This window comes from Ixodes scapularis, unplaced genomic scaffold (assembly GCF_016920785.2).
Source record: "Ixodes scapularis isolate PalLabHiFi unplaced genomic scaffold, ASM1692078v2 PGA_scaffold1__304_contigs__length_218370807, whole genome shotgun sequence".
In the NCBI taxonomy this organism is placed as follows: Eukaryota; Metazoa; Arthropoda; class Arachnida; order Ixodida; family Ixodidae; genus Ixodes; species Ixodes scapularis.
This window is the reverse complement of record NW_024609846.1, coordinates 131,625,632-131,736,539: the sequence shown is the minus strand read 5'-3', so window position 1 is coordinate 131,736,539 and position 110,908 is coordinate 131,625,632. Positions and strand designations below refer to the sequence as shown.

The following is a 110,908-nucleotide window of genomic DNA, read 5'->3' as shown; positions in this document are numbered from 1 at the left end:
GAAACGGAGTATAGTCCCGTTGAGCGCGCTTCATACCGAGCACCGGTGCACTGCGGAGAAGCAATATTCGCAGAAGCGACCTTCGCGAGTGTTGCTTCACTGCAGTGCACCGGCGCTCGGTAAGAAGCGCGCTCAACGGGGCCAACCCGCCGCGGTCTACAACTTTGAAAAATACGAATATCAAAGTTATTCTGGAAGCGAATATCGAATAGCGTATTATTCGAAACTACCGTATTTTCCGTGCTGTAGTCCGCGGACTATACACGTTTAAAAGTTGAAATTTTAGGCTGTACGGGCTATCTACGCGTGCGGACTATACAGGAATTTCGTTTTTTAAGATCGTTCACTTTGTCGAGACGTGACGGATTTTGTGAATGTGAGAGTATATCTTCTTTGTGAGCTAAGAAAACAGATTTGTCAAGGTGTTCCGTGTATGAAAAGATTTTTTTTGTGTGTCGACTAAGCAATCGACTATCTAAGCAAAAACTTTATTTTTGACCCCAAATTTGCACCTGCGTACATTCGCACAACACTACGGTTTTCTCTCATTCTTTCTAATGTTTAATGCGCGTCGCGCGCACGGCGCCGATTTTTTTTTTTTTTTTTTTTATCGCTTTTTTTTTTTTTTGCGTTGGTAGCAGTGGGCCGCGGGCCGGGGTTTGGAGACCCCTAGGTTAGAGAATAAATTCGTTTCGAAATTCGTGTGCACTCTGTTGAAAGTTGTGAAATCTCTGCATAGCGGTGGACATAAAGAACACCGTAAAAGTTGGATGCCTAAAGAAATGCGCTACTAATTCCAGTTCACGTTGCACGTTCTACGCCGGTGTCAGTTGTGCCGCCATTGTGCAGTGGCCCAGACATAACAATTAAACGGCATATAATTTTCGAGACTGGTCTATTCGCACACCCCTAGTCTTTATCCTAAGGCCTAGAGGGGTGAGAGTAATCCCACCCTCACTGAGCCCACTGAACCGGCGGGATCACCATAATGAAGCCGAGCCGAATCGCGGGCCCGTGGCTGCCCCGGCCGCGATTCAGCTTGCAAGTCTGGAGGGAATGAGGCCCTACCGCACTTTACTTGTGCGCACAACTGTACTGTGTACTCTCGCCCTTTCAAACGCAAACCACACATACTCTCACGCGCTCAATGAAAGTGCAGAGACTGCAGGTAACCGAGGTTACAATCGAGGGCGGCGCATACTTGAACCAGTACTTGAACCTCAAGAACCACTGGAGAACGATCCTGACGTCGCATCACGTTCCTGTTTCACCGATTCCGTGCAATGTTTTTTGCTGAACGCCTTTGAACGTTCGGTTTCGGTATCCGCCAATAATAATGAAAATGTAATTTTAATTGCTGCTATTAAAAAAATACCTTGCGTGTTATTTAAGTTTATAAATTATTCATGCATAAATAAGTGTTTATATTATTAAGCACAAAGAATTCACAAAGGCAATATTTAGAACATTAGAAGTTCTTATGAGCGGAAAGAAGCTTTCAAAGTTTGGAGCGAATCGAGCGGACAGTCGTCAACACTGCGCCACATTCATAACCATGGAAGCAACCAGTGACGCCAGTGAGGTGCAGTGCATGTGACAAATGTTCCTTCAAATCGTTTCATCGGCCTCGCGCTGTCCCCGACAGACGTTGTAGACCGGCGAGACACCGCGATGAAGTTGCTCAAGCCGAACTGGGTGACCCATGACGGTAAGGCAGCGGCGGTCGAGCCTTGTTAGGCTTACATTTGTGTTTATCGGTACCGCTCGCCGGCTGATTGGCACGACACAAAGAAACCACTAATCGCCAGTTCTCCGTCGTGTTTGGGGCGAATAATTTCCTCCAACGTTGCACCGCACCTTCGTAATGTCGCCAAATTAGGTCCGTCTGAAACGCTGGGAAACGCCGCATGGCCATGGGCATCGCGCCATTTCGACTGTTTACAGTTTGACATGTTATTATTGGCACCCAATACCGAACGAGGACCTAACGCGGCGATTGATTGCTAGTCATACCGAGGCAATCGAGAAATAATATTGAGCGCCAACCCTTAAAATGAGCGAGGACAAAATGTGTAACCGGTCATCTAATGCAAGAGCGGTTGCTCGTTGCCGTAATTCGTTTCATGAAGCGATTCAGCAGAGGCACGATGTGTCTCCGAAATGACTGGTCCGCGATTATGCTTATTGACCACGCTGATTATGCAGGGTCAATTTATTTTACTATGACCTAAATGCCCGCGTAATGTTTTTGGGAGTGATGCATTTTTGTTTCCACGATGGCTTTGAAGCGAGGAACGGATACCGCAGTGCGCTGACAGCTTGTCTTCATTGTAATCACGTGGGCAGGGGTTTTACCGGGGCGCGATCTGCACTGGCTCTTAACTTTGTAAGCAAATTTCCTAGTTAAGCCATTGTGTTTGTGTTTCTGTTCGTTGAAGCAGCACATCCTCTACCTGTTTGTTTCTTTGTCTTGCTCGGCGACAGTGAAGTCGCTTGTTTCATTTGCCCTCAGTCTAATTTGACAGGTGACAATGGTTGCTTGACCCACTTTTGTTTGTTCAAATAAATCTCAAAAGCTTTGACGCCATGTATCGTTGTATTGCATGTCCAAAGCAGCACAAGGTTGACCAGGCATTAACAAGCAGTTCAGCATGAAAGGGGGTAAATTTAGACAAATATACCAAGAAATGCCTTGTGAAACTTTCTGACAGTTAAACATGTACTATACAAAGTCTTCAGATCAGACATTTTTAATGATGAAAGTTTACATCAGTCATGTAGTGCTTGTCCTCGACATTCAAGTTGCCATGCTAGGATTTCCCTCTGGCTAAAACATTCTTCACAGGCTTTTTTATTTTTTTGGTGGGGGAGGTAGAGAGGCGGCAATACAGTGGAAGGTACAAGCATGGATAAAGCTTTAAAGGGGTACGGAAACAAAATTCCAGCGCTAATTTTTTAGCTTTAATTTGTTGCATGTTGCAGCACAACCTAAATAATACCAGTCTTTCGTTGAAAGGCACAAGAAGACTAATTTTAAAGCTAATTAAATGATCTTTGAATGTGCACCTGGTGGATGCATGTGTAGCCTATTTGGGAGGTAATCTTGCAATGTTGGGGAACTTGCTACGTAGTCATGACATAGCAAGTTCCATCGGAGCAGCCCACCCTTTGAATTCAACATTTTCTTTCATAGCTTTCCTCCTCAATTCACAAATCGCGCATTGTACCAATCCCTTTAGAAATCAATGTGCATGTTGGTAGTAGAGCTGCACAACTCCGATGGGTCAGGTGCCTGGGCAACATCTGTTCTTGTTAGTCAATATGTATCATTAACGCCCTTGCAGGGCACCCAATATTCTCGGTGGACATTCATCCGGATGGGTCAAGGTTTGCAACCGGTGGGCAAGGTAAGCATCTCAAACCAATCAATCCCATCGTTGGTGTGGCACATTATGCCGAGGGGGCGGCATCTCGGTTAGGCTGTGCCTAGATGGTGCATGGGTTTAGACCTATTTGACTATATAGGGAAAACATCCCTTGACTGTGTAAAGAGCTAGGGACATTTCTTATGGTATAAGGAAATTGTAAAAGGTCGAAAGGCACATTTTACGATCTAGGAAAATGTCCCTCAATTGTATAAACTAAAAAAAAAAAAAAAAAACTTTCGGTTAATTGAGAAGACAAACAACCCCCACCATTGCACTGCTTCTTGCAGTGGCCATGAAATATTTTATGACCAGTTCACCTAGTGATTACCCAAAGGCCTTCTTAGCGAGAGATTTGGTAGAAATTTTTAATACTCCTGCGAGACGACTAATCACCACTTATCTGTTTTATAGCACAGCAGAAGGACCTTGCTAGGCCCCAACCTTTGTGATTTCTGTAGAACTTCATTGTTCCAGAAATTTCGACATCAGCAGGTTCGGAAAGCCTGCCAAAACGGAGTGACTGGAAGTCTTTTGGGGTCAAAAGACAGCTTGTGTTTGTAAACAGTAAAAGGCTCTATAAAGATCAGGAACTTTTCATGACCTATAAAAAGGTCCCTTTATTGTGTACAGATTCAGGCTCACTTTCCATAGTGTAGAACAGGGGTTTCACAAAAGCTGCAACAAATACCTAATCATTTTCCATAGAGCTGCTCCGAGTGCATGTGCATGTACTCGCTGGATGCGATAGCATTTTCGGTCTATCATCTGCTCGCGTGTTTTCTGCGTTGTCATTCTGGGCATCGTGCCAAACTATAGGATCAAGTTTCGCTGGAATATAATTGGTAGGGTTTTTCACAGTAGGGCAATGGTTTCATTGGCCTCATCACAACTTTTATTAACATTAGCCACTTTGTAGTTTGATGCATACAGGGATATGGTCAGCACCTATTAAGTTTGCACAGAGAATCGTTCCAGTCAGCAAGATCAACAAGCAAACATAGATGAAACATAAATGACGTACCTTGGATGGGCCATTTAATGCAAAACTGACACCCATGGTTCTCCGAAAGCATGATAAGAGGCATGCTTCCGGATTAATACAACACTTGAATGCGACTTGTTTTTTTTGTTTTTTTAATAAGTTTTTTTTCTATTTTTACAGGCTTGTTGGCAGCTTTGGAGTCGCAGTTTAGAATCAATAATTGTATGAATATTTTTTCAGTCGATTACTCACTGTGTAGTTCTAAATGCTACAGCGTTTCTAGGGCTGCCACACCATGAAGATTTTCTGTGTCCATTCATAAGTGCCTTGGCAGCTAAACCTAGGAGGAAGTGCTTAGCCGAAAAAGCCTGAATCGGTGCGTAATTGATGCAGTGTCACATCCTGTGACACTGCATCACATGATGCTGTGGTGTTGCATGGCACTGTGACATCACAGTCATGTGAGGTCACATGTAGGGCTGGGCAATTGATCGATGAACCTACCAATTAATCAATTAATGCTTTAATTGCGCTGAATACTTTTAACCAGTTAATTGGTAAAATGTTCACAAACCAAAAAAAGTAAAAATTACACGCTTTCACTTTGCAGACATGGACAAGTACACTTGTATGAAGGGAAAAGTTTAGGTCAAAATTCTGCCTAAAGTAAACTGTGAACGCAAAATTTGTAACCCCTCACAAGTGCAGAAGGTTACAATGTCCCAGCCACTTCAACGCCGTTCGAGTGTCCATTTAGCACAGCAGAGGCTATTGTAAACAATGAAAGGAGGTCGCTCATGCCAGAGAATATCAGTGAACATCTTTGCCTCATGCAGCAGAAGCAATGATGTGTGAGTGTGAATGCCTTTGAACATGTTCTTAAATACACATCGAGGTTGATTCATAATCAAAATTGTATATTGCACCCTTTACCACATATTCAGTAAAAACAAAAAAAGAAGGAAAAGTATTAATTTTGTCTTTTTTTTTATCTATTATGCATGGAAATGAACGAGACTGATTAAACGATGGCGATTAATCGTGTTCAGACTTTTGATCGACGCCCAGCCCTAGTCACATGACATGATGTGATGCTGTGACATCACATGATTGATGTTACATGATGCTGTGATGTCATGTCACATGATGCAGTATCTCATCATCACTATGCATCACATCAAAGCATCATGTCACTGATGCCTTAATGTCACACTGATGTCTTGTGACACTGCATGATCTTGTGATGGCATGATCTCAGTTGACACTGTGATGTTATGTGTAGGGTGACCATAATCCTCTGGACATCAAGGGGGAGGGGAGTAAGCAAGTTTTTCTTTTCTTCCCCTTGCTTGGTACTGATTTCACAAGCAAGTTTTCATTAAAACTGGACATTTGACTTTGCCGAGACAAAATGACGAGACGGCCAATTTGACCCTTTAAAAGGGGGCTGTTATGCGAGAAAAGGACGTCTGGTCACCTTAGTTATGTGGCACTGGAGACCACAGGTGGTGAAGGAAAGGCGGCCTCGATGGACGTCTGAGGTGCAGCAGGCAAGGGATCCTAAGTGCCATCGCATTACATCTCCTAGCAGCTGGAGGAGCTTTTTTATATTTATTTATTAAAAAGCGTGATTTTTTGGCTTAAACTATAGAGATTGTTTTCAAGTCACCAGAGCCACACTTTCAGCCATAAAGAGCTGCGATTTGGCTGCCTCTGATCCGTAAAAAGAGGAGGTCTCCATTCTTCCTTCCCCCCCCCCCCCCCCCTTCGTGCTTTCCCCAGGGGCGGATGCAGGCCAGATTTGTGTGTGGAACATGGCCCCCGTGGCGCGGGAGGAAGACGAGCTGAGCGAGGCAGTGCCCAAACTCCTGTGCCAGATGGACAACCACCTGGCGTGCGTCAACTGCGTGCGGTGGTCCTCGGACGGACGACATCTGGCCTCTGGAGGGGACGACAGGGTCATCATGATCTGGCAGATCGGCAGGTCGGTCCCATCTGCCATTCACTCAGAATGGAAAGTTTGGTCAGAATGTGGAGTTCACTGGTAATGTCAGATTCGTCCGAGCTCGAAACTGATCAGAATTCGGTAGCTGGAGAAGCCTGAATAGTTCACATCAGCCTTTATTCCAACTTTCATACCCTTTCTCATTGCAAAGGAGGGAAAGGGTATTACTATTATTTTCTATGTAGAAGTTGGGGAATTAGATTTTGTGAAGGAAGGAGATCATGTTAGAGCCTTAAAAAGACAAGGTAATAGACCGCTTTAAGTGAGCTTTTAGGGTATGTTGTCCTCCTTTCTTATTTCCCCCCTTGCTTTTAGGTATGGTGGCAGCTCAAGCATGTTTGGGGGCAGTAAGAAGATGGTCAATGTGGAACACTGGAAGTGTGTGAGCACTCTCAGGGGTCACTCCGGAGGTAAGCAGTTGCGGGCCTTTGCTTGCCATATACATAAATAATCTCTCTATTCAACTACCATGTTCATGACAAGACCAGCTTGCAATGACTTCTATAGTCAGGATTTTGCGGGCCTTTGATTAACTTAAGATGCTTGTAAATGTAAAATGTGACCTGCAGCACAATAATATTTGCCTTGTAACTTTTTTTTTCGAGTGCAGCTCTTAGGCAAGCATTTCCGGCTTGAGTGGCGTCGCCATTGCCGTCAGCGTAACTGCGTGTTGCATTATGGGAAACGTCCCATAATGCAACACGCAGCTCTCACTTGTGACCCATGCGTTGCATTATGGGACGTTTTCCATAATTACATCACACGTGACAACACGAGGGTATTGCACGTTGCATTATGGGAAGCATCATGATGCAACGCACGGGTCTTACTTGTGACTCGTGCATTGCATTATGGGACGTTTCTCATAATCACGTCACATGTGGCATAACGAAAGTCTCGCGTGTTGCATTAGGGGACATTTTCCATAATAACGTCACACGTGACATCACGAGGGTCCCGCACGTTGTATTAAGGGTAACGTCCCATGATGCAACGCGCGGGTCTCACTCGGGTCTCACTTGTGACCTACGCGTTGCATTATGGGATATTTTTCATAATAACCTCACTAGTGATGTCACAAGCGTCCCCACGTTGCATAATGGGAAACATTCCATAATGCACCGCGCTGGTCACTCGGGACTGCGCGGTGCATCATGGGACGTTTCCCATAATCACGTCACACGTGTCGTCACGGTCACTTGTGAAGGTCATGACGAAAGTCACAACCTTCACAGTGAAGGTCATGACCTTCACTTCACGAGTGATGTCACAAGGGGGGGCAGGGAGGGGAAGGACAAGGGGGCAGAGGGGAGGAGGATGGAGGAGGGGAAAAGGGTACGGAGGAGGAGGAGGGGGCATATCCTCCTCTCCGTACCCTCTTCCCCTCCTCCTTAAAGGCATTGTCCGGTCGAAACCGGAAGTACTTAAGTTCTTGCGGTCGTTACGTCGAGGTAGCCTTCATGTAGACAAACGTCATTTTTATTTTTATATATGATCTCCCGTTATTGATTAATCCTTTCATGAGCCAATGTACAAAACTGCACCCCGAATTTCGCCAGTGTCAATGGCTGACATCCGTAGGTGCTGCATGACGTCACAAAACGCAAAGGTTTGTCGCGTTTGTCGGATGGTCGGGATAACAAGCGTTTGTCAATTGATATCTTGTATTTTGTTTCGAATTATACAGTCTCCTAGGCTATACCCTACTAAAATACGGTTCTTTTAATGCAGTTCCCAAGCATGTGCAAACAAAGTCACGCCTTTTAGCAGGAAATTACTCGCCGAAAGCCACAAGCTTCGAGCAAACGTGTGCGTTTTGCGCAAACACAACAGCGACGGCCACCGATCGAACTAGGGGCGCTTGCATAGCAAAGGATGCAGATTTCGCCTCTGAAGCGGCACCTAGGTACACAAAGTGGCATCTGGGTACACATGTCGGCAGATCCACTGGATCGGTGATGAGGCTGCGGGTCGTACTTTCGGAGCAATTGCTCGTAGGCAATGTCTGCACGGGTCGAAGACAAACGGCGAATCGTTCAAATGCATGTCGTCACTTGACTTGGACGAGCTTGGTGAATTGTAGCCACGCTCTATTTGCACATGCGGGTCAAACAGAATTTGGCTGCACGCGTGCTAAATACAACTTCTGGTATCGTTTCCAGATGGCCTAGCTGTTGGTTTTGGTTTCGCTGCGTAATCAAATTGATAGATCTGATTTGGGCGAGGAGTGGATGGACGTAGTTTAATATCGTTGGCACAGCATCACACTTCAGCTTACGAGCCTTCTGTCCGCTTAGAGCTCAGCTCGTAGCTTTCTTCTGTGAGATGATTGCTGCATAAGCGGGATCTCGATCTTGACGGGAACCCAGTCCCTACGCACGGCGATGATCCACTTCGCTCGTCACTGCAAGTCTCGCGGAAAAGTGTGGAACGTTATGTCTTGGCTCGCATGTGCTGTCTGGTAGTTGTGGCACCGAATCGCGCAACAAAAATCTCACCCAAGCACGAAACAAGTCAAACACAACAACAAAAACTAAGCATGCTGAGGCATTCACTCGCAGCCAAACGACGAGACAAATATGCTCGCTTTGTGTTGTGTGACGTCAGAGCTCCAATGTTGCCACCGAAAGCAGCATTTACGTTAGAATGCAATTGGAGCAGTATAAATTCAATTACTCATGCAGAGGGGCATATAAAATTCAGATATTGCACTTACGATGGGTCTTGAGCCAATAGACGCTTTGCAGCAGCTGTGCATGGGCGCCGCCATAAGCGACCTTCAGTTTTTGTTTCCTCTTATTCCGTTCGCTTCACTTCATCATTGCCACAGCAGAACAGGTTATTGCGACTTTAGGTGCTACTGCGTCCTTTTCCCCATCATAGACCTCTTTGGAGGCTCATAAACGCCCGCTTCGGTGGCTCGGCATCTCGGTAAAACAGGAGAAGGTCAGCTATGGCGGCTCAATCTGGCGCGTGTGCAAAGCGTCTATACAATGATATCTGATTGTTTTCTCGAATACAAAATTTCACCGGACAATCCCTTTAAGAGCTGCACTCTAATTCAGCATTAGGGGAAGTTGTAAACGTCTCATTTTTTTTCATTTCATCTTTTTTTTTTAATATTTTGAAAATTTATTTTGCTGTTGCTTTGTACATATGATCAACGATATGGAAAGTTGTGTTTATGATTTTGGATAGATTAAAGCATCACTTAGTGATCACTGATGGATGTCTCGGAGATTTTATCATCTCATCTATGCAGTGACAGCAAATAAAATGTTAGTTCTTAGTGACACCCACTTTGGAAGGGGACATCTTCGAGCATTATTTCTGCACCACACATGCTGCATGTCTTTTTTTTTCTAATTGAACGCAATGCTTTTTTAAGCGAGAACGAAAATTACTTTTGTGTTCCAGATGTGTTAGACCTGGCATGGTCTCCTCACGATGCTTGGTTGGCATCCTGCAGTGTCGACAACACCGTAGTGATCTGGAACACGAAAAGGTGGCAAGGTGAGTCGTTTTGGAAACTTGACTCGACGATTGTTCCTTAGCTGGCAGGCCTCAGAGCAAAGTTTACCTCCTGTTCTAACGCGGACTGTGCTGTAGGGCTAGGTATCACGAGAAGAGTGACACATCGCACTTGTTCGACTGACACACAGGTCAAAGTGTCACATGACGTCACGACCTCATGACATCAAATGACAACATCATGTCATGCACACACCATGTGCCCAGCTCATTCGCAACATTTCTGTGCGTCTCCAAGTTTATTTGATGTGGCAAAGATGTGGCTAAATTCTTGATTGCAGAAATACTGGCAGTGCTCAAAGGCCACACGGGACTTGTCAAAGGCGTGTCCTGGGACCCCGTGGGCAAATATGTTGCTTCTCAGGTGGGTCATTGTCCGCTTCTTGCTGAGCAATTCATTCTATAGTATGTTGAAACATCAGAATTGCACGAGAGGCTTAACCCCTCAATTCCCAGAGGGAAATGGCGATCAACATGCTGTCTTTTTGTTTTGCAAAATAAAAAAAAACATCTGTCGGGGCCTTTTTTTTTTGAGGTTAGCATCCACAGTACAGTGATCCCTCATTATAACGAAATCGCTTTTTCATATTATCGCTTTTATCAAAGTTCAACATGATCCCGACCGAAATGCACACATTTTTAGCCGGATTTTTATAGGTGCATCTGTGGCCGACCATGCTTATTACGAAGGCTAAGGTGCTGAAAGCATGCAAGCCTACACGGAGACGCACGGAGACCCTTGAGTTCCCTCTTCCTTCTTCACCAAGGCAAACGGCAAACTGGGAAAACTGAGTAAACTGGGACAGAGGGCAGAGCACGCAGAGCTGGCAGAGCACCGTTTACAATGCGCTGACGCGGGCAGGAATGTTGAGCAGCGTCAACATTCCAACGCTACTCACGGTGCCCACAGCCAACGCTGCCCGACTCCTGTCAGGATCGGGTCAAGGGAGCGATGGAGCACGGAGATCATCCCTTCGGGAGCCTGTGACGCGTACGCCTGCACGGGTGCACCTGCAGCATACTACACACACACGTGCGTTGTATGCTTGCCGAGCCGGTGCTCAATTTTCATAGCTGCAACGAACTCTACAGGAGTGTGTGAAAACATATTGACAAAACCACTGAGGATAACCTCAGTTCGTTCGCGCTTGTCAGTGCGGACGTTCTCATTGTTGTTCCTGCCACGGATGCTGCGATCGTAGACCTTGCGTGCGGCCAGGGTAAACACCAAGCTACGTTGGAGAGGCACCTCGGGAAATGTTGACAACTGCTGAGACGTGAAACATCTTACGGCTTCTTCAAAACAAAGTGGACTGCAGCGGCGGTGACTCTGTTCTTGTGATGCCTAGAGCAGTTCAAGGAGAACTGATGCCCGGATGAAATTATTGGCAAACTCCATTTAATTATATTTTATTCGGTAAAGCTGCTGTGAGATGTTCATAACCAAGGTTTGTTTGACTAACTATATGGTCAGGGTGTTCCAAAGTGTTCCTGTCCACCATCAAGGCTGCTGGCATTGTATTTTTTTTTTGGCTCTGGTATCGCTTTTTTGAATTGCCGGTTATATATTTAATTTTTGTGCTGTCCCGTTGGCTTCGTTGTAACGAGGGATCACTGTATGTTTTTTAGGGAGAGTCGAATGGCTGCAAAAGCTATGAAAGAAGAACAGTCTCGCCTTCTGTTAAGCTTTTCGGACTAGAAATCAATAAAACCCTCTTGCAGTTTGACAGTGAGTGTCTAATCTTGAAATTAATTTTTTGAAGCAAGCTATCATTTTCACCTTGGAGATACTGTTGAAGGGATTAGGATGCTAACAGTTACAAAAATAATGCTAGGTTTTACTAGTGAAAGGGTGTTTCACACATTTTTATTTTCTTATTTTATTTCTCTCCAACTGTTTTCATATATTATTACTCATGCATGTAAGCTAAAAGTAACCCTTTATTTTATTTTAGAAGCATAGGTTTTTTTTGTGCAATATTTAGCAAGCATTAAAAATAGTAAGTTCTTTACAAAAAGTAGTACAAAAATATATAGGAACCCGTAATTTCATACATACACAAACATTAATGTCCTCCTCTCAAATCATCAGTCTTATATAATGCAGTTGACTTGTTAAAGGGGCCCTGCAAGCACTTTTTTACTGGTTTTTAATTTTGTACCAAACCTGAGCGCACTGACCGTAGTAACTTAATGTAACTTTTCTTTTCTCGAATTTCGCTTTATTTTAAAAGTTATACATTAACTCATGTTTACAAACAAACCGGTGCGACCGACGCGCCACCACCGCGCCGTGACGTAACAGAGATGAGTTTGTGTATAGGCAAATTAAAATTACAAAAACAAGCAAAAAATAACCTCCCTCATGACGTCCTTGGTTGCTTGAGTGGCCGTGAACTAGAGGAGGGATAGTGAGGTCAGCGAGCGCTCACGGCTGCCGCACTCCGTGTCGACGGCGCGAGAGGGTGCCACTAAAGCGTGTTCTGGATAGGCTGTATACAGCGGGGAGCCAGAGCTGCTCTCATTGAATTTGCTGCGCAATTAAACTCTAGTTCGGCATGACAATTTATTGGCCACAAACGACAGCAAACACGGGGTAAAGATCAGTTTAGAATGGGAGTCACTTTGCGCTGCCATACCGGGAAATGGCCAAAATGCAAGACAAAGCTACTCGCTGAAGGCCTTCGGAACGCTTGGAGTCAGTCGGATCCTCCAGTCCGTAAACGGCCGCAGCGCCGCCGCGTACATCCGGGACCTTTCCGTGTCGGCGCTTGATCCCACTATTCTTTTCTAGTATGTGCCGCCTTTTCCACCACTTAGTGGCGAGTATGTCGACGGGTCATTTCTTGATTCCATACTTTATAAACTGCATTTTCTTTTCTGATCTAAAATACTGAACAAAAACTACTTTTATAAATAGTAATTGAAACAGTTCGCGCCACTTATATTTTGTATTTCGACTAAAAAAAAGCTTTTAGCGGCTCTGACCAGTAGTAAGCACTGGATCAAAGAAGTCACATTTCGCGCGCTTTCAGTACCGCGAGTCGCCCTCGTCTGTGGAGGAGGTTTCCGCGTCGTCCGGTTAAAATATAATGCACTGATATTTAGTTACTCTTTCCGTGCCCGCTGGCTTGCCCGAACCCCAAGAGACGTGGAAACCGCAAAAAAGGTAGACGCTTAAATATGATTGCAGGACCCCTTCAAGTAAAACATAAGAGTAAAATAGCTTCAATTACAACCTCCTATTTACGGAAAGGGTGTCGTTAAGGCATGTGGATCGTGATTAGAATGACTCTGCATTAGGGTTTTTGCTAGGATTTAGCTGATATCTCTCCATTTATAGCACTTCTGTGAGTGAAGTATTCCTTGTTTTATTCCCCAGTCCGACGACAAGAGCTTGAGGGTGTGGCGTACCCATGACTGGCAACAAGAGTGCATGATCACAGATCCTTTTCTTGAGGTGAGTTGGCTTGTGTCGCAGTTGAAATTTTGCACTTATCAAGAGAGTTAGAGTTAGTGTGACTTGTAAGTTTTGTTGTCTCTTTGTTTTTGTAATCTTTGTTGATTGAGTTGTAGCACTTAGAAAGGCAGTTTCGCCCTTGGGACCTGTGTTGCAATGGCCTCACTACCTATTGTCATGTAATGACATCAGCAAATTTTTTTTAAGGGGGGACACTACCCAAAAGGGTCAGCTTTTAAACCTATGGCTTAATGTGTATGAAATTTTCAGTATATACTGGCCATCGCAAGGCAGAATGTTTAGGAAAACTAGACTTTGCTTAGCAAAACTATTGTTAGAAAACTAATGGAATACCCAATATTTTTCTACTCTAGATCTGCAGCAGAATGCCTGGAGAGTGCAACTGTGGAAACAAAATTTCCAAGAAGTAATTTATTTTACGCTAACATCCCAGTGAAAAATCGAATTTTTTTTGCCTTTTATGACATCGAAAAAATCTTAGCGTCTTTTATAGAAGACATCCACAAAATCAAAAAAACAATTCCACAGTTGCATTGCTCATGAAATTCCAGTTAGGAATAACAATGAGCGAGTTTTTCCCTCTTCTCCTATTAACAAAGAATAGTTCTCCTAAAGTGAAATTTATGCCAAAAAGTGTAATGGAGAAAGCTATGTTCAACGTGCTCCACCTCTACCTTTTCTTTAGCACCCCTGGACCGAAAAAAATTGATAGAAAATTAACTGTAAACTAATGAAATTTTTTGGTGGATGTAAATATGGCATTTTTCAAAGTCAACTTTTTTTGCAGACATTTTTTTTTCTGGTATGTGTCCTCCCTTGAAGCCAATACACATGTGGTTCTACTGCAAGATTATAATCTGCTTTTATTCTTGAAATCGCACAGCGGAAACAAAGTTTCTGTCTGATAAGGACGTTACATTTTGAAACATCTTTCTGACAGATGCATACCGTATTTACTTGCATAATTTGCACACTTTTGTTTTAAAATATTGGTTATCAGAAAGGGGGTGCGCAAATTACATGGCTATTTCGCACGTACATCCCAAGTAACACATCTGCAAAGGCTGTAATGTTCATAAAAATACAAATATACAAACGGCAAAAGTTTTTATTTTTTTTGTTTTACGAAACGCACCTACTTTGTTTACTCCGAGTCGCTGTTGGAGCTCTCGCACTCGGTACCATGGTTGCCATCGTCAGGTTTGTCGTCGTCACTCGCGTTCCAAATAGCATAGTTTTCAGTTCCGTCGACTTCTGTCTTCGCCACATTGACTTGGCTCTCATTCACCCTAAACTACCTGGTCGCTGCGCAGTTTCCATTTTCCTCAGCAAACTTTATCACGAGGAGCTTTAACTTTGCTGTATAGTTATTGTAACCCATCGCAAGAGCAGTCGTCGAGAAAACCGTTGATGGCAATTAACTTGAACCACTCAAGCCAAACTATGGAAAGGATGCCCTTTGCCGCCCGCAGACTTCGCGCGACCGCAATTGCGCACCACACGACAGTTCCCACATCCGGGAATCTCAGCGTGACGTCATGCTCCCTTGCAGGGTCAACCACCTTGCTGCATTGGGCCAGCGGCGGGTGCGCGCGTGTGTCCCGTAGCTCCCGCAGAAAAGCGCAGAGCAGCATCTTTCTCGCACTCTCGCCTCTCTCACTCCTCTCGTAGCTCGCGCGCCTGTGGGGCGTCTGGAGAAACGGCTGGCGAACTGGTGCAGAATGGTGCAGGGCGCGCAAAATGCGCGAGCAAGTTTTTTTTTTTTTTTCGGGAAATCTGGGCCTTAAGTTAGGGGTGCGCAAATTACGCGTGGGTGCAAATTATGCGAATAAATACGGTAAACTCGGGGTTATATTTAGGGTGCACCTTGATTATCAAGGCACTTTGCTTTCTGTGTGTTCTAATGTTATGCATGCTGGGAAGTCATTTTTTCATAAAATAGAAAATCTAGCACGTGGTCAGAAAAAGCTATCTTTTTTTGCTTTCTGTTGTTGTACATATCCATCCATATAGTTCTTGTGACCTCTATTGTTTCTGTTGAACTTTTAACTTTTCAGTTGTTAGTTGAAGGCATTTGGCACCCATCTCGCTACTTTATTGTGCTTTGCCTTCCAAGGGACTGCAATGAGAGCAACCATGTGTCACTCTGCATGGTATTGACCATTGCGATTGCTGGGTTGGGAGATGGAAACGAGCTTCCCAAATAACAAGCTTGTTTACTTGGGGTGTTCGTGAAACCCTCAATGGGGTTTTGGGAACTCCTGGGTTCTCTTGAATTTGAGAAGGCTTAGGGCAATTGATGGCCGAGCGATTTAACGTGATGCAGCTCGGAGTACACGGAATGAAAGCTCGCGCCACAGAACCCACGAATTCTGGGCTCGATCGTCGCCCCTGCCCGTTTCGATCAGTGTGCGGTCGTGTATCGCTACACCGTGATGCATGTTGAAGACCCCAGACTAGTGGCACTAGCCAAATTTCTCATCTACCGTAAGGACACCAGGCGCCCGTTGGGGCTGGCTAGCTTCCCACCAACAAAACAAACACTCAACACAATTACTTGAGAAGGCTCAGTGTTCATGGTCAGACCGACGGGAAGCGTTTGACCAGAGAGGCATTTGACACGCAGTGTGGCGGCACGACTCACATCCTGCGGCTGAGCTGGTCTCCCGACGGACAGTTTCTTGTGTCCGCTCACGCCATGAACAACGCCGGCCCCACGGCCCAGATTGTGGAGAGGGATGGCTGGAGGACCAAGAAGGACTTTGTGGGACACCGGAAGGCCATCACTTGCGTGGTGAGGCTTTGCCGAGGCTGCGAGATGCACAAGCCGCCCGTTGGGACTCGCCTTGTGCCGCTTGCTTCATTTGTTGCGCATGCGAGAACGGTGGCACTACTGTATTTTCTGTTGTAGAAGTGGCATTCTTTTTTACAGTGAAGCTGTTAAGGGCTAGGTTCCCTAGGATCATGTCCGGTATGTCAACACAAACCTACCTGGACAGCTACCGCCATCTATAAGCGACGCTGGCAGGCACACAACCAGTATGGTTTCCGCCGTCGCTCGTAGATGGCATCAACCTTTCCAGCTATAATAGAAGAATGGATAGTTGGGCGTGTTGGTGGGAATTCATCGTAGGAAACAGTGCGAAAAACAGACGACGACGAAGAAGAAGCTCACAGTGTATCGAGTACAGCTCCGCTGGTCTTCCTTCTTCATGAGAGTGGAAAGGCTGGACGTTTTTTTCAAGGTTTCTATCTGTGCATTTCTTACGAGGGTATGGCTTATCTCAATTTTTTTTTACAAGGATGGACCTTAACGGTGAAACATTGCCGCAGGAGTTAAATATTTCTTGTCCAATTTGTTCAAAAGAAAATTGCAACCTGTTCTCGCTTGCACGTATATGACAATCATAATACACAAATGCAGGCTTTGCAATGCAGTTTTGCCACGCTGATCGTACGAATATATAAACACAACTTATATACCAACATTTTTTTTTTAACAGTTGTTATAGGGGGGTATGACTTGTAGACAGAAAATATAATACTTTTCCAAAATCTACACTCCCAAATCCACCTGAAGGAGTGCTCTTCCTTTCTGCACGATCGTAATACGAGAAAGCGGAACCTGTGACACCCCTTCCTGGGATGTTGCTTTACTGCAATGCATCCACGTTATGGGGAAAAACACTTAACAAAGTTAAATTAAAAACTGCTCTGAATTATTCCAATGGTATCCATAATTTCCAAGTTTGGATTGAATACACCAATATTCTAATCAAAGATTGAAAGTTTAAAAATACTATTTTCTCATGTCTATAAAAAAGCATAGAGCCCAGCTTATTACTCATTGTGGTCTGTCGCTCACACATCTTACTGTAGGTTGCTTGTTGTGTCCTAGGTCAATGGCCCCCAAATGTCTTGCATTGTCGGACAAAAGTGAGAACAGTAGAGATGCTTTACTTGACCAATATTTTGGCTTTAGGAAAGGTTCTTTCTGAAAAATTGTTCAATGAAGCCTCTGCTGCTGTTTTGTCTTTTTCCTGTTTTCAACTTTCTTGGTAAATTTATTTTATAAAACATAAAACAAAATCACGTTAGAAAAAACGGGCATTTTTTGGCCCAGTTGTATTTTATGTGATTTTGCCTGGTTTTATAGAGATTTTCTGTTCAGATAATGTTGTTAAAATTATGCTCGCAAAAAAAGGATAAAAGTGTGCATGATTATTTTATCATACTTTATTGGCACATATTCTTGTGACAGTGTACTCTAGAAGTCTCAGTTTTAGTAAGCCCCCATTTTTATGAGTTGCATCTGGACCCACATGCTTAGGGCCTTCATAATGTTCCTAATTTGAATGAAAACCTGAATTATTTCTCTAATCATCCTCTTCACGGTTTTGGTTGTCATGCTCGTGTTTTTCGTTATGCAGTGATCTATCAGTTATAAGATTATCTACCATTCCTGAATCTTGGATCATCAGGTCCCTCAAAGTACTAGTGACATTTTTACAGTCTTTCTTTTTTTCTTGACACAGCTCTAGTTAGAAACTGACGTATTTCATGCTACATGAACTGCCTCCTGTATTCATGAGCTGTCATCCTTCTTGGCTGCATGAACGTTGACACTCCATGACTGCAGGTTGTTGATGAAGCAGCACTGTTCACTGATGGTTTTCGCCACCTCGCATAAGTAGGAGCCTCCTGTACCAAACAAACTCCAGCTGCAGGACCCCTGGCCTAGGCAAGTAACCTGGGCTGTCTTTCTTTTTTCCACAGAGGTTTAATCCCCACATCCTGTCCAAACTGAACAAAGACGGTGGAAAGGTTAGTTGTTTTTCCCTTTCTTTGGACTACTCAGACTTGTATTCCTGTAACAGGGAGAATTCTGATATCATTAAGTTCAGTTAAAGTTGAACCTGCCCCTGCTTTGATATCCTTGCATTGCACAAAGTTGGGCTGGTTCACCGATACCTCAAGTACTGTGGTTTTGTCTTCTGACATTTCTGTGGCAGAAATATATTATTGGCATGAAAAATTTGTACTTGGTTTTGAAGAAAGGTGGAATCGGTCCAGTTCTTGGGTTTTGAAGAAAGGTGGAATCAGTCCAGTTCTTGCAGTATTTCTAGGGTGTGTAGTAAGCTCACATATAAAAAGGCATTAATTGTAGAAATCATGTGCATTGATATGTGTGGTAATTGTGATATTCGTTTTGCTTAAGTCAAACATGTTCTGAAACGACGTTTCAGCTGAACACAGAATATGAGGAAGTTCACGATTCTAGTAATCAGCATGTCACTCGATGAAAGCTTTTGCTTCTTGTCAGAACGTCTTTCCTGGTCCCTTTTTGAAGTCGCTGCATTCCTCAAGTTGCACATGAAAGCGCTTTGCGTAAATTGTTAACAAGTCCCCACAGTTTTATAGTGCGTCTAATTGTACAAAACTTCCATTGGTTTCTCACGCTTCCTTTGCCATTCGGTCTCTAGGGTACAAATTTCTGTTGCTGTGCAATCGGGAGCCGTGACCGGTCGCTATCTGTGTGGGTGAGTTGGCGTGCTGGGAGCTTCAATTACATTTCACGTTAATTAAGCCTTTCTATGTAGATGAAAACATGTGCGTCTTTTCCTTCAGCTTACCTGCCTGAAAAGGCCACTGGTGGTCGTGCACGACTTGTTCTCAAACTCTGTCCTCGACATCTCCTGGTGAGTGTCGTGACGCCTTTTCACAGAAGTAGTAACTGAGCTAGAATCGTCCAGATTGCCGACGTCTTTTCAACTTTGACTTTTAGGAGTCAAGGCGGTAACCAGCTGTTGGTGTGCTCCTGGGACGGCACGGTGGCCTACATCGACTTCTCCGAAGAAGAGATTGGGACACCCATAACCCCCGAGGAGAGGGTGAGGAGGCATTTCCTGGGGGTGGTTTCGTCTGGGTCTTTACTGTTTGCTAGTTCTGGCTTCAAATTTCTTTGTGTTGCTTTTTAGTCACCATGCATACTAGATTGGACAGCCTCACTTTGAATGGTTCTATCAACTGGTAACTTTAGTGATTTGCTCATGAACAGTTGAGGCATAGGGAGCTTGGTTTCGGGGAACAGCTTCTTTTGTGCCTTTGAGTCCAGTCATAAAGTTTTCTTAAAAAATTTGAGCCCAGAACCTTGGGAACGAGACATAACTAGTACTGACTTTTGACGTCCCAAAGGTGACCGTCACGCTAATTAGTTTTTTTTTTTTAATCCACGGCATTCATGTTCTGCACAGCATCTTGACACTAATTCGCACTGCGGCATTTAAGCTTAGTTTATGTTTCAGCCTCGTGCACAATCCACCGTCACGTGGAAATAAATGTTCATTTTGGTTCTCCAGCCGTTTGTAAAGTGCTAGAGCGATACTACTCTAGCCCGGTATAGATTGTCTCTGCGGCTGTACGCGTGCTGCCTTTGCGACGCATAGATGGTCTTTGTGTGAGGACGGCCCCCAGTTTGTCCGAACCAAGCTGACAGATTATTTTGCTTCCTCTCTCTCTTTCTCGCGCCGTGCTTCGCACGCATCAGAACCTGTGGCACCAGAAGCTGTACGGCAAGAGCTTGTCGTCCCTCACCCATCAGCTGCACAACTCGGCCGGCTGTTCGACGCTGGTGGAAGACCCTGAAGTGCTCAAGGCCCAGGAGCAGCAGCAGCAGCAGCTGGCGGCACGGGCGACGCGGGTGGCGGCGGCAGCACAGGCGGCGGAGCAATGCAAGGAGGTGAATGGCATCTCGACGCCCTCGCAGCAGTCCCTGTCGGCGACGATTGCCAACACCACGTCGGTCGTCCGGCCGCTGAACAACAACAGCAACAGCCGGCCGCTGCAGCACATCAAGGTGCGGTGCTTCTTCCTCCTCAGTTGTGCAGCAGTGCTGCTTTGTGGCACCGTCTTTCGTGCCACACCTTGAAGTTTACTGGTACGCTTTGCTTAGCTGTACGCTCAACTTCGATTGCGTGACTTGTGACTTGGAAGTCTCGTGGGAATGCGCAGATTGGTTTGATTTGTGAGTTATTTGCAGGGTTGTAGGAGTTACTTCAAAAATGTACCTAAGTTACAGTTACTTATACGAAAAGGTACTTAGGTATGCACCTAGATACTTGCTTAAAAATGTACCTAGGTAAGGTACAGTTACTTCAAAGATACTTTCTTTATTTATTTTCCCCAAGTTTGTCAAAATGTATTGGAAGTAACTCTTTTTAAACTAAGGCTACACACAAAAACGAGTTTGATAAATGTGCTTTATTGGTGTCAATGCAAGAAATAAGGAAAACCGCATTCACATGAGCTGGTGCTGACGTCGACGGGCCCAAAAGACGTCGGCCGCATTCTTTCTTATAAATTCTTACGGATTTGGTATTTCCAAACTTGGCAGGTATGTTGCTTGTGCTGAGGCTTGCTTTATCTTCGCCCCTTTGCTCGCTCCTTGGCTTTTCTTCTCCACTTTTTTTTTTTGCTAAGGCAATTTAGTTTTTATTTTATCATTGTGGCATGGCGCCACTCACAGGGCCGCAAAGTTAGAGAAATGCGTTCTGTCGGCAAGCCAGATCGTCCCGCATTGCAAACTACCTCCCCCCGCCGCCGTCGCCACCGCCGCCACTCGCATGGTGGTTATGTCCACTGCTAAGGAATTCCTGGGCAGAACCCTGCGCGCTGTGAATCAAAAGAGAAACAGAAGTGTTTACTTTGTTGCGAACACTTTTGTTCACGAACCCCACGGTGCGTGAATGCGACGCCGATGCCCTACTACTTCGCCGTGACATGTTTCAGCCATTGCTGTAACTGTACAGTGGATTAACATAGGACTGCTGAATTTTGTTTCCACTGGTTTGTAATGTCCAGAAGGTTCCTTTTTCTTGTCTATAGTCTTGGGAGGCAGGTGTCAAATAACTTGCATTGTGATCATCACAGCCAAAACATGTTTTTCCTAAAGCTGCAGCAAACTCCCACATGGATATTTCAGTTTTCTAGGATTCGTTGCGTACAGGTCTCGCGTAGTCACAAACAAAGGATAAGGATCTGGATTTCCAGATCGTCTTTTTATGATGCAAGCTCAACCCATGTGCACTAAGCATCCGCAAAAAGCTTAAGATTTCAATCGTGCTTGACCTTTTCTTTAAAAAAAATGTGGCCAAGCATTGCAACACACCCCCGTTTTTTTTTTCATTTTCAGATAGATCTCGAAAAAAGGAGATGCGTTGCAACGTTTGGTCACGTTTTTAATCGGGAAAAGGTCACACCTGATTTTATTTTTGATTTTCTAGGATACTTAAGACACATAGGTTGAGTTTGCATCGTGGAAAGACAACTTCAAAATCCATTTTAGTGCTTAATTTAAACACCAGGGGTTGTTGTAGGGCACCCGGTTGTGGGTGCCGGCTCGCTCTCACTGCGTGTCTCTGCCCCTTCGTCTGGAAAGGGTCCCACGGACAAGCAGATTGAGACGCGGATGCCCGACGGCCGCCGCAGGATCACGCCCCTCTTCATTCCCCCCGACCCCGAGATCGGGTGAGTGCCGGCCCGATTCCCTCGGCGGACTTACGGGCCTGAACCCCAGGGTTTAATTCTTGTTGTTCCGGCGTGTGACAACGCATTGCTAGACAAGACTGACAAAAACCCTTAACCCAAACAGAGTGTCCGGTAACCCGACGAAACAGAAAACAAACTGATTGTGCCAGTGTCACGTAGAGGGGGAAAGTGTAAACAATGCACATTGGTGCTTCATTGTCTCGTAGCTCTCTGTGTCAAGCTTGACTGGAAGATTGTTTTTTCTCTCTTTCTCTCTCTCTCAGATTCCCAGTAGTGGTTTCGGTTTCGCTGGTTGCCGATGCCGCTGGTTTTAGGATACTCTATCTTGCGAAGAAATATTAGGTAAAATTTGATAAAAGCTTAACATTAAAGTTGTCTCAAGTGTTTCTTCGGCGGCGAGGCTGCTTTTCGGGGTTTTTTGTTTCTTTTGTGGGCTGTCGGGGAAAGTGTTTTTGTTGTAGAATGGCAAATATATCTGGTTTCCGTAAAGGCATTGGTATGCTATAACATGAACACATCTTCGAGGGCCCGCAGGCTTAAATATTCCTCGAAATCTCGACAAATTAGCTGGATGGGATTGAGGTGCAAATATAACGAAGGTCTACACGCCTCGAAGGCAGGTGGCTTAAATTGAATAGACCTTTATAAAAAAATGTGGGCCACTGCTTCTTGAGGTTTGACAGTCATTGGACATATATCTATATTTGCATCGGCCCTTGCGAAGAAGTCAAGGAAATGAAAATGAGGACTGAAAATAAATCGAGCAGGACTCTCATCTTGTAAGGATTAATAAGTCAACCTTAATACTCAGTATGATTTTTCGGTACCTTTGGAGACATATATTTCGGTGTCTGCAATGAGTAATTACTCCCGTATAGCTAGACCCGTTCCGCAAAGATGAGACGTCCCGCAGCATGGCAGAACGACCGTGCCCTTTGCTTTGCAGGGACGTCCCCGTTCCATTCAACAGCCAGGCACTGCCCAACTTTAGTTCTTCGACGGAGAGCAAGAGCAAGATCGTCATCGAGAAGCGGGACGAGTCAAGCAGCGTGCCTGCTCCCGAGGCTTCGGACAAGTCGTCGGACAAGCCCACCACTGCCCTCAAGGTGGGTTCTCCCCAAATTCCCACGCTTGCCCCGCAGACAGGAAGGTACAGCCTCCACCAATAGGAAAGACCTGCTCGTAACGCGTGGCTACAATGCCTAGAGCGCATCCCCGACTCTGGTGTGTTTTGCGTCATATTCCGCCCAAGCATAGAAAGTGATCCCGAAGCAGCAAAAAGTGATATCACAAAAGCTGAAGTGTCGGGCTCTCAGATGTTGCGATCCTGGCTTTTGGGCGTAGAAGTGCTTTAAAAAGCACGAGAGTATGGTAGTGTCATTAGGCAGTTTTAGTGGACCGTACGCTAAAGGTTTGCATACACAGAGATATTGCGGTTCGGGAGTGCGCATGTGCGGAATGCAATGGAAGGGTTAGTGTATTGTGTACGCACGCAACGTTTGGGATTTTTCATAGCGGGGTTTGCGGGAAGCTCGAGAGAGATCTTGGGCCCAGCGAGAGCATCAGTTGCAAGATGGCGGTTACCTCGACTGGCGCAGTAAGGGTGGCGTGGTGTTTGCGAAGTTCAGTGTTACGTGAAATTGCATGGGGCTCAGCTCGGCAATTCTTTCTGGGACCTATTGCGGTCAAGTCATTTGGTTGTGCAGCTCAAGGAGCGCATAGTGAAAGTGTTCGCCACTCACAATGTGCCTGATCGCTGCGATCTGCTCAACGCTAAGCCTCTTCGTGCAGTTTAATGCCGACGGACGAAGGTCTCTTCAAAAAACCGCCCAAGTTGTCTGTGCACCGGACATCACTAGGTCACAGATTTCTTCCCGCGATAGCATTGATAAAAGGCACCGTTTCTAAGGGACGATTGTGGAGGCTTTGATACCGAATTTGGCTAAGTGCTTGTAGCCTCCGTGCCCCGCAGAAAAGCGCGCTTGACCAGGCAGCTGCAGCTTGGTGACTTGGGCACGTGCTCAGTACTTTACGGTTGACGGAGCTCAGAGAGCAAGATGCTCGAGAGGAGAGGTTTTACATTTGAACGCAAAATACATTTTATCGGCCGACTTCCATTCAGTTCTGTAGCGTTTAGCTGTAGCGGCCGGCTATAACGAAATACTGACACCGAAAAGTGTTACGCCCATAGGAAACGGTGATGTACCGGTAATTTAGGCTATATTTATTTAACTGTTAGATTACATTCGGTTGAGAAGCGTCTTGTTCGGTCTGCGACTGCGCCCCAGTCTGTTCTTTCGCTCAGGCGTGGCGTTCTTCTCCGCGGTTAGCTGTCCCCCGCCGGTGTCTCCGGTTACATCAGCTCGCCTGGACCAAAGGTCGTGTTCGCTATGCGTGGCGAACACGCACACAATACACGGCAGGAACCATGTAAAACGTCTTCTGTCACCTGGCAGGATTTGAACTCTCCACCTTGAGATCGTGAGCCAACTGCTTTGCTCAGGGAACCGCTGAGGATGTTCTGGGGAACCTCTACGTTCCTTGGAACCCAATTTGAGAACTCATAATGTGAAAAAAAAGAGGAGGTCGTTGCCCCCTCCTTTAGTGGCATTGTGTCTTTACTGTGGAATCTGTTTTTGCCTTCTCCTTCAAGGAAACTGCCATGACCCTGAATGCTCAGAACCAGGAGAAGGAATCTGCGCAGCAGACAATAACCACGGCGACCACCACCACAGTGACGGTGGTGGCCTCTTCTGGAGGCGAGGGGTAAGTGGTGACAGCTTCACCTTCGTCAGGTCTATGTTTTGAGACAATAACTGGGCAAAATAGGGCTTGTTTGTGATTGATTGGTAAGCTTATCTTTCACACTGTGCGCACTCATCATTGCCATTCATTTACGTAGTCCACAAAAAAAAATGCTCAAGGTGCAGGCGAGCTGGTGTATACAGTTGTCAATCGATCTTTCGGACTTCACAGGGACTGAAAAAAATGTCCGTATATAGAGCAGTCCGAAAAATCAACAGATTTAAAAACTTGCCTTTATTACTTCTAAGTGGGATTAAAAAGGCCTTAAATAGTGCCTTGCTTCAAGTTACACGTCCGTTTGCGTTCAGCAACTTTCTATTAGCTTGAGAATCGCTGCCTTCTCTAGTGTTATGGTCGAGTACTTTCTGGGCTTCTTAGCGACACATCGCAGCAGCGGAAGAACAAATGGGGCAGTGACGTCCAAGCCAAAATACCGTATTTATTCGAATCCAGGCCAGCCCCGATTCTAAGCCGACCCCAGAAAGTCCGAAGCCAGGGGGAAAAAAAAAAAAACTTACCTCGATTGTAGGTCGAACAAAAAGGCGAGGACAGCGCTCACAAACAGGAGGCATTTATTGAACATAAAGATGTTCAGTCTTCATGTTCACCGGACCACAAAAAGTCTGCGTTGACGGCCTTTCACCGGACTACGGAAAGGCCGTGGTGATGGCCTTTTCGTGGTCCGGTGAATGCCATCCTTGTTCCGGCGCACGCAAATGTCCTCTCCCGTTGCCTCCTCCAACGGCGGATATTTCTTTCATCCACGCTGAAGTTTTGCCCGGCTTCAACGTTCGACGACAACTCCGCGGCTAAAACAACTTTTCTTTTAAAAGCGGAACACTAATGGCACCGCCTGTTTGGTGCCATTGCACTTTTAATAAAAAGAAAACGCCAAGCCGCACGCAAGCGACTATCAACGCAGGTCAAAATGGCGGCACCGCTCGTCTACTTAAGCGGCTACTGGCTCGGCTAGTAATGGCTACAATAATTTATTTTCTGGGTGGCGGTAGCTGCGCGCCACTTTGTTCAATTTTACTTTGAAATTGGCGCGTGTTTCAAAATCCTTGAATCTAAGCTGACCCTAGAGTTTGACGTATCGGTATATTAAAAAAACTATTGGCCTAGATTCGAATAAATACGGTAGTCCGAAAACATGATTCACCCAGACGAGATCGAGGTGAGAGGTCTAAGTCCACAACTGCGATGGCGAACGAACAAAGCAAAATGGTAACAACAATGATGATGATAACGACGTGCAACTAAAGAAAAAAAAGCCGTAAAGCGTCACCTAGTTATAGGAGTTAGCAGTACTCAAGTAGCGCCATGGCCTCCGAGGACAGGCGCTTCGGGATCTTGGAGGCCATGGAAGCGCTACCAGACCAAGTTAGTTCATGTGAAGCCAACATAGAATCCAAAATGGCCACTTCTCGGTGGTGTTTTTCGCTGATCGCTCGCAACGATCTTGTCCGAAAAATTGAACTTTCGGACTTCAAACTTTCCAAAACATCTGTCACGATTACGCACTCTTTTTATCGGGTAGGTCACGGTTGGTCCTTTAGGTCTGAAATATTGAACAAGTCCAAATTATTGGCTTCTTGAAAATCGGTGGCCAACTGTATTGAACACAGACTATGTCTCTTGAGACACTGTCCGAGTCCCTCACCTTGTTGTTGTCTCTGTTACCGTTTTTATTGTGTTTTTCCACCCCTCTCTCAGGGTTTATCATCATGTTTTGTGATTTTCTTTTCCCGAGCTTTTTAACGAAATCCAAAAAACAAGGAAATGGCAGGCAAAACGTTTTTCGGTGTGAACAGGACATCTTGTGAGCTTTCTGGAGCTTCCGAAATTTGAGGGATTGTGAAATCCAACTAACTGTTGCATACTACATGTGGATAAAAATCGGGTAACAAATATAGTGAACTGCACGGTGATATATCCACACTTACTGCCAGGACGGAGAAGCCCGTCGTCCCCACGAAATCGACGAACGAGCCTTTGCCAAGCTCCAAGCGGAAAGCAACGGAGACAACACCCGTGGCGGTGAAGCCGCCAGAGAAGAAACGTGGCCGACCGCCACTGGCGCACACATTGCAGCAGCAACAGCAACAACAACAACAACAACAGCAGGTATGCTCCGAATTCCGGCGCTCATTTTTAAGCGTGTAGCATTTATAGGGCCGGCTTTGGGCACTCTTGTGTCAGAGCTTGGGGATGTAGCCTAGACGTCATGGAGTCCTGTGAAGATTGTCACCAACATGACAGTTGTGACATCACATCATGACATCACACGACACTGACGTCATGCGATGTCGGGCGACACACTGACATGACATTGTGTCATGTGGTCGCGTGACGTAGGGTCACTTCAATCACATGCTCTCCCAATGGCCACATGATGCTGTGACATCATCTGGCACCATGATATTGCACGTTACGTCTGATGTCACCATGACCTCACTGAGGATCTATGTATACTATGCCTTTACCATACCTTTGAGATATTCTCAATAGATTAGCAGTTTTTTCTCTCTAGCTTTAAGACAGGCCACGTTTGAGCAGCTAGTGCGCAATTTTCGCACAGATGGACATGCTGAATAGAATGTACGGCTGGATAGGCGGTAAATTGCCGATTGGGACCACCGATACGATGAGAATGGAAAGAGGAATTAGCAAAAGTAAGACACTGCCCCGGTGCTCATTGACACATTGTATCTACCGAAAAATCTCGTAAGGGCGTCCTCCCCCGAGAGATCGCTCATCCGGTTTTTCTGGCTAAATATCCGTAACATAAAAATTCCGAAACATTGCCGATTCCCATCAGGCGTCGTGCGGTGTCCGAAGGGAATTCGCATTAAACACCGGTACGTCTGACAAGCAAGTTTATAACAAATTCCTGCGTTTTGTCCGTGATCTGCACATGCGATATCGGTTCCCGTGACAGGCAAGTTGGTAGCGTGTTCCCCCATGTTTATTGCACCATGAAACTTGAATCTGCTGTGTCTGCGATTTGCAGTGTCCGTTTCCTTGAGATGCAAATCTTGACAGGTTTCCGCGTGTCCTTTGCACCGTGAAATGCGTACTATCTGCTGCATCTGCAACCTGTGGTATCCTTTCCCGTGACACAGGATTCCGCAGCGGATTCTCGCATGTGTGTATCACATCTTGAAACGCAAATTTGCTCTGTCCATGATTTCGGTTGCACGTCAAAAGATCCCCAGGTGGTCGAAATTAATCCTCAGTCCTCCGCTGGGGCGTGCCAGATGCCCGTCGTTGGTTTGGCACGTAAAACCCCCAAATTTGACTTTTTGACTTTTTGGCTGTGTCCATGATCTGTGCTATCAGTTCCCGCGTCACGTGGTTTGTAGCAAGTGCCCCGGTGTTTATCATTAACTTTTGACAAAGTTTTGCTGTCGCATCCCCAAAGATAGCCCACTTCATGTTTTTCACCATTTATCTCTTCGTTTTGGGTGGGCGTTCTTGCAGTATTTTACGGGTATTTACCATCTACAGAAACCTTGTCACGACTTTTACTTCCTCTAAATGATCAGGTTTGTTCATCTTTCCTACACACCGGCGCATCCAAAAGGCTGCTCCGTTCTTATTTTTTCACCTCAGTGTTGCAATCCTTTCAGCACCTATTGTAGGGCACCACTGAACATATGTTTATCACTGTAAATTCAAAATTGATCTAACGTTTTGTGGTTGTTCACCTTAAGGTGCAATGCTTTTTACAGCTTTGGGCAGCATTGCAAGAGACTTCAGCTTTGAACTCAGGAAGAGCTTCATGCTTTTCAGCCCCCTGTGAAACATTGTGGAAGCTGCGCTCTGAAAAATGTTGTTTATCCCCTCTTGAGCATTTCCTGGGGCTATGCACTTGCACCATCACTTTGATCAGTGCTTTGCATAACTTCTGATAAAATGTAGAGTGTGTTGTTCTATGACCCAACTCATGACTTGGAAAGCAGTGATGTAATCGCAAGAATAACAACACTCTGCCTTTCCTTTAAGATATTATTGACAGAAAGCCTGCACAAAGTTCCTATAGCTGTTTGTTTATGCAAATTTAAAGTAACGCTGAATGAAACTGCCATATCTTTTTTGCAATGTTGTTTTGGCTGATGTTTTAGCTAGAACCAATCTTTTTGAGTAGTAGATGATATCTGAAAAATAGGTCTTAGCATAAATTATTTAAGAGGCATGAAAATGGGTTCTTGCACCCATCAACCTGCCATCCAAATCAAACTTGATAATGCGTGTTATAAAGTTAGAATTGGCTGATGTTTTAAATGCAAAGGGTTCTGATAGACCTTTGATGAACAAATAAATAAAAAACAGCGATCGGCAGCTTATAAGCATTCATTTGTTTTTCTTTTGCTGATGTGACTTTTGCAGCAATCGTTATTTTATAAATCTGCTTCAGTTCTTGGGTCTCACTATAAGTTTCTCACTGGGCCGGTTGCTCTCCATCTCAAGGATGAGAGAAGTTGCGCACCACTAAAATCATTCTTGTGTCCTTGTTCATCCCTTATTTTGGTGCAGTGCCAGTGAATCATGATTTTTAGTCAATCTTAAACGAGCACATAAAGCAATGCTTTTTACGAGAATAAAGCAGCAAAAGCAAACAACCTTTTTTCGGAGCTTCTCGTCGTCGCCGCTATGCGGCGTCGATTCCGCTGAAGTCTTTGCTTGTAAATGGTTCTCATACTCAATGTACTTTCAAAAATACCTGCTCTATTAGTGCACCAAAAAACGCTTGTATCATACGGGAATCATCATTAACATAATCTGTCATCCAAAAATTCATCTTGTCTTCTCACGATAAACAACTTTAAGAGAAACAGATCCCTCTATAGGCCACGGACGACAGTCTGGCAAATTCTGTAGTTGGCGTTCCTACCTGCGTAATGTCTTATTTCATAGGGAAAAGTACAGTGTCTGTATAGTTGTTGGTCAACACATCAAATTTCAGTTTTTTTCGGTAAAGGGAACTATGAGTTGGACAGCGTACAGTTATAAACGGAGGCAAGATTATGTTTTATCATTTGCTACGCACCTTATCAGTAGGGCAGTCTGATTCCTGGTTCCGACAAAATTCCTGATAGGCTTTCTCACCTCAAGGGGGAATTGTTTTCTCATGTGAGTTGGGGCTGATGTGTGTGATAAAATTCTTTGAATCGGCGAGGCGATGCGTGTGTATGTCGAAGAGATATTGCGTGTCTACATGATTGTCCAACTGTGCAATTGCTACAAAAGAGTCCCAATCTTTTAATGGTCTGCACAGTTTCTATCTCAGACAAATCGAAGACTGTATTAAATGAGGTGGGTATTTGTTTATTTCTCGGTTTAAAAACTACATCTTTACTCCTACACATGTTTATGTGTAACGCACTAGCTTCGCTTCATTCGCAGTGTCCTTTCGATGCCGCGTTTGTTTCGTGCAGGAGGGACCAGATGAAAACAAAATAATATAGCATTTAAATAAATAGCAGTCCCTTTTCTCTTGGGATATCTTGCACTGTAGTCACTGCCAGGACAAAAAACGGCAGAGTGGCAATTTTGAATGCCTGGCCTCCAGCTCGCGCTCATTGCCTCTCATGAGATGCCGAAGCGTTGTAGAAGGTAGGAACTTGACTCTGAAGGCGGGACGACTGAAAGACCTCCCTGCTGTTCTCACCGTGTCAGTGACTGTGGGTGATGTTCCTGATTCTGAGAATCTCAAATCCTAGACTTGTTCTTCCCGTGGTGACGTTCCTGATTTTGAGAATCTCGAATCTTAGGCTCGTTCTCCCTGCGTGCGCACCTTTTCAGGCCGAGAAGGGGGACGGTGCCCGGCCCTCCTCGGCCCAGGCCCCAGGCCATGTGCCGCATCGCCAGCAGGCCCTGTTTCCCGCTCTCAAGCAAAACATGCCTGTCACGGTGAAGGTTGGTACCGCCAATGTGTCCCCGATGGCAGGATAACTGCTTTGTTCTAAAGGCATGGGAATTTTGTGTCTACAAATGTAGCTTCAGTAAAGTTGCAGTGCCACGGTACTTTGTGATGTCATCCTAAAAGTGATCAAAATGCGTAGTATTAATGGTCGTCTTCGACGTCGCATGACTCTGTGACGCCAGATGACACAATGATGTCGTGTGACAGTAGGGCGTTGTGCGTCACGTGATGTAACCTGAGGTCATGACGTCAGGTGAAATGACATTACCTCATCACGTAAAGTCACTTGGCACTATGACGTCAGATGACACTGTGACATGACATTGTGTCATGTGGCATTATTATGTCATATCATGTGACAATGTAGCATCATAGTGACGTCACATGATTACGTCACGTCAGGCGACACTATGATGGGCCTTGAGCCCACAAAAGGGGAAGCGCGAAGGGAACCCTATAAATGCTATGCATTTAGAATGCCTCTGGAGAAAGCAAGAGACAGCCAAGCTTTTTTGACAAAATCTCTCTGTGTTTATATGTGTTCAGCTGGCGCCACCCAAACATAACAAGGATGTTTGAAGAGACTGTCACTGTTCACTTTTGAAGTTTTGGTTCAAACAAGTAGGTAGCTATATCACAGTTTTTGTAAATACTTAAATGAAATTTAGTAGTTTAAAATACTTTGAAGGTGGTTAGTCACTTTACTCTTAACAGTAGTAATAAAAAAATGTTTTGCTAATACTAATAAAAAAAAAAAGATGAAATAATTTCAAATTACAGTTTCTGGTCTGAGCAACAAAATATTCATGCTACCGTATTTTCCGGCATATAAGTCGCGGTTTTTTTCAACCATTTTTCTTAGGGGCCTAGTGGTCCAAAACTTAATTCACAACTGTTTGGCGCGTTGAAGTTCTGTTCGCTCGGCATGTGTACACTCGAATAAAGCCTTCGCTTCTCATTTTGCACGTTTAGGTCCTTTTGCTGCTAAACACTCGATTGCCTTCGCCAGACAGCGCTGTGCTATGGGCATTTCCCGCGAGTCGAAACATCAAAGTTGTTGCGCATCAAACAGTACGTGTGAACTAGCTGATTGTGTGAAACTATGATTTCGCAATACCGATGCGTGTAAAACAAAACAACTCATTGCATGAACTGTGCCAAGAGGTGTGCCCTATACAAAGGTGCGACTTATATACCAACTTTTCTGCAAAAATAGCTCAATATACGGAAGTGCGACTTATACTCCGGAAAATACAATATTTACATTGTTTTATGTAGGTATTTCTAGTATCGTTTTATTCTGTTGTATTTTTAACCAAATCGGATGTGTAATATATATTTTAAATTTGCACAGTGAGAAACCAAAGGGAAAGTCACTCAAGAAAATGGAAAGCATATTTGTTGGATTGGTTGCTCTAAAATTTGTCTGCCACATAAATCTCTGCTATGACATCAATGGACCTGCTACCAATGCAGTGCTGTTTTCTTACTAAGTAACGGCGTTTGACGTTGCAGCATATCGTCCAGAGACCACATCATAAGAGGACATGCCTCATTTCGACCTCACAACTCTCTGTTTTTTAGATCAGCCCCTATGGGGACTCCACGATGCAACGGAGCGTTCAGCTGCAGACGGACATTCCCGTTCCTGGCTCGCGGACGGTCAGCAAAGTGCGGTGCAGCACGGAAGAGAGCGTCTTCTGGGAGCATCTTGTCTCTGGCCGGGGAGTCGCCCTCGCCGGCAGCAGGTTAGTGCAAGTGCTCCGGCTTATCTCGTCTTGCTCATCTGTGTGCTTCTCCGGTTGTCGTGCTTTCAAAGAAGAACTCCTTGCATGTCAGACATGTTTTCGTTTTAAACATAGCTTCAAACGAGAACCCTCCATGGACCTTGCTTGCTCGCGTTGGTGTCGGTTGCACTGTAGCAAGGGCATGGGAAAGAGTGTCAACAACGAATCACAGCTGACTTCATCGTCCTAGCTACAAGAAGCAAAGTGTCATGTGACGGTATGGTGTTTCGTTTTCTCAGTTTTAGGTCACACAGAGTGCCACACGGCATTGCGGTATCGTGCGACGTGACAGCAGGAAAATGTGGCCGCTAAATTCCGCGAAAGAGATAAAAACAAAACTTCAAGGGCTGTTGAATCTTTGTTCCATTTGAAGGAATGTCTAAACCAGGCGATTTTGTTTTATTTGATGCTATAAAATCTTGGGTGGTGAATTTTAAAGTGAGAGCAGTGTGTCTATAAAGAAGAGAGGGCTTCTGTGTGGTGTCTGTGTTTTCAGTTGTTTCCATAACATTTTTGGCGTACTAGCTGTTTTCTTTAGATTGTCAGGTCGGCAATTTGCCATCCTTATAGCATGTTGACGCGGCAGTATGTAGCCGACCACTGCCATAAACCTACTCATTCAGGCAGAAAGGTCTGTTACTCGTGTGCTTCAAGCTCAGTGCATGCAGCACCAGTTGTGCTTTTCGTGTAATCACTTCACTAAGTAGTTGTATTGCAATACAGTGTGGACCGCATATAACGTATGTCACGGGACTCGCGAAAATCCGCACTATAAGCGGTACCGCGTATAACCAAAACATCAATTTTTCATGCCAAAATACATGCCATGAAATAACTTACCTTTGTAAAACCATTATTTCATGTTAGATGACAAATAAAACTTAGTCAGAGGAAAGTCCTTATTTCACCAGACTAGTACACTTCTCTCAAGTGTGTCACACATTTTGAAAGAAATGAGTGACTTTTGCCTGGCGCAGCCTTTTAACGGCATTGCGGACGGACGTTGCGAGCGTTCAGGATTGCTAACCCTAATCACTTTTCTCCGGTGATGAAAACGCATGAAAATTCACATCCTTTATACAGTACGCGCCAGTAATACCTTGAATTTGAGCACACACATGAAATGCTCCAAATAAGAAATCCGGGCGATGTTAAACACAAATGCCTAGAAAGCTCCACTGTAGTCGAAGTAAACGAACACGACGGCATGGGTGTTTCTGCTGTCTTGAGAGTGCCGCCATGACATCGCCGCACGAGTAGGTGGATCTTCCCTTCTAGTGCGTGCTGGGTTATCATAGCGACACACAACGAAAATTCACAGTCAAGGATAGCGCTTTTACGCGGAACGATGAGCTTCCACCACGCCGTCCACGTCGACGATCACCACTGACGCCATGTTTGTAGATAGAAGAAGCCGGCCCGCGACCGGCATGCAATGCGCGCAACCAGTTCTCCTCGACTTGTGATTGGTCTGTTGTTGCGGTTGTTTCCAACGCAGCGGTGGAAAGTTGGACTCGCTCCAACTCCTTGTGTCGTGAACGACACGTGCGTGCGTCCCTTTGTCGCTATGGCAACTGAAGCCTCTCCTCTTTGCTTCTCCTCGCTTCTTCGAGCAACCTCCTTGCCATCCGTGCCCCCACAAGTGCCGCTTGCGGCTAGTGCTGTTATCTAGTGTCGCACGGGGAAGCGTGCTCGCTGCGCCGGTCGGTCGGTGGGCTGTTCCAGAAACCGCACTATAACCGGTATTTCCCTTCGCGCGCCTGCATTTTAAGCAGTATGTAATTACATGGAGTTGTATGGGAGGTGAATCGGTGGTTGAAAAAAGCCGCATTATACCCGGTCCTGCACTATAAGCAGTTACGTTGTAAATGGTCTATACTGTAGTAGCTAAATTTCTCATTTATAGAGTTAACTAGCGTCTGCATACCTCAAAAGTATACCGGCCTCACATGCTTCAAACACTAAGTGTCTAATTTACTTCCATCAGTGTGCTATCTGGGACAGCCTCATTTCTAAACTTATATCTTCATGGGCTCTGTTTCAACCAATGAAATAAAGCTGTAAAATATGCCAATGTGAGCATGGTAAACTGTAATCTGGTTGAGCACATGCTTGTATGCAATGACAAGTGATTGGCTGTCACTTAGTATATGCATGCCTATACCAACAAGTGAATGGCATATTATTATTAGTAAATGATTGGTAATGACTCTAGTATGGTCCACCAAAATGAACCATCTCGGTTTACACAGTGTGATTCCTTTTGTAGGGCATCTATAATGTGGAATAAGAAAAGCATGCCAAAACAACACTCCTTGAACTTGATTCTTACCTCATGTTCGAAACATTGTGCATAAGTGTATTTTTTGGTGGTTGCATCTCCAGCAACTAAAACAAGGCTTCGTTTGGAAAATTGCAGCCAGGTGGTGTGCATAGCTTGCGAAGACCGAACGTTGACAGCGTTGTCCAGCGAGACTGGTGCCAAGCTGCTTCCATCGCTGGTGCTTCCTTGGCCTGCCGCACATCTGCTCTGCAAGGGCAGTCGTCTCCTTGCACTCACTACAGTGGGATCACTACATGTGTGGTGAGTTTTAAAATAGGGCTGTAACGTAGTGAATAACGTCGTTCAAAACAACCAGGACAAATAGAAGGAACACACAAGGCACACCAGACACAGCGTCATGTTCCTTCTCTTCATCCTTTGTTTTCAATGAAGAATTGCATTCTAACAGAAGGAAGCCCAGTTAAGGCCCGTTCACACTGTTGCAACTGAATGCGACCGAGAGAGACCAGACCGGTTTTTAATCCTTTTGCGACTTCTTAGGACTGGATGCGCGGCAGCGGAGCTGGTCCTAAGAGATCGCAAGAGGCTTAAAAACCGGTCTGGTCTCTCTCGGTCGCATTCAGTTGCAACAGTGGGAACGGAGCTTTAGACGGACATAGAAGACAAAGGAGTTGGCCTGCTGCCAAACACCTGCAACTCCAACTGCCTGCACATTCTCACGTGTCACCATGTTATGAGTCACCCCCACTAAATACTCCCTGACCTCAGTCCCTGCATTTGTGCATTCTTTGTGCCATTGCAGTAAGCAAGAGACAAAAATGGATGACTGGGAGACATGTCGTAAAAATATGGCAATTCTGCATAAGACATTGTAATCAAAAGATGGAAATGCAACTGCAAACTTTTTGGTACAGTTTTTAACTTTATTACATTCCCACCAACTATAGTATATTGCAGGTTAAGAAGGTAGGCTGAGGGAAAGGAAGGTGGGAGAGGAGGAAGCGGACACAATTCTGGTGAGGGAAGGGGGTTTCCTCCTCCTCTTCCACCTTCCTTTCCCTCGCCTTACCTTCTTGAGTTGTCACCGACTGCAGTAGCCCAGTTTTCTACCCCGTCTGAACTATGCGTGTGGCACCCTCAATTTTGTTGTGTGACACCCTAAACTTCAAATGTGAGTTGAACAGCATTTGGTATTCAATTCAATTCCAAACACATTGAACTGTCAGAAAATTTATATAGGCTAAACCTTAATGTAACTTAGCTTGATTTAGGGACATTCGGGTACGATTCAAGTTTTTCATAATCCGTTCCTACTTATCAAAGGCTATCTTCTCAGATCAGCAGAGTAGTTTTTTTATTTTTCTATAAAGAGGCCAATAAAAAAACGTTCAGCCTTTCCACTTTCATGAAGAAGGAAGACCAGCGGAGCTGTACTCGATGCACTGCTGCAACGTGCACGCGCCGTTTCCCGCTTCTTCCCGTCCGACACGCCGCCGATTGTGGATACGTCTCTGGCGAACCAGAGTCGGTCGCACATGGCGCACATGACGCCAAACGGGTTCTCCACGAACTCCCTCCGGAACCTCGCCATCGCACCCGGGAACTGTTCAGCCGGCATGGAGTGCAGTCGTCGCCGGGACTCGCGCTTGTGCTTGACCTCCGTGGCACGATCGTCGTCCGTGGCGTTGGCCCTCCGGCGCCCTTTACGTCACTGGTTCTGTTCTCGGCGGCGGCTTTCCAGGCGAGCGATGTGCTCTTCTTTGGCAAGGGAATCTGAAGCGCTAAACGCAGTGGAGGTCGAGGCGGCAGTGGCTTTGCGGCGGTTGCGGATCCATTTGCACTGCTGCGTATGCGCCGCTCCTTCTGCAGCCAGTCTTCTTTTCCCGAAAGGGCGCGCGGCCGACCCATATTGAGTCCGAACCGAAACTGATAAGAGCGTAGGAAACAGCGCGCAAAACAGACGAGGACGAAGAAACACGTGACGAGCGCTGTGCTCGTTACGTGTGCTTCTTCGTCATCGTCGTCTGTTTTTCACGCTGTTTCCTACGATGAATTCCCACCAATGCGCCTAACTATCCATTCTTCTATGATAGCTGGAAAGGTTGCCACCATCTACGAGCAACGGTGGCAACCAGACTGGTTGTGTGCTTGCCGCCGTCGCTTATAAATGGCGGTAGCTGTCCTGGTAGGTTTTTGTCGACATGCGTTTGATACCAGACACAATCTTTGGGAACCTAGCCCTTAACAGCTCCGCTGTAAAAAGGCCTAGCTTTTGCATTTCTTCGGTCTGCTTATTGCAAAAGTATATTTATTTTTATTTTGAGGATACTGTCGAGCCCAGTGATATCATGCCCGGGTATTTTAAGTTATTGTTTATATCGAACATTCCAAACATCCCCTTGAAAATCACATGTAATTGTATAGGCGCATTGTTTTTCTGTATCGAACTTCCATGGTGGGGACACTCAATATGGCAAACAAAGCACGGAGGTCTGTGCTTCTCCCGCAGTAGGTCGGATTGTGCCCGCGGCGAGCACAGAAATCGTCTTGCGGGGCTGGCAGACCGCCAAAACCAGCGTGTGTTCACTGGAATACGCACCGAAAGAGCAACCATAAAAAAGAAAAAAAAAACCTCAGCTTTTTTACTCAGGTGAAGAAGGAAGAGCAGTGGAGCTGTAGCTTCTGTTCTCGGCGGTGACTTTCCAGGCGAGCGATCTGCTCTTCTTTCGCAAGGGAATCTGAAGCGCTCGACGCAGTCAAACTTTAAGCAAAAGCAGCCTTGCAACGGTTGTGAAACGATTTGCGCTGCTGCGCACATCGCCGCTCGTTCCGTTCCTGCTCTTTTCCCTCCGAAGAAATTTTGCCGCACTCTATGAGCGACGGCGGCAAGCAGACAACCGGCAAACACAATACTCTGGACAGCTACCGCCATCTATGAGAGACGGCGGCAATTAGAGCGTTGTATCGGCCACTGGTGCTGACATTTGTTTGGTACCGGACGCGATCCTGGGGAAACTAGCCCTTAACAGCTCCGCTGTAAAAAAGTGGAGGATGGCAAAGCAAGGGGAAGGGCACACGTGCGTGTAGGGGGGGCAGGGATTGCCCGCTGCTAGAACGGTAGCGTGTGCTCTTTCCCCGAACACCGTTTTCGCTGCGTGACTCCTTAGCCCCAAAGCAAAAAAGCAAAAAAAGCAAAAAAAGTCTTTGTCAAGTTGAGTAGGTTGTAAACAACGGTTGAGCAATCACACTTTGAACGCCTTATTTTGTTTACCCTTTTCTTTCGCCATTTTAGAGCGCAGCTCTTAGGCGCCCGTTTCCAGCTTGAGTGGCGTCGTGGTCGGCGTAACCGCGCGGTGCATTATGGGACGTCTCCCATGATTCTGTCACACGTGACGTCACGAGGGTCACTAGTGACGTCACAAGTGACATCCTGTGGGACATCATGAGGGTCACTTGTGACAACACCTTGCATTACGGGTAAATTTCTCCACTAAATTTCGCGGAAAAATTTTCCTGCTTAATTTAGTGGAAAATTTTCTCCTTTGCACAAAGTATAACCTCGCTGTTAGACGCGCGTCTACGAGCAAGAGAACAGGGGCATTCGTGCTCTCTGAAGTTGTTCATAACCTCTAGTTGCACAAAGATGACCGTGGTTTAAGTGCTAAACTATAAGAAAAACAAAACAAAAAAACATTGAAACAATTCAAATTCGGAGAAAACTGTTTTTGCAACTTTGTATTCTCAAGCCACCACTCGCTAGTTTCGTGAAACTGCTAGCAAATCCATTCTTCTATCAGAAGCTGGATGGAAATTATGCTGGCGATAAAAGGTCTAAGAGTTACGCAATAAAGTTTTTGACAAATTACTCAGGCACCACAAAGAATGCTCAGAATATGGGTAGAGGCGTCCCGCACGCTCGTCTCACCTAAATGAATGTGCCATTTGTTTTAGATTTTCTATAGAAAAGTTACCGTTGCAGACGCCAGCATTTACTCTTGTAGCATGCATATGCTCCTTGTTGCGTAAGTAATTTAGCAAAATATCTATAGACCAAGTTACTGTTCATGAAGATTCTGCTAAAATGAAAATGAAAAGGACTACAACCGTCAAGGTGCAATGAAAGGCGTAAGAATACTCAAATACACTAGTCATCTTCAAATAAAGAATATTTGCTTGAAGATAGAGTAGTGTGTAAATGAACAACGTAAGGGCGCAAGTGAGCTGGTGTATGTCATGCATTTTTGAGGAAAACCCGAGACTGAGGTATTGACAGACGACGACAAGGGAAAGGAGAACGTCTCAAACACAGCTAAACCTTTATTGACAACAGAACCCTTTTTGTTTACCTTTTTTTTTTGCCGTCGTTGCTTTGCCCATTTTTTCTTTTTTTTCTTGCCTTCCTTTTTTTTGCTACCTGAATTTAGTGAGCTTTTTTTGTTGTTGCTAGCTTAACTTTTTTCTATGGATCAAGAGATTTTTTTATGCGTCTAGCTTTTCTTTTTTTTTTTATTATTATTATTATTTTTTTGTTTTGTTGTTTATGCTACGTGAAGGTCCCATCCAGGCGCGCGTGTAAGCGCGGCGGTGTTTGCGGTCTCAGCCAACTACACTCTACTGTATTTAGCGGCTCTTGGTTTGATAAGCTTGATAAGCTCCCGTCTGTCGCGACCTTCGGTATTACCAGTGACGCCAGGAAATTTGTCGACCTTAATTTAACATACATCGAACTATTGATATATCAAACTATTTTACGGTCCCCTTTCAATTCGATATATCCGGGTTCGACTGCAGTGTTTATATAACAAACAAAAAAACAAAAAAGAAAACAATGAGGCCTTTGTGAACAATAAATGTGACTGTGCAAAATGTTGACCATAGTTCTAGAATTTGCACTATTTTTCTCGAAATAATTAGCGCTCCTCTTTGGACGGATGTCATAGTTGTCATGGCCGGCTTGAGTCTGTGCTTGCCGCTCCTAAAGCTGTTCCAGCTGCAGAAGGATACTCAGCTCGCAGCACGTGGCTGTGGAGTATTCTGAGAATAAGTGAGAATGTCTTATGCGACACTAGTTCTCTCGGCACACAGCTTGTGCAGAAGCACTTTGACGTGGCTGGCTTTCATTGCTCCCGTAGAATGCATTTTTTTCTCCCTCAATAACAAGGGTAAAAAATGAGCTTTTCCTGACACTGTACCGACAGTCTACTGCAGAACATAGACTGCCACCCATCGCAGAGGTACTTTCAACCTTGAATCTGTGGAAAAAGGGGCCGCATCTCCACGTGGTAAATGATGTTGATTGGGGCAAAGCTCTGGTGGTGCTGATGATACCGATTTTATTGGTCATAGGTAGTGCTGATGGTGCTGATATTTTTTATTGCTCATAGGTAGTGCTGATTTTGAATCCGCTAGAAGCCGTGGGAACGCATCTCCACCACTTAAGTCAACGGTCCATGTAAAAAAGAGAATGTGTGGTATGGATCGTGTTATATACGCAGTTGAGCATTTGACCGCAGCGCCCTCTCATCTATAAACGTTGAGCCAATGCATGCAAAGCTTAACGCGATTATATACGCATTTGACCGCAGCACCCTCTTCTGTAAAGACGTTGAGCGGCTACATGCAACGTTGGAGTGTAGCGTAGTTGTTAAGACGTCTGCCTCTTAAGCAAGCGGTCCTGAGTTCGAACCCCCGTGCGGGCTTACATTGTTTATTTTTAAAGTGGGCCGATCCCCGAGGCAGTGCAATTGATGTGAGCACGGACGCCGGACGGACAAGGCTAGACCCTAAGGAGCTTCGCCCCTAAAAAATAATCTTGATCGCTGGTGCCCGGACGAGCAACCCGGAAAGCCGCTTCGTGGCTGCCTGGGTTGCTTGTCCGCCTGCCCACCGGCGACTGAAGGATACTACAAAACACACAACTCCGACAAATCGTGCGGCGCTCCGCTTCCGGCCGCCAGTGGGAAATTTCCCCCTGTCAAATCTGCTGGGGGGAAACTTCCCCCCGTCAAATCTCCCCCTCGCTACCTTTACGGCGGCCTTGCTCTGCTCATCACGTGAGTCCGGAGAGCCACTCACATGCTCTGTTGGCTGTCGGTCAATCGCTCAAGGCCTCCGCCACTTTGGAAGTCCCGAAAGCGGGAAAGGGAAGACTCGAGTATGAAGGGGCAAGCCAGGTGAGCACGCGTAGTGTCCAAGGTCGTGTCATTTTCCAGAAGTTCTGTGGATTGGATCGGATTCCCGCGGCTCTTGTTCCCAACGTACCTCGTATAGACAAACAAACCTGGTTGATTAGGAGTTTAATAAAATAAAATATATATTGTTAAGTTCTCAGTGTTTCTACATACAACTAAAAGTCTCACTGTCGTACACTGCACTTTATTTTTTTTTAGCTACGAAAGTGGATTTTGACAAAGAAAGTTGAGCCGGGGCGTAAGAAACGCGCGCTTCGACACAGGAATTTCTCAAATCTACCCGAAACCGGACCTTTCTGGCCTTCCTACCGAGGTAAGGGCGGTAGCAAGGTCGGTGACTTCGTCAGTCGCGGGAGATAGACAGGCATCAGGCACACCATTGGCAGGTGGCGTGTGACATTAAGTCTGACGAGCACCAACGTCAAAGAAAAGTGGAGGAGGCGAGGAAGAAAGTCGTGAATTTGGCTTGGGCGGTGTGCAAACATTGCCCAAACCAAATTTCGGTAGTCGACCGACGACTACCGGACGCTTCAATTTTGACAATTTTTGCAGGAGTCGTGTGGCCTGACGATTTTTGTAGTACAGTGTAGACCGCATATAACATATGTCGCGGGAGTCGCGAAAATCCGCACTATAAGCAGTACCGCGCTATAACCAGAACATCAATTTTTCAGGCCAAAATACATGCCATGAGACCACTTACCTTTGTAAAACAATTTATTTTATCTTAGATGAAAAATAAATAGGGGCGTGCGAATAGTGATTTTTCAAACTGAATTGAATACGAATCGAATAATTGTGGCACCGAATCGAATACGAATCGAATAATTTTCTAATAGTAAGTAGACTGCTACTAAAGGAAAGTACAGATTACAAAATTAGTTTATTGTTCCAAAATGTTTCTTAAAATCATTGTAACAAAGCGGCTAGACGATAATGACTGGAGTTAACGATATATAATTAGAGACAAAAACTACTAAATTGTTAGAATGCTAAACATAATATCAAAGTTCACGCTGGTGCTGAACATAAAATCACCGTTCACGTGGAACTAAAAAAATAAGAGCAATCTTACAACTTATCAAAGTTATTTTCACTAGCTATGGGTAAGTGAGGTGACATCTTATTTTCGCAGACCAAGAAATGAGAAGGCTTGTAACGTCAGCTTGAGGTACTTATAGTTCCCATGCAAAAAAACAAGCTTTTCCACGTGTTCTGCAGCAAGAGACTCTCGTCGGCTTGTCACAGTGTTCGAGCACGTTGAGAACAGTCTCTCGCTTGCAACTTGGGTTGCGGGAATTGCCAGGTATTGTTGCGCCGCATATGCGAGGGTCTTGTACTTTTCTTTGCCTTATGTTTGCCACCAGTGGAATGGGCTGTCGGTACGTGGCAAAACCGGAGACTGTAGGTAGTCATAGACGTCTTGCATTAGATAACTTGGTGCATCATTCTTCTTCGACGATGCCAAGCTGTTCAATATCTTCCACACTGAAGGCTGCTCACTGTTTTGAGATTGCTGTTCGGCGCAACTTTCTTCGGACGTGAGCTGTGTTGAGTCTGATACATCCTGAAGCATTGTACTTAGTAGGGCCTCTACATTCTCTTTTTCTTCCTTGTTGTAGCAGATGTCTTTAAATCGAGGATCAAGGAAGGTGGCAAGGGCACGAGGTGCCTGTGTGCTTACATCCAGGAACCTTGTTTCCACGGATCTCAGAGCATTCTAAGAAAACGCCTTGTCTTGAGTTCCACTTGCGCCCTCGAAAAGCAACATCTTCACACAGTGAACAAGTGGAACAACCATGAAAAGTGTTGGGAAAGACTCGGCACAAGCAGCTGTTGTGGCTTCTTCAATTGGTTGCAGCACTGACACCAAGGCCGTTACAAGACGCCATTCGTCCGTGGTCAAGTTCTCAACAGTATCAATTTCTGCCACGTCTAACGCAACAGCGGCCATGAGTTTCAGCAGGCTCTCCAGCATGGCGTACTCACTATTCCATCTTGTGGGTACATCTTGTACCAGCTCAAGAGGAACTTCTGTGCCCATCCTCTTTTGTATATCTTGCAGTCTTGCCCTTGCACTGCTAGTCCGTTTGTAGCGCCTCACTATGGCTCGCGCTTTGGTACACACATCTGCGAACCCCTTGGTTTCTTTCTTGGCATCTTAAACGCAAAGCTGCAAGGTATGTGCAAAACATGCAATGTGCACCCACGGCGTTCGGGCAATCGCAGAAACGAAGTTCCGAGCGTTATCAGTGACCACAAAGCAAGAAAGCATCAGAGGTATGCCCCACTCCTCAAAGACGTCCTCGATCAGAGAATGCAGATTCTCCGCAGTGTGGCGTTCATGCATACAGTGGCACGCAAGTACAAAACTGTAAGGCATGAAGTCCTCACTCAGAACGTGGCACGTCACTGACACAAAACTGTCGCCAGCTCGTGACGTCCAGCCGTCAGTGGTGATGGCGGTACAGCCCATGTCCTTCCTTAGGACGCTGTGCAGCAAAGTGTGGAGAGCATACCTGGCAGCATCATACATCTCAGGCGCGACAGTCCTCGAAAACGTCGTTCGAGAAGGGACGTTGTACTCAGGCACTGCACATTTCATCAGCTCTAGAAAAGCTGGTTCCTCTACGACTGTGTAGCTGTGTAGGCCAGTTGCGATGAAGCAGCTTAGTGCCCGGGCGCGAACGCTTTGATTACTCAGTCTGGGCTTGAAAGCCGGCATCGTACTTGTGTTCTTGGACTTTGGAGCATTACGTTGCTCCGCCACAGCAGCTGCACTTTCATACTCCTTGTGGGCCCCCAGATGACGCTTCAGCTGATTCAACAAAGGCGTTGTCGTGTTTGTTGGCGTTTTCAGGATGGCGCCGCACACAAGGCACTTCAATGATGCAGCGCAGGAGCGATTGAAGAACTTCCACACTCCGCTGCGTTTCCTCTTCGAAGAACCTCCCGCTTTATCCACTTCTACTTTGCTCATACTGAGTGACGGCACCGTTGCAAAAAGTCCTGAACGTCTCCACGACATGCTTTCCGAAAGCGTGCACGATCAGCCTCGTGCGAAAGTGGAGGCAACAGCAGCATATGAATACAAAGAAACTGATGCTGCCGATGATGATGATCATTGCCTAGGAGAGAGGGTACGTATTGCCATCTTACGGCACACATGGCGGGCGCGCCGGCGCGTTGTGGAACGCCTGAAATAGAATCTCGCTGCGTGACACCATAACGACTATTCGGAAATTATTCGAAACTTTTGAAAATTAGTATTCGATTCGATTAACGAATCGAATAAGGTAATATTCGATCCGTTATTCGAAAATTGCGAATATTCACACACCCCTAAAAATAAAGCTTAGTTTGAGGGAAGTCTTTATTTCACTAGACTAGTACACTTCTCTCAAGTGTGTCACACATTTTGAAAGAAATGAATGACTTTTGCCTGGCGCAGCCTTTTAACGGCGCCGCGGGTTGCGGACGGACGTTGCGAGCATTCAGGATTGCTAACCCTAATCACTTTTCTCCGGTGATCAAAACGCGTGAAAATTCGCATCCTTTATACGGTACGTGCCAATAATACCTTCAACTTGAGCACAGGCATGAAATGCTCCAAATAAGAAATCCGGGCAATGTTCGAAAACACAAATGCTTAGAAAGCACCACTGTTGTCGAGGTAAACAAACACGACGACACGGGCGTTTCTGCTGTCTTGAGAGTGCCGCCACGACATCGCCGCACGAGTAGGTGGATCTTCCCTTCTAGTACATGCTGGGTTATCATAGCGACACACAACGAAAATTCACAGTCAAGGATAGCGCTTTTACGCGGAACGATGAGCTTCCACCACGCCGTCTACGTCGACAATTACAACCGACGCCATGTTCGCGGAAAGAAGCCGGCCCGCGACCGGCATGCAATGTGTGCGAACACTTCTCCTCGACCTGCGATTGGTCTGTCGTTGCGGTTGTTTCCAAAGCAGCGGAGGGAAGCATGCATGTGAACGACACGTGCGTGCGTCCCTTGGTCGCTATGGCAACTGAAGCCTCTCTCTTCGCTTCTTCGAGCAATCTCCTTGCCCCGCGAGTGCCGCTTGCGGCTAGCGCCGCTATCGAGTGTCGCACAGGGAAGCGTGCTCGCTGCACCGGTCAATCGCCGCGGTCGGCGGGCTCCTCCAGAAACCGCACTATAACCGGTATTTCCCTTCGCGCGCCTGCATTTTAAGCGGTATGTAATTACATGGAGTTCTATGGGAGGCGAACCGGTGGTTTAAAAAAGCCGAGTTATACCTGGTCCTGCACTGTAAGCGGTTATGTTGTAAGTGGTCTATACTGTATCCTGTTTGGACGCCCCTCTACACGGGTTGGGAAAAGTAGGGATTTTTCATTGTGGCCAGTAGAAAGTCGCCTCCTGGAACTCTTGCGGCCGGCGTAACATAAAAATTTAACAGCTTCCCAAAACAATTTACGGGAAAATTTTATTTTTTATAAAATATTTCGGCTATTAGCTGACAATGGGTTATTGATGGGATTTGCCAATTTCCAGCCAAATTGAAGACTATAAAAAAATCGTCAAAGTTCCCCTGACAGGGTAATTATGCTCGCCAAGCTTTTTATTTGTGTATGACATATAAGAGCCCACCTACCCAGAACGCAATTTGCGGCTCGAAATTCTTTTTCTTTCTGCCCGAAAACCGCCGATCGAGAACTGGCCGGTTTGAGTCGTGCTCACTCTCTTCTCCGTGGTCACGTGCCATTTTCTGTGGTTTAGACACAACCACTAAGGATAATCGAAGTTGTGCATCATTGAAGGCACACAGTCAGTACTAGAAATCAATAAAAAATATGATACCCATTTTTTGGGGCTTCTAAAAAACTGCAAATACGTTGATTGAATATAATAAAAAGTTGCACTTTCGGTATCTTTCTCCTCCACTGTATTTCTTCTTCTTCCCCAGTCCGGTTTTGGTTTTCTGTTCAAGCAGTTGCGTTTTTTTTTTCTTTATTAAATATACATGACACTGTAGCAAAATTTTGATTGGGCAGTCTTCTGACACCATAATAAATCGCCTGGCAAAAAATGAAAAAGATTTTTGGGGGGTGTCAGTGTCCCTTTAACCCATTGAGTGCAAGCCAGTGCAAGCGGCGCCAAAATCAGAGATTAAGGGTACTTCCGAAAATAATTACTCTGTGGCTACTTGATTTAATCCCATATTTGCCACCATTTCTGAAAAAAGCCTCGAAGTACGCCTAAGCACTTCTTATGAGTTGTGAATGCAAAAGCACGCACGCCGCTCTTCACTCCTTTCTTTAATCTGTGACATACTACGTGCTGATCTTGGGCGTGGAATGGTGGAGCCGCTGCCTTGCGGACACACAACGCCATCGGGTGAGCGATCGTTCAAACTGTCATGTGCCCTGTGGCACGAGGAAGGAACAGACAGCAAGATAGTTCCCAGCAGAACAAACCTTTTGGTTTAATCCATGCTACGTATATATTGCCATGTGCCGTACAACCAATAAGAAGCAAGCAAAAGTGGTGATCACTGATAATCCAACAATGCGATAACACAGTCAGGATGACACCACGCAAACTGACGCGCAGCGGCCAATGGGAGCCTCGTCAACGCATGCCAGCCAATGGGACTGAAGTGCAAAAGGTGTCGTTTGCTAGCTTTGCGCGTGGTTTCATTAAGGTGTCGTTTTGCATGGTTTCAAAGCTGATGACGTCTGCTCACTCCATGAGACAGTTGATAACTGATGCACCATTGATTACCCCGGGGGAGGGCGTACCAGTTTAGAAAAAACAACACCGTGTAGGGGAATGAAGGTCACCATGAACGATTCCGTTAAAAAGGACCTGTACTTTACTTCGAAAGTATAGGGTGGTCCAAGTCACCACCCTCGATCTAAAATGAACCTTAAAAATCGACGCCTGCACGTAGCGATCTAAACTTTTTGTCAAAGGTGTATTTCACAGGTCGGTTTTTTCTTGTAAAATTACAAAGCGTAGCTCTCTTTTCGTAAAAAGTAAGCCCAAGAAACTTGCCAGGGTCTACGGCGGGCAGCGACGCAGATGACAGGAGCTCTGTAGCGGGGTGTGTTTGGCGTTCGTATTGATAGATGGCGCTACTTCTTTATCACAACGGCTACCGTGGTTTATTAAAATGAACATAATCTTTTTGAAATGTGCCTTCGGTTAAAAAATAAATGCGGGCAATAAAAGCAATACTTAAAGTAAAAAAATGCGCCTCCATAACGGCGGCGCTTTAGTGCCACTGGATTTCGTCTGCGTGTCTGCTTTCTTTCGCTGGTTGGCTGCACCTTCGGACGCTGCTCCCCACGCCATCTATCAATACCAGTCATGGGCACGTTACCAGTAAAAAGTAACAGTGTTACAGTTACAGTTACCTAGGCAAGGAAAGTAACTCTGTTACAGTTACAGTTACCGGTTTCAAAAAGTAACGTGTTACAGTTACAGTTACTGCAAAAACAGTGACGCCGTTACTTTCTCGTTACAGTACAAAAATTGGACACAAGGAATCACAAACCAAAACAATATATTTTATTTGTTACCATATACTGAGAAGAAAGGTAAACTGAGACATTAGAAAAATTTTAACCCGAAAGGTGTTTCTTTTTTGCGGCATTCGCCGTTTCAGCATTTTGATGTGCATAATTTATTTGCAATAATTGTTATAACTTAGAATCAACTGTTTTTCAAAATTGCCATCGGCCTGCGTCAGTGAACGTTTTGGTTTATTTTTCACTCCGAAACGAATGAGGAAAAAGATGTTCACATAATGACCTTATGGGATATATCCACTCGGAAGCAAGCCTAAACATAGCAGATTAAATAGCTTCCAAAGAATAAAGGGGGAAAGGAGACAATTAGCTTCTGGTGCTTTACGAGTGTACGACAACGACCGCGGCGTCTATGTCCGAAACGCCAACTGTGGAAGTCATATTCACTCGAGCGGCTCCGAAGATAATGAATAAGTTAAACAAGCGCCTGCTTTCTGCTCATTATGGGGACGGCTTCCTTGAAAACTAATGCGGATGAGGAAACGGCGAACGGCTGGGTGTCAAAGCTACAGCACGGACATATCCGAGACACAGCCCGCACGGAATGCTCGGAGTCACCCCACGACCACCGACACCCGCAGGTGGTCCCCACGAGAGAAGAGTGAGCCAAAGTCGGTGCAACAGACATTGTTTGCCGCCCCTACCACCGCGGGCGCCGCTTCCTTTATCTCCCGGTTTCGTGCTAACTCGTCCGTTGTCCATTCTCGGTCACTGCAATTTTTTTTTAATGCGTGGCCACGCTTCTTCTACTTCTTCGTCTTATTATTTTTTTTTTTTTTGTCAGCATGGAGTTTGAAGAAAATACTTCAAGATAGCAATTTCTCCATGTCCGTAACGGTGGGTTCTAATTTATATAGTAGAAAAAAAAAAGTAACTGTAACGGTGTAAACAGTTACAGTTACCCAATAAAAAAAGTAACAGTGCTACAGTTACAAGTTACCAGTATTAAAGAGTAACGCGTTGCGGGTAAAAGTTACCGGAAAAAGTAGCTAGTTACTGGTAACGCTTTACTAGTAACTGGTTACTGCCCAAGACTGATCAATACGAACGCCAAACACACCCTGCTACTGATCCCCTGTCGTCTGCGTCGCTGCCCTGGCAAGTTTCTTGGCCTTATTTTTTACAGAAAGAGAGCTAGGCTTCGTAATTTTACAAGAAAAAACCGACCTGTGATATGCACCTTTGACGAAAAGATTAGATTGCTACGTGCAGGCGTCGATTTTTACGGTCCATTTTAGATTGAGCCTGCTGACTTGGACCATCCTATACATGGTATTCATAGTACTTTACTCAAGTACATTGCACCCGGTGTACTTACCACTTTACCTGAAGTACAGAACCTCCCATTTACTTTGTACTTTACCTTGAGTACTTTTTAGATGTATGTTACCCCACACCGCATTCTAGTTACGTGCGGATTGGTAGGGTTCTGCGATTATCCGATAGATTGTGTCAGTGAGTTCTGTCGTAAAAGATTTTAAGAAGTGTGAATGCTCACGGTCGTAAGCAGTCGCAAGTGTGTGTAGGGGCCTTCATTGTTTGCGAGTTTTGCTGTTGTTATTAGTGAAAGTGGCCCTTACGCTCCGTTGCTACCGTACCAGAAACAGAGGACCATTTGAGAAGCATGTCTGTTCTTTGTGTTGTTTGTTCTCGCATCGACCACGCAATGTGGGCAGTCCAGTGCCATAAATTGTGGCTCCTCAACTATGTTATTGGTTTCCATCTTGCGGATATCTGCTGGTTTGAACTCGTGCAACTGCTGGATGGAGAAAAGTTTAACTGCGTGCGTGAGATATCATTGTCCGAAGGCGCACTAGTCCGAACTTACGAGTTGGTCCGAGCAGACGCTTTAAAATGTGTCGACTAAAAAATGATGCATTTGCGTGCCCCACTTTAATAGCTTGGTTTAGAGTGTATGTGCCTCTTCTAAAATAGTATTACTTAGGAGAAAATTCTTTGGTTGCAATGTGGAACTCTTTACTTTGTCACAAACACTGGTGAAGAGGCATCTTCTTTTGGAACTAACAAATGATACCGTGTGCGCTGCCAGCTCTCCAGAGAACAGTTTGTTCATGCCAACGTCTCGCTGCTCTCTGCTGCAGGGACCTGAACAAGCTGGTGTGCACAGTTCGAGATGAATCGGTGGCTCCTCTTTTCAGAGGTTGGTGGACATTGCACGCTTCACTGGGTGCTCTTGCATTTGGGGGATCTTTTATCTGCCCTTAAAGGGGCACCAAAGTGGTTTTTGAAAGTGTCTATTTATGGTCATAACTCAACCTACGGCCTAGAAGCATTTTAGAAAGCCATAACTTTCCCTCACAATGTGCGAAGAAACGAAAGCAATAGCTGTAGCACGGTCACGCAATGCAGGTGGAATGGTGCCGTCACGTACCTGAGGGCAGAGGTGCGACGTGGTTAATTTTCATAGCCGTCGTGGTTGGCGTCAGGGATGCCACTGACGACCGCCACAAGTGCTCGGTGATCCGTGATGAAAGTGTGTAAGCGCACTGGAAGTTTCTGAAACTGTCCAACATTACAGGTAGCAACTGGATATTGCCAAAATGGGATTTCGCATAATGCGCGGAATATTTGGAAGCAGCTGTTTTGAGCAGACAGCAGAAAAATTCTCCCTTCATCGTGCCATTTTTGGTGGGACGCTAGGGCTGTCTTCTTCTCTCTTTTCAGCTGCACAGCCGACAGAAAGTCCTTACTTCCCTCTCCTCGTGCCAACTGGGGAGAGAAAAAGAGTTGTATCATTTTTTGCGCGCGCGGCGACAACCACCTACGAGGACAAAAGCTCTGTAAAGCGTCGCCCATAAAGCTGTCGCTTTAAAAACCGAAGATTAGATTGATATGCATCTGATTTCCCTATTAAAAACAAGGATCAAAGATTGCAATACGCGCATTCTTTTATGATTCGGTGCAGAAACCAGATGGCACCGTTGGACGTGCAACAGCCAATTGCGATCAGTCGCTTCCTGTGTGGCAAGAGAACAGACCAACTACAGACTGATTTTCTGATGGTTGCGGTTCGCTCTCAAGAAGCTATCACTCGTAATCGGCTGTCGCACATCTGATAGCACCCTCTGGTTTCTGCGCCGAATCATAGAAAAACAGGCTAGTTGCTATCTTTAATCCGATTTAAATAAGGAAATCGGATGCAGATCAATATGACTGGTTTTTTAATGCGAAAGCATTGACTGTCTCATAAAGCGAAGCCGGCAGTGTCTGTAGCAGCGAAAAACGGCACCTAAATTCTCATTTTTTCATTAGCTGAGCGAAACTGCACCTAAAGTTGCATTGGCTGCGACGCGTCATATCGGATACTTCATCACTGAAGCCGGTGAGTCCGCTCGAGGTCAAAGCGGACGCACCTTAAAAATAAAAATAAAAAAAAGCACAGCAACGCAGAGGCATTGTCCCAGAATACGGCAGGGCCGCTCAAGGTCAAAGTGGATGCACCTCAGAAATAAAACACAAAGAAAAGCACAGCTACGAAGGTGCAAAGTCATGGAAGTCTTGGAGCCAGCGGGGTTCACCGCGCCTGGGCAGCGGGGAAGCGTGATGTCACCACCGGAGCGCCGCTTGAGAAAGGAAGACATGGCGTGTTGCTTGTAGGAATGCTTTTGCATTCCTAAATGTAAGAGTTTTAAGTGTCCTCTTGTAATTTTTTTTTAGAATGCCTAGGGCCTGTAGATTAAGTTATAATAATAATAATAATAATAATAATAATAATTCTTTATTTGTATCATGCCCCAGAACAACCTATTGCTGGCACATAAAAAGTTAAAAAAGGGGGGAAAAAAAACAGATCAAACAGCACACAATCTCAAACGACATACGCTATTGAAATCAAAACATTTCACAAATCAGAAACCAAAAATATGCATATCAAGTAGTCGTTTGAATGCAGCAAAATTTAAAAATATGTCTACATGAGTAGGAAATTCATTTAAACAAATTTGCATTCGAGCCGAAGGGGATGGTCTCGTTTCAATAGATGTATAAAACACACTTGAGTTTCTAGTGACAAGGGCCGGTACATGAAAGTTTAAAAAGGACACAAGATTGCTATCTATTTTGCCGTGAACCACTTTGTATAAAAATATAATGTCACGAGCAATTTTTCTTTTTGACAGGTTCTGTAGTTAAAGTTCTCCAAGAATGTATTCATAATCAAAATACCATTTTCTATCAAAATATCCATTGTAAACAAGGCGTATGAATCGCTTCTGAACTCTTTCTATCCATGCAGCATCGGTTATTGTTAGCGAATTCCACGCTGAACTACAGAACTCAGGTGTAACTCGTACAAGGGAACAAAACAATCGAACTATGCACACTATATATGAAAAATCACGCGTCAAACGTTATATCATCCCTATTGTTCTAAAGGCAGAAGCAACAATTTGTGTAACATGATATGAAAAGGTAAGATTACTATCAAAATAAACACCAAGGTCACGAACTTGTTCCACACGTTCATTAGTAGAATTGCCGATAAAATATTCATGTAAAATTCTTTCGCGTTTTCTACACATAGAGCACACTTTTGTTTTATCTGGATTGACCAGCAAAAAGTTACATGAGCACCAGTTTGAGATATGTGATACACCTTCTTGCAAAAGAGCACAATCATCTCCCGACTGGATTCTAAGATAAAGCTTAATATCGTCTGCAAATAAGAGCAGTTTCGCATTTTGTATGCACAATTTTATGTCGCTGATGAATATAAGAAAAAGTAGCGGCCCCAAATTCGATCCTTGAGGGACTTCCAAAGTTGGAGTAAATACATCTGAGAAGCTATTCAAGATTTTTATTCCACTCTTCCTATCCGACAGATAACTATGAAACAAGTTTAAAAGAGACGACGAAACGCCGTATAAAGAGAGCTTATACAAGAGTAAGTCATGATTTACCTTATCGAAGGCTTTTAATAAGTCAAAATATACAATATCAACTTGCCTGCGTGTAACAACAAATGGGACAGTATACTCAAAGAGAGAACAAAGGTTTGTTTATTGAACATCCTTTTATAAATCCATGCTGAACGGTGCTTAGTTTTCGACTAAAGTGTAAAGAGACGGGCATGTGAAACTATCTAAAAAACCTTTGAAAAAGGACACAACAAAGACACGGGGCAGTAGTTATCTACCCTAGACGCATCACCTGCTTTGTGTTTTGGCACTATCACTGACCTTTTCCAAAGACATGGGAAAACACCATTTCTCAGCGATAGGTTAAATATGTGCATAAGTAAAGGGGCAAACAAATCAGCGCAAACTTTAATAATAAAACTAGGTATTGTATCATTTCCCGCTGACTTCTTTGGTTTTAATTTTTGAATTGCCTTTAAAATTTCATTTATATCGACCTCACTAAATGTGAAAATGTCGTCACAACCAGTAGCGCAGATTGAACACTTGCTTTTGAATTCCTCCTTGGAATAGCACTCACGGAAGTAATTTTGGAATATATTAGCTACTTTTTCAGGATTTGTAACGTAGTCCGTATCAGTACTTAAATAAATATTTCTTGCCGACTCTTTCGTGTGCTTCCTGACAAATCGCCAGAATTTATCAGGCTCACGATAGAGACTATTTTCTACCGATTTTTTTATAAATGAATTTGTCATGTTTACACAGTTTCTTTACAAGCGCTCTGTAAACATTAAACTTTATGTACCATAATTCAATGCCGGTTGTTTTAAACAATTTATGATAGTGTTCTTTTTTATGCATGCAGTGTTTCAACTCCCTCGAGAACCAAAACTGGTATTTAGAAGGCTTAGACAATCGCTTTAGAATGAACGCATCGATTGCATTTTTCATTTTGACCTTATGACCATAGATAGACATTCTTGGAAACCACTTTAGTGCCCTCTTGATGATGGCTGACAAACCTCTTTTTTCCTTTCAAAATCCTTGCAACAAAGCTGCACTAAAGCCTACAGACTCACTGTAGTGCATCAGTGATTGGCTCTGATATGCTAAAATAGTGCTACAACACAACCCCACTTAGATATATCTGAAATCGCAAGAATTTTCGTGCCCTGGGAAACTCGTAAGGTTCCTAGGAACAGAGTTTGAGATCCCATGCACTAAGTGTTTTTTTTTTTTTTTTTTTTTTGTATTCTGATGTAAGATGTAATAACTGCTTTTTTATTTCGGAGTGAAAATAGTGATTTTCATCTTGACCTGGGTGAATCTGTTAGTGTCTCACTGCATGTGTCCATATTCTAAGGATTGGCTAATATTTTTTTTTTTTTTTTCAAATTGAAATAAATGAAAATTGAATTGCACCCTGCTAATAATTTAGAGTAATGTAAAATTAATTTAGCAAGCAATATAACTGCTAATAATTTAGAGTAATGTAAAATTAATTTACCAAGCAATATAACTGTGTGCTAAAAAGAAAAATGCACCTCAACTTTTTGCTTTGCTCTGCCTATATTTTGTTACTTTTTTGTGTGAACCCCAAAAAGGTAATAACAGGTTTTTAAAAGTGGCTTTATTATTTAGGGTGGTGTGGCCATCCTGCATATTTAAATGGGGTAAATCAGAAGACCCACCCTGACATGCATGCTTGAATCGAAGTGAAACCAAGCTTTGTCGCAAATAAATTTAGAATTTTGCATAAATCTAGAAAGATAATTATAATATCACTAAACAGAAAAGTATTACTATTACAGCATTTTCAACATTGAACCGGCACTGAAAATGTCAGCGAGGGTTTCTTGTGCGTGGCCGTGTGTTAGTTCAAACTCGTAATGCGTCCTTTTCTTGCTCTAGATTCACCTGGTGCGACGCTGAAGGCGTCGAACATCACCGAAGAGGGACTACCTCTGCTGACACTGTCAACCGGCAAGACATATCTCTTCAGCAAGGATTTGTGTTCATGGTGGGTCAAACTCTCCAGGCTAACACTCTTCGTAGAGAATGTACTACTGGATATTTCACACAGTGTGGGCCACAGTTTTTTGGCAAAATATGCATCACACTGAAGTAAAGGGCATCACCATAAGAAGTCAGTTCTAAAAATATTTAAGATTCATGCAACATTCTACTGCAACCGCCCAAAGAACATTTTATCTGTGCCAACAGAAGGCTGAAGTCTACAAGTGGCATTCTTTAATCCAGGGGTTCTCAAACTCTTCAATCTTGAGTTATGTCTATTTTTGTAGACTGCAGAGTCTCGGTGTGTATGTGTAAAGCAGTGCAGAAGCCTAGAGACTTTGTAAACAATGGTGCACATGTTTAGAACATAGTTATGCATCAATGTATGACACAGGTCTTCCTATTAATACCCCTGTCAGACGGGCTAATTTCTTCAACCAAGCATACTTCAGCACACCGAATGCCACTTCAAGTGTTTCAGTGCCGCACAAGAGGAATTAGTGTCACTCGGAAATGATGACAATAACGATGGGTAAAGTACTATTAGACAACTAAAATGTTAATCTCAGCAATATTTAGTCTTTTAAATAAAAGACACATTACAAGACTGTGTTACATTAATGGAAAATATTTATGCCAATTGGATGATTTTCATCCATCATCACAAGCCAAGATAAAGAAGAAGCAGCAAACTCACTTTAAGTCCAGTATGTTCTTCTAGAAGAAGCCGTGTGGCACACTACACAGGTGACATTAAAAGCGAAGTACACTTCGTTGAAGTGCACTAAAATTGCCCGTCTGACCTGAGTAAAGGGGGAGACCCTGGTCTTGTAACTAGTAGTGCAAAACTATTAATAGTACGGTACTATCCATAGTATCGATAGTAACCAGAAATCTGACTATCGATAGCCGACTATCGAAAAACTATCGATAATCGACTATCATAAACCTATCGATAGTACTGTCGACGGTTTACTATCGATAGTTTTGCGACACTAGTAGTTTGCATGGCTCCCTCTTCTCTATTTCTCGCTTTATTGTTTTAAATGGGACACCAACTAGCCCAAGCACTTACCATCCCAAATTTGGTTCAGCTTTCAGTGATGCCGAAGACGGGAGTTTGGGCAAAGAGAGGAGGAAGGGAGCCGAGTGGAGGTGCGGCAACTGTGTTCGCTCTAGCGGTGCAAAACTATCGATAGTATTATCGATAGTATCGATAGTCGCCAGAATTCTGACTACCGATAGTAATAAAACTATCGATAAGTCGCAGAACTATCGGTAGTCGACTATCAAAAAACTATCTATAGTTGAATATCGAAAAACTATCGATAGTACTATCGATAGATAACTATCGAAACACTATTAATAGTACTATCGATAGTCAACTAATGAAAAACTATCGATAGTCGACTATCGATAGTCAACTATCGAAAAACTATCGATAGTCAACTATCTATAGTTCTGCGACACTATTGATAGGTTTGGAAAAACTATCGATAGTATCTATAGTTGATTTATGGATAGTTTTGCATCACTACTTAAAACACAAAAATTAGAAAACAAGTTATTTTTTAAAACATTTTTTTTTCTTGATTTATAAGTCACAAACAACATGTTTTGTAAGTACCACACTCATAAAGTGCACATTTATATAGTTTCATCGATTCAAGGTTTCATATTGAGGCTCTTTTTGAGCATGTTTTGCTGTTTGCTCAGAACTCATTTGCTTTTCCTTCTTAATTTTCTTGTTTCATCAGAATTCATTTTTGTGCCCACGGTATCTTAGGATCTAGTACTTGGACGGACCTGAATACTTTCGTGAGGGTTTAATATTTGATAAATCGGAGAGTGCAATAAGACTACTATTTCTGGAAAATGTCAACTACAAAATTTTCCTATTAACGAAGACTTAAATTAGTACTCATTTCTAATTACCGGCTAAAACAATTTCATCCCGTGATAACTTTTTCTAGAATGATGCTAAAATTATAAAAATGGTTTTGTTGCGTACTCTACTGTTTGTAGAACATGCTGACATACATTGTATGTACCATATTGTTCTTGAGGTATTGTAAAAAGTTGGGCACAAACATTTGCAATAATGTTGAGGTTTTCTTGAAAACTGTAATAGATAGGAAAAATTTGACTTGTTTTTGTACAGTGAACCAGAGCTTATTGTAGATGTGAAAATTATAAATTAGGTCCGAAATGACAAAAATATGTTCAAAACCAGGGTCTCTCGATAAGTCAGAAGGATACATCACTTTAAGGGGGAACACTACCGAGAAAAAACGATTTCTGCAAAAAAAAGTTGATTTTGAAGAAGGACATATTTACATCCACCAACATCTAGAAAGTATTCCCGGAAGGTTTCATTAGTTTACACTGCATAGTTAATGTTTTTATAAATTATTTTCGGTCCACAGATGCAAAAGGAAAGGTAGAGGTTGGAGCACTTTGAACACATTTCTCTCCATTCCACTTTTTGGCATAAATTTCTCTTTAGGAAAACTATTGTTTTGTTATTCCACAACTTGGATTCATTTTTATGAGTTTTTCTGGGGTGAAATTTTAAGGAGAAGATAGCTATGAGCTTGTATTTTTTATTTTTGTCATTTTTCATGCTCAAGAACTAAAAGTTTGGACAAAGGATGAAAATCTAAATAACTGTATTTGTGTTTATATGGCTTTTTTGTCATGGAAGATGGTATAACATAGAAATATAGCTCCATAGTTACCTGCTCTGAACTGTCCTAATGCCATGCGACACATGAAAACGACAAATTTATAAGTAATTTCAAAACGACTTTTCCTACGCAGACACGCCCACTTTCGTCTTTGAACGTTTGCAATTTTTTTTGTACTTCACCCAGGTTAACAAAAATTGGCAGAAATGTTCTCAACATCAACAGAAACAAGCCCTGTACATATAATTTAAATCAGACAAGTGGTTCAAAAATTTACTTTTTTGGGTAGTGTCCCCCCTTAAGGGGAGGCACGGCCTAGGAATCGCGATTTTTTTCAAAAAAGTCACATTTTTGGAAAATAGGCTGACCAGCTTTTACAACTCATAAAGAATGCTGTCCAAAAATTTTATTCCTGTAAGTAAAGTATTTACTCCGAAATAAATTATTTTCGAAGTGCTGGCGGCCGCACGTGCGCGCTGACGACGCGGCCGATTACGAAAATGTGCCATTTTCAAAGCACGCTCCCTCCCCGTTTCTTAGAACTAGCATAAACAGGCCCCCCTCGTTGGAATGAGCGTCTCGCCCTCTTTCGTTCTGTTCGCAGCATTGTTCGCGATATCGTGCTCACAGACCGTAAAACCCCGTAGAAAACTTAGCTGTGCACGCTCTTATTGGTCAAGCTGGCGAAACAAGAGCTCTGATTCGCTAGCACGAGCCACATCACGTGGCTCGTCCTAGCGAATCAGGAAGCTCTGTTGGAAATGGGCATACAGCCAGGGAGCTACCAAGCGTCATACGGAGAGAGGGCCACCAAGATGAAGGTTGCGAAGGCCCAAGTGAAAGCGCTTGAATTCTCCAAGATGTCCCACAAAAAAAGGAAGATGGTAGCTGTGGCCAAGGCACAGAGGGACCGTGCAGAGGAACGAGTGACATATGCCCCTGGAGCATTTTAGATGAAATGGCAAGCCCCATCTAAACTAAAACACTGTTCGAACTTTCAAACCGTTTTTTCTCAGCTTCATGTTTTCACCATTTTTTCACAGCTCTAAAACTATCGTTCGATGAGTTAAGCGCCCCCAAGTCTAATGTATGGCTTTTTTGGCATGAAATTTACTGGAGAACTCGGCTATGCGCTTACCTTTTGCAAATTGTTATTTCTTCGCACAAAAATGTTGACGTTTGTGAAACAAGAAAAAAAAATAAAAATTCATACCATTATTGAAAGTTAATTTTTACGTGAAATATGGCCTTAAAAATTATTTCAAGCCTACTACCAATTAGTTTAGTCATTCAGCGTTATATCCCAACAAAAAAAATTGTGCCTTTTTATTCATATTTTGAAACTATAGTTTTTTTCTTTTGGTACTGCTACATGTACATTTTTTTCAACGAATAAGGCTGTAACTTGTCAAAAAATAAACCTTTTGGGTTGAAAGTTGGTGTAGCCTCCTAAGTTTTGACGTTTAAAATACCCAAAAAATTTCATTGACCTGGCACAAATACTTAAAAAGTAGACCCTCCAAGGGAGTGCCTCCCTTTAAGGGGCACTAAGGTGGTTTCTGATATTGTTATGGTCATATGTGGCTCAATCTACGGGTGATGGAGACTCGTGCTGCATTTTAAACCAAGGCTGTTGCAGGCTGCTGCTCACTGGAGGCGAGGATGCTGTGGCGCACTGCTCAGACCATTATGCCTCGATGCCGCCGTTGGACGGGATGAACGGCTCTGCCCTACCCCTGGGTTCTCTACAACACAACATGTACAGGTGCGTGATTGATGGGCCACGTCTAAAACTTTAATTGAAGCGGCAAAGTGTTACGCTCAAGTCTCCTCACCGTAAGCTTTTGTGTGTGTTTTGTTGGCGGGTGCTCCCATCTCTCACCCATATGGAAGCCTTTAAAGGGCCCATGAAACCAATCTTGGGTTGGGATAAATCATTTTAGATTGGGATTTTACTAATAGTGTTTGTGTCTGTAAGCTGATCCTGGCTGCTAGTGGACAAGGACAAGGAAGGGGGATACGAACGGAGCACGAAATGGAGCAGTTGGTTTTTCGGTCCTGTCTTACCTAGTCGCTCGTATTAAAAACACAACTATTGGCGCAATCAATGAGGATAGCCAGATGGGCTATGCGACTCTTCAGGTATGACTAAGAGGTACATTACCAGAAAGGAAACGACAATGTTGTAGCAGACGCACTGTCACGCCTGCCTACTCCGAATCCTTAAGATAGCAGCGAGGGCAGTGACAACGAGTAAGAATTCACTTGCCTGGTACGCAATTTATTAGGGGTGTGCGAATACTCGAATATACAAATTTGAATCGAATAGAAAGTTCCCGAATAATTCGATTTGCGAATTGAATTCCTAGTATTCGGTCACTCGAATATTCAATATATTCGGCCAAAGACGCGCGGTCGGCGCAGAGCTGACAAAAAAAGCCATTTTTCCCCCCAATGTAAGCGCCGTGATGTTAGACAAACCATGCGAAAAACAGCTCTTGGTCTTACCATTCCACAAAAATCTAACGCACAGGTTAGAAAAAAGAAAAGTAACGAACGCCACAAACTTTATAGCACGCAGATTTACTCACAATCGTGGTACAACCTACCCTTGAATCAGAACCGAAAGATCCCGTTTGCGCCGCTTCCAGAGAGGAATTGTTGGGAGGCCGAAATCCCGCGCCATGCCTAATTCTTTTCACGAGTAAAGCCCCTCGTTTCAAATTGAAGCACCGATGTAAAACACACTTGGCCGCACTCACAGAAATCGGCGACTGCACGATCACAGAAAGAAAACCACGTTAGACACGCCGATAAAACCAGCCGAGTTATCGTCGTCGTTCTTTTGGAACCTCAAGCCGCAAATTCTGATTCAGAATGAAATGGAACGGAAAAATAGTGTGCCTAGATTTGAGAGGGTTTCCAACCGTTCGATAGCCGCGTTTGAATTACGAACTGCGAGAAGGTGACGAAAAAACGAAAGCGTCGATCGGGATCGGGCAGGCAGGGCAGGGAGAGCAGGCGTCGTCGCCCTTCTGCTTGCTCGCTTTTTTCCTCGCGGCAACTCAACACATGCGCACTTGCGACCAATCTGCACTGGAGCCATCTCCGTGGTTTCAGTTTCGCTTGCTCCCTCTTTTAAATCAAGGCTCTCTAAAACAGGATAGATAGACGGAAAAATGGATGCATAGCGGCAGTTGGACGGTGTCTTGCGCCACCTAACCACGCTTTTTTTTTCTTACTTCAGATTATATTGTTGAAGCCTGTTTACTAAGATTTAACACCTTTCTGTTCATTTACATGAAATAAAATCCCGGGTGCCCTTTTTCTTCCTTAAAGTGAAAACCAAATATCGCAAAATGCCCCTTTCCTGAGATATGCAAACATTTATAAAAAAAAGTTGCAGTGTTAGGTTGGCCTTAAAAAAGGCATGCGTGACTGTAACTTTGGTTTTTTTGTGACGTTTAGGGAAGATAGATTATATTTGTGCCATAAAATTGGATCTTTAGTGCCCAACATCCAACAGCAACTGCTTTTATTTATTTTTTTCACCAGAATTTTTTTACATTTTAGCTTTTGTTCTGCACAAGATGCATATTCTGTAACAGGTGCATACTCTGCACATAAAATAATTTCATTTGCAGCACACTTTGAAAAATTTCTACAATTAAAATCACTATTCGATATTCGATTCGATATTCGGCTTTTTTTTTCTTGATTCGATTCGGTATTCGATTCGAAAACTACTGTTCGGTATTCGCACACCCCTACAATTTATGCACAATCGATCAAGAAGAAATTAGGCAAGACCCTGATTTGCCTCGAGTAATTCAGTTATTTGCACCAGATGGGGTCGCGAGGAACAACGTGATAAAGTACTATCAACATACTACAAATTCCGAGAAGAGCTTTCTTCCGTGGATGGCTTACTACTACGTGGTGAAGTGTTGGTTCCACCTATTTCGCTACGGCGTCGACTCATCGATCTAGCTCACGAGTCACATCCAGGAATTGTGCGGACGAAGCAGCGTCTACGCCAGCGCTTCTGATGGCCCAGAATGGACATCAAAGTCGACACCTACATTAGAGACTGCCACACCTGTCAGACGAACGACAAGACAGCTGTGACGGCGGCGGCACCCCTACAACCAGTTCCATTCCCATCAGGGGCATGGAGACAATTAGGAATAGACATTGTCGGACCTTTCTACAAACTTCCATCGCAATTCAGATTTGCAGTCACCCTAGTTGACTACTTCAGTAAGTGGCCAGAGGTAGCTTTTTGTAACCAAGTTACGGCTGAAGCTGTATGTGAATTCCTCATTAGAATCTTCAGCCGGGAAGGGCATCCAGAGGTGATTGTTTCTGATCACGGCCCACAGTTTTAATCCCGCATATTCCGGGAGTTCCTGAAGTCCAGAGGGATTTCCCACCATTGGTCTGCGATATACCATCCACAAGCAAATGGTCAGGTTGAGCGCTTCAACCGAGTGCTTAAGCAGTAGTATGTCCAGACTATCCTGCAGGAACAAGGCAACGTTCGTACAGGCCTTGAGGAGTTTCTGGGTGTCTACCGAAGCATACCACATGCAGAGACGAAGCTCTCCCCCACTGAGCTCATCCACGGACGTAAAATGCGGACCCGTATGGACATTGTGGGCTTCCCAAGTTTTGACAAGCCCGTTCACATTGAAATGCAGCAACTCCGCCAACGCATTGTTAATTACCACAAGCACAGCAAGCAATACACAGATGATAGGCGGAGAGCCAAACCATTTACAGCGGGGTAGGAGATTATGTACGGGTAAAGATCCCTACACACCGACCGAAGGGAACACCATCGTTCGGCCCGCCTGAAAGAATTCATGAAGCGGTGGGGCCAAGCACCTTCGTCACGTCAGGAGGAGGATGCTGGAATTCATCGAGGTTGTCTCGAACACGCATTCCAGCAAGACACGAAGTACAGGTGGACTACGCAAATCCAGAAGCTGGAGCAAATACACAGCTGCCGCTTCCAGCTCCACAAAAGTCCACAAGGAATAAGAAACCTCCAGACGGGTTCTCCCCCTGTTGAACTCTGCTTCGAGGGGGGATTGTGTTGTGTCTGCAAGCTGATCCTGGCTGCTGGTGGATGAGGACGAGGAAGGGGGATACGAACGGAGCACGAGATGGAGCAGTTGGTTTTTCTGTCCTGTCTTACCTAGTCGCTCGTATTAAAAACACAACAAATAGCACATTGTTCAGTGGGCCAAAAGAAGAAAGGTAGAAAGACAAAAGCCTGACTTTCAGTGCGAAAATTTGAAAACAGCGGACTATTTCATACCTCCTCCCCTTCGTAAGCTCTCTCTCTGCCTTTTCACTTTGATACACCCGCGGTCCCAAAAGCGCGTCTTTGGGTCCAAATGCACGTCACACGAAACCAGACCTCACTTATTCCCTTCACCCCTAAGCTGACATTGTGGTGGTAACTACGCGCTTGCCGGACCAATCAGCCGCCTGTCCGGGCACACAAACCAGTTCTTGAGCAAGGATGGCCTCCCCTCTTTTCGTCTTCTTGAACTGTTTGGTGGAATGCGCAATTTATGAGTTGAGGAGGAAAGCTAAACAGGAAAACGTTGGAAACGCGTGTCATGACCCCTTTAACGGTGTTTCGTTGTCTTCAGTTGATGTGTTCATTCCTTTAAGTTATTTTAAAAAAACTCAGTGATGTCAAGGCTGTCTTAGGGATTTTTTAAAAATAATTTTGTTCAATATTTTTGCGTGTATAGTGTTTGATTTGTGTGTTTTGTTTTGTCCGTGTTGTGATGCACCACTGGGAAGGCATGTTGCTGTTGGTGGGCGTCAGTAAGAAACATAAACATAAGCTGAGCTTAGAGGGGCCTCAGCCTCACCCGTGGTTTGAATGAGGTTTGCTAGCTCTTTGGACCCCTCATGGTTATGAAATGGAACACCCATTGATATAGTGCAACTGCATATCGTCCTGGCAAACTGAGAAGTGCTGCGAAACTGGCATTAAGCTATGAGGCCTGAATTCTGTTTTTTCTATTATTTGCACATTTTAATAGATGAAAAAATTCTTAGAGTGCAGGCGAGCTGGAGCCTTTTGAATGTGATGGTAAACCCCAGGAATGAGATGCTGCCTGTCCCCTTTTTTTTTTCTCCTCTTAATGGTTTAGCTCTGTTCTCCGATAGTTTCAAGGTTTTCTATCATCCTAATAGATACTTAAGCATGCCACTTCAACAGTGAAGTTTCATGAGCCCCAGTGCTTTCTCTTCTGTGAAAGGCAGGTTTGTTTGTTTTTTAAATATTTTTAGTAGTCTGGATTGTATAGGTGTAGACCACTCATTTTCACCCCAAGAAGAAAAGCATGTTTTGTGCATTCTTTATACGCCATGCAAAGTAGTTATTACAAGATTTGGTTATGGAAGAAGAAGCGATGCGGCATTTGGAACGTGTACGTCTTGATAAGATAACGCATATCTAATCTAAAATGCACCTACATATACTGTAAACGACATATTTTTTGCGGGCTCACTATTTTGCAATTTAGGTGAAAGCTGAAGTTCTGGAATTATTTGCGGGTTCTAATTTTTGCGACGCAGTAGAATCTCAATATAGATTTCAGTGTGTTTACATTTTACCGGAATTATTCGCAGGACCTATTCTTTGGAATTGTAGGCGATTCGCAAAATTCACAAAAATTAGGTCCTCGCGAATGTTAAGTCCCACATAAAGGGGAAAGTTAGTAATGCTCCACGAGGAGCCGGACTTTTTTTACTACAGTTCTTGATGTGAAAATGAGTATAGGAGTAACTGATGTCCTGGATGATTCACCAAAATTATTTCGAATTGTTTCCACCGGCAGTAAAGGGTAGATATTTCTCCAACGGTTAGGGGACTCGCAACAATAAATTTAAGGACTTTACCATGCTACTCGAGACTCATTGCTGTTTTATGCACCATTCTACCGCTAACTTAAAGGCCGTTAAGTACCGCTATAGGGCTGTGCTTACCTACTTCTCAGCTATTCTTAGTTCTTCATGTGCCTCATTATTCCTCGTCGTGCATCGTGGGTCTTTACATGCGTGATTGGAAATTGTTTCAGGGGGCCCCGGGGGGCCAGGTCGGTGTTCCATGCGGGACCCTCGCTACAGCAGGCGGGCACGCTGAGCTTCCTGGACGGTCAAGTGAGCGCCGCGCTGGCACTGCGCTCGGGACACGAGTACCGCTTCTGGACGCTCACCCTGGTCCGGTACCTCGCCTCTGAAGGTAAGGGCACGGCTTCTTTGTCAAGAGAACTCAACCTTTGTCCGAATTTCAAGGTGCGCTCATTTTGTTTTGAGGCATCGTGCGTCAAACCCACTTCTGGCCTGTTATGGTACCCGGACGGCGTTTCCGACCAATGCATTGACCATCTGATCCCGCCCGTGCATCGAAAGTGGTCCCAAAGTGAGAACGAATTGCGTCACAGAAGCCGGCATGTCATGCCAGCTTCCGTGATGTCGTGATGCCGGCTCCCGTGATGTCGGATGTCGCGATCCTGGCGGTTGGTCGTAGAAATGCCGGCAAAAAAGGCCAACGGACGTGAGGCTCGTTGTCATCGTCGTTGCGGCGTCCCGTCCCGTGCCCGCTTTGGTTTCCGCCAGCCGTCCAGCTGCGGAGTGCCTACAGCAGGTCGGGCGTTTGCCGCATTCGCCTCCACTGCCGCACTGCCGTCGGGATTGTGGCGGGCAACGGCTACCCTTCCGCGATGGTATCGGGTGGAAATTGAGGGACGACTTTTGAAGACGCGGTAAACGCTGCGGTTGGAGATGTACTCCAGGCACCAGGGTGCCATCTGCCCCTTTGGGGTGGGTGAATATCTCAATCGGTGTCGGACACTGCGTTCTGTTTCGACGGAGGGTGCGTGCCCTATGTTTGGGGTCCAATTTGGCCCGGGAGGATGTTGAGTGACGAATGTTTTCTATTGTTGCAGGGCTTGAGATTCGGCTCAAGGACCTCTGCTCCAGTCTTCTGGGACCTGTCGGTGCTACCTCACTCACGTGGCAGCCTTGCATTCTGGTGAGCGCACTAATTTGTCTTTCTGTGGAGACTAAGCTGGCACTGCGAACATTGTTTTGTTAGGGTAGCGGAGCACCCTATGCACACACATTTGGAAAGATCTGTTGACATACACTTTGCTCTGTGATACTGAAGATGAGGTGTGAGCCATTTATGTGTGTTGTGAGAAACATGCGCTTAAGTAACGGTTGCAGTTTTATTCTGAAATTTCGACCTTCAAGATTGGGTTGCGGCCTTCACCGGAAGAAAAATTTCTTAGGGTGTGCGAATACTCAAATATATGATATTGAATCGAATAGAAAGTTCCCGAATAATTTGATTTGCGAATCGAATTCCTAGTATTCGGTCACTCAAATATTCAATATATTCGGCCAAGGACGCGCGGTCGGCGCGGAGCTGACACAAAAAGCCATTTTTTTCCGATGTAAGCGCCGTTATGTTAAACGGACCATGCGAGAAACACCTCTTGGTCCCACCATTCCACAAAAATTTAATGCTCAGGTTAGAAAAAAGAAAAGTAACGAATGCCACAAACTTCATAGCACGCAGATTTACTCACGATCGTGACACAATCTACCCTTAAATCGCAACCGAAACATCCCGTTTGCGCCGCTTCCAGGGAGGAATTGTTGGGAAGCCGGGATTCCGCGCCATGCCTAATTCTTTTCACGAGTAAAGCCCCTTGTTTCAAATTGAAGCGCCTATGTAAAACACACTTGCCGTGCTCACAGAAATCGGTGACTGCATGATCACAGAAAGAAGACCGCGTTAACCATGCCGATAAAAACCAACCAAGTTGTCGTGGTTTTTTTTTTAACCGCAAGCCGCAAATTTTGATTCGGAACGAAACGGAACGGAACGGGAAAATAGTGTGCCTAGATCTGAGAGGGTTTCCAACCGTTCGATAGCCGCGTTTGAATTACGAACAGCGAGAAGGTGACGAAAAGACGAAAGCGTCGATTGGGATTGGGCAGACAGGGCAGGCGTCGTCGCTGTTCCGTTTGCTAGCCTTCGTTTGATGCGACAACACAACACATGCGCACTTACGACCATTCTGCGCTGGAGCCGTCTCCGTGGTTTCAGTTTCGCTTGCTCCCTCTTTGAAATCTAGGCTCTTTAAAACAGGATAGATGGACGGAAAAATGAATTCGTTGCAGCAGTTGGACGGTGACTTGCGCCACCTAACCATGTGGTTTTTTTTCTTACTTTATATTGTTTAAGCCTGTTTACTCAGATTTAACACCTGTCTGTTTATTTATGTGATATAAAATCCCGGGTGCCCTTTTTACTCCTTTAAATGGGGACCAAATAATGCAAAATGCCCTTTTTCTGAGATATACATACATAAAAAAAGTCGCCGTGGTGTTAGGTTGTGTTTTTAACGAGAAAAAAAGGCACACATGGCTGTAACTTTGGGTTTTCTGTGACGTTTAGGGTAGATAGATTATGTTTGCGCCATAAAATTGGATCTTTAGTGACATCCAACAGCAGCTGCTTTTTTTTTTCTCTAGAACTTTTATACGGTTTAGCTTTCGTTCCTTACGAGATGCATATTCTGCACCAGGTGCATACTCTGCACATAAAATAATCTCATTCGCAGCATTTCGAGCTTCATTGAAGCTCAAAGAGCAGCGGCACTGCCTGTGACCATGGAAATAATCCGCTCAGAAGCGAGTGGAATTGCAAAAGCACAGGGTGCGCCCCAAATGGAGTTCATTTCATTTCATTTCATTTATTATACCCTCAGGGCCCGAAGGCATTAGAGAGGGGGAGAGCAACAAGAAGGTTAATGCAAATAACATAATACATATTTAGACACACTCAGTAATAAAGTAATTAGTTATTGTACTTTTAAAGAGCTCAGAGTCCGTGATAATGGCGATCGACCGGGGAAGGTGGTTCCACTCCTGGGATGTACGGGGAACGAAAGATGAATAAAACGTGGTTGTGATAGAGTTAGGAATGCCCACCTTATGTTGATGATCAAGACGGGAGGAAACATAGACAGGCCGAGCAATTAATTTGTCGCGCAGGAAAGAATTATGGTGATACATTTTATGGAATAGGGAAAGACGAGAAATTTTACGACGTAGGGATAAAGGTGGTAATGAGAGAGTTGTTTTCATAGAGGTGACGCTAGCGGTGCGGTGATAGTTTGTGAGGATGAAACGAGCGGATCTGTTCTGAACGGCTTCCAATGTAGATACGAGAGTGACTAGTCCGGGATCCCAGACAGAAGCTGCATATTCTAACTTGGGACGAATTAAAACTTTGTAAAGAGTTAATTTCAGTGAGACAGGGGCTAATGAAAAATTTCGCTTGATGTAACCTAACATTCGGTTAGCGTTAGCTGAAATATGCTGAATATGTGTTTTCCATGAAAGGTTAGAAGCTATATGTACGCCTAAATATTTGTACGAAGATACCGGTTCTAGATGAGCATTATTAAGGAAATAGTTAGGAGAGTCCTGAGACTGGCGAGACACACGCATGACCTTGCATTTGTTAGTGTTAAGCTTCATAGACCACGAGTCAGACCAACGGTAAATAGCATTAATGTCTGATTGGAGTATACAGGTGTCATTATGATTGAGAATCTCACGGTAAAGTACACAGTCGTCAGCGAACAGAGACACGGACGAAGAGACACTAGTGGGTAGGTCGTTAATATAAATTAAGAATAGCAACGGCCCTAAGACTGTCCCTTGCGGAACCCCTGACGCAACTTTGACAAAAGAGGAGTTATTGTTATTCACAGTGACAAATTGAGACCATTGAGTTAAAAAAGACTGTATCCATGCGAGAACGTTATTGTCTATGTTAAGTTTGGAAAGTTTTAGAAGCAGAAGATTGTGAGAAACTTTGTCAAATGCTTTGGCGAAATCCAGGAAAATGCAGTCCGCCTGGGATCCTCCGTCCAGAATGTGATGTAGGTCATTCGTGAAAGATAGCAGTTGGGTCTCACATGAAAATGTTTTTCGAAAACCGTGTTGGGCATTGTTGAAGAAGTTGTTAGATTCTAAGAAGTTGACGAGGTGAGAAAAAATTATATGTTCAAGAAGTTTGCAAGGAATGCTGGTTATTGAGATCGGACGATAATTAAGAGGGGAATGTTTATCTCCAGCCTTGTGAATGGGTACCACCTTCCCTACCTTCCAGTCTGATGGGAGAACAGCGTCTTGTATAGATTGTTCAAATAATTTTGTTAAAATAATTGAGGAGTATTGTTTAGTGTTTTGTAAAAACTTGGAATTAATGCCGTCCACACCTGCTGAAGATGACAGTTTGAGTTTATCTATGATACGACCGACGCCAACGTAATCAAGAAAAAGAGGATCCATGGGCAAGTAATCGGCACTTTTTAGCGAAGGGAAATCGTGCATGTTATCAGTAGAGAATGAATTTGCAAAAGTACTATTTAATAAATTTAAACACTCATCGCTGGCTATACAATCACCATTTGCGCTTTTTAGTGTGATAGATGACTGCGTCTTTTTGTTTATTGTGTTCCAGAATTGTCTAGGATTGTTGATCAACATTGCGGGTAGGCTATGAGTCATGAATTCTAGTTTGGCGTTTTCAATTGCTTTTTTGTACACTTCAGCAGCAGTACGATAACGCAACCAACGGTGCTCGCACGTGGATAATTTTGCGGCGCGAAATAGACGCTTTTTTTTGTTTGATAAGCGTTTTAAGGCTCTGGTGAACCAGGGTGACTGAGAGTTTTCGATAACTCTCCTTAAGGGAATGTACTGATTTGTTAGTTTATTAACTTCGGTTTTGAAAAAGTTCCAGTTTTCTTCTACTGAGCGACTTGAGAAGAGTGATAAATATTCATCGAGGAAAGTTGCAAGGTCAAGATTAATTTTATCAAAGTTAGCTTTGGCGTAATCTCGAATTTGCTTTACATTAGTTGATGGTTTCGGTACTGCTGCTTTTACATTAAAATGCAATATGGAATGATCACTAAGCCCTGGAAGATAGGAGATGGGTGAAACGAGTTCAGGATGAGTAGCGAGAACAAGGTCTAATACGTTCGCCGTCAATGGGGTCACTCTGGTTGGTTGGGTAACTAGTTGCGTGAAACAAAAATCTAAACAGAGGCTAACAAAATCATTGCATTCAGATGAGGCAGATGAGGGTGTGCCTGTTGGTGGGTTATTACCTGTCCACACAATATCAGGATAATTAAAATCTCCCAACAGAAAAATTGGCGAACTGGGAAAGCGAATGACGACCAGATTTATGGAGTCCTGCAAAGCTTTAATGAAAAATGATGAGCACGAGGGCGGCCTATAGCAAACTCCCATGATCCACTTCATGTGATTAGTACCAAGACATACCCAAACTATTTCTAAATCACTAGCTATGTTTAAACAAAAAGAATCAATATGACTTGCAATGGCAACTAAAACGCCCCCACCGCACCTATCTTGCCGATCGTTCCTGTAAATATTGTACCTTTTAGGTTCATAAAAAAGTTCGCAATCATGCACCCTCCCAGTGAGCCAAGTTTCCGTTAAAACAACAACATCAGCAGCTGTTGAATCCACAATAGAACACAAGTCGTCTCATTTTTTAATGAGGCTTCTAATATTTGTAAAAAGTACCGATACATCAGAGACAGGTGAAAGAGACACTCTACCCCTCGCGGCCTGTTATTGCGATGTTGATGGCTGAGATGAGTCATTAGCGGGCAGGGAATTCTGTGTGACAGTAACAACCGGCGTAGTAGAGGGGCCAACCTCGTACACATTTTCGGTGGTGAGATCAAAAGCATAGCATTTATTGTTAATGTGAATTCTGTTATGTCGAAGCTTAAAAGTGCCGCCTTTTTCTTTCGCGAAATCGATTAGTTTTTTTCGTGCGATACGTGTCCCAATTGAGTAGTCTTCGCTTACTGTTATGCGTTTTGCTTTCAGGGGGGCTCTTGAGAGAAGAACGTTGTCTTTCAATTTGTAGGACGCGAATTTGACGATGACTGGGCGGCATTTGTTCTGACAAAACGTGCCGATTCTATGGGCCCGAACAATAGCTTCGTCCGATATTTGTAGATTAAGCGACTGTCGAAATATGTTCAGAATTGTTTGTTCTGTCTGCGCCCATGTTTCTGATATTGTGTCGGCCATCCCGAAAAAAACCAAATTATCACGGCGTGAACGGAAGCGAGCAGGGGCTGGGCCCAAAAGTTCATGCGGCATTTTGGGTTTAGCCTCTGGTAACGAACGTCACTTTGACAGAAACTTCAGTGACAGAGTCTAGTGATGATTTCAGTCTGGATGTTTTCGTGAGTTTTTCCGCATCCGAATAAATATTATTTCATTTTAATTGGTGGTTTTTTACCTCTTCGATTGGCTTACAATTGAGGATTCTTTTTTTACCTTTCAATTTCCCAGGGTCGGCCTAGAATCAGTGCTGGCCTAGATTAGAATAAATGTGGTACTTTCCTCCATGCTGCAAGGTAGCTCCCGAACAGGAAAGGCTGGATGTGCTGTATGTCTTAAACCTCTACTAATACTGAACGAGTAGTAACGCGACGGTTGGACAAATTGTATAATATTGTAAAAAATAGTGTTAAAAACCGTGGCGTAGCTTTTAACGAGCAAATGTCAAGCAGCGATTCTTACACCCAAGTTTACACATTCCTGCATACCAATAGGTCCTTCTAGTTAAGCAGCGAGACAGAAGAAATGAGGAATGACGTACAGTATAGACCACTTACAACGTAACCGCTTATAGTGCAGGACCGGGTATAACGCGGCTTTTCTAAACCACCGGTTCGCCTCCTACAGAACTCCATCTATTTACATACCGCTTAAAATGCAGGCGCACGAAGGGAAATACCGGTTATAGTGCGGTTTTTGGAACAGCGCGCCGACTGAGCGGCGCAGCGAGCACGCTTCCCTGTGCGACACTAGATAACGGCGCGAGCCGCAATGGCCGCAAGCAGCACTCGCGGGGCAAGGAGGTTGCTCGAAGGCTCGAAGAATCGGGGAGAAGCGAAGAGAGAGGCTTCAGTTGCCATAGCGACGGAGGGACGCACACATGTGTCGTTCACGTGCGTGCGTCCCTCCGCTGCGTTGGAAACAAACAACCGCAACGACAGACCAACCGCAGGTCGAGAAGTGTTCGCGCGCGTTGCATGCCGGTCGCGGGCCGGCTGCTTCTATCCGCGAACATGGCGTCGGTTGTGATCGTCGACGTAGACGGCGTTAAAGTGAACTAAAGCGTGGTGGAAGCTCATCGGTCCGCGTGAAAGCGCTACCCTTGACTGTGAATTTTCGTTGTGTGTCGCTATGATAACCCAGCACGTACTAGAAGGGAAGATCCACCTACTCGTGCGGCGATGTTGTGGCGACACACTCAAGACGGCAGAAACGCCCGTGTCGTCGTGTTTGTTTACTTCGACTACAGTGGTGCTTTCTAAGCATTTGTGTTTTCGAACATCGCCCGGATTTCTTATTTGGAGCATTTCATGCCTGTGCTCAAGTTGAGGGTATTACTGGCGCGCACCGTATAAAGGATGCGAATTTTCACGCGTTTTCATCACTGGAGAAAAGTGATTAGGGTTAGCAATCCTGAACGCTCGCAACGTCCGTCCGCAACCTGCGACGTCAATAAAAGGCTGCGCCAGGCAAAAGTCTCTCATTTCTTTCGAAATGTGTGACACACTTGAGAGAGAACTGTACTAGTCTGGTGAAATAAAGACTTTCCTCAAACTAAGCTTTATTTTTCATCTAACTTAAAATAAATTCTTTTACAAAGGTAAGTTGTGTGATGGCATGTATTTTGGCCTGAAAAATTTATGTTTTGGTTATAGCGCGGTACCACTTATAGTGCGGATTTTCGCGACTCCCGCGACATACGTTATATGCAGTCTACACTGTATTTAGGCAAACTATGCATGTTCTGTGGCCTCGTGTACAGGAGACTGTTGGTGTCATTCGTTGTGCAATTTTCTCTTCTAGGGTGTAAATAAGCGGGACTTGCTACGGGAGATCCTCCCTGTGTTGGCTTCGAACTTGAGGCTCCAGCGCCTCTTCAGCGAATTCAAGGAACAGCTGGACACGGCTTCCCTACCTCCCAACGGCTGAGTGGTCTACGTCAACTTCACATCGTCACATCACATCGTTCCTCGCCGTCCTTCCATCTGCAAACAAGTCGTGCTCATAAAAGCAATACACACCTGCCGGGTGAATGTTCCGGTGCCGGGGACATTCTCTATGTCTGTGCAGGCCGTGGCAACCTGTGCAGGCTACAGCAACGTCAAAGAGAAGACGCCAGATGCAAAGGCCGGTCGCGTGTTGGGTGTATCTGTGCCGTTCTGCTGCAGCCGGGGTGGGAAATTGGCCGTCGGTGAAAGTGACCCCTCACTTGCTTCTTTGGAGATGCCACTGGGTTGCAGCTGTGATTTGCGTTTCCTTCGATTGACTTTACTCTCTAGGCAGCATTCTTTGCGAGTAATTTTCGGGAACATTGTGGACGGATAGCCTGGTTTTTAGAGTGTCGGATCACTGGATTTGAAATGCGAGGTTTGGCGGAATTCTAGCTGGAACGAAAACTGTGGGGTGTGGCTATCCTCCTCCCCGCCTTCACCTAGAAGGTTTCTTTAAAATAAGTTATATCGATAGTGTAGGCTTACGATGTACTTACTAATTGATATACATATAATGAAGCTTGTTTTATAGGTGGAATACTGTTTTTTTAGAGAACACCTGGCACAAGTGATTTTAGGATTCAACTGGTGTGGTCTCGGAGAATTGTGCTGGCCTCGTCTGCCGCACCCCTATTGCTGCCATTCTGTGGAAATGGGCAGAAAGGGAATGCCTTGGGCTACCATCTCTTACAACAGCGTTTTCTTTTGCGCATATTTTATTAAAAGTTAAAATTTCTTAATGATGACAGGCAAGTTGGTTCTGTCTGTACAAAGCTAAATTTATTGTCTACCTTGCTTTAGTGGCCCCCTTTTGTCCATGTCAAGTTAACGGAAGAAGTCAATGCCACTGGTTATTTCCTCGAGGAAGTGGTAGAATAGGGTTAGTTTATGGTTAGCTTAAAGACAACAATTGTGGAATTAGTGTATCCTTAATTGCTGACAAAATATTTGCAATTCGACATCTACTTCTGGGCAGCAGGCAGACTACGATGTTAGCTGATATGGGAAAAATTGGGCCTGGCTTTTATGTGGCTTAGAAACGACTGGTGTTTTGGGGTTAATGTTTTGTTCTACTAGTTATTTTGAAATTTAAGTCAATAAGAAGGGATGTCTCTTCTATCCTCAAATGGAAACTAAACAATGATGACTGCCTTGCGTTTTTTCTTTGTATTCTGTATGTAGCTCTGTTTTTATGGGCACATTTGCCACTGTGTTCTCATTGAGCATGTTGTTTATAGTGATGCATTTTTGTAAAAAGAATTCATAGGGATGATGCTGATAGTCTTGGTTGTTTACATTCTGTTATTGTTTTTTTGTATAGAAACATCTCCTACCATTTTGTAAATTAAGATACCCTGGTTAGTGCACTAACAAGGTCTTTGCTTGTGATTCATCTTCGTCGAACACCCAGAATGATGGAGGAACACATGTTTATTTCATAAACTATGCAAGCCAAGGATTTTTCTTTTGCTATGATTTTTTTATTCAGATTACGAGGCATGTTCAAGGGCCACATCTCTTTAGGTTTAATGGATTGCCTAAAATGTAGCTCTGCAAACGATTTGTTTTAAATAGATTGTTCCCAGTTTGAGTGAGCAGATTTAGAAATGGGCTGTACCTTGCTGGTTTGCAACATATTTTATATTTATGACTTGTGTTCAATTTCTTCAAATGTTAGAAGTTTATTCACCTTTGTTGAATTGGGTTCAGTTATAAACATACAGCTCTGTGGTATTATTTTTACATTCTGGAATTATGATAACTGTTCTGGTTTACAACTCCAGCTATGTGATGACGGCTAAAGTATTTGCACACAAGTGCCAATATGGTCAGTTTCCCAGAAAATTAGGCAATAGTTGATATATTTTGGCTTACTAACTTTGGTTTTTACTTTGAATGACAAATAATTATAATTCACATTTAGATTTAAAAAAAAAAAATCTGCAAGAAGTATGGTCAAATGCAAAGTTTGTCTTTATGCATAAAATGCAACTCTTCATTTTTTTCTTCTTTTTTTTGTACAATCATTTTTGTTTGAAATTAGTAACTTTTGTTAGAATGCTAGTTGACTACCTGCTAAGCTCGTAATAACTTTAAATTATTATATTTTTCTTCAACAGCAATTTTATACAAAAAGCTACCAAGTTCAATTTTTCTGGCATTTACATAAATGTATGTCAATTTATGTTCAACGTGTAAGATGAGCAGGTCGATAGTAGGTGGGTGTGCTCAGCCCAGTAAGTATGCACCTAAGTGACCGATTTTCACTCAATGGCAATGCAAGACTGCGCTCAGTAGCCAGTGTTTCTTGGATTTTCAATGCCTTACTATTTTGGCCGAGGCAGTGCTAAGCTTCTAACCCGAAGACTACAATCCTATTCTTAGTTTTCTGCATCGTTCAGCACAGGCTGCACCCAGCGATAGCATGTTTTTAGCCATCTCTTGCTAACAGGAAAAGAAATTGTTTGACAGGTAAGGTTGAGTCCCATACAAAAATCTCCCCAAAGCTTGTTCTTTTTTTTTTTTTTCTTTTTACAGCAAAGCTGGTAAAGGCTAGTTTCCCCAGTTTCGTGTCCGTGGACAAATAAATCTCGACACAACCCTCTGGACAGCTACCGCCATCTATAAACGACAACGGCGACTAGACAACCGGCTTGCCGGTTGTCTGGTTGCCGCCGTTGCTTGTAGATGGCGGCACATAGTACAACTCCGCTGCTCTTCCTTCTTCACCAGTGGAAAGGCTGAAAGATTTTCTTTTCTTTTTTTAATCTATAGATTTCAGCAATGCAAGCGTGTGACTCCGTCAAACCCTCAGGAATCCAGAAGCTCAAATGGAATTAGAAGCTTTGTACAGTGAAACAAGAAAGCAAAAAGAGCATCTTTTTCTTGATGTGACTGTTTTCTGACTGGGTGTGAAGCGTGTGTGTGTGTGTGTGTGTGGCATCTTCATTTATAGAGATTTCACAGTGCATGCGTGAATGAATGTTCCAATTTTGTTTTTATTATTTGATAGGTTTACCATTCCACCTGGAAACTGTTGCTTGCATTTGTAGGTTTTTTTCCTTTTGCAGGCATCACATCTGTGCATAAAAATAAAGAAAAAAATTCATTTATGCTGACTTGCATGTCTGAAATTCATAGTGCTTCTTAATCGAGGAAATGCATTGGCATTTTAATCTAGTGTGTTTGCGTGCGTGCCTTCCCCCCCCCCCCCCCCCCCTCCCCCCCTCCTTTTTCGCGACTTGTCGTCCGGTCCCCTCAGTGTCGGCTTCGTGATGACTCAGCATCCAGGCAATGTGCTTACTGCACCATTTGCGTCAAAGTGGTTATCTCGCTACAGTTTACCTAAGTGTTAGAAATGTGTGCTAACATTGCAGCAAAAACACATTTCACTGAAACTAATGACTCGGGTGCCACTGTAACAATAATTACCGTAGGACATCACCTCTTCTCTAGTGGGCGATTTTGAATTTACCGTTTGAACAGCAAACTGCCTGGCAACTGTAAAAACTAAAAAGGGAAGAGAAAAAGACCACGCAAGCAGTGCTATGAAAAGGCAGTAGCCATTTTCCTAAACTAAATATGCCAAATGCCCTGCGGCGCCTTGTGGTGTTTTTTGGAGAATCGGAGCTATGTGGTGCTAGTAGAGAGCTCCGCATTGAATTCTTTCAGGATAGAAGTGCCGCCACAGAGGTGCATGATGGGATGTGTATGAGCAAAAAATATTGCATACGGAGTGCGCAGCGCCAGGTCTTGGAGTGTCACGTCTTAGAACAAGCTGTACGTACGCCCAATACATATTGTGCTTTCCATGCATCAAAGTCAAGTTTATACAAAGGTCTGCAATTTCTGCTAGAGGCTAGACTATAATTTTCCATACACATTGCATTTACACCGGAATGTCCGTACATTGGAACGTCCATACACCGAAACGTCCGTGCACCGAAACGTCCTACACCACAATATGTAGATCCCGTATGTTTGTATCCGTTCGACTCCAGCGAAATTGACGGCGGCTAGGGGCCGTAAACCCGTCAAACACAAGTTAGAGCGGAAAGTTTGCTGAGCACGCCGATTGGATGCTGGCGAGAAAAGCGCAAAGTCATCAATCGGTGCGCTCCGTAAACTTTGGCCCCAACTTTGAGTTTGACGAGTGTAGAGCCCTAGAACAGAAAACTGTGAAGGCAGGTTCTCTGGCCAACCTTTTCGAGCGAATCAGAGTTTGATAGCACTAGCGGTCTAAAAACGAAGCCGTGAAAGTAGGTTCGAAAACGCGCGGTGAAAATCATTAGGAGGGGAAACTGTTTCCGTAGGGTTTTGTTTGTACACACTTCATTTATCTTTTTACGTAGAGCCTCACCACCAAAAGAAACCACCCCCCAAAATTTTTTTATGGCTATGCCACTGACGTACAGGCTACAGATTCTTCAGTACAAACTACTCTCACTATTTAACTTTTTAGACGAGCAAGATGTTCACATGGAGCTTACAAACAGAAAGGCGTTATACTTTTTTTCTCTCTCTAACTGTGTATTAGGTCTCGAATATAAGTCGTTAATTTTTGTAGCAATATTTTGTTTTTCATGCACGCCAAGCGGACAGATTTTTGCTCTGCCCCCTTACCCTCAATTTGCATTCTAGGTGCAAAATAAATTAAACTGAATTGAAAGTAAAAGCAAGGCGATGCTAATGAACCTTTTCCACATACCGACGGCACCAGGCGGTGGCTGCACGAACTAAAAATCGAGGAAGTGACCTACCTGCGCTACCAATCGATAATGGGAGCTACGCTACCAGTTTCTTCGCTCTCTGAGCAGCGGCGCCTGCCCAATGCGACTTTAAAGAGGGGCATCTATGGCGTCCAGCCAAACGTCGTGTTTTCCTTTCCGTCGACGTTCTTTTTTTCTGCAACACAATTATATATATGCTGCAGTTACGTGTTCTACTCGCTGATAGGGGTGTCGCGAACCGGCCGAGGTTCGAGTTCGATCAGGTTCGACTTTTTCGAACTTTTAGTGGAAAATTCGACGAACCTTGTATTGAGGTTCGACTCGTGTGCGCATGCGCGACAGGTTGGCCAGTTGGCTTCGGATTGGATGGTAATGGCTAAGGAATAAATTAAGGGCAGCGCTGATTGGTTATTTCACTTAATACAGTACAAAAAAATTAAGTTATTAACCTCTTCAGTGATTAGAATTAGTTTCTTTTAATTGCAACTGTTTATAAAATAAAATAACCCTTTCCTTAAAAAAAACATTTTCCAAACCTAGAAATGCTTGTATCAAGGTCTGGCCACACTGTCCACAAAGTCGAACCGGTCGAATTTGGGGAAAAGTTCGAAGGTTCGTCGAACCGGTTCGACCTAGTCGAACCCCGAAAGTTCGACTTAAAAATCTGGTTCGACAAAAGTTCGCGACACCCCTACTCGCTGATATACAGCCTCCTTCTGAATTTCCTCAATTTTTCGTTCCGACTTCCGCCGCTTGGCATCGGGCGCTCGCGCGTGCGCAGAACGCTTCTCGGAAAAGGTCCGGAGGAGGAGGAATAAACGTCTTTATTTGCCTGTAGAGCTAGGTCAAGCCTAGCCGGTGCGGCCCACACCATCCAACGCCCCAGCGCAGGGGGCCCGAGGTCGGACCTGCCTGCGCAGTAGACGCCGGGCCTGCTGGACGACCGCTACCTGGAGGTCCAGGCTACTAGCCATCACCCCGGCTTTGATGTCCGGTGGAAACCCACTCGACGTGGCCGCCTCCGCCGGCCGAGTTTCACAGTCCCACAACACGTGCTCCGCTGTTGCCCGCGCACCACACAGCACGCACTTATCACTTGAGTACCATTGCAGTTGCAGAAGCGCGCTCGTAAATGGCGCCATGTCTGACAGCAGAGCGCAAGTTTGTCTGCTTCTGATCTGGTGACGTCAGAGCATCGAGCTTTTATCGGCGCTGATTGAAGGATAGTGGGTAGGCCTCAAGACAGCTAGCATTTCTGTCTGCCCACTATCCTTTGAATCCGAGCCAACCAAAGCATATTCTGACGCCACTGCAACCCCTGTGCAAAAGCAGACGAACTTGCGCTCCAGCCCACACGTTCGTATGATATGTGGGATGCGCCAAGAGTCAAAAAATGGCCGCCGGAATCCAATAGGGAGGCAGGAGGCGCGATCAAAGGATGGCGATACTTGGGCAAGCAGGAATATGCAGAACTCAAAGTCCCTCAATAATGTTTTGCTACCTCACTCTTTGGCACTGATTTTTTTCTTCTTTATTATACACGAAATGCAGCACATAGATGTACTGTCAATATCACTCTAAAAAGCCCGTGCGTCTACTTTCCCTCATAACACTCGGAAAGTCAATCACCGCAATTTACGGAGGCAGCTCAGCGAATGACGATGCCGAAACATATGTTTAGACCCAAAAACGCAGTATAAGTTGTGACATCGAGCAATGCAAGCGTGACGTTTCGCATTGCTTAATGTCAAACTCTGTGTTTTTCGGTCTAAACACATGTTTCGGCATCGTCATTCGCTGAGCTGCCTTTGTAAGTTGTGGTGATTGGCTCTCCGAGTGTTGTGCGGGAAAGTCTTTTTATAGTGTGTACACACGAACCACCCAAATACTCGTGGGCTTACTAAAATTCTTTAAAGGGCCCATGAAACGAATTTTAAGTTGGGATAAATCATTTTCGATAGGGATTCTGCTAATAGCACATCGTTCAGTGGGCCAAAAGAAAAAAGGTAGAAAGACAAAAGCCTGGATTTCAGTGCGAAAATTTGAAAACACAACGAACTATTTTGTACCTTTTCCCCTCCGTGCACCCTAAAAAATGTCTGTAAGTCTACTTTCACGCACAACACTCGGAGAGCCAATCACCGCGACTTACGGAGGTAGCTCAGCGAATGAAGATGCGGAAACGTATCTTTAGACCAAAAAAAAAACGCACTCTGAGTTGTGACATAAAGCAATGCAAAACGTCACGCTTGCATTAAAGGGATACTTCAAAGAAATTTGAAATATTCCCGTCGTTTTCAAAAATAGGCTGAATATGATCCCCAATATCCGTAAATGACAATCGCACGTTTGTATTTTGAGCCTGGTGGCTGTATTTTTTGTTATAAACGGCCCACTCTGGCAGGCGCTCGGAGAAGGCCCAGCGGAGACCACGTGACATCCAAAGCAATCGTGACGTAGGTCGTCTCAGGACGAGCAAAGCTACGGCGAGGCTGACGTCGAGAGGATGGCCTAGTCGTTCCAGCCACCGATGCGGCTGCTTTTGTACGAATTTTGAGTGACGTGTTAATCTTCTGTAATCTTGTAGGGGGACAATATCGACTTTTGCGACACACAATAGGCGTTCTCGAGAAGAGGGGAGTTCCTCCTGCCCCTCTTCTCTCGTCGTGGCCGGAGGCGAGACAACCTCCGTCTCTAGCTCTCAAGGTTTCTAGATGGGCATTACAAACGAGGCGTTAGCGACATCCACCAGGTGCTCTTTGCTAATCGTTTAATTTGTTTTAAAATTTCTTTTCGTGACTTTTTTACAAGATATTGGTATGTTCGATGTGATGCTGCTCCTTTGAACACATATAGACCAAAAAATGAGCGCCGAAATTTCGTTGTAGTATCCCTTTAAAGGAGCTGTGCACGAGCTTACTGGCACACCTGGGACTCAAGGATACTCACACGCAACGCCACTGGCCAAGAAACTGCTTTGTTGCGGTGTAATTTCAAGGACAAAAGCGATCATTTTCATTCAATCTCTCCTTTGCAAAATTTCATGACGTAACGTGGGGATCGCAGTACACCCAAGTGACGATATTTGAATGCGGTTCATAGATTGGACCCGAGCATTGCTTGGGCACTCGATTTGGGCTCGTGTTAATTACTAGCTCGAGAAGCATTCGGGTAGTGGCCCATATCCAATCGCTGCAACGACGACAATAGCCGAGCCATAACAATATCTGGAACTCAGCGCGTGCCCTGTGCTTTGCCAACCCCAGCGCGTGGCTGTGATCAACACTGGCGACATATAATCGGCTCCAGATCATGTGGCCGCTTGTTCTGGCTGCGAGTCGAGGAGGTGAACGCTGTTCGTTTTTCTTTAATTTTTTTTTCTGGGACTTCTATTGCGTGGGGTGAAAAACGAACGCGTGTTTCATAGGTCATTAATGTCCGGGATCCGTTCTAAGCGGTATTTGCGCAAAGTACAAAAATTGTTGCATCACAACTCAGACTGCGTTTTTTGGTCTAAACATATGTTTCGGAATCGTCATTCGCTGAGCTGCCTCCGTAAGTTGCGGTGATTGGATCTCCGAGTGGTGTGCGTGAAAATAGGCGCACAGACGTTTTAGAGTGTAAGCTCTCTGCCTTTTCACTGTGATACATCCGCAGTCCCAAAAGCGCGTCATCGGGTCCAAACGCACGTCACACGAAACCGGACCTCACTTATTCCCGTTACAATTGAAAACGAGCGTGTTGCTTAATAGATACAAAACTTGAAAGTATTAAACAGAGAGGACGAGGACGGGAACAGGACATCTTTCATTTAGCAACAACATAGAATGGCACAACGATAAATCCGCCCCCCCCCCCCCCCCAAGGGTCTCAACGTTCTCGAAGAGGGAAAGGAGATACTAGTTATAAAGAAAAAGGAATACACTAAGTATAAAAGTTTGAAAAGCGCATCACTAATCTAGTTATCTCTGATTACTTAAAATTCGACCTTTGTCATTGTCAGTGAGTATGCATACACAGCGGGACCCTGATTAAAAAAAAAAAAAAAAAAAAAAAAAAAAAACGAATGCTGTGGGTGAAACTTTGCTGAATTAAATGGTATGGGACTGGGCCCTTCCCGGGGTGAATGAAAGACATAGCTCGGGGAAAACAAATTCCGCCAGTTTCGGACGGCGCGTGTATCACTTGGACGGCGCGTGTATCACAGTCTGCGGCTGCTCATTAGAAAAATATTAACCCGATTGTCCCACCTGTACACGCCGCTTCCCAGCGGCCCAAGCTTTGCTCTCCTCCATTCACCCTTCGAAAGGGAGTCTCATATCATTAAATTCAGTGAAGTTTCGTTGACAACATTCATTTATTTTTTCAATGTTAATCGAAAAAAAAAGTCGTAGATATCGCCAAATGCATCAAAAAAAAAAAAAAAAGCAATCCCACACTGACGATTGAACCAGGGTCCCACTGCATAAGAGACGGACACCTTATCAGTGAGTTACTCTACAGCTTTAAATAGTCGTTTTCACAATTCATTTTATACGAGAGCCAATAGGGGGACCTGGCCATTTATTGATTTTATTGATTTTGTTCCAATCGGGGGCAACTGGCGGCATTTATTTCCCCAGGCTATTGTGCCGACTGCAACAGAATCTCCACATCCTTTATTTTACGTTACGAGGACGGAAGCTGTGTCAGTGTGCCGTCTATAGGTTTATATGACTAGGAACTGGTGCTTCTCCGAGAATTTGACACTAGTTAAAAAATAGACGACGGTGTATGTTTGTGGATACTCTTGATTATTACAACGATCGTGCCACCGCCACCCTACAATTTGTTTCCCCTTCAGTACGTCGCCCGAAGAAAGCTATAAAACGACGGCTCTGCGAAGACGGTTCTAATGCACCAAGCAGTAGCGGTGTCGAGGTTTTCCAATCGGAGGCTAATTCTCGTTTTCAACATCTTACAGGTTAGTGCCGCATGTTATAAAGTTGAATTTATTTGCACGCATTCTTGACGCTGCTGCTGCTGGAAGTGCTTATTCTTGTTCGATCGTAATTTGAATGGCAAACGCGGGTGAATTGTCTCCGGAGCGCTGCTTGGTTTGCGGTGAACCATTACCTGATGTTACGAAGTACTTAAAGGGGCCCTGCAATCATAATTAAGCGTCTACCTTTTTTTTTTTTTTTTTTTTTTTTTTTTTTTTTGCGGTTTTTACGTCTCTCGGAGTTCGGGCAAGCCAGCGGGCACTGGGAGAGTAACTAAATATAAGCGCGTCATATTTCAACCAGAGTGGCGCGAACCGTTTCAATTATTTATAAAAGTAGTTTTTGTTCAATATTTTGGACTAAAAAAGAAACAAATCCAGTTTAGAAAGTACGGAAACACTAAATGACCCGTCGACATACCCGCCACCAAGCGGTGGAAAAGGCGGCGCATACTAGAAAGGTGTAGTGGGATCAGACACCAACGTGCGCCGAGCGTAGAAAGGTCCCGGATGTACGCGGCGGCGCTGCGGTTGTATGGACTGGAGGATCCGACCGGTTCTGAGCGTTCCCGAGGCCTTTGGCGACAGCTTTGGCTTGCGGTTTGGTGTTTTGGCGGTGTGGCTGCGTGAAGTGGCTCCCGTTCTGAACTAATTGCATTATAATTATGATCTTTACCCCTTGTTTGCTGTCGTTTGTGGCCAATGAAGTGTCATGCCGAATTAGTGTTTAATCGCGCAGCAAATGCAATGAGAGCCGCTCTGGCCGCCCGCTGCATACAGCCGATTCAGAACATGCTTTAGTGGCGCCCTCTCGCGCCGTCAACACGGAGTGCGGCAACCGTTAGAGCTCGATGAGCTCACTACCCCTCCTCTAGTTCAGGGCCACTCAAGCAACCAAGGACGTCATGAGGGAGGTTATATTTTGCTTGTTTTTGTTATTTTAATTTGCCTATAACTTTTAAAAGAAAGCGAATTTCGAGAAAAGTTTCATTAAGTTACTACGTTCAGTGCGCTCAGGTTCGGTGCAAATTAAAAACCAGTAAAAAAGTCCTTGCAGGGCCCCTTTAATGATAAGGGAATTAATCGTGCCGCCTCTAGAATATACAAAGCGCTTGAGTCGGCACGAGCGTATGCCGGAACAATCCCATAATTGGGATTGTTTTGGCGGTCGTATGGACAGGAGGATCCGACCGGCTCCGAGCGTTCCGGAGGACTTCGGCGAGAAGCTTTGTATGCGGTTTGGCCGTTTCGCGGTATGGCAGCGCGAGGTGGCTCCCATTCTGAACTGATCTTTACCCCGTGTTTGCTGTCGTTTGTTGCCAATGAAGTGTCATGCCGAATTAGTGTTTAATCGCGCAGCAAATACAATGAGAGCCGCCCTGGCTGCCCGCTGCATACAGCCGATTCAGAACATGCTTTAGTGGCGCCCTTTCGAGCCGTCGACACGGAGTGCGGCAGTCGTGAGCGCTCGCTGAGCTCACTACCTCTAGTACACGGCCACTCAAGCAACCAAGGTCGTCATGAAGGAGGTTATTTTTAGCTTGTTTTTGTTATTTTAAGTTGCCTATAACTTTTCAAAATAAAGCGAAATTCGAGAAAAGAAAAGTTTCATTGTTACTTCGTTCAGTGCGCTCAGGTTCGGTGCAAATTAAAAACCAGTAAAAAAGTCCTTGCAGGGCCCCTTTAGCTTCCTCGGACTGCGCTTATGGTTAGCATGGGGAAACTTGTTCAGGCGAGAATGCTTCAAAGGGCAAACATAAGAATTGCAAAAATAATGCATGGAAATGCCAGACATGCCTTACCGCGAGAAGTCGAGGTGCCCAAAACCCTGAGAAACAGAAGCCTGAACGCAATCCCCAGCTTATGCACGAGCTAGCAGCTATCACCAACAAGCTCGCTGCAATCATGACGATTCATGCTAAAGTTGATTCTCTATGTCGATCAAAGACACAGTTGATCAGATCGAAAAATCGGTACGACCAATATCAAATCAGTACGACGAAGTTCTAAAGGGAATAAAAGAGCAGTCACAAGAAATAGCTAACCTGAAGAGATGGATGAAAAAATCGAGGAAAACAAAGACTGAGAAAATCCGCACGCTGAAAAAACGAATCAATAGCCTAGAACAGTACTCGAGACGACAAAACCTGGAGATCCACCCCTTAGCGAAAACTAAGACGTTTCAAATATACTACATTCAAATTTAAGTGTGTTTCAAGTACAGTTGATAATTGTAATTACACAAAAATAGACCGAAAATGTAGACCTTTTTTTTACTTACTACTAAAATATGTTTCTTAAAATATTTTTAAAATACCTTTATTCAAACTACATTTTAAGTTCCTTTCATGCGGTCCGAAATGTGTAAATTCTAAATTAGTAGACACAAAATACCTTTCACATAGAATTCTTAAAATATTTACTTATTTCATGCAAAATATACTCCAACCCTAATAAAAATGCAGCTATCAAAAATACGTGGAGAATACTCTTAAAATACCTGGAAATCGTAAATACTGTTGTGTTATACCCTAAGTATGTTTTGACTGAAATACTTTGGTAGTTTGACTTAAACTACCGAAGTATTGAAAAGCTCGTCTATCAGAAGTTCGCTTCAAGCAGATGTGGAGTACACTGAAGTGCCTAAAAACAACATTTGATTAGTTTGTCAATTGAGTTGTGCAGCATCGCACTGATAAATCAGCCCAATTTGTTATTATTTCCTTTTTTATATCAAGAACACACCTGATGAGTTTCTTGCGCACCAATCACAAGCGGGGCTCGGGAACTACAGCCACAACACTTGCAGATGCTGGAAAGCTTCAGCAGTGCTGTGAGCAGATACGCTTGACGTGGTTGTGTTTGCACAATGTTAGTTCACTGAACTTATATACTCACCATTGTACGTGATGTGAGTAACTTTAATGTAGTGACGTTAATGACCATAATGAATAGTGAACTAGTAAAAAACAAAATAACTATTTTAAAGTGAAGAAACTGCATTGACTCGCTTCGTCCTGAGTGGTGCTGTGCAGAGAAGCAATAACATTTCTTCTAGGAGACGTTTTGGTGGATATTGTTTTGGCGACTGCGCCGAATTATTATTAGTTTTATCAATGCCTTTTAGTAAGAGACATCGTCCACGAACTTCAAAACACTGTTTACCCTTTGACAGATTCCCGAGGAGAAGATCGAATACTTGGAACCTTAATAAGTGCAGGGGTGGTCACCGGCCAAATGATTACCTTCAATATGTAGGCTATATAAGGCTCTAGAGCAGTTAACGGTACTTTGATTCAGGTGTTCATTTCTTATGCATTTTTATGTATTTAGTAGTGTCTTCGATTCCCCCAGGGACACCATTTACTAACCAAATCCATAATAAAAAATAATAAAAAAAATGTGTAGCCGGTTTTTAATACACAAATGGCACCTTGAGGAGGAAGGAAATATAGTTTTGGTATATCTAAAATCTTTTCTGATTAATATTTATAATATATTTTGAATACCTTACGCGCGTATTTCGAGTGTGGACAAAATATTACAGAATGAATACAAGATGAATATTCATATTCAATATATTTCAACTTCGTTTCAAGTACGGCCTCTTTTTGCTAAGGGACGGAATATCACAAAGCGCAAATGAGAACCTCCTTAGTAAATTAAATGACCTCACTGAAAAGCTAGAGCTTCCACAGCTAACCGAGAAGGATATGGAGGGCCTCCACAGACTTCCAGCAAAAACGGGTGAAGTTCCAGCTGTGTTGGTTCGCTTCGTATCACGAGTAACTCGAGACCTACGGCTTGAAAAAAAGGCAATACTAAAAGAAACCCGGTCGAAGATCTCGTTTCTTGACAACCTGTCTGCCACGAACAAGAAGCTTCTTTAGTTGCCGAAGGGAAAGCTGAAGAAAAACAATATCAGTTTGTATGACAGAAAAATTGTAACTTGTTCGCGTGAAAGAAGGTAGGTGACCGTGTTATAAAGATCGAATGCGAGGCCGACCTTGATAAGATTGTGCGAACAGCCCGTTGACTGCGGAAGATATTCGTTTTTTCCCCGTTTCTAATGGCGGACTGTTATCACGGTAACCGTACAAAAGGTCACCGGACAAAAGCTCACCGGACAGAAGCTCACCGGACAAAAGCTCACCGGACAAAAGCTCACCCGTTTTGTCACAAACCCGGACAAAAGCTCACCTCATTTTTTTTGTGCTACCTCGGGCGTAACACGGGCAGGGATAAAGTGCGGAGGCGATGCACATTAGACCAATTTTTAGGAGAACTGGCATTCCATCCCATGCAAAGGTGTCGACAGATAAGCCATAACAGGCAGAGAAGCAACGATTTGGAACCAAAATTTAGGTCACTGAAACTGAGTGGAGCTGATAAGATCGAGTTTGCTTGACTCAAGGTATGCCGGAACACCCTTGTGACATGCCCAAGAAACTTCGTGAACCAAAGTTTTTAAACCCGAAGAGTGACCGAAAAAGCAAAGTCACCCTTTGTTGACCTTGCTCTTTCATTGTGCTTATATGTGACGCTAAACTTGTACAAAAAGGCTAGGCACAATGTCTCTTTATTACTGATGCATAAGTTTTCTTTGGGTTCAGGTTAATATTTGAAGTTAATGGATAGAAAAATTAAATTAATTCATGCCGTCATTGAGTGTCGTAAATGTATTTGGTAGTACGGATAATCTCAGGGTATCGTGAAAAGGTAACTGAAGCAAAACTGTAATATACTAACCATTGAGTTGCGAAGTTTAAAAAATAGTTTCAAGGAACAGAAGTGTGGCCTTTTGGACAGATGACCAATTTAGAAACCTGTGCGGGATTTTGGATAGGCTCGCGTTCCTTCCATCACAGCTTGTGCCCGAAGGACTAACCTACATCAGGGAAAAGTCCACCGGTGACATCGGCGACCTGCTGGACTGCTTTGATTGCACGTATGTCAACGAGGTTGTGCCCGAAGGACTAACCTACATTAGGGAAAAGTCTACCAGCGACATCGGTGACCTGCTGGACTAATTTGATTGCACGTATGTCAACGGCCCCTTCCGTTATGCATGTGCTCCTTCTGCGGCGGCACCCAGAGCGAATCCTTCCCTTTGCCTGTCTGTGTGCCGACGACGACCGGAGTTTCTCCCGTAACGGTGGTATATGTACGACGCCGCTTTTCAAGATAAAGACCGGACATACACCTGCGAAGGATGGAATACCGGGTTTAAGAAGTTTGTCGGCCACGCCCATTCAAACATCTGGATGCTGATTGAATGCCCACAGGAAAATCAGGCGTTCGTTGCCACGGCATTGACACAAGCCCGCAGAGGTGAACCCCCAGAGAAGCGGGTGCGAAAAACTACTCTGCGCCTGCAGAACCGCGTGAAAAATATTTTCGAGGGATTACAGCTACACCCAGATCAACCAAGACTGCTGGAGCTATTGGGGGACTGCATTCGCTTCTAAACAATCGATAAATAAACTTGTTTCTACTCTAAGCAACAAACCATGCGCCTGTCAGATTTAATTTATCGTTACATTTCAGTGTCGCACGCATGCACCTAAGTTGTCCACGCACGTGTTAAGACCAACATGAAATTTTCTCCTGGTGAGCTTTTGTCCGGGTCTGGGAAAAATTGGGTGAGCTTTTGTCCGGTGAGCTTTTGTCCGGAGGCTTCTGTCCGGTGAGCTTTTGTCCGGCGAGCTTTTGTCCGGGATTCGTTATCACGATCCAGCATCTTTTTTTCGTCTCAATCGAGAATGTCCATGATTGTAACAAAAATGATTATCATTTTTTTCACATAAATGCTAGAAGCCTTGGTAATAAACACAATGACATTGATATGTTTTTGAACCCCTTAAATTTCACTTTTGAAATTTTAGCATTTACCAAAACGCGGTTTACGAGCAGAGATGACGTTGTCTGTTTCCCAGGCTATAACAATGAGAGAGTATATCGAAGCGATAAGAGGGGCGGGGGGGTCGCTATCTATTTTCGTGATAACCTCGATTATGAAGCATTGTCTGAACTATCAAAAGTCAATGTTGACTATGAAGCACTAGTGGCTAAACTTCGTTATTTGATAGTAGTTTCCGCTTACAGGCCCCCTGCCGGGTCTGTAAGCAGCAGGGGGTATTTTTTCTTATTTGTCGAGGAAAGTATGGAGTATGCTGCTTTGTTTAACCCCTACTTAGTCTTAATAGGCGACTTCAATATCGACTGACCTCACCCGTGAGTGTTTTTTTTAACTACTTGATATTGTTTAGACGTACGGATGTGATAATACAGTTCTATTGCCAACTTGAATAACATCAGAAACGGAAACGCTAATTGATTGTCGGCCCACCAAATTTAAAGAGTGATGGTAATAATAACACTCATGTGCTATACATAGGAAAATTTGTTTTAGCTTAATTTTGGCTCTTCTATACTTTGGTAGCGAATGTAAACTGGGAATCTGTGCTAACCGAAACACATCTATTATATTTCTAGGCCTTATACAGAGGTGTTATGCACAGGAATTTCCGTGGCGAGAATATAAGAAGTATAAAAAATCAAGAAAACCTTGGGTTTCATGTACGTTGCATAAGGCAACTAATAAATTGTACGAAAAGTTCATTATAACGAGAGATACTGGTATACTACAAGAATTCAAGAAGCTGAGAAACCAACTCAACGCGGATATTAAAAAAGCGAAAGCTCAGTACGACAAAAATAAGTTTAGTTCGATATATGATAATCCAAGGAAAGTCTGTCAGGCTGTAAATGAACTTATCTCTAAACCCCGTGCTGTTGCCCCAAAAGAACTTAGAATCGAGCAGGTGACATATTCCAGCCAATCTCTTGCAAACAAATTTAACTCTCATTTTTAGTATCGGGTTCTTCTACGTTACCTACCACGAGTACGCCTAGGTGTGAATCTTATGTTATATTAATTTTAAATAACTAAATTTTTCTAGCACCCTGTAGTGAAATAGAAGTAAACACGATTAATAAATTCTTAGGGAACAGTGCCGCCCGTGGTGAAGGTGTTTTTTTTTATTTATTTAACAATACTGCAGGCCCCGCTAGGGCCCCGGCAGGGGTGGACGTGTAATACATAGTACAGGACATAATGAAAAAGGAAAAACTTCAATACAATAAAACAACACTCTAACACACACACACACAAAAAAAATCAAACCGTCAGGTTTGCAGAGCTCGTAGATGGTCAAGAAAGTCATCCGGCGATGAGCTGTCGACGATCTCTTTAGGGAGTCCATCCCAATCAGTTATTTTTTTTATAAAAAATTAGTTTGTGAAACTGTTATTGTTACTGCGATATGATTCCAGTAATTTACCGTGATTGAATTGTGTGTCACGACGTAAAACAGGTGTTAGGTAGGGGGAAACGTCAACCTTCAGGTGTCCATGGTAAAACAAGTATAACAACTTGAGTCTCAAGTGTTTTCGACGTAAATGAAGATAATCTAATTGAAGTGTGTCTAACATTTGTGATGGACTGTCTAATCGCCGGAATTTATTGAAAATAAATCTTGCTGCTAGTGTTTGTATTTTTTCTGGTTCTTCGGTGTTCCTTTGTGTGTATGGGTCCCAAATCACGCACGCGTACTCTAAATGTGGCCTTACTAATGTTCTATAAGCGCTAAGTTTAAAAGAGGGCAGGGCTAACGGTAGCTTTCTTCTTAGAGACCACAGCGTCTTGAGTGCAGTGGAGGACACATTGGAAATGTGAGCGTCCCAACTCAAGTTTTTAGTAATTGTCACACCGAGGTATTTTACTTGCGTTGATTCCCCGAGCCTAACGCTGCCAATTGAGTAAGGAAATGTTTTTGCTGTATTTTTGTTTGTCACTCGGAGCACTGTACATTTATTCAAATTTATTGGCATTTGCCACTCCTCGCACCACTGGAATATGTTTTGAAGAGTTCCGTTCAGTTTAATTTGATCTTCACTGGATTCTATTTCTTTATAGACCACACAATCATCAGCAATAAACTGTATATTAAGCTCTTCACCCACAGTTTCAACAATGTCATTTATATAAATAAGAAACAAAATGGGTCCGAGAGCTGACCCTTGCGGGACGCCCTATGTGACCGGCAAGGGACCTGAAGAGTGGTTGCTGATTTCTACAAATTGGGGGAGCGATTTGTAAGGTATGAATGAATGAATTCTACTAGGCTGCTTCTCATTCCTATTGCGTAGAGTTTTTGTACGAGTTTGTTATGCGGTACTTTATCAAACGCCTTTGCGAAATCTAAAAAAATGGCTTCAAGCTGCTTTCTTTTATTAATAGCTAACGCGAAATCGTGAAATACTGTAACCAGTTGGGTGACCGTCGACAGCCCATGCCGGAAGCCATGCTGCGCACTGGTGAGCAAATTATTGGTTTCCAAATAGTCCATAATATGTTTGCTAATAATATGCTCGAGCATTTTACAGTTAACGGAAGTAAGAGATACTGGCCTGTAGTTACACACACTTTGTGCATCCCCACTTTCCAAAACCGGCACGACGCGTACACAACGCCAGTCTGATGGAAGGGTCCTTCCTCGCAGTGACAGGTCAAAAATAATGTACAAGTAACGGGACATTCACTCGGCATAACGCCTAAGAAGTGCCGACGGTATATTATCTGGTCCACTTGCTTTCTTAATATCCAGATTAAGCAAAAAGTTAAAGATACCCTCCTGACTCAAACAGAGCTACCCCATCAGCGAGCGTAACTCACTTGCTTCATTGTCTGCCGTTGGCCTATGAACACTAAAAACAGACTGAAAATACTGATTAAACATAACCGCAATCGTTTTTAGGATTAGTTACTTGGCAGCCGCCCAACAGATATACACTCAACTTCTTTTTTCTTTGTCCCAAGAACTTCCAGAACTTACATGGGTGCCTCTTTAAGAACGTTGCCGAGAGTGCCCGAAAAAAATGTATCCTTCGCAATCCTAATTTTTTCTTTTAATTCTAGCTGCATGCTGGAAATATCTGAACGCTCCTGAGGTTGGTTCCGCCTTTTCCGCTGAAGCCTGCGTTGTACTTGTATTATTTCCCTCGTTATTCATGGATTATTTCGTCGTGATTTTTTTATTTTGTCGGGGCTGAACCTGTTGATGCAGTGATTACAAATATTCTTGAATATGGTCCACAAGGTGTCAACCTCGCATTCTTGGCTAAAATAACCAAAATGCGTTTCCAAATAGTCCAATTTACTAACATCATCGGCGGCGTTGTAATTTTTAACCACACATTTTTGTGTTGCATTCTCATGACTGTTTTTTTTTACAAAGCTTGACGTGAAATACAGCAACTTATGATTCAACAGTCCGTTTTGCACATCAACAGTGTAATCCGATATTAAACGCCCGACAAAAATTAAATTCAACATAGTCTCTGTTGTGGAACCCACCCTGGTCGGCGATGAGGCTACTTGATTTAGATCGCACGAAAATGCACAATCCAGTAACAATTCGGAATCGCGAGTTTGCAAACCTGTTGGTCTCATGTTTGGCCAATCAATGTGCGGCAAGTTAAAATCGCCGGCTAAAATTAGCCGCACATGATCATTACGAAAACGAACCAAGTAGTCACAGATCTTCTATAGTTTTTATACTGGCATTAGGGGGTCTGTAAACAACACCCAGGACTACACTGTTCCCATAAAAGTCTATCTTACACCATAAACTCTCGGGGTTGGGTATGCCTGGCAGCAAAAATGCTTTTATATCAGCTTTTAAGACAATAGCAACACCACCCCCTCGAGACGGCCTGTCGTTCCGATATATTTTATGAGTTGGCGGAATTATTTCACTATCATCTATTCCTGAATGCAACCAAGTTTTTTATCAGCGCTACGTGAGTGTCTAGGTCAAGTAGCATGGTTCTAAAATCTGTTAGTTTATTCATAATACTCCGTGCGTTAAAGGACACAAGGCGAAACACATCTCTTGATTGGCGTCATGGCAGGTCGGGCACAGGCGCGCTTTTTGTAGAAAGTAGAACGCATGTCCTGTTTGGATATCATTCCAAGGGTAAGTATCCCCATTTATATGCAGCCTGTCGCGTACTAAAAAGCCTTATCGCCATTTCTTTTGTTAGGCATTGCGCTCTCCCATAGCAACTTCCTTGTTCTGAGCGTTTCTTTTGAAAAGTCCTGATGGACAGAAATCTTGCTTCCTTTCAAGCGAAAAAAAGGGACTTCGATCCTTTTTTTCTATCAAGCCGATGCATCCGGTCAACAGTGTGAACTGTCACTGCCAACTTAGACTGGAAGATTTCAGTAAGGACGTGGTTTTTAAGCGATTCTGCTGTTTCTCCAGATGGTTCATTAAGCCCAAAAATAACATTAATATTCCTTCTAGATCGGTCTTCTAAGTCAACAAGCCTATTTTCCTGTAATTTGATTGAACGCTTCAGTTCACCGATTGCCTGCAGAAGGGGAGTGGTTTGGGCGTCTCCTCCGCGCAACGAAAGCACATCCTTTTCAACCTTAACCTTTTCAACCTTTTCAACCTGTTCCGAGCCAACAAAAGAAGTTTCCTCTTTAATCTGTACACCCGTTGCCCACATTTGTAACACTATTTTAAGCACTGCTACCTTTCCGAAAAAATTTAAAATAGCAAAAGTATGTGTAATTCATGAAGGCGGCCCTAAGAATAACATGAGTAACTATAGACCAATCTCGGTACTTCCGGTTTTCTCAAAAATAGTCGAACGCGTTATTTACAAACGTTTAGTTGAATTCTGTGTTAAGCATAACATTATTACAAACAAACAGTATGGATTTCAGAAAAGTAAATCAACGGAGATGGCATTGCTAAATATATATATATATATATATATATATATAAATCTTAGACAACATCGAAAACCAATGTTATACACTAGGCCTTTTTTTTCAGATTTCAAAAAGGCACTTGACTTCATAAAACACGACACCGAACTCCGAGATCTACCGCTTTATGGAATAAGAGGAACAGCACTTGGCCTGATCCGCAGCTACATAACATCTCGTATTCAGTATACGGTCCTCCATGAAGCGCGCTCTTTTCTAGCAAATATTCAGTATGGTGTACCGCAGGACTTTTCCTTCTTTATGTTAACGACATAATAAACATCCCTGAAACTCCTGACATAACTTTATACGCAGATGACGCGAACGTATTTTTCACTGGACAGAGACACAGATAGCCACTTGGTTGGATTAACTTCACTCGTGGTTAATCGCTAATCAGAACTAAATACGTCAAAAACTAAGCATACCATTTTTAGAGCAAACAACCACACCCATTACTAACACAACTGATATATTCTTTCAAAACTCCATTACTGAACGCGTATAATCTTATAAATTTCTTGGTGTTCGTTTCTACGAAAACTTGTAATGAACTGCCCAAGTAAACGATCTCCGGAAGGAGATTTCTAGATCCATTGGCTTACTTTTCAGGTGCAGACAACTTCTTCCAAACTGGTTTAAACGATAAATCTATAGAGTTATGATTCACTCGAGGCTTTATTACTATTTACTGGAGTGGAGGAGAACCACAGGAAATTATATTAAGCAATTACTTACATTACAAAAACGCAAGGTTTGGCTAATTTATAATTTGCCCCGGTTTCAATCGACTTCCTATAGTTGCAATGAAGATAAAATACTTACAATAGATAACTTTTTCTCCCTAAAGGTGGTGATTTCAATTTATACACAAATTAATGCTGATCCTGACATCTTTCACGAGACGTACCTACCCAAGCAAACAAATTACAACCTGAGGCACCAGCAGTTTTCAAAACCAAAAATTAGAACTAATCATGGTACTCAAAAATTATCCTACCAGATGACAGATATCTTGAACAAACACTATTGCGTGTGTGAGATGGCCCAGGAAATCACTTCCATGTTTCATTTAAAAAAAAAAGTGAAAGCCGTTTACCACTCCCTGTAACGCCGAATCGGAGCGCAGCTCTTGAGGAGGAGGAGGGGAGGGTACTAGGGCCACGGTTTCCCGGGGGGTCACGTGACATGGGGGAAAGGGTCACATGTGACCCCCCTCTAGGGTACGTGACCTTGTTGGGGTCACGTGACCTCGGGGGAGGGGGGTCCACATGGAGGGGGAGTGACCTGTCCCCCCCTGAGGTCACGTGACCTCGGGAGGGGTCTCGTGACCTGGGGTGTCATGTGACCTCGGGGGAGGGGTCACGTGACTCCCCAGGTCACGTGGCCAAAATTTCCCCGCTAGATTTAGCGGGGAAATCTTTCCGCTAGATTTAGCGGGGAAATCTTTCCGCTAGATTTAGCGGGGAAATTTTCCACTAGATTTAGCGGGATAATTTTTCCACTAGATTTAGCGGGGAAATTTTTCCGCAAGATTTAGCGGGGAATTTTTTTCCGCTAGATTTAGCTGGGAAAATTTTCCGCTAGATCTAGCGGGGAAGTTTTTTCCACTAGATTTAGCGGGAAAATTTTACCGCTAGATTTAGCGGGGAATTTTTTCGCCAGATTTAGCGGGGAAGTTTTTCCGCTAGATTTAGCGGGGAAATTTTTCCGCTAGATTTAGCGGGGAAATTTTTCCGCTAGATCTAGCGGGGAAGTTTTTCCGCTAGATTTAGCGGGGCAATGTTTTCCGCTAAATTTAGCGGGGCAATTTTCCCGCTAGATTTAGCGGGGAAATTTTTCCACCTGTTTTAGCGGGGAAGTTTTTCCGCTAGATTTAGCGGGGAAGATTTTTCCCTACATTTAGCGGGGAAATTTTTTTCCGCTAGATTTAGCGAAGAAATTTTTCCGCTAGATTTAGCGGGGAAATATTTCCGCTAGATTTAGCGGGAAAGTTTTTCCGCTAGATTTAGCGTGGAAATTTTTTCCGCTGGATTTAGTGGTGAAATGTTTCTACTAGATCTAGCGGGGAAGTTTTTCCGCTAGATTTAGCAGGGAAATTTTTCTGCTACATTTAGCGGGGAAATTTTTCCGCTAGATTTAGCGGGGAAGTTTTTCCACTAGATTTAGCGGGGGAGTTTTTCCGCTGGATTTAGCGGGGAAACTTTTCCGCTAGATTTAGCGGAGAAATTTTTCCGCTAGATTTAGCGGGGAAATTTACCCATAATGCACCGCGCGGTTACGCCGACGGCGACGGCGACGCCGCTCAAGCCGGGAACGGGCGCCTAAGAGCTGCGCTCTAAAAAGTGAAAGCCGTTTACAACTCCCTGTAACACCGAATTAGAGCGCAGCTCTTGAGGAGGAGGAGGGAAGGGTACTGGGGGGGGGGGGGGTGAAGTGACCTGGGGGGGGGGTCACGTGACCTTGCGGGGTCACGTGACGATGCCGATCATGTCATCAGTGACGTCACTGATGACGTCATCCGTGATGATGACGATGACGATGCGGATGCCGGTGAGGTCATCAGTGACGTCACTGATGACGTCATAAGTGCCGATGACGATGCGGGCTCCGATGACGTCATCAGCGATGATGACGATGACGATGCGGATGTCGGTGACGTCATCAGTGGCGTCACTGATGACGTAATTCGTGATGATGACGATGACGATGCGGATGCCGGTGACGTCATCAGTGACGTAACTGATGACGTCATCAGTGATGATGACGATGACGATGTGGATGCCGGTGAGGTCATCAGTGACGTCACTGATGACGTCATCAGTGATGATGACGATGACGATGCGGATGCCGGTGACGTCATTAGTGACGATGACGTCATCGAGGAGGTCACGTGTCCTTGGCGGGGGGGTCACGTGACCCTGGGGGTGGTCACGTGACCTCGGGGGGGGGGGGTCACGTGACCTCGGGGGTCACGTGACTTTGGGTGTCACGTGACCTTGGGGGCCACGTGACCCTGGGGGAGGGGCCACGTGACCTTGAGGTGACCTTGGGGGCCACGTGACCTTGGGATGACCTTGGTTACGCCGACGCCGACGGCGACGCCGACACCGACGGCGACGCCGACTTCGACGCCGCTCAAGCCGGGAACGGGCCCCTAAAAGCTGCGCTCTACAATACCTAAGGGAATATTTTAATGTTGGTTGTGTACATACCAGGTGAGTTGTGCTATTAATTAGTGTTTTTAGAGCGCAGCTCTTAGGGGCCCGTTTCCGGCTTGAGCGGCGTCGGCGTCGGCGTAACCGCGCGGTGCATCATGGGAAATGTCCCATAATGCACCGCGCGAGCCCCCACCGGGGTCACGTGACCTCGTGGGGGGCACGTGACCCCCCCGAGGTCACGTGACCCCGGTGCATCATGGGAAATGTCCCATAATGCACCGCACGAGCCCCCCACCGGGGTCACGTGACCTCGTGGGGGGCACGTGACCCCCGCGAGGTCACGTGCCCCCCCGAAGTCACGTGACTCCCCTGAGGTCACGTGACCCCCGCCGATGTCGCGTGACCCCCAATGACGTCATCGTCACTGATGACGTCACCGGCATCCACATCGTCATCGTCACCATCACTGATGACGTCACCGGCATCCGCATCGTCATCGTAATCATTAGTGATGACGTTACCGACATCCGCATCGTCATCGTCATCATCACTGATGACGTCATCAGTGACGTCACTGATGTCGTCACCGGCATCCACATCGTCATCGTCATCGTCACTGATGACGTCACCGGCATCCGCATCGTCATCGTCATCATCACTGATGACGTTACCGACATCCGCATCGTCATCGTCATCATCACTGATGACGTCATCAGCGACGTCACTGATGACGTCACCGACATTCGCATCGTCATCGTCATCATCACTGGTGAAGTCATCAGTGACGTCACTAATGACGTCATCGGTACCCGCATCGTCATCGTCAAGGATGACATCATCGGCATTGGGGGTCACGTGACCCCCCTGGTTAGTTTAACCCCCCCCCAGTGCCCTTCCCTCCTCCTCCTCTAGAGCTGCGCTCTAATTCGGCGTTACAGGGAGTTGTAAGCAGCTTTCACTTTTTTAGAGCGCAGCTCTTAGGGGCCCGTTCCCGGCTTGAGCGGCGTCGACGCCGACGGCGACGGCGACGGCGACGGCGACGCCGACGCCGACGGCGACGCCGCTCAAGCCGGGAACGGGCCCCTAAGAGCTGCGCTCTAAAAGGTCATCCCAAGGTCACGTGACCCCTCCCAAGGTCATCTCAAGGTCACGTGACCCCACGTGACCCCCTGAAGGTCACGTGACCCCTCGAGGTCACGTGACCCCTTCCAAGGTCATCTCAAGGTCACGTGACCCCAAGATGACCTCGCGTGACCCCTCTGAGGTCACGTGACCCCCGAGGTCACGTGGTCGCCTCCCCAAGGTCACGTGACCCCCGAGCTCACGTGACCCCCAAGGTCACGTGACCCCTTCCAAGGTCATCTCAAGGTCACGTGACCCCACGTGACCCCCAGGTCACGTGACCACTCTGAGGTCACGTGACCACTCTGAGGTCACGTGACCCCCCGAGGTCACGTGACCCCTCCAGGTCACGTGACCCCAAGGTCACGTGGGGGTCACCTTTGGGGTCACGTGGCCTTGAGGTCACGCCCAGGTCACGCCTCCCCGAGGTCACGTGACCCCCTCTCCGAAGTCACGTGACACCCCCCCCGGAGCATATTAAAGAATGAGGGGAGGAGGAGGAGAAGGGGGAGGGGTCTACCCTCCCCTCAGTACCCTTCAATCCTCCTCCTCAAGAGCTGCGCTCCAATTCGGCGTTACAGGGATTTGTAAACGGCTTTCACTTTTTTTAATTTATTTTTCTTAAGCCGAAGAGTTTTCAGCTGGATGAAATAATTTCTTTCTTCACTTCTGCTGCCCGAGCTGGCTTCTTTATTTTATTTCTCTATCTCGATTTGTGCCCTTCTGTTGAGTGTTGTTACAGTGGTTGGGACCCTGTCAGGTGATTGTATTTGGCTTTTTGTCCCAACCCCCGTGACAATTTTGTCAAAAAATAATTAAAATCTTTCGTGTTTTATCAATAAAATAACATTTGTAAGTCAGCGCTCCGTCTGTGTGCGTCTACTCATCACTCGTTCATCTCCGCGCTGTTTTCCTCACAAATTAATGTGCGGGTCGGCATGACGAAATTCCATGCGTGTTTCCCATAAATTGAACGGACGAAGTGCCGTAAATAGGTCTGAGGGGACCGTGCGGCACTCATCGAACGAGAGGAAACGAATGGTTGAATAGGTTATAATTTGTAAACATATCTTTTTTTTTTTTTAACGTCCTTTATAGTTAACATGTTCAATTGTTTCTGGCGTCCTGCACAGAAGACAATCAACAGAGCAAGAAACAAATGACCTCCATCGATCACTGTTTGACGGGCAATGTACGGCTCTGGCTTCTCTGTCACTGAACTCACAGGCTTGGTACTAGGCTTATGAAAATTTTCAAAAATGTCGATAATCGCTTTGAAAAACGTACTTTTCGATTTTATTTTCTTCCTTATCCCTTTCGTGTTGTTTAGCTGTGTTGAGTGCGCCTCGCGATTTTGCCATATTCTTTGATACATTGCCGCGCTTCTCCGCATCGCAATCATGTGCACATCGCGACACTGTGAGCGCAAACACGACATCGGCGCATTTTCGCATTTTACTTCTGAATAGTATTAGCGAGCACGAAATTTTATTGCTTACATTATAGAACTAAATAAACTCTTTTCGTAGCAATAATTACTTGGATGACATCCCTTGGTTTCAAAGAGAAAAACTGAAAAAACCGGCGATCGCTTGTTCGCGCTAACAATGTCGCACTCTGTACCAAGCAAAAGGCACTCCTCCAGAGTGTGCTAATACGCGTCAAATGCTTAAAAAAAAAAAAAAAAAAAAAACACGCACACACATTTTTTTTATATTTTTGTTTTGTTAAATCTAGGTTTGAGGAATGGCATTTGGGGTGTTCTGAGATGTATAACCGTCATTTGGTGTAGTTGGGCTCCACGATAGGTTTTTGCTTGTATGTTAAATTTAGCATTCAACTGTTCGATGGCGCAGTCAATGAAGCCTGAGATGAAACTTAGTTTACTTTCGTAGAGAAGCCATATTTATCGCCCACCTACTGATTTTGCCTCTTCGTAAAACTGTATGTCTGAAATACCATTGATGGGCAGAAGTGATTGAGGAACTTTTAGTAACTAAATTAATGAGAACTGTTCTGTATTATTACAACCCTCAAAACCAAAAAAAAAAAAAAAAAATTAGTGACTGAAAATTATGCTATTCTAAACTTATTTCCTAAACTTATTTCCGAGGGAGGCTATTTGGTCTATATTTTATTCCGTACCCAAAATATAAAACCGCAATGTTCATATTACTGCTTTCACCAATAATCATGCGATGAAAAATTGCCCCCTGCAATCATTCTTTTTTTAACAAAAAGTGTGATTCTTGACTACTTTCTTGTTACCGTGTCTGGTGCTTCTGAGCAGCTTAGGAAGTCCGACTAATTGCTGTAAATATATGATAACAATTAGTCGTCGCACATGATTGGGGAGGCAAAGAAGGCAACAGGCGAACGCATTTACCAAAGTATTTGCAGTGCATTGAACAAAAAGGGAGTGTATGGTTTTGCTCCAAAAGTTGTTAACTCGTGGCTGCCTTGAAGGGTGGCTCAGAATGACTCGGACCATTTGCATCACTGAATCTGCATGATACGGAATATACCAGCAGACTTGTACACGTTACTAAAAAAAAGTAAGGAATTACATTTTGCAATTACCCATGGCTAAATGTAACTAATTACAGTTACAATTTTACCTCCATAAAAGTAACTAACCGTTACTTCAGAAGTAATCCGTTACCTTTGCGGCGCTACTTTCAGCCTTACTCTATGGGGTAATAAACAAGACGCAAGTGTTATCGAAGCATTTACTGTTGCCGCAGTTCACACTTTTGTTACCTTGAGCAACATCTAGCTCTCAGAAATTCTCATCGGACATCTTACCTCGTTTCTACGTGAACATGTCGTCCGCTGCACTAAACACCTTTTCAGTCCACCCTTTTCTAAATAGGTGGTGCCACCTGGACGCGCGACTGAGTGGCTAGAAAACAACGTGTTCGCAAGACCTCCCCCCCCCCCCCCCCCCCCTACCCGCTCGACACCCAAAACGTCAGCTAGATCCTGTTGGCCCATTGAGACGCTGTGACTTCGGCTCCACCAAACTTTGCTTTTCTCGGTAGTGTAGATTATCTTGGCCCTGGAGGTGATACGATAAAATCATCTGTTCTCTCTCTCTCTTGGCCAGAAGGAAGCAAAGAAAGAGTGAAGAGACAAAAAGAAAAGACGCGCACAGATCCGCTACACCAGCTCGCGAGCACTTTGACGGTTTTTCTTTTTTTGTATTTGTTTTTTGTTGGAAGTAAACGCTTTGAACTCGGGAGTTTGCCTAATATTGCCTGCATGGAGAGCCCGATTCTTTGTATCAGTTTGCTTCCCACTTCGTTGTGGGCAAATAACGAAATTACTTTACAATTACTTTCTGTAATATGTAATTATACTCTTTACAAAATTACTGATAAATGTAAGGGATTACAAGTAATTTCGTTACTTGTAACGGTTTACGTACAAGTCTGTATACCAGGTGCTTGGGAAAAAAACAGAGTTGTGTTCTTCACACCGCAAAAATAGGCTGCGCATCACCGAACGCTCGGTCTCTAACGAACTTGTAGCGCTAGCGGTCGGTAGCAAATGGCAAAGTTTGAGATGTTGATGTTTTGATGTTTTATGGCGCAAGGGCAACACGATCCGAATAGCGCCAAGATCCTGTTTAGCTAATTAATATGTAGCATGTTAGTGCATATGGGTAAAACTAATCTGCTGTGTTTAGCTTATACATAAATGGGTAATGAGGCCTACAGAGTGTAAAGGGCTCCAAGAATTTAAGTATATTAGAGAAGTGACTTGAGGCCACTTTTTTGAAGGAACGTGAAGCGTTCCTTTGAATCTGAGGTTCAGGACCTAAAACTAAACACGGATGAAATGGAATGTTAAATCTTCTTAGTGGCGCTAAAAGTGGTTTAAGGAAAAGTTCGAGCTTCCTGCAAACAAAGAGCATTGCCCATTAAGAGATGTGAGTGTGTTAAGCGTGTATGTCCAATCCGCAGTCGTGTTAACAATACACTGTCATGACGCGAGAGGTGACGATGTCCTGAAATATATCTGTAGTAGGGTGAAGATTATGAAGCTTGTTACCTTCGCATCTCTTCCATTGCCGCAACCATTTTGTCGTGACATTCTTGGACATCTCACGGCGAATGTCACGGCGAATGTCACTTAAGGGCAAAGGCATGTGAGTTCTGTCTTCGAACGGACCCTGTCGGGCAGTTTTGTCGGCAAGCTCATTTCCAGTGATGCCACTATGCCCTGGAACCCTTAGGAACTGAACATGTCCACCAACTGACTGGATTTCTCGTAACAGCGCATGAACATCCGCAATAAATTTATTAGGCATTATAGCACAGATAAACATTAGTCCACTTAAAGGGTAACTGCAAAGAAAAAAAAGATTTTTATAAACAGCCTAATTGGGACAAGCATGTCACAAAACAAATCTCACACGAAAAAATAATTTTTTTTTTTTGTAGCAATATTTATGCCACAGGACGTAATTTAGTCGGGGACACAATTTCTCCACATTTAAAACTCCCGCTCTTTCGACGCGCGCGGAGTGGCTGTTATACGTCACTCCGTGACGTATAGCAGCCACTCCGTTACGTAGAATACCAACTTTGTGGCGCGCGATTTAAAACGGATGAAATAGCCGCAAACTAAAATCAGACTGGCGCAATAAATATTGCTGTAAACGTTTTTGTTTTTGGCGGAAAAATTGTTCTGTGACATGTTTATCTTAATTAGGGTGTTTAAGAATACACTTTTTTTTTCTTTGCAGTTACCCTTTAAAGAGTCGGAGCATATGAGAGATTTCTTGATTCGGAACTTTTTGATGCGCTTAAGCGAGGCAACGATCGCATACCATTCCGATGTGAAGACAGATGCTATTGGAGACAACTGGAAAGCATTTCTGGTGGTCCCAGAAACAAAGGCTGCTCCAACAGCATTGCCCATTTTGGAACCATCAGTGTAAAATGCGCGGTAGTCCTTGAACTCTTTAAGAATTTCTAAAAATCACTGTTGGTACACTATAGGCGCAGTATATGGCTTTTAGAATTTAGTTAACCGCAAATCACAATAAATGCTTGGGTCATACCAAGGGGGGAGTAGTGGACGGAAAAATGCAACCTCGCTTACAGTAACCCTAGTGTCTGACAAAACGTGCTGCTCACGAATTCCAGATGGTTGGGCGACTGATGGGCGTCGAGCAAACAGCTCAGTGAAAGATGGGGCTAGGACATGAGTGTAGGCTGGATTGTCCTTGTACGTTGAAATTCCACTTGCATAAAATAGACTTAGCAATGCTCTCCTAAGATGTAGGGGCAGTTCATGGGCTGTTATGTATAGGCTCTCCACTGGTGATGTCCGAAAAGCTCCCGTGCACAAACGAATAGCATAGTGATGAACAGGATCAAGCTATCGAACCGTGCTTTGTCTAGCCGATCCGTAAACAAAGCTACCATAATCCAGTTTGTTTCGAGCGCGCTGTAGCTCGGTAAATATGCAAAAGAGATTCCACGTGTCCACCCCAAGATGTGTGTGCAAGCACCTTAGGAATATTTAGTTTTTTTAGGCAGTTTTTGCGAAGACAGGAAATATGCTCTCCAAATGTTATTTTCCGGTCAAAAATGACTCCCAGAAATTTTTTAGAATTTTTACAAGTGAGTTGTGTACCATTTAGTGACAGTTCGGGATTGTGGTACAGTCCACGTTTCCGTGTTTTTCTGCCGAGAACTGAAATCCGTTTCGAAAACACCACTTGCCCAGTTTGTTTATGCAAAGCTGAAGTTGTCGCTTGGCAATTCGCAGAGATGAAAACCTGAGATAAATTTTAAGGTCATCGGTGCATAAAGAGTGCTCGATGGGGCGGGAAATTTTATGGGAGAGTGAATTTATCTGAACCAAAAATAATGTAACACTTAAAATGCACCCCTGCATAAACTCGCCAGAAAGAACAGCTCCCCGGCGCACCTGAAAAGTGCGATCTGTTAAGAAGTTCTTAATGAACATCATCATATTGCAATTAAAACCCATTGACACCAGGTTACTAAGAATACCATGCCTCCATGTTGTGTCATATGCCTTAGCAAGATCAAAGAAAACTGCCACCAGATGTTCACGCCTCACAAAGGCCGAGCGAACCTCCATCTCTAGAGACACAAGATGATCAAGGGTGGAGCGGTTTTTGCGGAAACCACACTGAGCTCGTGATAGTAAGTTTTTTTGCCTCTATGCAAAAAAAAGGTCTTGAATTTATCACGCGTTCTAACACCTTGCAGAGGCAGCTGGTGAGAGCTATTGGTCTGTAGTTCTGAGGATTTGCGTGATCTTTGCCTGGCTTTGGAATGGCTATAATGATTGCCTTCCTCCAGGATGTTGGGAACACCCCCGTTTCCCATATTCTGTTGTAGAACTTCAGAAGAGCAAGTTTGGAATCATGGCATAAGTTAGCAATCATTTTATAGTGTATGTTGTCTAAGCCAACTGCAGAATTCCGGCAATGCAGGGTTGATGACTCTAGCTCTCGAAAAGATAAAGGTTTGTTGTAAGGTTCCTCGCTACTGAGTTTTATTGGCAGTGATTTGTTTTCTACTTGCGTGCAGTAAGCTAGAAAAGGTTTTTGATATGAAGACTTGTTGGATACTACTGAGAAAGTATGTCCCAAGAGATTTGCCTGGTCTATGGGAGAGCACACTTGAACGGTTCCATCTTTGAGAATAGAGAGTCGGGTATCATTATATAAGCCCTCCATCTTCCGGACTTTGTCCCAGATTTCTTTTATTGATGTGTCCTGGGTAACGTCCGAAGTGTACTTGCACCAGGCGTTTTTCTGATTATGCGGTGGAGCTCAGCTTTGCTTCCTTTGAGGGCAATCAGCCACTCAGAAGTGGGATACCTCTTGAACTTTCCCCAATACTTATTGTTATTTTTCTTGGCTTCTGTGCATTCTGGAGACCACCGGGGTTTTGGGTCTTTTGGAAACAGTCATGATTTTCTTGGAATTGAAATTATTGCTGCGTCAATTATGACAATTGTCAAAGCAGACCTGGCCTCATCGATGTTAAGTGCGGTGAAGCCATCCTCAGGAATCTGGGCCTGTTCACTGAATTTCGTCCAGTCTACCTTCTCAATGACCCACTGGGGCACTCTTTCTGAACACAAGGAGTAGCGCACGAGTGTTGGATGACAATGGGAATGTGATCACTGCTATATGGGTTTTGGTGAACACGCCAGGAAAATTTCGCAAAAAGGGAAGCTGAACAAAGTGATAAGTCTATGGCAGAGTATTTCACAGGCAAGCTTAGGGTAATATGCGTAGGAGACTTGTCATTTAAAAGATTCACTGAATTGTTTAGCAAAAAATGTTTTACCACTTTGCCTCTAGAGTCATCCAATTGACGTCTCCATAGTCTATTGTGAGCGTTGAAGTCTCCAAGAAGCAGGTAAGGGCTTGGGAGTTCACTTACAAGCTGTTCTAGATCCGCCAGCGTGATCTGTTCATTAAGTGGAAGATAAAGGGATGGAGCATACAGTTACCATGATACCGATGTAAATACATGCAGCAACTGCTTCCAAATTTGAGGTTAAAGGAATCTGCTCTGAACGACACTATTTATTTATTTACCCTCAAGGCTTCGAAGGGTATTGCACACTGAGAGCCACTCCTCCACCTCTCACATCCGGAGGACGGTCTTGCGATATACTGCGCATTTGCCAAATCTTAACGAGGCCGACTCAGAAAGGAAGGTTTCCCGAAGACAGGTCACCTCTGGGTCTAGGGCCTGCACCAGATCCTTTAAATCATCAATGTTTGAGCGTGCTCCTCTGCAGTTCCACTGCACAATATTTACTGGCATTATGCTAGGGCGGTCCTGTTATGCGGGGGCTCGGTTTCTTTTTTTCATTGCTTGTCAACTTCCATGTGGGTAGCCTGATTTGCAGGATCAGTGCAGGATTCAGCCATCCCTCCTTGTACACCAGGGGGTTCATGATGCGAGTAGGATGCACCACGATTACACTCGGACGCATCCGGAGCATTTGACTGAGGTTGTTTTTCATGTAGTCCGGGAAGGTTGAACACAACCTTTTGGTAGCGTCCAAATGAAGGTGACTTGTTAGATTTCACCTTCTCCTGAACCTTGGTGTTGGGAGTCGCCGATGTCCTGGCAGCGCTCCCAGAGTGCTGCCAGGTTGAAAAGGTTGAACACAACCTTTTGGTAGCCGGCCTTGACTGCGGAGGGGAGGCTCGTTGAGTTGAACGTCAAAACTATATGTTTAGTGTCCCTTTCCTGGCCACCACGACGAAGAGTGATGCGTCGCACAGCGATGACACCCTGATCTTTAAGACCTTTCTAGGATCTCTTCGTTCGGGATTCCAAGTAGATCATCCTCGGAGATGACGCCCAGCGTGCTGTTGAGAAAGCGGTGAATGGTCACAGAAACGGCATAGTCTTGGATTTCGTTGAGGGCAAGTAGTGCACTACTCTGCTCTGCTGTATGAACTTCAACAAGGAGGTCACCAGAAAAAAGCTTCTTTGCTTTGAAATATTTTCCAATCACCATCTCCAACGTCTTCGCGATTGGGAAAGGAGAAAGTTTTGCGAGTGGTTTGTCCTCGTTGTCCGAGTGCATGACCAAAAAGTTTTGAAAAGTTTCCGGCGCCGTGGTATGGTTCTTTAAAAGTTTGTCCTCGGTGCGGGCCATTTTCAGAGCCCGATCAGAGTTTTTGTTTAGCTTGGGATCCATAAAGATGGGAAGAAAATTCAGTGCCCGGGTGCACCGCCCACCACGGAGCCCAACAAGGGGTAGGTAATGTGTCATAGCAAGATGGGCGTGGCTGACGCAATTACTCTACCAGTGCTGCTTGGGCACTAAACCCTAGAGTGGTTGCAGGGACAGGTCCTGCTTCCACTCAAGGTTGGCCCTTGTCGCCTAAGAAGGGGAAAAATGAAGGAAGAGGGTGTAGAAGAAAAAATTACACCATCTTGCCGAGGGGAACCATGGGGTGATGCGGAGCATCGTTCCATCACACTTCATCGGAAGAACGAAATGAAGTGGAGTCAACAGCGGTGAACTGAACGGTATATCGCTTGGGATATGAAAATATGAAACTGTAACTGGAACCACCACGAAGAAAGTAGACTGCCGTCCTGCCTCATTAAACCATGTGTCGACTGCCATTTCTTTGGAATGGTGTGCAATTAAATACTTTATGTTTGTTTTGAAAAAAGGAATTTATTGAGTTCATTCCAACGCATGTGCAATTGTGACTAGTTTGTCTGCCTGCATGTTTTCTGAGATTCCGCTATATTCGGGAATCCTCTGTAACTTTAATGAATGACCATTGCTTAAGGCCCGATCGATCATACCAGCTAGCTGGTAGACCAGTGCATACGCCGGACTTCCAGAGTTCATCGACGAAGGAGCACCCAGGGCTGCTTTGGAGTTCGTGCAAATAACACACTGGTTTTGGGGTTCTACGTCCTTTATATACTCAATTGACGCAAAAATTGCATAAAGTTCTGCAGCAGTAGAGGATGTTCTGTGGCACGAACGAATACATTTCTTCACTTGCATTGATATTATTACGAAAACTGATGTTGAGCCATCATTTGTCGTGGAACCATCCGTGTGTGCATGAACGTGGTTTCTATAGTAATCGTGCAAATATGAAAGGGCCAACTGAGTAATCACAAAATGAGACGTTCTCAGACTTATCCGAAGTTTGGATAGTTCCCTGCTAATATCTGCGACGCGAAACATCCGGTCGATCTGTGGTCGAACCCACAATATGTAATTCGGCACGACGATGCTCGACGATATCAGTGTCGAGGAAATATCTGAGCCCGTCCTGGTTATCAAATTCTCCGCAAGTAAGTGACAATTCTGGATGACAAAGCGTAGGAAATGACACAATGCCTCATGTTCGCGTAAAGTTAGAATAAGGAGCCGTCTTGCCTCTGCTAAAGCCAGTGTTCTGCGTGTCCGCGAGTTGGACGTGAGACGCCCAAGCAGATCCCAAGACTACAAGCGATCATGTAATGCAGTCTATTTTCTTGTGTTGCAGACAACCCATGGAGTGCTGGGAGTGAATATGTAATCATTTGCCGAACTAGTGCAGAATGCAACATTATCATGGATTTTGTTGAGGCTCCCCAAGGAACTCCAGTAAAATAACGTAAAATGTTGATTTTTTTTGTTTGCTTTTGTATCCAACATATCGATCTGTTTTACCCAAGTGAGGCTTTGATGCAAAACCACTCAAAGAAAGCGATGATGCGAGACGTGCTTTAAAGTTTTACCCCGTATTTTTAGCTCGAATCCGCGAAGGTGCTCTCTCAAGAACGGAAGCAATACTGATTTTGAAGGCGCGATATCCATGCCCCGTTCACTTAAGAACTCGTTTAAGAGGTTCAATCCCGCTTGAAACTGATCCTGCAAAGTTTTTGGACATGTGCCTGAGGCCCACATGCAGATGTCATCTGCATATATTGTCACATAAAGTGGTGAAAGGAGGCGACCTGGATGCATAGTCAAGACCGTATTAAATAGAGTAGGGCTTAGTATAATCCCTTGAGGTACGTCGTCTCGAAGATTATGCCTCGCACCATCTCCATCTGCGGTCTTTACAAATATCGTCCGTTTTAAAAGGAAGTTTCTTATCCACCGTAATACTTGCCCTCGAACTCCAAGTCGTATGAGACTATATAGAATGTGGATTTGACTTACTGTATCGTATGCGCGCTTGATATATAAAAATGCAGCAATTGTGATTTTTCCTAGGGCTCGTTCCTGCTTTATGTACGCTACCAAATCTAAAACGCAATTCATCATGCAGTGTTTGGGCCAAAACCCTGCTAGTTGTTCGGGTAAAACTTCACTTGTTTCTAGCCACTGTTGTAGTCGTTGATTAATTGAGAAGAAGAAGAGGTTTATTTACCTTGCCTAAGCAGCCTGTAAGGCTGATTGGTCAAAAGGAAGCTAGGTCCATGGGTGTTTTCCCCGCCTTTAAAAGCGATATAACCTTAATTGGTCGGATATTTCTTCCTTGATCCAGAGAGAGTCGAACCTGTTTAAAATGAAGCTCAGTGCACGTGAACCGACGTTGGTCAATTCATCTCATGGGATCAGGCCTGGGCCAGGAGACCTACCCCGACGGGTCGATCTCAGTGCGTTTTGAAGTTCCCTCATTATGAAAACACAATCGATTCCTAATGACAGTATCTTATTATGAATTGTTTGTTTAACGATGACATACGAGGCAAAGTATTTAAGTGTCAGAGATGCCGTGCTTGGTCGAACTAATAATTTGCAAAACTTCTTTACAATTGCAAGTTCTGATACGCCTCTGGATAGGGCCATTGCTCGCAGCTGGAACCTTTAAACAGCCGGCGCTTCAAGAGCTCTAATAATATTCCACATCCTTGTGAGGTCTCTTACAGCCGGATAGCTTAGCACAAAGCTGTCGCCATCGATATTTAGCTAGTTGCCTAAGTTTACGTTGTATAAGGCCGTTAACACGCTGGGCCTCCTCATAGTCCTATATCCATCCTGAGCGGCGGTATCTTCTTTCGGCTCTGCGTCATATTGCCCTAAGTTTTTTTTATACGAAGCCCCAACACCTCTACAATCCGATGGAATGGAAACCCATGTTGTCGCGCGGTCAAAATTTTCCCTCACAATCAAAGTAAAATCTTTCAACGTATCAGCATTTTTACAGTTTAGCGTATTCAAAGATCGAAACGTACGCCAATTCGTCATTTTGAATTTACATTGCCCACTACGCGGTCTCGTTACATTTCTGCGCTGGAAAAGCATGGGCAAATATTCGCTTCCATGAGTTTCTGTTTTAACACACCATAATAAATCCGGGAAAATGACCTTGAGAACAAATTGTCGAATCCAGACCACTTGAGAACCTTGACAATCCAGAACACATCCACGAAGAAATGTTTGAAACTCGAGCCATCATTTAGCCCGCATAGATTATATTTCTCTATCATATTGGCAATCAGCTTCCCTCTCCTATCATTTTGTGCGCTTCCCCACAATGTATGGTGCGAGTTAAAATTCCCACATTAAATGTAGGGATCACTAAATTTGGAGAATATTGATGTGACATCTTCCTCCGTCACTGATGTTACTGGCTCTATATATACGCCAGCTATAAATATTGCTGTCGTACAAAACATGACCTTGCACGCGGCGTATTCTGGCGCTTCAGATAATGACGAGTACACAATAACTGATGGTATGTCTTTCCTCACACAGAGCATTGCTCGACTGGGACCATCTCGACGGACGAGCAATACGTGAGGTAGCCAGCTATCTTAGTTTTTGTATCTGTTTGAGCTTCAGATATTGCCAGAACAGGGAACTGGTACTGCGCAACGAGCTTGCTGAAGTCTCCTATTTCAGTTCGGAGGGAATTCGCATTCCATTGGAAGATAGTCGTTTCAACGTACACACTATTCATTACGTTTCAGGAACCCCTGTCCCCAGAATAAGGAATTCCATAGTAAGGATCGCCTTTACCTCCGAGATGTTGACGGCGTCTGGTAGCGGTCTAATGATCCCTTTCACTGCCAAAAACAGTAGCCGCATGAGAAAGTGTTGATCAGTTGCTTGACTGTTTGCGTTGACCTGGGAATCTGCGCGGTATGTAGCAGACGGCGTATCTATTGAGGGTGTCTTGTGATGCAGTGGGTCGTGGAGCCCTTCGGGCAAAACAGACGAGGCAGGCATTGAAGGTCCTGACTCGCGCTTTTTAGATTGAGTAAGCGAAGCTGACGTCATAGGTCCATTTTATTTGATTGAAACGGCGTTTCTCTTACTCTGTTGCTAATGTAGTACGTCTGAATACGCATAGGCTTGGACGTCAACGATTTTGTGTTGTTTGGAGTTTCAGGTATTCGCACCATTTCTGGATTTGACGGTGGAGATCGTCGAGTAGGCGTTCAGCCATTTAGGATTTCTGTTTTTCTCAAAACTACTGCCGCTTTTTTACTGCATGGAGCAGCCGGAAAACGCTGCCGCGTGACTTTCGCCGCAGTTAGCGCATTTAGGTTCAGCTCATGAGCTGCACTCTTGATGGTGATGTGGACCTGAACATATTTTGCAACGGCGGGCACCACGGCAGTTCTTGGCAATATGTCCAGATCGTTGACATTGGTAGCATTGAAGGGGAGAATCGAAGTACTCTTTCACTGGGTGGCAGATGAACCTTAAGTACACCTTAAGGGGCATCGGGCGGTTCTGCGTGAAGCGAAGTATGACGCGTTCTTTGGGACGGGCCACTTAAGTGCAATCTTGTCTTTGGTATGCAATCTGCCTTTGGACAACTAGTTCTTTTAAGTACTCCTGTAGATCACTATCGGAGTATTGTAGTGGAACTCTTTTGATTTTTGCCATGTTCTCGTAGTAGGATCTTGGAGTGGTTGCCCTTACCTCGATTCCCGCGAGGGATGTCGATGCAAGCTGCTTATTTGCCGCAGGGAGAAACGCTACACTGACCGATGGGCTGCCATCCTTGGCGATTTTGTGTGAGAGAATATCTTCTCCTGGTGCTATTCCCAATACCTCTCGTGCCAGGACATTTGGTCTCACTTTCAAGAAGGAAGTCTGCTTGCACGTGCGAGGAAAAAGTATTGGTATACCTGCTGGCTGGTTTTTCTTGTAAGAGACGATGGTGAAACTCGCGTCATTGTCGTTATCATCCATTCATGCCTTTCTGTAACGAGTAGGTCG

At 44.4% G+C, this 110,908-nt stretch overlaps 1 protein-coding gene across 1 annotated transcript; it reads left to right on the top strand.

Moving 5' to 3' along the window:
* The first annotated feature begins 1,525 nt into the window (after nucleotides 1-1,525).
* On the top strand, nucleotides 1,526-75,471 carry LOC8029109 (protein HIRA). The gene is made up of 26 exons (XM_040223130.3): nucleotides 1,526-1,708; nucleotides 3,345-3,407; nucleotides 6,193-6,394; nucleotides 6,731-6,825; nucleotides 9,833-9,928; nucleotides 10,228-10,310; nucleotides 13,329-13,406; nucleotides 16,054-16,221; nucleotides 18,204-18,251; nucleotides 18,911-18,967; nucleotides 19,056-19,126; nucleotides 19,213-19,318; nucleotides 19,975-20,283; nucleotides 21,865-21,953; nucleotides 22,921-23,080; nucleotides 24,628-24,740; nucleotides 26,732-26,906; nucleotides 30,588-30,701; nucleotides 32,293-32,456; nucleotides 34,915-35,079; nucleotides 49,654-49,712; nucleotides 54,343-54,451; nucleotides 58,774-58,899; nucleotides 64,241-64,404; nucleotides 65,111-65,196; nucleotides 72,165-75,471. Exons 1-26 carry the CDS (start codon nucleotides 1,672-1,674, stop codon nucleotides 72,288-72,290), a joined length of 3,063 nt encoding a protein of 1,020 aa, XP_040079064.2. The 5' UTR covers nucleotides 1,526-1,671; the 3' UTR covers nucleotides 72,291-75,471.
* Nucleotides 75,472-110,908: the final 35,437 nt, after the last annotated feature.

Bases quoted from the DNA above. Each gene is read 5' to 3' on its own strand.
- LOC8029109 (XM_040223130.3), top strand. From the start codon at position 1,672: ATGAAGTTGCTCAAGCCGAACTGGGTGACCCATGACG. The intron at 32,457-34,914 runs GTTAGTGCAAGT...GGAAAATTGCAG, and splicing joins GTCGCCCTCGCCGGCAGCAG to CCAGGTGGTGTGCATAGCTT. The intron at 64,405-65,110 runs GTAAGGGCACGG...CTATTGTTGCAG, and splicing joins CCGGTACCTCGCCTCTGAAG to GGCTTGAGATTCGGCTCAAG.